We start from the raw sequence: 139,943 nt of genomic DNA on the forward strand, positions 1-139,943 counted from the left end.
TCTTTTGTTCTTAGCAGGAAGGCTCATATGTAGGTGTTCTAGCTTGGGAGTGTGGCGGGTTTCGTGTCTTTAACGGAGGTTTTGGCCGGTTTTGTTCAAAATTTCTTCTTCAACTTTGGAGCCAGATCTACACACCTCCGGTGCTTATTCCAAGACACGTGCCCCCCAGCCGTGTTCACCGTCGTCGTCCGCTCCAGCCGCTGGAAGCTCAGGCCTCGTCGGTAATCGGTTCCCGGCGCGTGTTGCTCCTCGACGCGCGTGTTGGCCACGCTCTGCCTTTTCTGGCCATGCACGGTGTTGGATGGGGTCTACGGTGGTCGATCCTTTGCTGGGTGGTACCGGTGACGGCGTGTGTCCTCCACGCGCCGCCGTCTCCGGCGGAATCTGCCACTGTCTCACTGCCGGCAACTGCTTTGGGTTTTCTTTGTTTTCTTTGTACATTCCTATGTGTCTACTGTGGATCACAGTTTGTCTATTTGTAATACACAAATGTTCATGGGCTTATTTGGTGTCTGGGGTAGACTAGGCCAGTCCTTTTTTATTGATTGTATGGGCTTTTAACTGTAAAGAGGTGATTTATTTGGTGTCCTTGTAATATTTGTAGATTGTATTTAGGCAACTGCTTCAAGTCAGACTTGTTTCTGACTTAAGGTTTAGGGGGGTCTTGTACCTCTATCCTTGTACTCGCCCTTGGGGCGTTTAGTAATATATGGTAGCACATGCTATCTTGTTCGAAAAAAAAAAACAAACCCAATGGAATGAGGGGGCATAACGACTAGCAAATATATATATATGATATGTATATGCTTTATGCTCTGTTATTTTTTATTAAACTTTATTATCACATTGTTTACATCTATTTGATGTAGTGAGCAACTTCAAACAAAAGCCATAACTAGGAGGGTCCAAATGGTGGTCAATTTTAGCCGATGGAGCTAATGTTTCTTCGTAATCAATACTATATTCTTGTGTATAACCTTAAGCCATAAGACAAGATTTATATCAATCCAGACTACAATCCAGATGGAATTTAACTTGACAAAGAAGACCCATTTACTTCCAATAATGTGTATATTAGATGCACAGACAACTTCACCTCTAAAAAAAAAAATTATTAAAAAAAAAAAAAAGGCTTTTTAATATTTAAGTTTGTTAGAAAAAGGTAATTCAAGTCTTTTTTTTCTTCTTCTTTTTCTTTTTTTGGTTCTTTTATATATATATATATATATATATATATATATATACACAGTCCAACCCCCTTAAAAATTGAATTTCTAGTTTCATCCCTAGACTCTGGATGGTTGAGGGAGTAAATCCCAAGTATGATTTCCTTCTAAAGCTTGAAATTCATCATGCATAGCATTTCTCCAGCTAGAACTCGTGTTTTGCTGCTTGCTTATAGGTAAATGGTACACAAATGGATTAATCTATAGTGGAAAATGAAGGAAAAGCACAATAACACTCAGGTGAATATCTATACATGTTCGGAGGAATTGAAGTCCAAGTAGAACGTCTTAGAGCACTCACAACAGTTACTCTAAAATTGTTTTTATTCCTTATATGTAGGGAAAATATATATATATATATATATATATATATATATATATATATATATAAACTATAAAAATGGGCCTGCTGCAGCTTATGTTACCTAAACACGAGGAATACTACAATTCTACCCATTCTGTAGCATACCCAATGCATATTAAAATGAAAAAAAAAAAAAAAAAACGACACTCCCTCTTGTATCTCACAACTCCCTATACGCTCATCATGTTCTACACGCAACATCTCAAATCGTCACATTGTCTTCTTCTTGAAATCTCTGCACACTCTCAGACTCCACTTCTGCAATCTTCACACACGCACTTTTATCATCTTCTGCACGTCATTTGCGAGAGAGAGGATATTGAAGAGAGACAAAGAACGAGATTGAGAGAGACGATGACGGTGTTGTTCAGGCCGAGAGAGAGAGAGAGAGAGAGAGAGAGAGAGAGAGATTGAAGCACGTTGGTTGGGGCACCATCATTGTGTGTAGCAGCAGGAGCTACGAATCTTGGCCCTCTTCCAGGGAGCTTTACCTGTGCATTTGGTTAGTCTCTCGATCTCCAGATCAAAATCAATTGAGAAAGGTTCATTGCTCTGTTCTTCCCTTTTGTTTGATTTCTCCTCGATTTACAATGTTCTTCCCTTTTGTATTTAATAAAGGCTCGATTTTTTGTTTTTGAGTATTAGAGGTTGGATTTTCTATTTGAGTATGGAAAATGATCGTTACACTTCACCTGCACAACTTGTGCACTCACACTAGACACAAGGAAGTGGGTTCCACTTCCTTGTGTCTGGTGTGAGTGCAGGAATTGTGCAGCATGAGTGTAACAATCACTCCTCTTACTGGGCTATTGCATTTGAGTTTGTGTATTAAATGTGATGATTGAAGTAGACGAAATGGAGTTTCAGTGCCAAATTTATTTTCACCATGAATTTTCCTTGATGCATTATTCTGAGCCGTAAAATGTTATAGACTTGACTTGGACTGGGCTGGCTTTGTTTCGTTTTCATCATTTTAGTGAAGGTCTAAAGAATACACACCGGTTTTGTTTCGTGTTCATCATCTTTGAATCTCTAGATATTCTTATTAGGTATAAAAGATGTGATGGGGATAAATTGTTTCTCTTATTTATTTATGCAAGTATGGTACAATGGTGTATTCTTCGACTTTTAGGTGATTTGAGGGGAAGCTTATATTAAAAAAAATGGGGCAATTATCTTTTCCCCCATGAACTACCAACTTTTACGCAAAGCCCCCACAAACTACCAACTTGACCGAAAATAGAGCATTCAACTACTAAAGACAACTTTTTTCCCCCATTCCGTCAGTCAGAATGGTTAAAACAAACGGTCAACGGGTCATGTGACCGTCACATGCCATTTTACCCTCATTTTCTTCCTATTTTCCCCTCATGAACTAGCACCATCTTCCAACATGCCCCCATGTAAAATGGCACGTGACGGTCACGTGACCCATTTACTGTTTGTTTTAACCCCTCTAACTGACGGAATGGGGGGAAATGGCAGTCTGTGCTAGTTAAATGCTCTATTTTGGTCGAGTTGGTAATTTGTGGAGGCTTTGTGCAAAAGTTAGTAGTTCATAGGGAGAAAATGTAATTACCCCTAAAAAAGAGAGAAAAAAAAATAGTATATTCTCGACCAAATAATCTTGGAAGCATATGCAATATATGTTACAAAGGCATATGCTATGTTTGTTTATGCATAAAACATCTAAAATGTTTTCCTTATTCTACCGTATTTAATGTTGGTAAAAAATGTTAGTCAACCAAAAATTTTGTTTGTTTTCTACTCAAACAGCATTTGTTTTGGTTCCATTTAAAAAAAAAAAAAAATAGCTGTTGGACATGGGAGATAATACCAAGAATAAACGTTGCACATGAGGGAGAATCTAGCAGTTGAAAAGTATTGATAAAATAATAAAGAATAAAAAAGTATAAAGAAAAAAAAATAATTGATATAGAGAAAGGTAAAAGGAAGTTATTGTAGGATGCATTTTGATAGTAAAACAAAAAGTAGTTTTGTTCCCTATATTTAAGAAAAATGGTTGGGTAGTTGATGTGAATGCTATAAGTGGAGCTAGCTCATGGGATGTGGAGGGAACTTGATGATTGGAGTCAAGATATACCTGATAAAGACAAAATCTGAAAAAAGATGGGTGAGAATGTGATTATAAGGAAATGTAGGAAGATAGGAGATAGATGAAGAGACTGTTAAATTACCACTACTCTCAAAAGTTTAAGTTGATAGAGAAGTAAATTTAATCATTTAATAGATATTTTAACACTTCCCTTCATGTGTAGACTCAAACTCTATTTTAATAGGTGAGGTCTAAAAACACATAGAATATTTAATTGAAATATGTAGTAATTGAAGGAGACAGGGTTCGAACTTAGGACCTCGATCTGCTTTGATGCCATGTTAAATTACTACTTATGTAAATTTAATTAAAACTTTAACAGAGGCTATATATAGTAGTGGGCAATTTGTAGTACTATGAATTTTCAACAAAAACAACATGTCGAGATATATGTCATGATCATAACAAACAAATATTTTTTTTCCTACTTCCATAGCCAAGAAACACACATTTAAAAGACGGATTATCTAGTTCATCTTGAGGAAGGAGGACAAAACATAAGCACCCAAAAACATGAAGGTTATAGAAGTTTGGTTGTTTTATGAAAATGGATAATTGCACCGTTAGTCCTTGTAGTATGCCATAATTATTTTTCACTCCCTATAGTTTAAAAAGTTCATGGGAGGTCCTTATGGTTAGCATTAATTACAAATCGATCCCTACAGTCAAATTCCGTTAAAAATTTTAACAGTTTCCGTCAATTGCCACGTCATCACCACGTGTCTCCAATAAGATAGCGACACGTGTCCATCTTAATAAATAAATATACTTATTTTAAAAAAAAAAAAAACAAAAAAGAAAAAAAGGGACAAGGGGGGTGGCCGCGCGCCACCCCTTGTCCCTTTTTTCTTTTTTTGTTTTTTTAAAAAAATAAGTTTATTTATTTATTTTTTAATAAATTTATATTTTTTTTATTAAGATGGACACGTGTCGCCATCTTATTGGCGACACGTGGCGTTGACATGACAGTTGACAGAAACCGTTAAAATTTTTAACGAAATTTGACTGTAGGGATCGATTTGTAATTATTGCTAACCACAAGGACCTCCCATGAACTTTTTAAACCATATGGAGTGAAAAATAATTATGGCATACCACAGAGACCAACGATGCAATTAGCTCTTATTAAAAAGACACCTAAAAGGAGGATTTTGATTTGAATTAGTCGTTGACTATCTATTTATAAGATAAACAACAGTGTTAGCAGCCTCACCCCAAAACGTTTTTTTTGTACAGATTTCCTACAAACTGATTTATAAGAAATTTTATACAACGCACATATAAGATTGACATGTGTCCCTTCACATATTGTTCTAATAGCATGTGCTTCTCACATGCTTTTTTAATAGCATTAATAAAAAAAAATATGTGTTTTTCACATGTTTAAAGGACACATGTCACTCTTATATGTGGGTTGTATGAAATTCCCTACAAACTAGTTTGTAGGAAATTTTTATCCTTTTGTACATGAGCCTCAATTAAAAGAGTTCGAAAAGGTTCAACAACATGACAAATTTTTCATTTAGCCACACCATTTTGTTTAGAGGTATTAGGGTACGAAAGTTGATTTAGGACCCCTTACTTGTTTGGATGTGCAATTGTTTTGTATTATATTATACTAATATTCTTTACTATATTCAAAATTGTGAATACAAAAAAAAAAAAATTATTTTTTGAAATTATGTTTGTATGATTTAAAGAACCTGTGACAAAATTAGAAAAAATTTGAGTAGAATTTGAATTTAAAAAATCTACAGAAACATGTTTTTAAAAAATAATCAAAAAATAAAATGCTACTCAAACCTAGCATTTCTTGTTCCTTCTTTGTTGTATTCCTTCCAAATATTTTGTATTCTTTCCAATCCTAATGTCTTGCATTTTTTCCTATTATTTTGTAAATAGCTTTGTATATATAGATATACCAATAGTCAATTAGAATTAACATTTTCAACCAAATTGGAGTTGTAACATTTACATCCGACTCACCAAATTTTCTCTGTATTTCAGCTACCAACTTTTTCAAGGCACCACATCTCACTATCTATTTTAACTATTCACTTTTACTATTCTATTTAAATATTTTTTATTTCTTAAAGCACCAACATTCCAAATTCATGCACACGTCTTATCATGAATTAAAAAGTATTTTTTTAACGTTTTGTGAGCTACGTATAGTGCTCACCAATATTTGGGCTAAAGTAGCCTAATGCAACTGCATATTCACATAAATTTATATCTACTAGCCAAAATACTTTTGACTCACTTAAATTTACACATCGATTAGCCAAAATAACCTTTGATTAGTCCAATGTAAATGCTCTAAAATTTTAGCTTATCCAAAATGGTCAACAGCTTGAGGTCATTCTATGATTTCTTTTCACATCCATAAATTTGAGTTGATTGGTCAATCCTCCAACATTTACTAGGGCTGGCAAAACGGGTCACCCGACACGACCCGTTTACGACCCGTTAAGACCCGCGACCCGTTTAGCCTAGACCCAGACACGACCCGTTTATGTTAACGGGTCGGGGCTCCAGACACGACACGACACGATAATTTCACGAGTCACCCGACACGACCCGTGAGACCCGTTTACCATAATGGGTCGAATCGGGTCAACAGACCCGACACGACCCGTTTGACCCGTTTAGCTTAAAATTTTATTTTATTTTTATTTTTTAAAAAAACTTTGTAATTATTTTTTTTTTGTGGTGGGGGGGGGGGGAGCGGGAATTTTATTAATAAATAAATTAAAATCAGCTGCTAAAATCACAAAAGTCAGAAATTGGCAGGGTAAAAAAAATAAACTAAAATTGTAGCTTTTGCATTTCAACCGAAAAGAAGAAGAAGAAGGCAAGCAGCAGTTGTGAGTCTTTTGAGTTTTGACGTTTTGTTTGTTTTTCTACTTTTTTGAGCTTTTTTTACTTTTCTAAACTTTGAATCTTTTGTTTTCAGATAATAATTAAATAATAAATTAATAATTTGCCCATTTGGAAATTGGATTTCCTTTCAGGCTTTCAGGCGCTTTCCACTTTTCCAGCCTTTCTTTCCCGATTACTTTTCCTGTTTTCCAATTTTCAGCTTTCCCCTCCCCCCAACTTTATTAAGTTTATTTCTCATTCGGTAATTTACTAATTTCAGATTTCACTATTTCAAACTTTCAGTAATTCTACTAATTATTCTACAGTTTCTACTTTCTACAATTCTACTAATTAGTCTAATTCGGTTCGGCCATTCAGCCCATTCCAGATTTCCATTTTTCCACCTTTCGGCTTTCTCCGGTTTTTTTTTTTTTTTTTTATTATTATTATTATTATTATTATTATTATTATTTTTAATTAAAAAAAAAAAAAACCTAATCGTGTCTGGCGGGTCACCCGCGGGTGACCCGCGACCCGACCCGCCAGACCAATATAAACGGGTCGTAAACGGGTCGACCCGTTTATGACCCAAACCCGTTTAAGGTCGACCCAAACCCGCTAATTTCGTGTCGTGTTGTCGAGTCGTGTCAAAATTGCCGGCCCTAACATTTACACCCCATAGATTATAATCTTCCACAGTCTTTATCTTCCTTAGTTGAGTTTCATTGATTAGATAATCATATTTTAATAAAGATGTTAGCCTAAAAAGAGACTACTCAGTGAAAAGTAAAAACTATTTTGGCTTTGTTATTATTATTATTATTATTATTATTTACCCACAAGTGCCATATGCTAATGTTAGCTCTACCTAGTACAAAGAAACAATTTGACCTCATTAAAACCCATCAAATTTTGAATGAATTGTGGTCTTATGAATATTCTTGATAGGTAATTTCGCCGGTCTAACAAAGTCACATTATAGCCCGACAAGCCCATTAACCTTGGAGCCCATTGACCCTCAGGCTCACAAGTGCTTAACCCTATATAGAAACCGAATGACCTGTCAAGCACTGCCCTAATCGAATGACCTTCAACCGAGGGAAAACCCTAAGGAAGACGGTCGTTCAATGGTTCCACCTTTGACCGATGGACTTGTGTATGGCATGGGGGTTTTATTAAGCAAGTTACCATCCACTCTATCAAATATATACATGCGTACCATATAAGGAAGGGATCATTAGAAGAATACTAGGAGGAAAAGGCATCCCTAAGAATCAACCACTTTCCTCATTGGGACCCTAGCCTCCGATTTTTTCCATATTCAGCCTACTTGCCTTACGATAGTTCTTATAAAGAAGGTTACAAACCTTAAGCCAGAGGTATATACATTACACCCTCTTACTCGTACTTCAATCTTACCTATTCAAAGATAATTTTATTGACTTAGGCATTAGAGTGTCCCAACGAGTCACCCTTGTCTCTTTGTTTTGCGGGTAATATTGACCGGATTAGGAGGAGGTGGTCAACCGTGTCAAAAGATAATATAATAATTTAGTTGTAGTTCGAGTAAGTTATCACACTAATACAAAAGGTTCAACATGGGCAATTTTAGATAAGTTGCCCCATAATTTGCTGCTTTCTTTTCTTCTTGCTTTTATAGCGAAGCTTGCTACTTACTACCACTAGTAAATCAAGATTGATTTTAATTGGTTTATAGACAGCCGAATTTTCTTGAGAAAACAACATTTACCTCCTCAATCTACCATATTTGTTGCAATGTCGTCCCAATCTTTTAATTTGGTGAATGTATCCTACTAATATGACATTGGGGTTACAATGTTCCTATTCCGCCCTCAAAAGAAAAAATAAAAAAATTCCATGTATGTATTTTTCAGGAAAGAGAGGCCATTGTCGTTTTTGGGAAAATTAGTCCATGTGATTTGTCTAATTTATAAATCGTTCATTGTTGTATGAAAATGAATTCAAAAGTCCCTGAAGTTTGCCAAATTCCTGGTGTCAAATTTCGTTAAATACATTTGGCGGATTTCTTTAAGTGGTACGTCAGCGCTAATAAAATAATGATACGTGTCACTTTTAATAAATATAAATAAATATATGACCAAAAGAAACGGAGAGTTATCCTCATCGTTTGATAAAAAAAATTATATGATGTTATTACTTTTTTAATTAAAAAAGTGCTTTGATGTAATATAAAAGTAAAAATAGTAAATATTTTGTGTATATAGTTGTTTATTTATAATCTTGTTTTTTTTTTTTTGCTAAAAAAACAAAAATCAACTTCCCATAATATGCTATCTCCTATTCTCTAAGTAATGATATGTATCATTTTTTTTTTTTTTAATCTTTTAAAGTGTACGTGACTTTTAAAATTATCATTGTATTAAAATTTAATAATAATTAATATTAAATGTTATACAATTGGGCGGGCCCGAGCATATCTAAACCGTGAAAAACTCACACGCCTCACTCAATTCCCGCCGTTTGATAGCCCTGAAACCCTCTCAACTCCAACCGACCAAGAGATAAACCTCCGATGACAAGCTTTGAATTCAAAGCCTCAAGCCTGAAACTCTGAAAGAAGATCAAAGAGCAGAGAAATGCTTGTGAGCATAGCTCAAGAGCTCCGGCCCTCCTCCTCTGCATTCGTCTCTACCCTCTGCTCCTCAAACGCTTACCCCACTAACCCATTCCTCCCCCTTCCCATGCGCTCCTCCCTCTCCTTTATCCGCTCCCTCTCTCTCTCCCTCTCCTACCACCACCGCCGCGGCTACCACCTTAGCTCTATATTCGCCCCAGCTTTCTGTTCTTCCCCAAAGTCCCGGAAGCTCATTTCTCTCCGTGCCTTGTCTCGCAGCACTTCCGTCGAACACTTGGCGTGCGAGGTGTCACGGCCCGAAACCGAGGAGGTTTGGAATTTTAGTAACAACGGTGATGGGGAGGCCGCTTTTGATTTTGATAAGAATGTTGGGTCTCTGGATTTGAAGCGCTTGGAGGCGCCGGCTCTGGACGTGAAGGAGCTGGGGGACCTGCCGGAGCAGTGGAGGCGGTCGAAGCTGGCGTGGCTGTGTAAGGAGCTGCCGGCGCATAAGGGTGGGACGCTCGTTCGGATACTCAATGCGCAGCGTAAGTGGGTGAGGCAGGAGGACGCCACGTATGTTGCCGTGCATTGTATGCGGATTCGCGAGAATGAAACTGGCTTTAAGGTGAATTTCACTTGCTTCTGTTTCCCATTTTGGGGTTGAATTCGTTGCTGATTAATGTAAATACTATATATTGCAGTAATCGTTGGATTCAGATTGCAAGAAATGTTCAGGGATTTGATTGTTGGTCATTGTCAATTTGATTAATTTATGTGCCACTAGGCTTTATGGTTGTTCTCTTTAGTTGCAAAAGATTTGAAAATGTAGATTTTTTTGGGCTTATTTGGAATCATAGTGTTCTGTGATAAGATGGTTAGAGAAAACCGAGACGAATTTGAGGATTTTGGATTGTTTTGTTGGTGATCTGTTATCTTGAACTGTACTGTAGTAACTTTGTATACAATTATAGCCTCATAGATTAAAGTGAAATTTTATGAACTAGTGGGGCTGGCAGTTCAGTAAGAGTTCCTGGGTTTTGTCAAATTAGTTGGATAACTGCTCTAGAAGTTTTGGACTCAGGTGAAGCCATTGAGGAATGTTATTTACTTGAAAAGTTTATGAACATGTTTATGGATGGTCATAGAAGTATAGAATCAAATAAGTTCGGTTTCACTTGTTGGTCGAAAATAATTGTTGGATGCTGGATGCTAATATGTCTGATTCTTTTATAGTCAAACATCTCCCAATTCAAGGCAATTCTTTATGTGTTGCATAGGAATGAATTTCAAGTCCAAAACAACTTATCAAAAAAAAAATTCATGTCCAAAACAACAATATCAATGGAACGGGATCAAAGAGAAAGAAGATAACCCATTTGTTGCGTCACATTGTAGCTACACTAATATTTAAGGAAATAATTGAAATATTTTCTTATACATATGAAGTTACTTCTCATTTAATATTCAGATAGGCAAGGCATGCGGCTGGTTTGGGAACCAGTCCACTTAGTGCTTTGGCTGATATAGTTAAATTGAATCTTAAGGGGGAAAAAAAAAAAAGACTTTTTGCATGAGTCCACCATCTAAATTGCATCAGTCCCAGAAATTTGTGATTTTATTTATTTATTTTATTTTATGATTTTTCTACCACTGTTATATCTCAAGTTCCAAATAAGAATGCTTGTTTTAATATTTCATTTTTTATTCATGCAACCTAGATTTGGCACCAATACTTATCAAAATTAAATTACTTATCAAAAAAGATTTGGCACCAATTGCTAGAGCCTTCTTATAAAATTTTTTCTACCTCAGGTGTACAAATGGATGATGCAACAACACTGGTATCAGTTTGATTTTGCACTTGCTACCAAGTTAGCTGATTACATGGGCAAGGAGCGAAAGTTCTCAAAATGTCGGGAGATATTTGATGACATAATCAATCAGGGACGCGTGCCTTGTGAATCTACATTCCATGTATTGATTATTGCCTATCTTAGTGCACCAATCCAAGGTTGCTTGGAGGAAGCTTGTAGCATTTACAATCGTATGATTCAGTTGGGAGGTTACCAGCCCCAACTTAGCTTGCACAATAGCCTCTTCAGAGCACTTGTAAGCAAACCGGGAGCCTCTTCAAAGCATTATCTTAAACAAGCTGAGTTTATTTTTCACAATTTGCTTACAAGTGGACTGGAGATACATAAGGATATCTATGGTGGCCTTATTTGGCTACATAGCTATCAGGACACCATAGATAAGGAGAGGATTGCTTCGTTAAAGAAGGAAATGGGAGATGCAGGAATTGAGGAGGGCAGAGAGGTGCTTTTGTCCATCTTGAGAGCTTGTTCGAAGGAGGGCGATGTGGAGGAAGCAGAACGAACTTGGCTCAAACTCCTTCGTTTTGACGGTGGTATCCCACATCTAGCTTTTGTGTATAAAATGGAAGTCTATGCAAAGGTTGGAGAACCTATGAAATCTTTGGAGATATTCAGGGAGATGCAGGAAAAATTGAGTTCGACCAGCGTTGCAGCTTATCATGAAATCATACATGTTTTATGTAAGGCTCAAGAAGTGGAACTTGCGGAGTCCCTTATGATAGAATTCATAAACAGTAATTTGAAGCCTCTTACACCATCTTATATTGATATGATGAACTTGTACTTCAACTTGAGTCTACATGATAAATTAGAGTTAGCCTTCTCCCAGTGCCATGAGAAATGCCGACCCAATTGTACCATGTACAGTATATACCTGGATTCTTTGGTGACAGTTGGTAATCTTGACAAAGCTGAGGAGATCTTTAATCAAATGCGGAGTATAGGGGCAATCGGTGTTAACTCTAGATCGTGCAACACCATTTTACGTGGATACTTGTCTTCTGGAGATTATTTGAAGGCAGAGAAGATATATGATCTGATGTGCCAGAAGAAATACAAAATTGATTCTCCGTTGATAGAAAAGCTTGATTATGTCCTGAGTTTGAGTAGGCAACATGTTAAGAAACCAGTAAGCATGAAGCTAAGTAAAGAACAACGAGAGATTTTGGTGGGTTTGCTGTTAGGTGGTTTGCGGATTGAATCAGATGAAGGAAGGAAGAATCATATGCTTCGGTTTGAATTCAGGGAGAATTCCCGCATACATTCTGTTTTGAAGAGACATATACATGACCAGTACCATGAATGGTTACATCCATCTTGTAAGCCAAGTGAAGGCGCTGATGATATACCATGTAGATTTTGTACCATCTCACATTCTTATTTTGGTTTTTATGCGGACCAGTTTTGGCCAAAAGGCAGGCCTGTGATCCCAAAGCTAATCCACCGGTGGCTATCACCACGTGTTCTTGCATACTGGTATATGTATGGGGGCTACAGAACTTCTTCGGGGGATATTTTGTTGAGGCTAAAAGGAAATCATGAGGGTGTTGAGAAGGTTGCCAAAGCATTGAAGGCAAAGTCCTTAGATTGCAGGATGAAGAGGAAGGGAAGTGTGTTTTGGATAGGTTTCCTGGGAAGCAATTCCTTGTGGTTCTGGAAACTGGTTGAACCTTACGTTTTAGATGATATGAAAGATTTTCTGAAAGCAGGTGTTGCAACCTCAGAAAACAGTTCAGTGGAAACTCAGGACATTAATTATGAAAGTGGGTCTGAATCTGATTCAAATGGCCTCTAATCACAGGGATGATGATTCATAGGGCCTGTATACTTGGTTGTGATGTGGTATATTTCTGCCTTGGACGGTTTTGTTCTCAGGCTGCTAATGATGCAAAATCTGGCTTCTGCCAGATACTCTTACATGGAATTGGAGGCTACCTTAAATGATTCATGGTATGATCCTGGGCAACTTCCATTGTTGTACATATCAAATGCATAGAGATGAAGTGAACTTATTATCTAATTAAGCTAGTGGAAAGAAATTATCCGTCTTATTAACGCACTGTTTTTATTGCTCTGTTTGGATTTAAGAAACAGTGAGAGGAAGGAAAGAAAAATCAGATTGCATTAGAAATTTTCGTTCTTTGGCGGTTGATACCTGTAAAATTAAAACCTGTAAAAGAAAAAAAATAATAATAAAAATCAAAGTTTAGTTTTTGGGATTCTATTATTATGGTTTTGGTTCGTAAAAGGTTTGTCTAGTCAGACCAATTCTCAACCGTCCGTGAGGTCATATTTTAGGAATAAGACTTTTGAAGGGAAAATGCATATGTTCTTTTATAGTCGATGAAATGAACGGTGGATCTACTTAGATCGTGGATCATTTGAATTTATCCCAAGTCCAGCAACTTGAGAGAAAGTTGATGCAGTGGTATAAAAACATTGGAGCATCCCGACCAAAGCAGAAAAAACCGAACATATCAGCCTAGTGGGATTCCATCGCATATATAGGACAACCAATTCCTCCTCAGACTCTTAACATCAAAATCATACTAATAAGTTGCTCAAGCTGGAGCTGTCTTTTTCCCCCTCATATTTCTTTCAATATTTCTACAAGTAATTAATATGTTGTCAGCAACTTTGTGGCATTTTGTGTTCGCGTGTTAGATTTAAATTGTGCTGAAATATAGGTATAAAAGATTATATCGGTTAATCCTAACCTGAACAATTTAATTAAACAGGTCAGACCTCTCATCCTAATTATTCGATAATTTTGTGTTGGGTCGTGTTATGTAAAAAAATTGTCAGCGTTAAATATCGTATGTTGAGTTTGAGTCGTATCGAGACATGGATATAATACTATATAGGTTCCGACCCATTTAATTAAACGGGTCAGACGACTCCTCATTCTAACCTGATAATTGTGTCGTCTTGTCCTGTAAAAAATTGTCAGCTATAAATGTCGCCTGTTGGGTTTGAGTTATGTCGAGACATGATTATAACACCATATATATATATATATAGGTCATCCTTAACGCAACCCATTTAATTAAACGAGTCAGATTTATCAACCCTAACTCACTAAATTCGTGTTGAATTCGTATAAAAAATTGTCAACCTTAATCCCCGATCTTTCAATCTTTTGGACACAAATTAATGTGCGGAAATAGACCACAGAAGAACTTAATTCCAGCTAAATAGTCCCAGGGGCTAGGAATAAGTCACAATCAAACTTTATACAGGAAGATTTAAAGGAATCTTAACCATTTGATTTGATACAAAAGATTATCACAATAAGTTTTAAGATAATTTTTGTACTCAAAAGCATCAATTTGATATAAACATAAACCTCATAAACTAATTCTATTAATAATTTTCCCTTCGTATTGTTGTAATATTTACGATATCAAGTTGCAGTAGTACTGGTGTAGAGATCATTTGGCCTCACTTTTGGTGAGTGCCAGGTGATTAATTAATTAATTTTTTGAAACAGTGAGCTCAAGGCTCCTTGCATTAAATTTCAATAGGCCCGATGACACATCACAATGAGTAATACAAATGCATGCTATCCACTAAGCCAGAAGATCTAACTTGGGTTCAGCTTACAAATAAACAAATATTACAGGATCGGGCATTTGAGCCAATCACAAAAACCAAAACACACTCTACTGGTTCTACAAACCAGCTGAGAGGAAAACCACTCCATAACCCTAAATGTTAGGAGGCAAAACACTCATGGATCTAATCATGGGAAAGACAAAAGACCTTCTAGAAGGTCACAAAAAATACCGTGAAAAGGAGAGAGGCATGGAACCTCCCTCCCCCCACGCCACAAACTCTATCAACGCTATCGTGGGGGGAGGGAGGTTTCATGCCTCTCTCTAGAAAGTATCGGGAGTTTCACTCTCTAGGTGATTAATTAATTTAATCATATATATATATATAAAATGACAATTCTTGCATCCTCGTTCATATAAAATGACTATTCTTGCATGCAATTAAAGCTTATTTGATTATAGTATATATGAATATATATTCTAGGACAGGCATCCTTGTTTATTTAGAATGAATGAATATGCTTGCATGCAATCGACTTCAACGCCTCACAGTGCATTAAAACATCAATTGGATAAAGCGAATAACTCTCTCTCTCTCTCTCTCTCTCTCTCTCTCTCTCTCTCTCTCTCTCTCTCTCTCTCTCTCTCTCTCTCTCTATATATATATATATATATATATATATATGCTTACACTGTCTTCTGGGTAACGCCAGAAACATGGGTGGAAGCAGCCAAGTTTGGCGTTGGCAGGATTTTCCCATTCTCTTCTATAAGTTTGGATGAAAGATTGTTTAATTGAATTGGTGGTTCTCTTCATGCTTTCTCAAGAACAAAGGTATATCATGGATATGGTTGTCCCCGGAGAAGCGGATCAGGAATTTCCAAGATCGTTTGAGAAATGTGAAGCACAAAATTTTAGAAACAACTCCTTGAGAACAAAATTTCTTGCTTTCTTAGGTGCCCATGAATATTTCTCCCCAGAGGTAAGCTTCTTTTGTTATTGTGTTCAGATATGGTAGTTATTGCCTTATTAATTGGTCCTTAATTCCCGTAAAAAAGAAAAGAAAAAAAAAAGGTGATAAAGTTCTTGAACATCATTTACATCCCTTAATTTTATATAGAGATAGACTTTAGGGAAAACTACACTTAATTGCCTCTTAAATTACTATTCAATTTGCAAAGTTCTCCCAATGCAAATTTCAAAAAGTTGTAGTGTACACTACCAATCTACCAAACCCTTTCATATTTAGCACCCCGGCCGGCAACCGTCGAAAGTTTCCGTTAATTTAAATGGCTAACAATGGCTAACACATCAAGTGATGTAAAATTTATTCTACCCCATTAAAATTCATAAAAATACAATTATTGTCCTAAGATTTTTTTTTTTTTTTTTTTTTTTTAAAAAAAAAAAAAAATTGCTGAATTGGCCGATGATCCTTTTTATGAACCTTTTTTTTTTAGGTACTTTAACTGAGGAGTAACTGAAACAGTTTGGTAGATTGATATAGGTTACATTGTAAATTAGCTAGTTAACAATTTGAGGAAGGTAAGTGTAATTTCTCCTAGACTTTACTATTGGGCCAAAGATCATTCATCCAAATATATGATCTCCCATTATGTTCCTTATTTCTAATTATTTCGCTTATGTTATGCCCATACTTAATTACTTGATATACAATTTGTATTTGCATTTCTTCAGTTTTCAACATAAGTTGCTATTTAGTAGACCGGTCATGTACAACTGCCATATAACTGGGATGTCGTGACAATAAAAATTAGTTATTGGACTAGTACTTCTTAAAAAATAAATTAAAGGTTGATTGTCACTGCCATGTTATCTCAGTTGTATAACAGTCCACTAAATAACATTATTAGTAAGTTGTACATAATCTCAATTCTGTATGATGTACTCACTGCTTCTAAAAGAATGGGATATATTCATGTTTTCATCTTGATTCTTTCTTTCAGATGTGGAGGGCAGCCCTCACAGAGTTGGTAGCAACTGCCTTCCTTATGTTCACCCTCACCTCTTCCATCATCTCTTGCTTGGACTCACACGAGGTTGATCCCAAGCTTCTAGTCCCCCTTGCTGTCTTCATTATAGCCTTCCTATTCCTCATAGCCACAGTTCCTTTATCTGGTGGGCATATGAGCCCGGTCTTCACAATCATAGCTTGCCTCAAGGGTGTCATAACTCTTGCTCGAGCTTCCATCTACGTCTTGGCGCAATGTCTTGGCTCAATAATGGGTTTTCTTATAATTAGAACAGTGATGAACCATCAAACAACACACAAGTATTCATTAGGCGGATGCACAATTGATGGCAATGGAGCAATATCTGCAGTAAGCAGAGAGACTGCATTGATTTTGGAATTTTCTTGCACCTTTGTTGTGCTCTTTGTTGGTGTGACTGTGGCATTTGACAAGAAAAGGTGCAAGGAACTTGGCTTAGCAGTGGTGTGTGTTGTGGTGGCAGGGGCCATGGCACTGGCAGTGTTTGTGTCGATAACGATTACTGGGCAGGCTGGTTATGCAGGTGTAGGCTTGAACCCTGCAAGGTGCTTGGGCCCAGCATTGTTGGAAGGAGGGGTGTTGTGGGATGGGCATTGGATTTTTTGGGTTGGCCCTTTTTTGGCTTGCATTGTTTATTATGGTTACTCTATGACCTTGCCAAAGGAGGGTTTGGATGGGTAGAGGGGGGGAATGACATTTGGAGGTTAGTTGGGGCTTGTTTTATGAAAAATGGTAGTCCTACTTATCTTCAAGGAATAATTTAGTTAATGTGTTTGATTTGGTCCAATTTAAGTTGAAATTGATTAGACATTAAAATAAAATAAATAAATAAAAATTCATCAGAAAGAAAAGACATTATAATAGACAAATTCCTAATTCATAAAAAGTACTCCAACGTCCTAAAGAACATTCTCCCACGAATCCTCTCCATCCGAGATACTTAGGATGCATCCTAAAACCAAAGCAGAAAAAACCAAACATATCAGCCTAGTGGGATTTCATCGCATATATGGGACAACGTACCAATTCCTCCTCAGATTCTAACATCAAAATTATAGTAATAAGTTGCTCAAGCTGAGCTGCCTTTTTCGTCCTCATATTTCTTTCAATATTTCTAGTAATTCATATGTTGCCAATCCCTTTTCCTAGGAGGTGGTAGTTCTTGTTCTCGTGTCGAATTTTGATTGTGTCGAAATATCGGTATAAAAGATTATTTATAGGTTAACCCTAACCCTACCAATTTACTTAAATGGGTCAGACCCCTCATCCTAACCCAATTATTTTGTGTTGGGTAGTGTTGTGTAAAAAATTATTAGCCCTAAATGTCGCGTGTTGGATTTCAGTCGTGTCGATGCATAAGTATAACATTATATAGGTCAGTCATAACCCAAGCCATTTAATTAACCGGATTAGACCTCTCAACCCTTACTCACTAAATTTGTGTAGGGTTCGTATCGGGTTTGTAAATTGTATACAAAAATTATCAACTGTCTTGGTTCAATCATGGGTTTTCTTATAATTAGAAGAGTGATGAACCATCAAACAGCACACAAGTATTCCTTAGGCGGATGCACAATTGGTGGCAATGGAGCAATATCTGCAGTAAGCAGAGAGACTGCATTGATTTCGGAATTTTCTTGCACATTTATGGTGCTCGTTGTTGGTGTGACTCTGGCATTTGACAAGTAAAGGTGCGAGGAACTTGGCTTAGCAATGTTGTGTGTTGTGGTGGTAGGAGCCATGGCACTAGCAGCGTTTGTGTCGATAATGGTTACTAATTGTAACTCGTTTCTTTTGAAGCCCATATGTAAAAAGAAAAAAGATACACGATAACTTCCTTTTTGTTTAAATAATTGGCACATGATAATATAGTGGAATTCAACCAAAGAACTTTTTCAACTCTTCAATTTATGGGGTGTTTTGGGTGGGTAATCTTTTAGGATTTTTAGGAATTCTAATAGATTACATCGTTTAGTTGCATTTAAAGCTTCAGATTGGCGAAATTTTCTTTTACGCCTACCAAATGTAATATGGCGGCGCACACTTTAGCAAAGGAGACAACCCATAATAAGGTCGAACAGATTTGGTTAGAAGACTTTCCTTTGAGTATTTTATCTATTGTAACTAGGGAACTGTAAGAAGTAAAAGGGAAAGATGTTTTAACCATGAACAAGAGAAAATGGAAAGCTGTTTTGGTATCTTGACCAAAACAGTTTGTGTTTCATTGATATTTATAGACGATTACAAGAGAGTGAATATACATTTCAAGTGGTCAAAGACCAGCGTACAAAACAGAAAACTAAGATGTATTTACAGACTTTGGAATGTCAACTAAGTAAACTTAATCTAGTAATCCAAGTAAGCTGCTGTGACAGAGGAGCAGAGAAATGGTTAGAGAGATCAAGAAAAAGGTTTAGATGTGTGGACTTGCTGATGACGTGTTGTGCAAGTGATGTGGGCAGATTGCATGAGTTTCTGTGTGCTGTGTTCTGCATTGGTGGAGTCCTGCACTGGAGATTTGTTGGACTGATAGCTTGCATCAGTGGAAAGCTTGTTCAAGTAAGGATGAGTTGATTTATCCTTAACACCCCCCGGCAAACTGATGGGTGAGCAAACCCTCAGTTTGTCTCTTAAGAAGCAGAATCGGTGGGCAGGGAGACCTTTAGTAAAGATGTCAGCCAATTGTGCTGAAGTAGGCAGGTATTTGAGGGTGATATCCTTATTGGTGACTTTTTCTCGGATAAAATGGAAGTCCACTTCAATGTGTTTAGTTCTAGCGTGGAAGACCGGATTGGATGCTAAGGCAAGTGCTCCTGAATTGTCACACCACAGAGTCGGGGAAGAAAGAAGAGGGAGATGTAATTCTTTAAATAACATACGAAGCCAATACATTTCAGCTGTGGTGAGACACATAGAGCGGTATTTGGCTTCGGTGCTTGAACGAGACACTACACTTTGCTTCTTGGCAGACCAAGAAATGAGATTTGAACCAAGAAAAATACCATATCCGGAGGTAGAACGCCTGTCATCGGGGTTTCCTGCCCAATCTGCATCACAAAAGGCATTAAGAAGAAGAGAGCTTTTGCAATAGTATAGACCATAGTCGATCGAACCTTTGAGATATCGAAGAACTCTCTTGGCTGCAGTCATGTGAACTGAGGTGGGGTTGTGCATGTGTTGGCATAATTGATTGACTGAGTAAGCAATGTCAAGCCTGGTGAGGGTTACATATTGCAAGGCTCCAACAATATGTCTGAATGTGGTGGGATCAGTGAGGAGTTCGCCTTCAAACTTGGACATTTTAGTTCCTGCTACACAGGGAGCTCGATAGGGCTTGGATTCAGCCATATTGACTCGATTGAGTAAATCTGTGATGTATTTTGTCTGTCTAAGATGGATGCCATTAGAGTCTCGAAGGACTTGAATACCAAGAAAGTAACTTAAGGCACCAAGATCTTTCATGGCAAAATCAAGCTGCAACATAGCAATCAATGCTGTAATTGTGGCATTATGATTCCCAATAATGATTATATCATCAACATACGCTAAAATGAATATGTGGATGCTGCCATGGTGGTAGATAAAGAGAGAGTAATCCACTTGAGAGGCAAGAAAACCAATGTTTAAGAGAGCATGAGCTAAGCGGGTAAACCAAGCTCTTGGAGCTTGTTTGAGTCCATAGATGGACTTATGAAGGCGACACACGAAGTCGGGACAAGAGGGATCAATGAAGCCAGGTGGTTGCTCCATGTAGACTTCTTCATCAAGGATGCCATGAAGGAAGGCATTTGACACATCAAGTTGACGAAGTTCCCAATTGAATTGGATTGCCAATGTGAGAAGTAGTCGGATGGTGGCTGGCTTGACAACTGGACTAAAGGTCTCATGGTAGTCAATCCCACTTTTTTGATCAAAACCCTTAGCAACAAGTCGGGCTTTGAATTTATCAACACTTCCATCAGGTTTTTGTTTGATTTTGAATACCCATTTGTTCCGGACCACATTGTGATTGAGAGGTCGAGGACATAAAGTCCAAGTGTGATTGGATATCAAAGCATTGTACTCACTAGTCATGGCTTCAATCCATTCAGGGTGTTCTGCAGCTTGTTTGTAGGTGGAAGGTATAGGAGGTAACTGAATTGTTTGGAGACAGAGAAGAGGATGGCGAGTATGGAACATTTTAAAATTAGGAAATTGTTTTGGTTTAAGGTGGCCTGTTTGAGATCGGGTGAGCATATGGGTGGAAGTGGGAAGTGTAGAGGTTTGTGATCTTGTGAGGATTCTGGTTTGGTTTGAAGGAGAGGACGTGACAGCAGATGGAATTGGGGAAGGAGAGGGTTCGGTAGGATGTGTTATCATGAAGTCAAGTGAAGAGTCCTGAGTGTGAGATAAAGGTTCAGGTATGGAGAGAGAATGGTCTGTGTTAGTGGGGCAGTGAGTGGGGGACATGGGTTCAGGGGTGGAGTCAGGCTGTTCTGCAATAGTGGGAGTTAAATGAGATGATTGTTGCATGTGTGTAGTCTCATGGCTTGTTAAACTAAGGGGAGTAAAAGTAGGTGCTGACTCATGTGGAGGTGGGTGACCTGTGGCAGCATGAGAAAAGGATGGGTGGCAAGTGATATGAGTGGAAATGGGAACTTGTGATTCAGAAGATATAGGCAAAAAAGGGAGAGAATTACCTGGTGTTGCTGTGACAGTGCAGGACCCTTGAGGAAAGCTTGTACCCTTGGCAGGAAATTTGGACTCATCGAAGACAACATGCCTTGAGATGTAAACCTTTTGAGTTTGTGGTTCTAGGCAACGGTAGCCATGATGATTTGTAGCATAACCAAGGAATATACATGGTTTGCTGCGAAAAGAGAGTTTATTGGAGGCATAGGGTCGAAGTAAGGGATAACAAAGACAACCAAATGATCTAAGAGAAGTGTAGTCAGGGTCTTTGCCAAACAATTTGAAAAATGGAGAGTCATTGTTGAGAACTGGTGTAGGCAGCCGGTTAATTAAGTAAATTGCAGTTAGGAAGGAGTCTACCCAATATTTAGGTGATAAGCCGGATTGAGCTAAAAGGGTGAGACCAAGTTCAACAACATGTCTGTGTTTTCTCTCAGCCACTCCATTTTGTTGAGACGTATGAGGGCATGTGAGACGGTGCAATATACCATTTTGAGAGAGAAATTCTTTGAATTGGTTAGATGTATATTCTCCTCCATTGTCACTTTGAAGTTGCTTAATAGCAGTAGAAAATTGTTTTTCTGCTAACAATTTAAACTTGACAAAGCATTGAAAAACATCACTTTTATTGACAATAGGATACAACCAAGAGTACCGGCTGTAATCATCTACAAAGATCACATAGAAACGACATCCACTCATTGAAGAGACGGGAGATGTCCAAACGTCTGAGTGGATCAACTCTAAGGGTGACTTAGTGCATCTAGAAGAAGAAGAAAAAGGTTGTTGCTTGGATTTCCCAAGCTGACATGACTCACAGACATTGAGGGTTTTAAGTGAACCACACATAGGAAGTTGTTGAATACTCATGACACGATGGAAGACTGCATTGGAGGGATGCCCGAGTCGTTGATGCCACACCATATCACTGGTTTTGACTCCAACAAAAGCAGCAAAGCCCTTCAATTTATTGGATTGTAAACTGGATTGCAAACGGTGCAAAGAGATAAGGTACAAGCCATTCTCACTGAGGCCCTGGAGCAACATGATTCCCGTCAAGTTGTCATTCACAGTATAATGAGAACTAGTTAGTTCAAAGGAACAATGATTATCACGGCAAAACTTATTAATGGACAGAAGATTGGCAGATGCAGAGGGACAATATAAGATATCTTTGAACAGAAATTGAGAAGGCTGAGAGGAGTTGGATTGAACTACTGATGAGCCAATGCTAGTGATATCCAAACCTGTTCCATTGCCAACCCCTACTGTTTCAGTTCCTCCAAATGGTTGTGGATTGTTGATGGTGGTAGGATCTGTTGCAACATGAGTATTAGCACCTGAATCGGCTAGCCATTCATGGCTATCAATCTCAGCATGATGGTGAGCAACCATAGCTTGAAGTTGTGGTGGTGGAAGTCTGCCTTGATAGGCATAATCCATCCTGTGGTAGCAATCCAATGCAGTGTGGTTAAACTTGCCACAGATTTGGCAAGCAACCGAGTGAGTGTTGTTGAAAGAAGCTCTTGGTGTGACAGTAGATGTAGTGTTTCTGCTAGGAGTGTGAGGTCTGGTTGGTTGGATTGAAAACCGAGTGGTTGAAGTTGAATATCTGGGAGATGGAGTTGTAAAACGAGAGGGAGTTTTTGGTGGGAATTTTGGCTTCCTGTTGGATGGATGAAAGGTGGAAGGACCGGTTTTGTTGGTGTAGAAAGCAAATGAATTAGTTTCTGATGCAGGGGTATTTTGTTGCTGGTTGTCTAGCAACTTTTCATGACTTAATAACTCAGTTTGAAAATCTGCAAAGCTCATTTCAGTAGTTCGAATGGCAAGAGAAAATGCAGTAACAAAGGAATTAAAGGTGGGATTCAAACCGCTTATGATGTAAGAGATGAGATCATCTTCATCAACTGGTTTTCCAGCAGCTGCTAACTGGTCTGCCCATTGCTTAGCTAGTCGGATGTATTCAGTGCAAGACTTGCTCCCTTGCTGCAACGTTTGAAGCTGTCTTTTGAGATAAGAGATATGTGACCTTGACTGACTTGCAAACCTTTCAGCCAAGGCACTCCACGCTTCATGTGAAGTGTTCAATCCATACATGGAGGAAATGAGAGCTGGTTCAAGTGAGCACAGAATCCAGCTTAGTAGATGTTGATCTCTTTTCTGCCATAAAACATATGCAAAGTTGAGAACCTGCTCATTGGTTTCAGTATTGGTCAGGAACTTTGGGGGACAAGGCTCAGAACCGTCCACCAGTCCCATAAGCTCATAGCTACGAAGAATGGGAAGGAACTGTGAGACCCATGCCAGGTAATTTGGGCCATCAAGCTTGACCAAGCTGAACTGGGTTATGTTTGGGAGATTGGATACAGAGGAGTTGGTTGCAGCATTTGTTTCAGCCATGGAAGAAGCGTGAGCTTGAGTATGCTCTGATACCATGTAAGAAGTAAAAGGGAAAGATGTTTTAACCATGAACAAGAGAAAATGGAAAGTTGTTTTGGTATCTTGACCAAAACAGTTTGTGTTTCATTGATATTTATAGACGATTACAAGAGAGTGAATATACATTTCAAGTGGTCAAAGACCAGCGTACAAAACAGAAAACTAAGATGTATTTACCGACTTTGGAATGTCAACTAAGTAAACTTAATCTAGTAATCCAAGTAAGCTGCTGTGACAGAGGAGCAGAGAAATGGTTAGAGAGATCAAGAAAAAGGTTTAGATGTGTGGACTTGCTGATGACGTGCTGTGCAAGTGATGTGGGCAGATTGCATGAGTTTCTGTGTGCTGTGTTCTGCATTGGTGGAGTCCTGCATTGGAGATTTGTTGGACTGATAGCTTGCATCAGTGGAAAGCTTGTTCAAGTAAGGATGAGTTGATTTATCCTTAACAGGAACAACATTGTCACTAGATCCTCTTCGTGGGATCATTTGTTTTTTCTAAGTATTGATTTATGTGATATTGAAATTTTTGTTATATATATATATATATATGGATAGAGGGAATCCAGGTACTCATGAGTCATGAAAATGTAGATTTCCTCCCAACATCTTTTTGTTGGGAATGTGGATTCCTTTCTGCAGATCGGGGTGTGAATCCATATTCACTTGGCGAATGTTCATTTTTTTTTTAAAAAAAAAAATGACAAAAATGTCCACATCCCGTCCATTTATTAGTAAATAAGACACTAAACGTTATTAATTAATATGACAAGTTGCATACATTTGGTATGATTTTGATATTTAGCATTTTCACCTTCCAGTCAAACCCTTTAAATTTTAAGCCATTTCGAATAATGTTCGCAAGAAGAAAGAAAATTAAGGAGAAAAAAAAAGAAAAAAAAATCATATATTTTTGTTGTAGAGATTAGGGTGGAATTAGGAATTTTAGTAAGAGGGAATGACCGGACGAACTTATATAAATACATAACTACATACACCTAGGAGAGCTGGAGGGTGGAGAGTTCCACTATCGAGTACTGAGGAAGGAGAGCCCAACGATGGCGTCTTGGCGATGAAGGAGAGCCTAGAAGCTTAGTACTCTTTGACCGGCCCAGAGGTGGGGGTGGGCTTTGGGCCACCCCTAGATCAGGCTGGGAGTGGCTGCAAGCCACCTGCGGCCACCTCTGTGGCCGGCGGCCACCCCCTAGATCCCATGGGGCCATGGGGGTGGCCGTGAGCCACCCTCGAGCACCCCTAGCCTGATCTATAGGGTGGTTGTCGATTTTTCTTTTCTTTTTTTTTTTTTAAAAAAAAGACTAATAATAAATTTTTTTAGTTTTATATATTTATATATTTTTATTAAAGAGTGACATGTGTCACGTTTTTATTGGGCATGGCGTGACACCCAAACATATTTTGTTAAGTTGTGGATGAAAATTGACTCAAAAAAGTAAATTATCATTTTTGCCTATCACAGGAACCTTTGAATTATTTTTTATGCCATAGGGAGCGATTTGTAAATTAGGCCAACTACATGGATCAATTGTGCATATTTTGTCTTGTTCTAATGACCCAATAAGTTTATAGATTAAAAAGAAGTAAAGGAATAGAGTATTAATCGGCTCCAGTAGTCCTTTAGACCTCTATTGGGAAATTGTAGCACAATAAAAATGTATTTATGTTTATATGTTCTTGCAATTTATTCTTCTTGAAGCCTTATGTGTAAACATTATGTCTCCATGACTTTATACTTGCTTCGGTATTTAAACATAAAGCTTTTGTATTAATCTGCTTTACATTATTGTTCTTACTTTATTCCTTATGATATATCTTAATCCTTAATATTCATGTTTGGTGATATTGGTCTTAGCTTCTTCACTGAATTAGGAGCCCAAGATTTAAGGTTATCCTAAAGAATGTCTCAGAATAACTGAAAAGGTAATGGATAAAACGAGCTAATAAGATATTAATGAGATAGTTGACAAATAATGAACTTATGGACAAAATGATGTATGGATTATGGACAAATGGATTTGAGACAAATAGATAAGTTAATAATAGATAAAATAAGTAAAAATGATGGTAAATACATAAAAAGAGATGAGGGTCTCGGAACAATATTCTATTTGATGTTCGATTATATTATTGGATAATTATGCTGATTTATGAAATACTTCATATATAAACTGTTTGCAGAATTGAAGTCGGAAGACTTCATTTGAGAAAATTGTAAGTATGTATGTACTTACTGAGTCATGATATTTATTTTAATAACTATATTGTTTGGTGTGTTATTTTACCAATGTTTTATAAATGTGAACAATAAATATGGAAGTACTTACTGAGAAATAACTCAGTGTTTCATTACTATAGTTGTTTGTTGATTTATTCATCATCTGCTTTAAACACATATTGTGCTATACTAATAAAGAATTTGTTAATAAAAGAGCTGGGGAGGCTATGTGCAACCAGTAAGTTGGGGAACTTGGGTACTACCAGTGAGCTGAGAAGTTTGTGTGCAACCAGTACAGACTAATAATAATAAACAAACTGGAGAGCTGTGTGCTACTAGTAGACCGTAATGATGCATGCTACTAGTCTAAAAATAGGTAAACTTTATAAGTGGGAGAGACATAAAGGATGCTAAAGACGGGATGGTATTTAGCTTATGAACGAGAGGTTTAAAGAGAGATTATTATAAAACATAAACTAACCAGTCACAACGGTGCATACTCAACACATTCATTATCTATTCTATTATCTCTTTTCTATTTTTTTTTTATTGGAACCGGAGGACTCACTTGTTTATCTATCTAAATATGATGACGTCATCTTTACATAGACTTTGATGCAAGAAATGACGCGGTGATCATTTCGCCAATTTTGATGGTACTATTGAACCATCTTTTTTTGTGTGCTTGATTGATGCTTGTCTCTAAGGGCAAGCTTTATTTTGTTCTTATCTTATATTATTGCTTTGGTTATGTAATATTACTTGACTATGTCGTATGTCTATTTTGAGTGCGGCCTATGACACATATATTTTGGCACACTTTGTGCGTACATGGTATGTATAATTAAGCCATGTTCTAACTTAATTATTTATAAGGGTGTAAATTCAGAGCCATTTCTTAGTTATTGGCAAAAACCGAAAACCAACTCTGGGTCCCTAGTAATTGAGAATTAGTAATCGACTCCAGTAACCGGCGATTACTCGATTATCTTGCTCTTCTTCTTGGGATTTATTCAAACCGCACTCAACAGCAATTGAAACCCATTAGGAGTGCCACCTCCCACTACAAAATCCTCTTTATCTTACATGGGAGAGAGCGAGTGAGAGACAGAGAGAGAGAGAGAAAAGCCGAGTGTATGCTTCTGTTTATTGATTAGGCTTTATATGCAGTACTCATACAGACTTGGGCTTGTATACAAATTATTAAGACTCCATTATCAAATCCAGCATATATACAAATTAAAATAGAATCATAGATTTTGTTTTTTTCAAATTATTTTCTCTCACTATTGTTTTTTGTTTCTAAAACACAAATATTAACAAACAACTTAAAATTACCTTTCTGTCAAGGTAGCTAATGTTTTGGTTGTTGCTAATGTTTATTTTGCCTCCCAAGGTTGATGTCGGCTGCAATTTTAGATACTAATTGCATGTATTTTTGTTTCTTTTCGTACTAGTGCCTACATTTTACCTTACTAATATATATATATATATATATATATATATATATATATATATTGTTGGAAAGATATAAAGATTTTTTTTTTTTTTCTGATAAAGAAAAATATATAGATGTGGAACTACAGAAATTAAAGAAAGAAGAAAAATAAAATCTGTATAGAAAGAACAATGGACAGTAAAGCGAATGTAAATCTGTCTCTTAAACAAATATTGCATCCCACTTAAACAATAAGTTTTGCAAAAGAGAATTCAATAATTTTGTTCTCAGGATACAATACTACCCGAATATAGTGTGCAGATCGCAAATTCTGAACACTACTTTAAATTCAGAAATTCTATAACAGCAGAGAAGAAAAAAAATAAGAGAAGAAAAAAGAAGTTCGAAATCTGCTGAAAAAATATAGTTTTTATCAGTAAAACTCAGAATCAGTTTACAGCAGTTTTAGAAAAATACACACGTAATTAATAATTTCATGTGCGACGATGCTAAATGTTAAATGCATCAAAGTGACTAAGCGACATGCGTGCGTGCGACGACTAACACATGTATACTCAAAATCTTATTTAGCATAAGAGCTTTGATAAATGCTTATAAAGCATAAAAAATGCTCATAACTTTTCAATATAGGACAAAGAGTAATAAAAAGAAATAGAGAAAAATTTAAATATTCAAATTTAAAATAAACTTAAATTTTAGTGTATATATATATATATATATATATTGAAAACTGTGTTTTAACAACGCTTAGTACTAGGTTTCTCTTTCAGTGTTCCGAATTCTGATTGGACTAGATTTCTCGTTTCGGCATTGGATCGGAAATCCTCTTTCTCGTAGCCTCGTAGGACTAGAATCCTATACAGATCGACCTTTGGTGTCTAGTATATATAATGATGATATCCCTCGATCATATGGACTCTGCTCTTTTATGTTCGTATGGACTCGATCTCTTTAATTTACATAAATATAAAAAGACTTTTTGAACTAATCAAACTATCCAAGTGTGCCAAAAAGACTATTTTTGTAGAAATATTTCTATAATACTCCTATTCTCTTAAAAATTTACAAAATAAAAAATAAAAAAAATAAATAAATAAATAAATTAAAATGAAAGAAAGATAAATACAAAATCAATCTATGTAGTCAGCCTAAATTACAAATTACTTACTAAAAAGTAATTCAAAGGGTCTTCAAGGTCTGCAAAAAATAACAATTTTAGTCATTGTAGTCAAATTCCGTTAAAATATTTGACGGATTCTATTAGTGTCAACTTCAATACTAATAAAATGATCATGACATGTGTCACTCTTACTAAAAAAAATATCAATATATTAAAAATATGCATTTATAAAATTAAGTCACTTCCTGTAATTAAATTCCGTCAAAACACTTGACGAATTCCGTTAGTGTATGTGTCATGTTAGCATAAATAAAATAATGACACGTGTCATTGTTAATAATATATATATATATATATATATATATATATATATAATTGGGGTGCATGGCTCAACAGCCACCCCTTTTTTTTTTCTTTTCTTTTTCTTTCTTCTTCATTAAAAAATTTAATTTTTCAAATTTTTGGTTTTATACTATTTTTTTTAAAAAAATATTTATTTAAAAAAAATAGTTTTTTGATTAATTTTTGTTTTTATTTTTAAGAGAATAAGAGTTTTATAAAAATATTTTAACAAAAATGACCTTTTTAACAAACTTTAATAGTTTGATGGTCATTAAAAAATTCGAGTATTATAAAATCGCTTAGTACTAGGTTTGTGTTCCTAGCTAGTGTTCCGAATTCTGATTAGACTATAGTAATTCTAGATATCATACTTATGTCCCTCTAAAAATGATGTGGCTTTTAAAATCACAATTTGATCAAAATTAATCACAAGTATATTGATTTTAAAAGCCACTTTATTTTAAAAGGATACAAAAAAAATATAGGTATGAAATCTAGAATTACTCGATTCAACTAGGTTTCTCGTTTCGGCATTGGGAATCCTCTTTCTCATAGAACTAGAATCCTGGCCTATACAAGGATGTTGTATTCCCCACGATTGATAAACAAAATTTCGATCAATTCTGCCTTCTTGTTGATCACATGGAACAGCCTAGGAAGTTAATGGCAACCCCCAACCAAAACTCAGTGCATGATCATGGTGACGACAGATTCACGGGCCTTCCAGACTCTGCCGTTCACCACATTCTTTCCTTCCTCACGGTGAAGGACCTCGCCCTGCTCAGCTTCGCATCAAGAAGATGCCAAGAGCTCTGCCATTCCAGCCCGACGTTGAGTTTAAGCAACACAAATTTGAAACCTGACGACATATTATGCCGGCTCAGCTTCAACACCTTTCTCCAAAGCCTCATGCTCCACCGCTGCTCGCACGGGGTGAAGATGCAAACCCTTTCCCTCCGTTGGTCTTTCAAGCAAAGCCCTCCGGACGAAGAGTATCGCGTTGGGTCGTTGCTGCAACACGCAGTACACTCCGGCGTCCAACTGCTCCACCTCGATGTCATTGGCGACGGCAAACCCTTCTCCCTGCCGGTTTGTGTTCTGGGTTGCGAATCCCTGAGGTCCCTCGTCGTCAACACCAACAATGGCGTTCTCAAGTTTCCCTCCACACTATCATGCTGTTATGTTTCCTCCACGCTTCGGCTATTGATTTTAGAATCTGTTTGCATGGGAAATGACTACTTTCAGCAATGGTTTTCGTCTCTCAAGTCCCTCAAGGTGCTTGTTCTTTCGAGAGTGAGCGGGATAAAGAGCATGACTATCACTAGCTCGTCTATTGAGAAGTTGAGAATTACGTGTGACGATGATCTCTTCCATGTTCATATTCAGCAGCTAGAAAAACTCCACGAGCTTTATATATCCTGGAGAGTCAAATCTTCCGGAAGTAAATCCATGCAGATCTCCGCTCCCAATCTCCGAAGATTCTTTTGGGCAGGACATGCTGTGGATTACTTCTGTATGAGGAGTTCACCGCATCTGTGGCTGGCCGCCTTGAGTCTTTCACCGCCTGCTGATGAACCGACCGGCCGGAAGAAAGCTGATCACAAGGACAACTTCGATAAGGTTCTTTGCAGCATACAGAGCGCCAAAAATCTAACCCTACGTATTGAGTTTGTTGAGGTAAATCTTAACACTTGAACATGATCATATTAGTGTTTTGAATTGATACCATTATTACTCTTTTAGTGAAAATTTGAATTTAATTAGACATCACATTAATAAATTGCTCCCAGATAGACAAGATATATATATATGAGAATTACTATTTTTTTTTTCTTTCTAATTAATTAAGCATGTATGAATTGCATTTACTTTCTAAGAGATGGTAGTGAAGTTTAATTTATATATCATGCTTCAATTCATGAGAATTACAATTTTAGAAAATTTTATCCAGTCAATCATCAATCGTTTCATGGATTATATAAGTGAAAATCCACGGTTATGTTTGTTATAAAATAATTTGTTTATTTGTCTTTTTTATTTATTGAAAACAAAACTATTAACAAACAATCCAAAACACAAAAAGTAATGCTATATATAATATTTCTATCTCACAACTATCTTACTGTGCTAACGTGGTAGTCCCAACTAACCTTCAATTTTTTTTTAACAAAACTTGATCGAAGGGTTAGTTGAGACTGTCCAGACAACATTTATAAAATAATTGTGAGATAAAAAATAGGGTTAAATACATATTTGCTCTCTGTGCTTTATGACCTTTATTTTTTGCCCACTCAGTTTCTCTTTTTATCAAATTTGGTTCCTGTGGTATATGAAAAGACGGAAATGGTACCTCCGTCTGATTTCCCGTCCAAAACTAACGTCCACCCATGTCATTTTCTGTCATGTTGTTGTCTGGATATTGTTGGAAACGATGTGTAAAGAATTGGGTTCTGGGCTTCAAATTTTTAAGTACCCAATGACGTGGGCAGACGTTAGTTTTGGACGGGAAATCAGGCGGAGGTACCATTTCCGTCTTTTCATATACCACAGGTATCAAATTTGATAAAAAGTGAAACTGAGGGAGAAAAAATAAAGGTCGTAAAGCACAGGGGGCAAATATGTATTTAACCCTAAAAAATATAGTTTTTACGTACCATTACTCAAACAAAAAACACTTATAATAATAATAAAAAAAAAAAAAAAAAAAAAACAAGTTTTACTTTTATGTCAAGTCGTAACACTTTTTTAAAATAAAAACAAAACGCACCTTTAAAACACATTAACAAACATAGCCTATGACAATTCCCATACTAAATTCATGCATATGATATGAACATATCCTAAAGTTCAATCTTTATTTTTCTGTAAAATTAACAAAAAAATTTAGCTTTAAATACTACACTCTTATCTTGATCTTTCTTTAAACTATATCAAATTTTACTTGCACCGGATGCATGCATATGGGTTTTCTTTTATGCTAAGATTTTCTTTAAAAACCTTTCAGGTTTTGCTTAAGCATGGCTGCTTGCCATTTTTCTTCGATAATTTAGAGTGTTTGACTGTACAAAGGAGCACTCATGTTAGTGGACACCAGGTCAAAGCATTATCCTCCCTTCTCAGAGGAACCACCAAGCTCAAGAATCTCATCATGTCAAGAACACATCTCATCGTACCAAACCCAAAGAACTCTGCAGCCTGCGACATTACTGTGAGTGAAACGGCCCTATTAGTCTTGTTCACAAAACTCATTTATCACACTCATTTGATACTTATTAATTTACATGATGTATTTTAAGTGATTTTTTATGTCAATCACTTAAAATATGTTATGTCAACTAATTAATTTGAATTGGGTATGATAAATGAGTGTAAAGAATATCATTAATTACTCTTATATATATATATTCCATGCACAACTATCTCACAATTAATATTGATTGATCCAATGGTTGGCTAAGACTGACACGTTGATGTTGTTATTAGATCGTTGTATGATAAAAATATAGTATATAACATTACTCTTTCGGTAATTGTTCACGAAATTCATGTTCTCTTTTCTTTTCTTTTCTTTTTTTCTTTTTTTTGTTAACAGATGATAAAGTACTCAATGCCTTCAAAGCAGTTTCCATTTGAGATGGAAAATTGGGAATCTCAAGACCTCATGTTTACTCATCAAGTTAAAAAAATAAGCATGGAGTTTTGCAATGACGAGAATGAATTAGAACTGGCGGTATATTTGATCATGAGTGGGAAAGAATTGGAAGAGCTGACCATCATATATTCATCACCATTGCCACCATATTTCATTCCTGAGTTGAGGAAGTACAAGAAACCTTTCACAAGATTGCATCTTCAACCGAAATTACATCTGTAAATGTTTTTTTCAGCCCTCTTCGAGTGTATGCCTTTTGGAAGTACTTATATGATCAATTAATATTGATAGAAATAATCGTTCGTAGAATGTAATTTGCAACGTTGGTAGGGAGGCGAATAGGCTAAATTTTTATTTTTTACCTTATAATAATTGAGAGTTCTTTTTGTAAGCAAAAAGTACAAAATATAAAATGATGATTGTATGGATCTTTCTAGCTGTTGGTAGGGAGGCCAATAGGTTAAATTTTTATTTTTTACCTTATCATTTATCTTTTACCAAATTATTATTATTATTATTATTATTTTAGAATTGAGAGGGGAGGGGGGGGGCATCGCCAATACCCCCTAAATCTTTGGATGGAAACATTTTTAGGATAGCTGTTGGAGGCAATTAATCCATGCCGCTAGAAAATATACAGATTAACAGAAGCACATCACTAGAAAAGATCATACATATATAGAGCAGAATCGGGACACATGACACATGTCAGCATCTTGTGTGTTCAGCATGCCATGTTAGTGACAAATGTCAACATTTTGTACATCCTGTGCCACATTAGTGTTAAAAATTACTTATAATATGCTACGTCAGCTGATGTGAAATGAAAGTGATAAATTGGTGAATGTGAAGAATAGTATTACTCAATTATCACTCGAATGATTTTGGTAATTATATTTTAAATTATGTAAATTATTGAATCCATGTGTTTTAACCCACGGTTCAGCCTCCAAGCGTCCAAAAGAGTCGTTTAAGCTTTTATTCCCTTTATTGATCCCTCGAATTTACATTTGATACCATATTATGATTTGATTGAATTAAGTTTTAATTTTGAGAATGCCTATACACTTAAAATTTTGGAAAATAAATTTTGCATAAAATCAAGGGCAAAGCGAATGTTTTTTTTAGATTAATTCTCCATACAAGTGTTTAGGATCCTAAGGTTTAACAATACACACGATGTAATTGTATAAAACATAGAGGTTTTTGTTAGAAATTTGGATTTTATGAAAGTAGGGTTTTCAACCATAAGTTTTTCTTAAAAACCAGCTGATTTTCTTCCACTTTCTGATCACCCATAGGTTAATGAACTCTCAAAATCATAAATTCGATGATTCTTGTTGGGAATAATCTTATTCCAAATAGAATTGGAGTAGTAGTTCCAATTCGAGTCCAATAAGGATTTATTGAAAAATGTGATCAACAATTCAATTCTCAGTTGAATGGGAATAAGACTCTCATATCAAATCAAATATCAGGCACTCTTAGTTTGAGTGAGATTAGTAAACCCAATTCAGGTTTGACTCTAACTCTTTGTTTATAAATAGACTCATACCTCACATATAAATGACAAATTGAATATTTGATGCATATAGCATACTTTTCTCATATAAACTAAATAGGCATCGGAACGAGACCCCCAAAAGGGTCTCTTAATTTTAGTTGTTTTGCAATATTGTTGTCGAGCGTGAAGAACACGTCGTTCACACCATACCAGAAACTATATCAACAATTCTATACATTTTTCATGTACAAAGTCTTTGAATTTTAATAAGAAAAAATTAGAAAAAATCAAATGTCCCGAGTACTAGAGCGAATTTGAATAGGAAAAATGTTATATATTATATTTTTATTTTACAATTATTTCACAATCTTCCAAACACTCTTAAATTTTTACTTTTCTCTTGCATGTCTCTTGCATGAAATTTCCTGTAAGCATCATATACGTGCGCTCTTCCTCTGTCCCTCATTCATCTCTTTCCCTACGTGGCACGTCTCATTTTTTTTTTAAAAAAAATAAAATAAAATAAAATGGGAGGTGAAAACGAAACATGAGAGAGCTCCTCCATTTCCTCCAAATAATTTCCCCCCATTTCCCCCACCACCCCCCCCTCCCCCATCGTCCGAGCGCCGCCCACCAAACAACCGACACTGTCTAGCCCTCTCAGACTACCGCAGACGGCTAACACTGTCCCTCTCAGACCACCGATCTCAACTTGCAACCCATTTCTCTCTCCCTCTCCCTACCAACTACCATCCATTGGAGCACCGTCAACTGCAGTTCGCCTCCCATCTCTCTCTCTCTACGCCAGTCACTACTGGTACCCTACAAAGTCGCTACAACCTCAATCTTGTCTTTGGTGACATGTCTACCAACATAGACAAGCTAATGTGTCATAGATGGAATATGTACAGTATATATCATTGACTCATTGAGTGTAAAAAAGAAATGAGTCAACATAATATAATCATAGTTAGTAAGTGTTTACGCACACATCTTACCTGAATATGAATAATCTTATGTGCAATAAGAGATTTGTAGCATGATCGTGCATGTAAATATTTTGATTGAGTTAATGATCCTTCTATATGCGAGCATTGCGAAAGAGTTTTGAACCGGTTGAAGGATAAATACATGTGCCTAAAAGATGAAAAATAATGGCTACTGATTGCAGTTGCGAAGAGAAATACAGTGGAAAATGAGAAATGCAAGTGCAAGGAAGAAATGAGAATGAAAGTTGCTGAATGTCGAATGAAGTTGGCAGTTGAAAAAGAAAAGTACCCAGTTGCGAAGAGCGATACAATGGAAAAGGAGAAATGGAAGTGCAAAGAAGAAATTGGAATGAAAGTTACTGAATGTCGAATGAGATTGGCAGTTGAAAAAGAAAAGTACTGTTCATGACGAAACAATATCATATTGCTTTAGCCTATTTAATTTTGTTTATAGCATTATATGTCACTAGGACATAGTGAAATTTTTATATTGTAACGTTGGATAATGGATGAGCACTACAAGTGTTGTTGGATGTCATTATAGTGAAATTTGCACAAGATGTGATTATTCTAAATTGTCTAATGTATTAAAAATATCAACCACCTAATATTTTAGAGGCCTCACTTTCAGGAATGCTGCAAATTTCTTTTCAAAAACGCTGGAAATTTCTCATAAAAAAAAAGTTGGCAAAACATCAATCAGATTCGCATAACTTCCTCACAAAGTGAACTTAAAAGTTATATTCTGTAGTCCCTAGGAGAAGTTGTACGGCTAGATGACATGTAAAATACTTTCTTTCTTTTTTTACATCACAAAGGTAGCTCAATAGGGCAGAACACGCCACATAAGGTAGAGGCCATTGATTTGACTCTTTCCCTTCCCTTCTCCCTTGGGGTCAATTTCTTATCATGCTATCGTAATGCCCAACATACATACATGTGTTGGATCCAAAACACTAGAATTAACAAATGTCCAAAACACTATAATTAACAAATTTTGACATCACCCGCAAATCTAACGTGAACACGACACAAAATTATAGATTAGCATTTAGGCTAAAAGAGTTGACGGGTTCACCATTTAGTGACCCACCAACCCGTTTAACTAATTGTGTCGGGTTCAAATTAGCGGGTTAATAGGGTCAACCTAAACCCGGTATGATAATCTATTTTGCCAAACCTGCCCAACACCCATGTTGCAGTCTCGTTCTTTTCCTTTCTTGTTTGTTTTTTTTTCCCTGCACTGACAGTTGATGCCCAATATCCATGTCCAAGACCACACCATAAAATCCGACTCATCTTAAAAAAAAATCATTAAGCATGATCTTCAGAAAATAATGACCTGGTAGTATGAAGTATGAAGTATGACGTATCTAATATCAATTCAGGAGCTCCCAACCACTATTTCAAACAAGTTCAGGGATATGAAATCTCAAAAACCACCCAAACATAATAAGACCCAATCCAAGCCAAAAACAATAACAAAACGATTTTTTTCCATGACATTGACAAAAAAAAAACAAGCAAAATTCATGCAAACCGCAAGAACCCAGCTGGATAGTCATCTACACTGCAAATTCGTGAGACAAGCAAAAATGACAAAAAAATCCAACCAGATTCTTACTTTACACATCGAAATCATGTATCTATTTCCATATTTCCAACTCAATGTTACAAAATATACAAAACCAAGAACTTTCCAATGTCGTATGTACAATTCAACAAACAACATTCACTTTCACCTCTCTTCCACCTAAAGTAACATGTAAGAACACCTTAGGCAATAGCAACAACAGAAAATCAACTTTGCAGGAAATGCTAAAAAACCAAATACTTACAAATATATGAAATCTCCTTCAATAGGACATGAGGTTTGTTGATTCCCGAATGTCTGAAACAAATACTTTGTATGATTAACATATAAGAAATAAAATTATTCGTCAACATGTACAAATCAAATACAAATCTATGAACCTTTTTTTTTTTTTTTTTTTTTCTTCAATACCTGTGTAACTACACTATTTTAAGTTCCAATTACTTGGTCATGCTGAACATCGGTTACAAAAGGCAACAGATCTTCACTTGTGTCCAGTTCATCTACTAGCGATCTTTGGCATGTTTTCAATAAATAAAATATTCAAACATGTTAGATATAATATTAAATTTACACATCAAATATGTGCACATAATTGGTAATACGCATAATTTAACACATACAACGGTTTTTAAATCTATGAATACCTGTTTTTGCGCTTGGAGGTGATTGAGAAGGTGGACTTTGACCACTTAATTTCTTAGTTAACATAGCAACATGATTTTGCACTTCCGTGTAATGGTCCACGTTTGGTGCTGCGATTGCGGCTAACGCGCACATGTTTTTGCACAATTCAGCATATCGATCTGCAGTAGGACTGTCACTCAAGGGATCATAACTACTTTTAATAAACTTATATAGTCGCTTCAAATCCTTCCTCCATCGGTTTAGAAAATATTTTTCCGGCAACAATTCCACATCTTCAAATTTGGTGAGTACAGATATGGCATGTCTGCACAAAATTCCTCTTGATTCAAACCAACAACAACTGCAGTTCACTTCACATGAAGGTTCATTATAGTAAACAGTAAAGCGTACTTTTTTCATGTAGGCATCATTAGTTTCTACTCGTTCCATCACTTGATAGGTACTAATTCCACCTTCACTTTTTAAAAGAGAGCAACTACAATACATAATCTCTGTAATCTCCTTTTGAACTTCTTTTAACTTTGCATGGGTGTAAATTTTTTGAAATTGCTTCTCAAGGGGAAACCTGCTTACACATGAAATCGTTGCATTAAAAGAGTTGAAATCAGCAACATTCTCATTCTCAACTTTTTTATGCAAAGCGTCATCGTATCGATCTACAAATTCCTTCAAAGAGGTGGAGGACTGTACATAACCATCAAAAAATCCATTCATACTCTCACTCCGTTGTGTGGTAGTCATGCCGGCCCAAAATACGCCCTTCAAATATACCGGTACCCAAAAAGTCCGTTCACTGTATAAACCACGCAGCCATGCATTATCCTCCAGATTATAACACTCAAGTAGACTCTGCCAACTTGCATCAAACTCGTCACATGTCTGAGAATCATACACACAATTTCGTATGTCACTCTTAATGGCATTGTACTGTGAATGTGATCTAAATTTTTCTGAAAGTTTTTTCAGTATGTGCCATAAACAAAATCTATGTCGAGCATTTGGGAAAACCTTATTAATTGCACTTTTTATGGCCATATCTTGATACGTTATAATTGCCATTGGCGCTCGGCCCTTCATGCATTTCAACCATGCCTCAAAAACCCAAACAAATGTCGATGTATCCTCACTTGAAATTAATGCCGCCCCTAAAAGAATTGATTGACCATGATGATTTACTCCCACAAAAGGGACAAATGGCATTTCGTATTTGTTGGTCAAGTATGTCGTGTCAAATGTAACCACATCCCCGAAATCTTCATATGATGCCCTACTTCGTGCATCAGCCCAAAACACATTTTTCAACCTACAGTCATCATCCACGTCCATATCAAAATAGAAATCATCATTCACTTTCCGCATTCTATTGAAGTAGTCACGAAGTGCTGCAGCACCTCCTATGCCAAGGCGAAGATGTCTTGACTTCGCAATATAATTATGACAATCTTTCTCTCCAACGGCTAGAGAGTTAGAGATCTTATTCGTACGGATTCCAGCTCTATCATCTATATCAAGCTTTCTCTTCGTAGGAGGATCCAACTTCTTGTTGCATCTAAAATATCTCGCTTTACCTGGGCTTAAATCATGATTATGCCCTAGATTTACATTAGTCACATACCACGTTGTACCCACTAACGTTGCATTCAAAGTAGCCTTGCACCCTGTTTTGCTTGTTTTACTAGGCTTGCAAAGGCTATTACTAGAGCTGGATGGTGCGTTGCCTTGACGAGCACATGCTAGAGTGATGTAATGTACATCTCCATTTTCATACTTTTTTTTCTTCTTTTGTACCACACCAAAACCCTCTTGCTTTGCATAATTTCTATAATATTCAAGAAGTTCCTCTATGGAGCCAAATAGCATACCGTCCTTAGGTTCCTTAACATTTTTAACTTCATCTATGAGCTTGAGCTTGAGCTTGGAACGACAATTGTCAACACTATCTTTCAACTGTTCATCAGCTACAGTTTCATTTTCATCTACATCAAGACGAATAAAACATAGTGTAGATAACCCAACTATGAATAATAATATTTACTCTAAGATATGTTACAAAAATTAAAAGTAAGAATGAAATGCCCAACATACCATTTTGAGGGTCCATTTCGATGGGCACAACATCATCAGGTTGTTCATGTGTCAACGACCAATTATCTTCACATTGGGAAATCAAGGCCGATTGTGACAAGTTCATCTAAAAGTTATTCCACAAAAAAAAAAAAAAAAAAAAAAAAAGGTTTAATTAAACAATTATATGGGGCAAGCTTGGCTCAATCTAAGGAAAAAGGCCCTCCACAAAGAACTGCTACTGAAAACAAATGGACAATGTTAATTACCATTTTCCAAATAGCCTATAAAGAATTTAAAAAATGACTATCAAAAAATAATTGACCCAAAACCCTTCTGGGCAATAATAAAATCACTCAAGTAATTAAGAATGTGACATTACACATAATCTCACGATTCTTAATCACCATATCTAGTTGCAGAGGCAAAAGTATGAAACCATCCAAAATTATACTATCATAATAATTAGATGGTAGACATGGTTCTGATAAGTACAGATGGGAACTAGAAGGGCTTGGGTTCCCACCAAAACCCACCGGGGCTCCTGGAAAACCATACAGCTCAGCTTTTAGTGTATAAATTCAAACATCTACGCAAACCACGGCATTTATAAATTCAACACATTCTGCTCCTAGTGTATAAATTCAAAAAAAAAATCACTCCCCAAGTCAAATAAACAACCATAAAAATGATCAGAATGTAAAGTAATAACTTGCGTAAGAGGAAGGTGATAGTAATTGAGTGGTGTTGTTTATGTAAAAAGAGTGGGGAGTCTATTGATCATTTGTTGCTTCACTGTGAGGTAGCCCAGGCTCTTTGGAGCTTTGTCCTTACCTTATTTGGGGTCGAGTGGGTTATGCCACGTACGGTGTTGGAGTTGCTGAGTTGTTGGGGGGCGGCGTTTGGGGGTGGTCTAGCTATTGAAGCTTGGCGGTTAGCTCCTTTATGCTTGCTGTGGTGTATTTGGAGGGAGCGGAATGCTAGGCTATTTGAAGATGTAGAGACATCTATGGTGGAGCTTCGGAAGCGGTTGCTCAATACTTTATATTCTTGGATAGCGCCCCATCATAGTTTGAGTTCTTTTACTTATGTAGAATTTTTAAATTTATTCCCTGCTCATCCCTGTTAGGGGTTCTCTTGTATACTTCCCGTGTATAAGGGTTGCGCCCCTTCGCGCTTTTTATTATAATTGCAATTACTTATCAAAAAAAAAGATTTTCATGATTATATGGTAATGGCGGAACTCAAATATCATCTCTCACGAGAATCTTTATTGAAAGAGCAACAATTAATCCAAATTACTAAACAAGCAAATATTAGCGTATATTTGCTTGATTTTTACATAAAGCAAACCCATTTATCAACTCATTTCAATTTTTTTCTTTATCAAAAACCAAAAAATAAAAAATTCTTACATTTATTCAGGTCTTAGAAATAAATGCTTGCAAGTTTATCTATCAGATCCCCATTAAAACAATATCAACGCCAAGTGTATACAATTACTATTTTTTTTATATGAGGAACACCAAGTCTATAAAGTTACTCATCAACATTAGCTAGTTCTCGTTCTTTTTCCTCAATTTTCCAGGGAACCAAACAGAACCTCACTACCATTTTCAAATAGAAAAGTGTAAGAGCTTGAATCTCAGACGCAGGACCAAAATACAAGAATTTATTTAAGACCCAGTTGAAGAAAACGGAAAAGAAGGTAACCCTTTCGTTCTTTTAGGTACGTACCGTGAAATGAAGCCGAGGCCGATTAAGCTCTGCCGCTCAGGGGAAAAACCCTAGGCTTCAGCTTTGGGAGATTTTTTGAAATTTGGGGAAAAACTTTTCTGAAATGAGGGGGAAAGGAAAGAGAAGCTGCGTTTTCCGTGTAAAAGTTTATATATATATATATATATTAAAAAAATATTATACCTGGTGCCACGTGTACGGGGGTCGGACGAAAACCAGACCCTCGGTCGCTCTGTTAAATATCAGAGTCTAATAAAAAAATGGTGTCGGACTCGGACCTCGTGACCCGACTCCGAGAAACCCTCCGGGCCTCGAACCTCAACACGGCCACCTCCATCGGTGATCGCTGGCAGCTTGAAGAAGAGTTCGGGGTCGATTTATCGGACCGGAAAGCGTTCGTTAGGGACGAAATCGGGATTTTTATGGAAGCCCTCACGGCAGAGCCCGATGAAGAAGGAGGAGGAGGATAAGAGGTTGGTGGGGAATCAGAGTATGTGAAGCAAGAGGTGGAGTAAAACGACGTCGTAGAAGAGGAAGAAGAAGAGGAGAGTGATGGGAAAGGTAGAAAGGAAGGAGGGTGAGTTTTTCTCTGTAGTACACTATATTGCCATTTTCTCTATTTGTTGTTTGGTTGCCGGGAAATTGGGGTTTAAAGTAAAGAACGAAGTTTTTACTTTTGTGTATGAAAAATCTGAACTAAGTCAGTTTGAGCTTTTTATTTGGGAGGGTTTAGGTGAATAATATTTGTCATTTCTATCCTTACAGTACTTTTAGGTTGCAATTGGATGCTAAGGATTTGGGAGTAGGGATTTAAATTTCAGATCTTTTTAGATATCAAATTACTTGAATTAGCTAAGAGTGATGCATTTTTTTTTATACGATTAGGTGGAAGGTGGTATTTTTCAAATTCATTCTCTAAAGATTTGTTGGATCAAGAGTTTCTTCTTCTTTCATTTTATTGCCCTTTTTCCTTTTATATTTAAACATTTATGTATGTTTTTGAATCGAAGCAATTTTTATGAGAGAGACTATGAATCGAGTTCATTCCTTCTAAATACCCAAGACAATTGCACGCAGCCTTAATGAGTTTTAGATGAATTGTGAATGGCATTGTACTTCTTATATTGCATTTGACTACCTTATTTTGAATTTTATTCGGAATTTAAAATATTTTTCATGCCGTATCTATTGATTCGTGCATGATTGTATGGGTACTGCTTGGAATTTGAGAATAAGAAGAGAACCTTTTCTTGCTTTTGGGATTTATGTTTCTTTTTTCAATTTGCTGCGTTGCATGTAAAAATTAAATTATAGATTTTGTTTTGTTATTGGAGGTCTTGGATTTTTTGGAGAACTTTCATGATAATCAAGTATTTTAGTTGTAGAATATGAATTCTTGTATTAATTTTAGATGAATCATGGTGATAGAGTTTGTTTCATTTGAATTTTTTCACACTGAAATTATTGTTTTTATACAAGATTGCATGATTATCGTGCCAACGTGAGTTGGTATTTTTCCACATTATGCTTGAGTACATGTTGCTATCTTGTTAGTTCACTGGGATTTTGCTATTTCTTTTTCCCAGTTCAATCTATTTTGCACAAAGTTTTAACTAGTATATGCTTATTGAACTTCACTTAAACATTTGTTTGGACATAGTGACCGTGAACGAGAAATAATGAAAATTCCATCAATTTAAATGGGTCTTCAGTATTTCCCAACCCCACCCACTTTTAGTATGTGGCTTTATTTGGCTTCACTCCCCATCAATTAAAAAATATTTCTGAATGTGTTTCCCAGAATGCTGTTGATATTAACCTTTCTAACATTTACATTCTAGTAGTCTCATTATGAAATTTGAGAAAGCTCCAAATTCCAAAATTTCTCGAGTACCTTATAGTACTCTGCATATATAGAGCAGTGAGGGAGAAATTGAAAGTCAAATTATGTCGAAGAAACATATAAAGAAATCAATTTGTAAACCATTCTGATGGGAAGTGATGGTTGTTTGCAATAAACTTTAATGCATATTTTGATATATGTTGTATTTTCTTGTATATTATTAAGGGTAAAAATAAGCCTATCTCTCTTCTTCTTTTTGGTCATTTTAGTGGCACCTCTCGGTTTTCAGTTTTTCTAATGACATCTCGTAGGTTACCTGATTGTTTTAATTCAGCATTTTCATCTCACTTCCGACTTGCATAACGTGATATCATGTGACTTAATTTTCTGCCAGAGATACCCCAGGGATTGTCCAGGGGGCATCATTGGTGAACAATGTCAGGGACAGGTTGAGAACTTGAGACCTTTCTATTGGTTACGCCCTCTAACTGTGGGTTCTTCCATATTTAGATATAGGGGTGGACCAAGATAGAGATCTCTACCTTTCTATTGGTAGATAGATATGTTGAAAATGGATATTGATCTGCTTTCAGGATCTATGTGCTGGAGAAATCCCCAAGTATCCATTTAGAAAAAGAGATTAATAGATAGGGCAGAGCCAGCGGAAGGAAGGGCATAGCCTGCCCCTGCTATCTTTTGAAAGCAAGAAGTGCAAAACTTGACTTTGAGAAGGAAGTGCCTTATATTATAATATAAATAAAGGAGCCTTTGGTTCATTTCACCCAATTATAAAACCTTTTAAACTTTAAGTATTTGAAAGACATTTGTGTCCGATTATTATACGATGAATCTGTTGATATGTTGCAATTGATAACCTCACTACTGTAGAGTGTTTATTTTCTAGACATGCAAAGAGATTGAAATGGTAAAAGATATAACTTGGCAGAACTTTATTTTAGGTCAATTGCCCCCCGTTGTTTTCTTTTCTTTTCTTTTTTCTTGAGGCAGTTGTGGTGAGTTGTTCATTCCCTCTTGTGCATGTCTTTGGACTGTTATGAACCTCGGTATTTGGTAGCTAATAAAATAAAGATATAGCACTTCAAGGGGCTATCCCTCCACACATAAGCACACGGCTCTATGTTTAACACTTCAAAAGATACTTCTCTTCATTAGCTGATGTCTATAAATACAGGAAAGAACTAAACATAACTGCCAGTAGTGGTTTGCTGCCCACTAACCCATTACCGCCGCTTCTACTCATTAATCCATTAACTGACCCACTACACTACTGAATAACTGACCCACTACAATACTGGACTACTGGACGTACAGCCCCTATCACATTCCAGAACAACCTGGAACCATTTTTGGGAAATGAAAACAATACAACTAGACCCACGTTCTTCAACAGAATTACAATTAAACCTTCACAGCTGGTGCGCATCTCCTGGATGATTGAACTTCTCTGGGCAATTGAATGGAAGCCAAGTGGTCTTCATTGCATGAGTCTCCTTGAGCCCTGGTATCAAGGTCTGTTGTCTTGGTCTCTTATCTTGTTAAACACACGGCTTCCCTTCCAAACTATCTGATACTTCTTCATCTCAGGAACCTAGGCGCACATAACATGGACTTATCCATCTCGTGCTTGTCCTCAATTATATCGGTGTTGAGCTTACTCATAATAAGCATGTGTTTTGAGATCATTGTGTGATTAGATGCCTGCCCTAGGTAGTCTTGCTTGACCTTTTGGAATTTTAGATTGTAACTTTTGGGAGAATTTTGTACAATCCCCGTGCACCTGAGTTCTCTCCTTTTTTCTTGGTAAATGTATTACTTATAAACAAAGTATAGTCCATTTGTGATGCAACTTGTTAACTAATTGTTTCTGTTTTCTCAACTCAAAAGAAGAAGAAGAAAAATGCTGGTGAGTATGACTTTGGTATGTGCTTGTTTTGAAATAAGCCAAAGAATTAATTAAACCTCTCAATAAAAGATTAAGACTATTAAATTTTGTGATTATATTATGTCAGTAGTGTTTAGTAGAGTCGTTTCCTTTTTGACTTTTGGTGTCTGGTATAATGCTGATATGACTCGTATGAACTCTGCTCTTTTATATTTTTGTTTTCTGTTTTTTTTTTGGGGGGGGATTTTTTTTTTTTTTTTTTGAAGTATTTGGATTGCCGTAGGATGTGTATATTTTATGCAATTTCAACTTTCAACTACCACATATAGCCTTCGTCATTGAAACTCCGTTTTATTTTTCTAATGGTATTTTGGAGTGATCTTTGTCATTTACCTTTTAGTAGCATCATTCTGAGGATGCAAGGTCTAAGTGTTTGTGTGAAATAGTAACATGATTAAATTGATCAAACAATCAGAAGATGTGAAGCAAAGGGTAAGAGGTGAAGAGAGTGGCGGTTCTGTATCAGAAGGAGATGTCAGCATTGCAGAGGAAGAAGAGAATGAAGAAGAAAAAGAAGAGGAGAGTAGTGGATGAGGAAGCAAAAGAAGAGGGTGAGTTTTACTTTCATTATTTTTTCTTTTTCATGGTAGATTTTGGCTGTTGTTTTTGTCCTTGCCTTGAGGGGCATCTCTCTCTCTAGAGAAGTTTTTGCCTATCTTTAGATGGATCATGAATTTGAGCTGTAAATATGGCTACTTCATTTTATTGCATGCGTGGTTGATAGTAAGTTTCTAGTTCATATTTTCAAAATTGTTCTTGTTATTGCCACAGTTTACTTCGTAAACCTGATAGAGTGGGTACGCTGCCAGTATTTGGGATGCAAGGAGAACCTTCGTATTCTTGCAACTAAACAACTCTTAGTGATTTGTATTGCGTAGAAGGGGATAAAGCTGTCTTTCTTATGGCTGCACTGTCACATGTGATAGATGGAGATGGCCCACAAAATTAAACATCATCAGTTACGGGGTAAACTTGATGTTTTGTGTCACTGTTAATCAATCATGACCATGGCAATCAGGGGCGGTCCTACATGGAGGCTAGGGGGGCCCTGGCCCCCCCAAGCCCCAAAATTTTCCCCTAAAAAAAAAAAATTTCCCCAAAAAAATAAAAATTTTACCCCTTAATTTTTTTAATTTTTTTAGTTTTGCCCCCTCTATTTTTTTTCTTTTCAATTTGGCCCCTCCATTTTTACAAACCTAGGTCCGCCACTGATGGCAATTCATATGCTATGTTGAGAACTAAAGAAGTTGAATAGACTCCTAGTGGACACCTTTCGCTGCACATGCTATATTCTTGTGTTTAAAGAATTTACCGAAAGAGTTTAAGAATCATTCATACAGCAATTCACAATAAGCTAAAGAAATGTTTTAGAACACTAATAGCAATTTTGTTTTCAATATGTCGTGTATATAATGCATTTGCAACTCAGAGATTTATGCTTTTACAGCTTGCGTCCAAGAATAAAATGCATCTTTTAGCTTATATTAAAAAAAAAAAAAAAAAAAAAAAAAAAAAAAAGAAAAAGAAAGGGCAAATGCATCTTTTAGTATAGTTTTTTTTTTTTTTGATGAATAATGCATCTTTTAGTATAATTACGTTGACTTATTAATTATAAAATCCAAATACAACACTAATTGAAAGTAGAATGTGTGTTCCCTCTTCTACAGCTACTGGGGGAGATTTGAAGAACCATAAAAGAGCAGTCTTAAGGAAGTGAAAATTATTGAAAATTCGTCCAATATCAAAGTTGGAATAACATGGAAGCTTCAAAGAATATTGAAAACTGTTTTAGGACATTTCAGTTCTTTGATAACTTCTACATATGGATGTGGATATATAACGAGTTAAAGCTATCTTTTTGACACCAGACTAGACCTTTTTTAGTTATCCTGATAATGATATGGTTAATATGCTATTATTTTTAAATTTACAAGATATTGAGACTATATATTTGGCTTAATTATCTTTCTCTAGCAAGCCTTGTTCCTTCACCACCTTACTTGGAACTTCTGCTAGCATTTGGCTCCCCCATACACATGCTCATTTGAATCTTGTTACTTGTGGTTGTTATTCTGAAGAATCTGCACATAAAATTTAATAAATTTATTTTTGACATACCTCTTAACTTTAGGTACCTTGATTGAAAGGAGTAAGCACATATAATATGCACATCATATTTGTCGGACTGCTTATGATTTGAAAGCAAGGTTGTTAAAAATCATGTCGTTTCTATTATGTGAATGATATTATAAAATCCTTTCATGACTAGTATAGAGTGGGAGATATTTTTGTTTGGATATAGTTCGTAGAGGGCTTGCTGCTTTTGAGTTATACAAGCACGGAGGTTTTGTTTATATTTTTGCAGGATTTGATATGTTAACTCTCTTAGAAATGTGATGTATGGGTGTGTCTAGGGACAGATTTTTCTAGTTTCCAAATCTTAGGATATGGAGACAGTTGAAATATCTTATGTAGCCATGTAGGTACTTTTACTCATTTTGTAATAATTGCACAGCCCATAGTTAACTTAGAAAGCAAATGCAAGAACTTATTGTCAATCAGAAAATATGTTTGATGCTTTTCTCTTTGTTGGACTGTCCAGTCTTTAATGTATACAGATATGCTGCTATAAGTGTGTCAGAGACATATCCCATATGATACTCATGATGTGTGTCGGAAACATGTACTTCATGCTCATTGGAAAGGCTTCATGCTTATTGAAGTTTCATGCGGCATAGTCTGCAAGTATTATGTAGCTTTTACTGCCTGAGAAGTCCTTACAACTACTAATGCAAAATGCCTCAAGGAAAGGGACCTGGTCCACTCCTCAAACCTGGTTTCAATAAAACTTTTAAATGCCTTAATCCAATGTCTGGTATTCCACTTATTTCATGATGTCTATTTCAACAATGTTTAGTGACCAACATTTTGTTTACAAAGACATCTAACATGTTTCAAGATCTCTGGTATTCATGTGATCATGTATTTATTTTAACCCAATCAAAGTTATCACCTTGAAAGTTTCTTTTCTTAATTATGTTTTGTTCTCCAGCAGAATTTTGCATACTTTGTGAAATTGTGGATGCACCTAATATGAGTTGAATAAAGATCATGAATCAATAAACTATTGAGCTTCTCCTGTAAAGAAAATATGATATGGGGTGGGTGGTGCTCTCTTGGGCCGCTGTTGCCTTTGGGGTGGGGATGTAGAACATCAGAAAAGATTGGGATTCTTTCTCAAGCTTCACTAGACTTGTTGGGGGGGATGGAACTAAGATCAGCTTTTGGCATGATTTATGGTGTGTGGACACGACTCTTAAGGTAGCTTTTTCATCTTTATTTGGTATTGCTCGTTTAAAGGACGCCTCTGTTGCGGATAATTCAGAGTTTTTGGGCGGTCCAACCAGTGGAACGTTTCTCCTCCAAAAAAGGTTTGTTCAAAGTCAAGTCCTTTTTCTCATTGACTTGCTTTGGAGGTAGTCGCTTTCCCTGGAAAAGTGTTTGGTGCACTGAAGCTCCTTCAAGCGCTGCCTTTTTTATGTGGTCCGTGGCTCTTGGCAAGATCCTTACCTTGAACAATCTAAGGAAGCGGCATGTTATCGTAATAAATAGATGTTATGTGTAAGAAGACTAGGGAGTCTGTGGATTATCTCATTCTTCACTGCGACGTGGCTTCTGCTTTGTGGAGTACTCTCTTCAGTCGTTTCGAGTTGTCTTGGGTTATGCCCAGACGGGTTGTCGACTTCCTTGCTTGTTGGCGGTCCTTTCAAAGTCCAATGAGTACTGCAATGTGGAAAATGGTGCCTATCTGCCTATTTTGGTGGTTATAGAGGAAAATGAACAATAGGAGCTTTGACGATTTGAAAAGTACCTTGGAAGAGATTTTATCCTCATTTTACTTTGCATTGTACTTTTGGACTACGACTTATGTGCACCCTTTGTTGTTTAGTTTTGATGACTTTCTTATTCATTTTTCTCTTTCTAATTAGGTGTTTCCTTTGTATACTCCTAGTGTACTAAGGGTTCTCTTACGCTTTTTAATGAGATTGGTTTTTTACTTATTAAAAAAAAATGATATGTCTGGAGCAAAGAGAAAAATAGTGGAAGTATTTTCGTTACCTAAAGTGAATGTGGAATGTGCTTAGTCTCCAGGCACAAGAACATTTGCCGAGCGCCTTTAAGTAAGAGTCCAGTTTGGGTACTGGTCATGTTCCAAAGCATCCATGGATGTAGATAAAGGCTTGGTCTTTTTCATTAGGTTTAATTATGTATATTTTGTACCATCTATTAATGCTCTTACGGACTCATAATTTTAAATATCCTTTTTCTTGAAGCTTTAGCAAAAGGTTTCTAGTACTTGTTTGAATGGTTGAATGAATAGTTCTTCTGTAATTTAGGAGCTCCAGATGACTCTTCACAGAAAGAGAAGTGGTGCAAACATGGGCAAGAAGGTGAGCAAGTTACTTCAGGTCTTCATATTATCGGCTCACTGGGTGAGGAAAGTTGTTATGTACATATATAAGTATTCTGCAAAAGTTGGGTACTGGCATGGCCTACCTAAGTAAGAATACAGATAAAGAATTTGATGCATTTCCACGATATCTTTGTAACATTGTTTTAACTTTCACTGTTCAGATTCAGACGAGCTAAAGAAGAAAGGGAAGCGGTAGAAGAAAGGAGGTTCTTGTTCCACTTTCAGATGCTCTTGTGAAATTATTAGGTACCGGTGAAAATGCATTATCTCGGGCTGATGTTGTAAAGAGAATGTGGGATTACATAAAAACAGAATGATCTGCAGGTATGGTGTTGCTTCTTGATCAAACCCGTGCCATTTCCCAGTTCGACTGGTTGGTTATCTCTGATGCACCACATCAAGTTGTATGATACAGATGCATTTATTAATTTATCGATTCTATATTGTCATATTGTGAATTAGAAACTCAAGCCTGAACTGTTAATCTCACACACGGTTTTCTGCCTGTTTCTGAAGGACCCATCTAATAAGAGGTGTGAAGATAAAGCATAAAGAACCTTTTGAGGTGGACTCCTGCACTGGCTTCACTTTCAAAGCTTCCGACCCCGCATTTCAACTAGACAGAATAGGGAGTTATAAAATGTGAGCCCAAGACATAAGAGTTTGTTATGCATTTCCTATTTTAGACCCTTTTCTTCCTTCTTTTGGGGGGCTTTTCTCCAGTGCCAACTGATCAGTGGGGTTGTGGGGGAGAGCATCACCTAGAATTTATACAGGGACCATTAGAAGGTGGATAGATAAGAAGTAAACTCACACATTGAAAGCATGTTTAAGTGCATTGTCATCTTTTAGGGAACTCAAGGTCAAGGAGACCTTCATACTCTGTTTGATCCTTTTGCAACAGAATCTATTTATCTAAAATGTGACCAATTCATTATCAAGATTGCATGATTCATCCAATCGGGTTACTGCCTTGACTTCTCGTGTCATTTACTTTCACATCAACCGATGCGAAATGGGTATCGTTTTAACTGCTAAAACGAGAGGTTAATATTACATTGCACGCGGACGATCATGTCCAAATATTCCACTTAGAATCCTTGAGTGATAAATGCCCTTAACTGTGAGTCGACAGGAAAATTCATCATCAATCATGTGACAGCCAAGGCAATTAAAAAGTCGGTTAAAAGCAAAGCCAATTGCAAGCATTGAAATTCAAACAAGTCTTCCAGGTTGTTTCTTCATGATTGCAATAGTGGCACAAAGAAGAACAGTGTAAGGCACACCTTTTTTTTTTTTTTTTTTTTTTTTTTTTTTCCTCTCTTTAGGGGGAATGGGAAAAGTGGTTGGGAAATCGATCCAAGAACAGATGAGAGAAGAATTGTCAAAAGGAGAATCCTTTGGGCGTGGGATCCACCAATATATTCGAATTGTTGAAAGCACCGCCGTTCATATGCGGCGAAACGATTCCCCCAACATCTTTTTAACACGTCATGCCACGCGGCCCCCGACAGTGCCCACGTCTTTTTACCATCCCATGACAGACCTTTTCTTCTTGCTTCAACCTGCACTCATGGGCTGTTGCCCTCCCTATATATCTTTTTTTTTTTTAAAAAAAAAAAGAAAAAGAAAGAGGAGTATGAATTCAAGTCATGGGATATAAGAGATTTACGAGGAAATAGGAAAAAAAAAAAAAAGTCTTTTGATTCGGTCTATTAAATTGACATGCAAGGTCGGTCGGTCGGTCGTATATAAAAGTTTGAAAGAAAAGTATACTTGGTGTGTGCAGGATGTGATGATGAATCAAAGCTTGGCTTGCATTGGTGAAAGGGCAGTTGGAATTATTGTAACAATTGGTATTAGAAGTATTAATTATATTGTAGGTTAATAATTATCAATTAGGACCTTTTGTCGTTACTATCATCATCTTCATGCTTGCCATGCTTATAACTAAATATTAAACTGTTTTTTCAAAGATTAAGAAATTAATTAAAGGTTCCTTTAAAAAATGTTGAGTGATGGAAGTTTGATTTGTCTTTATTTCCAATTGAGATGCATGAGGGAATTCAGGATACAAGATAAGTTAGATAAGTGCTGAAAGGATATGTTTGACAAAATATTAATCAAATCAAATCAAATAAAAAAAAAATAGTGTGAAAAGCTAGTTGAAGATGCATAATTTAATTGAATGATGGGGGTGTACGTTGTAAGTTGTACATGTTCAATGCATCAAGCACATTGTTTTCCAAAGCAAAAAAGTATTTTTGAAAGTGAGTCCTTTTTGGGGTGTAAGAAATACTTATCATTGTACTGTAGGTGATGCGCATGAAGTAGGAAAAAGGAGGACATGCACCATGCTCATGATCATTAACATCAGCACATTTCCTATGCAATTGAATTCATAGAAAATAAATAAATAAATAATTCATAGTTACAATGTTGACAGGTCCGTAGACATCTCAGCAATTTTGTTGTCCGTATGAAATGTACGTGAGATAGGTAATTAATATGGTGTTTACATCGTCCGGTTCAACAAATTTACTCTTCATTTTAACTAAAAGGATTTGGCTAAGATGCTGTTAAAAAAAAAAAAAAAAACTTAACTACCTAGATTTAATTTAAGCTATCTGAATTCACTGTTCCATTTAAATATTCATTTTCGATGATTTCTTTATTCTTTCTTTGAGAGGAGAAAGATTAATAATTGTTATAGATTTTTTTAATACTTTTCTTTTCAGATTTGGTAAGTAAACAGTACTCGGTGAGTACCATAACAGCACACCAAATATTTCAGCATTTTGTTAGGCCCGATGTATATCATTTTGATCCCGTTTTAGCATCCTGGCTAGCTAGCTAGGTAGCTAATATAGCATTTTGAATTATTTTGACTAGGGGGATGAGAAGGGACTACAGTAATAACACTAGAGTGATAAATACTGAGCAAAAGAAAATATAGATGATGATGATTACACTTGGGAGAAAAATAGAAGTTGATGTGGACCATTTAAAAAAGAAAGAAAGAAGTGACTGAGGAGTCTAATTTGAAGTCTCTCTATCTCTATCTCTATCTCTTGCTCTCTCCAAGAGAGTTGAAAATTGTAGTAAGGGTGAAGATGAAAAGAAAAGAATAGAGGAAATGATGATGAATGGTGGCAGAGGTTTGGGTGGAATTCTTGCAAGAGCAACAATAATGCCACTCAACAACTCCCAAAAGTAGACAAAGACACCAAAACCCTAAATGACAAGAACAGCCTCACAAAGTTGCCAAAAACTCTAAAACTCTCTCAATTATGTCGATCCATTTTAATTATTTTAAAAGATTCCCAACTTATTTATATTGACAGGCCAAGAGAGAGAGAGAGAGAGAGAGAGAGAGAGAGAGAATGGGGACAAAGGATTCCCTCATGAGGAGGTCACACACAAATTAAGGCCATGAACATGAGCAATTGTGATCACGTGAAAGATGCTTTCATGGGGGTTGATAAGGATAGTGTATGTCTTCTTCCAAAGCCCTTTAAATAAGGTATCTTATTTGTTCCTTGGACTCAATCAATTTGTTTTGTAACGTTCTTCTAATTGATAGGGAATTGGCTTGTTCACTGAATCTTTTGCAAATTTTCTATATATGCGGACGATACTAAGTGTGAAGCTATTTTTTCGTAGTGGGTAACGTACCCCTATTATTGCTAATTAAGATTTCGACATCCCACGTCGCCTGGGCATAGGAACATGGATGTGCTTATATAAATATTCATACCCTTCTTGACACACACGCGTTTTAAAGTCGTGATGATCATGAATCTATCAGAACTCTGCAGTTAAGCGTACGTCCTTCTGTCCTTCTGCAAGAGTAGCACCGGGATGGGTGACCTCTTGAAAAGTCTAATTGGAGGGAGCCAAAAGCAAACAATATTGTGTCATTGAGGGTGAGTCGTTACAAAGCTTATATATATATATATATAGATGCTACCAATAAGTACTCTTACATATATATAAATAGACACTTGGAGCACGTTTGGGATGCAAATGGTCATTCTATTGAAAAAAAGGAACAGCTATTCTTATTCCTTCGTTTGTTGTAACATTGGAGTAGAACACAAAATTAATATGTATTTTTTTTTTGTTTGGTATAGTGCACTGGTGAATTGAATCACATTGTAACCAAATTTCATAGAACACCCTTATAATACAATTTTAATTTACATTTTGAATGACATTTTTCTTTATTTTTGAAACATAAACAATTATGTTGTAACTTTTTCTTTTCTTTTCTTTTCTTTATCTTTACCCAAGGTTATCTTGATTAAATCCTAGAGTCCACAGACCCAAAATGTTCTGATACCACCTATGGCAACCCTAGAGTTTATTAATGGTAATTACCCAGAGTGTCATTATAACGTCCCTGATCTTATTTAATGAGCAAGTGTAATGTCCCAAGAAATTAATTAACTAGGATTTGCTTCTAGTCCCATTTTACAAGGAATAAGATTTAGTGATCTCTACTCTTCAAAAAAAGCATACTAGCAGTAAAAATATAAAACATTCTATTAACATTAATAATTACAATTAGCGCATCTACGACGAGTCATCACATTAATTAAAATTACTATACACATCAAACTCTAAGACTCGAAAGATACTACTTTTTTCACTCTTAGCACTATTTAACATATAAAGTTAGAACCTTTTTACACCATAAGCATTCCAACTTTATGCACTTATCATTATCCTCTCACCAAAAGCTTTGTTTTATACCCATAACTTAGAGCTCATGGCTCGTCTTTAGCTTCATTTAGTTTGTTTATAACATAATCCATCATAAAGCTAGGGTTTTTTTTATTTTCACAGAAAGCTTAAACATTTCCTTGATTTTATACCCATAACTACCCATATTAGCACATACATGCACACTAACACACATCTGGTAAACTCTATGAAATGACAGCAGTCTTATGAATGAAAACTCAATATTGGGCTAAGAGTTTTAGCTCTTGGGTCGGTGGGTCCGTAATTTCCCAAAACTTCAAGAAAATATCTCCCTTGTCTTCCTCCCTCTTTTCTCCCTTCTCTCTCTCTCTCTCTCTCTCTCTCTCTCTCATGGATGTTTCTGGAGCCTCTGGAGCCTCTAGTTGACCAAATGATCGCTAAGGTTCCCTAAATGAGCCTTAAATAACCAACCCTACACTTCTACAAGTTTTGTACTTATTAAAATCGCATATTGTCTGTCACCAATCGATCACGTCTAGGATCAATTGATCACTAGGATTTTAACTTTAATCTGATGTGTCTTCGCTCCACACTAATCGATCATTTTCTTTTGGTGATTGATCACTAGGGTTTCTAGCGTTTTTCGCGCCACAGCGATCAATTAGTCACTTAGGTTTTAGGGTGATCGATCGCTAGGGTTTCTGAGTCTGACCAATCGATCCAGATCAAAACTTGCCTCAAGTGTTCTGTGGGCCCATTCTTCCTAATTTCCACGTCATTCTTTGTTCCTTATAATCTTTAAGACCTCGTTAAGGTTTTTTCTTAACCCTAATTTAAAACAAGGTATTACATATTATATGTTATGTAATGCACCGCCGAAAGAAGATTTTGCTTTCTTGTTGCTGTTGTTCTTGCTATAGCCGTATTTGTTGGTAGCTCTATCTCTGAGATCCTTAGGATCCTTCCTCTTGTCACTTCGTACATCAACGACTGATCCTCATCGTTATCGTCTTCCTCTTCCTTGCCATTGATTCTCTATGGGTTCCAGGCGTTGGCAGAGGAGGAGGGAGAGATGATCGATTGGGTCAAAGGTGGTGGTGCATGGACCATTGTCGCCCTCACTCCAAAGCGGTGGAACATGTAGGATAGGTGTAGGTGATTAGAGGTTGGGATTTAGGGATCGTAAAGGTTTGACTAGTGGTGATGGTGGTGATCATCATTGAGGAGAGAGAAGTTGTCACAAGAGGCCATTAGAGGACTCCTGTCACCCTCCTCTATTGGTTTCAGTGGCTCGGATGAATTGGATTTTGAAGGTGTTCTTGCAAGCAGGGCCAGAATTGAGAGACATGAGGAGAGATACGAGAGAGAGAGAGAGAGAGAGAAGAAAACAATAAGAAACTGAAAAATAATATTTAAATAAAATAGAAAGTAGAATAGAAAATATGTTAGAGTTTGTATTAAAAAAGTAGTAGTTAAAAGTAAAAATTTATATTTTTTTTTCAGAAGCTATTTTGACTACTACCGCCGAAGATGCACTTATAATTAAACCAAATGAAGAAGATGATGAGCCATGTTTGCATGTGTAAGTTTTTAATGGTATACTGATCTTGAAGGGCAGAGTTTTCCTCCAAACTGGGTTGGAGAAACTTCCTCAAATTCAGTGTACAAAAAGGACATGTGTCCCTTAAGCATGTAAAATGCACATGCTTTTTTTAACAGCAGGAACAAAGTTGGAATGAATTTTATTAAAAAAACATGTGCATCTCACATGTTATTAAAAAATTAGACACATCTCATTTTATTTTTTATTTTTTTTGATTGGAAGAACTTATTCCAACCCATTTTTTTTATTATTATAAAAAAATATATATATATTTTGTCCGATCTTGAAAATGATACAAATATACATTAGTAGAAAAGAATGTACCTCAAGTTAAGAAAATGATAAATTAACAATTCAATTAATTAAACTATGTTGACTGTAAATTTATACTCTTTCTTTGTTTATTTGTTTGTTTGTTGGTTAATGGTGTAAAATCCATATTCTCTTTAGTGGATATTATAGATATCATTTCTTGGATTCTCAAGAGGATTCCTCTCAACGAGAGGTTGCCACAAAATATATATATATATATATATATATATAGAGAGAGAGAGAGAGAGAGAGAGAGAGAGAGAGAGAGAGAGAGAGAGAGAGAGAGAGGCTCTAACTCAGCCAAGCTGCCTCTCTTTCTTTATCTTTCTCTAGAAGAATGAGATCTCTTTCTTCTACTTACCCAAAAAAGAATTCCAGACTTTTGTCTGTTGTTTATCTTTTCCTTGAATTAATTACTTACCAAAACAATAATTTTCTTCAATTGACCAAACTTTTTTTTTTTTTAATTATTATTATTATTATTATTTTAATTTGGTTGAAAAGATCCTCTGACCTGGCTCCAATTCTACGCCATCAATTATAATTACTTTCTATAGAAGCAGGATTAGGAGAATCTTATACCTTTTGACCCTTCATAGAGAGAGGTTGCAACGTGCCCCTCTACTTTTCAAAAGAAGTTTGCCTAATTACCTTGTTTGACAAGTACCACAAATTTTTTTAATTTTATTTTTATATTTTTTAAAAACAATCAATATTAAAATATTTCAACTTTTTTAATTTTTTATCTCACATTAATAATTTTTTATTACTATTCAAATAAAAAAAAAATTTACTACAATTCATAACTTTTTTCACTTTTTTATATCACATTTATCATTTTTTACTAACTCAAAAATTCTTTTCTCACTATTTTCTTTTGTTCCCTCACTTGCCAAACATACTCATTTTTTTTTAGAAAAAAAAAAAAAAAAATTCCATCTCTCTATCTAATTTTTTTTTTTTTTTTTGTGACAAGTTTATGCTTTTACGGACAAGAAAAATTGTTTTCTGATCACTTTAATTTTTTGAAATAAGTAATAATTTTGACATGGTATCAAAGGTGATATTATGAGCTTGAACTTTGATTATACCGTTTATTTCCCATTAAAATAGTCTTTTTGTTTGTAAGAACACAAAGTTCTGATATCATGTAAGAACATGTCATTTAGGGAATAGTTGAGAATAAGAAAGATAGACATATAAAATTAAGGTGGTTCGGCCTATGGCTTACGTCTACACGTTAAAGCATTTTCTTGGCTACATTTTTGCTTGACTTATTTGATTGTATGCAATACTTTATTTATAGAGAAATAGTCTTGAATGTTACAAGTCGATCTCTTCTACTTTTACACTAACAATAATAAATCTAATTTATTGTCTTGTAACTTTTATCTCTTGAGTGCTTGTAACTCTTGTCTTTTGAGTTCTTGTAACTCTTGTCTCAATATTGTTATCAATTTTTTTTTTTTTAATAAAGTTGTGACACTTTTATTACTCAATCAGGAAAATAAAGCATATTGCTCTAACAAAACAACATCACAGATACAATTCAGAATTTCTTTCATTCAAACTTGATTTATGATATGTTTAACAGTAGCATTAACTAAACCATGTGTCACATTATTAGCGATTCTACCGATATGGTGAATCTGCCAACTAGAAAACAAATTTAAAACCATGCAAATATCTTCCACTATTTGTCTAATCTACTCAAATTGCAATCTTTTGAAATCACAAATTTTTTGTTTCAAAAAAGAAAAAGAAAAAGAAAAAAAAATGAAATCACAGATTTAACCAATTGGATCGCATCAACTTTTAAAATAATGTTATACTTTTAGAATAAGTGATAATTTAATGTAAAATAGTTAGCATAAAATGAAATTATATATATATATTAATTGCTTTAAGCATCTAGTACAATTTTAATTTCACCCTTTGTTGAATCATTTGCTATTATGTCATTTAAATAAACTTAAAGAAAAAAAATTGTCGAATTTGAAGAAGAAAAAAACATTCTATGAAAATAAGACCTTTCCAAACCAAGGCAAATAACGGAATTAATTAACGAAGTAAAAAAGGAGGAGACGCAAATATGGAAAAAGTATCCATGAAAGATGGTTGTACGTAATTACTTGAGGGCTTTTAAAATAATTTCGAGTGAAGGTAAAAATTAGATTAATGCTCCGATTATTTCGACGTAAAATGGTTTTTATCGTAAAATGATTTCAGGAATGTCATTTTTTTGAAAAATATTTTTCGTCAAAAGCATTTTTCGGTATTTGGCGCGTACGGAAAATCACAAATATTTTTAATATTTTTATTCAATCCTATTAACCTATAAAAATCAATTTTTATTCAAAACATATAAATATTAATGTAAAATAATATAAAAATTACTGAAGACAAGATTCCATCACTGACCGACAGGATTCTGGCCACTTTTACCGGATTCCACCATTCCGACTACTATAGCCAGAATCCAAAATAAAGACCGGAATCCGAATAGTTTCGTCGGAATCTGGATTTGCCGGATTCGGGTGAAAGTGGCCGGATTCCGGCATAGTGGCCGGACTCTGGTATACTGGCCGGATTCCAGCTGTTCTGACAGATTCCGGCCAGTTGGCAGGGATCCGGCTGTTCTAGCCGGAATTTTTTGGCCAGATCCGGCTAGCCTGCCGTTTTGGCCGGATCTAGCCAGATGGTCGGAATACGGTCGCTGGAATCTGGGCTGACCAGATTCCGGCGAAGATGGCCGGATTCTGTCGCCGGATTCCGGCTACATTGCCTGGATGCTGTCGGATTTCGATACCAACAAGATTTCGGTGATGGTCGACTATTTGAAGTGAAGGTCGACTGTGTCGTTTAATAGGGGTCGAATGCGTTTGGCGTTTTCGGAAAATGATTTAACGTAAATCATTTTCTGAAATTTACTAAGCATTTTTGGTCAAACAGAAATCATTTCTGGTTGACTATTATTTTCGCCCCTATCAAACACTGGAAAATGCCGAAATCGTTTTACACCGAAACAAACGGAGCATAAGAGGAAATGAAAAGAAGAAATTAGTCATTAAAAAGAAAATGGAAAAGTACACATAACTCCCTCAAACTATCACATCATTGTCAATGTACTCTTCCAAACTACAAATTGTGTCAATCTCCTTCCCCCTAAACTACCAAAAAATATTACTGTCCCCTTAATGACAAAAATACCATTTATAAAATTATTAAAATAAAATAAAAATTATTAAAAAAATACAAAATAACAAAAATTTATTCCAAAAAAAAAATATTAAAAAAATTAAAAACTGTTTCTTTTTTTTTTTCATTTGTTTATTTTATTTTGATTTTTCGTTTATTTTTTATTTTTAATTTTTTTTTAATTTAATAAAAAAACTGGTTTTATTTTTCGTTTTTTTTTTAAAAAAAAATTGTTTTTATAATTTTCAGTTATTTTTTCGTTTGATTTTTTTTTTTTTAAAAAAAAATGTTATTTTTTCGTTTTTTATTTAATTAGTTAATTAGTTTTTTTTTCATTAATTTTTTATTTTTTTAGTTTTAGTTTTTTTATTTTTTGAATTTATAAGGATATTTTTGACTTATTCAAAAAAAGAATTAGGGTTATTTTTGTCTTTTTGTTGGTTTTAAGGAGAACATTAACATTTTTTGGTAGTTTGAAGGGAGATATTGACACAATTGGTAGTTTGTGAGGTACATTGACAATTGAATAGTAATTTGAGGGGAATATGTGTACTTTTTTCAAAAGAAAAACTCGTAAGTCACGTTTGATACACGCAATGACTATTCAATTAAAAAAATAAATAGTTAAATGAAAAAAGCTACTCATATTTATTAATTTGGTTTTTTTTTTTGTACGAAATATTTGATAATTTCATTGATAAAAAATTATGAGCATAAAGTTTTGCAAAATTATAGCCACATGCTATGAGGTTAATAGTTATAGATACAAATAAAATTCTTGCAACAAAGTGATATTTATGACTTTCATCTTTCGCTAACCTATGTATAAAAAAAGTTAAAGAGTAAATTTGCTTCGAGCAGACTAAATCTAAGTCAAAGGTTGTCAAATATTTTAAAATTTTATTTAAACTGACCATGGAAGATGTATTTCATTGTTTAACACAATGCTATAAGTTAATAAATGGAATCATATTTTACTAAAAGAAATATATATATATATGAATAAAGAAAAAAAGAAAATGGAGAAATTGAAGGGGCATAATTGGAAAGTAAATGCATAGATGATAGATTCTTCAAGTACAAGCATCCGACAAGACACGAATGGAGATGCGGGAAACGGGAGTGGATCCAATCCAAACCCCACGTTTAAGATAGAATAAAAAACAAATATTTGATTATAATATTGTTTAATTCCCCACACCAACAAACAAATAAATTGAATTTGGTGGAAGGAGACGCAGATTCTTAATTCTATGGAAGAGACGCGGAATCTAACGGCTGTAAAAGCTTGCCCTTTTATTTATTTTATTTTATTTTATTTTATTTTATTTTGTGTCAGAGAAAAGAGCATCTTCTCCTCCTGTCCTCTTATGATGGTAACGTAGTTGAAATCTCGGGCAATTTCGAAAATTGGGACCCTCACGTCTCCAAGATTCCCTTATCTCTAAGCCACCCAATTGTTGGACCCGCCACCTTCCCACGCTCTTCCAGTTGGGTTTTAACACGCCCCAATCACATGTTGTATCGTGTCCCTTTTGGATTTTTTTTTTTTTTTTTTAAGCTAGAAATGGTTTTTTGGATTTTAATCTCAACCCAAATCAAATGGATACAAACTTAAGATAAAATTTACCTTTAAAAATCAGCTTATAAGGAAAATATTTTAATTCAATTTATAGGTTGCTTTTTTAGTGGTTCGACACGATGGCCAAATAGAACTCACCGTCGAAAATCAGCTTACAAGAAAAAAGGTGATCAAAAAATTATATACACATAATTAAAAGTACTCTCAAGATATATTTGATACTTATAATCGTAACACAAATTTATAGCTAAATATTTATGGGATTGGCTTCATTTTTTTTTTTTTTTTTTTTTTTTCTATACTTTAGAGATTAAATCCACAGTCTACATATGCATGCAAATAGTGATTCACATGCTATATAATCTTGGTGCAATACTTTAAAAGATTTTCCACTTAGGGACAGCACATCTTGATGATTTCCTTATAGTGATTGATGTGCTACAATCTTGCAACTTGCACCATCCCTTATAAGTGGTGCTCAACTTATAACTAGTATGCATAATCTTTTTTTAATCCGTTGACGCGTGTCGGCATACGATTACACTCACATCAACAACTAAAAAATATTTAACACTCTCTAATCACGTAGTGACACGTGTCAACAACTTATAAAATAACAATAAACCAGTTTTAACAAAAGAACAATATTGCTACTTAGTAGACTGTTATATACGACTGTCATACGATTACATAAAAGCAAAAGAGGAGAATGGTACTCTTCTAAACTTATAACCGTTATGCGGTATTTTTTTTTAATTTGCTGACACGTGTCAGTATATGATTAGACTCACATCAACCACTAAAAATTATTTGATACTCTAATCACATAGCGACACATATTAACAACTTAAAAAAGAATATTTTAATTTAATAGAATGTTATACCATTAGGGCAAAAAGGGAATGATGGTACTTTCTAGTACTTTTGTATACATCTACAAATTGGTCCTTTTATTCCCGTTGAGGCCTGACATAAATGGTACACGACTTTCAGGCAACTCAGAGATGCCAGGTCCCATATGGACCGTGGAGAAAATATGAGCCGATAAAAGGGGTTTTGGAATCAAGAAAGCAACAAATTTTCTAATCCACCATAAAGACGAAAATGACCCTGGGGGTCAGAAAGTGACGATTCCCTCAGGAGACTGGAATCGAGACCCAAAAGCAGAGCCCCAAAGAAGTCAAGAACATAGAAGAATCTCAGCAATTGTCAAGAAATGGATGAGTATATATTAATTAATTTATATTATTTAAAAAATGTGTAAAAAGATAAGGGAAAGCTGGCGAAAATGTATAATAATAATAATATCCAGGTGTTGGAATCCCAATGAACATAGACTGGCCTCAATATTCTGCTTTTGTGGTGGTCTTCTTGTTCCCATAAAGGAAATGATTCTTGACCCATCATGGTAGAGATGCAAAACGTGGCACATCAATTTATTTATTTATTTATATAAATTATAAAAAACCAGTTCCCCTTATTTGACTCTATTCAACTATTTCTCTGATATTATTATTATTATTATTTACTTTTTTACTTCAAAATGAAATAAAATGATCAAGAAATCTTTGGGGTGAGTCAGAATATTGACCAAGTCATGGTATTTCAATGGACTAATTCAAGGATTTGATATAAAGTTTTTGAATGTCATTTCATAAAAATGGATTTGCCTTTTGTGGGTAGGGTAAGTTTTTCAAAGGTTTAAGATTTTATTTTATTAATTTGTTTTAATCTCAACCATTAAAAATAACTGTTTTTACCAAATCCAAGAAAAATCACTAGGCTCAGGAGCTTTTAATTTGGTGCTTTTGGCTAATTAATGGGTTGAACTTCCCTTTATCTTTTCCACTTTTTCTCCCAAAAAGCTTGCTTTACAAGAGTTCACAGAGTTCAAGGGGCACACTCTATCTACAATGATGATGGTGATGGATCTCTTTCTCTTCAAGGGTGTCCCATATAAAACTTTGGAGGGTTGGGCTGTGTAGTCTGTATTCATTTTTTTTTTTTTTTTAAATAAAGTAAAAAAAACAAAAGGCTCAATTTTTTTTTAAACAAATTTAAGGGTTAGATTTTTTTTATTTATATATATATATATATATATATATATACGACTGGAAATCCCTTTAAGGTAGAATCACTTTGTGTACCTACCATTGTCAGGTAAATTCGAGACTAATACCTCACACGTCTCTCTGCATGGACTGATTGAGTTGCAAATTTCGCAGAGAGAGTCAACCTAAAAGATAGTTTTTGCATATTGTTAAAATTTTGTTGGAGTCTATGACACAATCATATGGATCATAAGCGCATAAGACTTGGGGTCAAATTTGTTGCAATTAGAGTCTAAATTTTGCCCTAATCTTTGGTACATGCCTAGTGACTACTTGAATGTCATCTCTAGGGTGAATTTATTGCTTTTAAGAATATTACAATTTTTATTATAAATTTCTTACAAATTAACGTAACAGTTATCATGTCAGCTACTAAAATGTAAACTACTACATAAAAATTCACGTAACATTCATTTTCAAAAAATAAAATTATCGCATAATTTTATAAAAAAAACAATTATAATAAAAGCTATAATACCCTAACACACTTTTCAGCCACATAAACCATGGGTTCTTGCAAGTCATGGTCATTGATTTTATCATATTATATCCACATGAAATGTACCAATTCTTGTGCACCCACAAATTGATAGGTCGACAAGTGATGATTAACTGCAAAGATTTTGATATATACTTGTAAAAGTCTTTGAGCATGTCTAATCGATCACTTTTGATCCATTTATTATCACCTAATAGGAATGCACTAATATTAAGCATACTATTCATGATATTTTATCTCCTCCTTGTGGGTCATCCTTGCATTGAATCTCACATTTATGGTCCGTTTGGGTGTTGAATACGAATACTATTCGAATATACTGTGCGAATTACGAGGTTTGACTTTGTGAGATAAAATTTGAAAAAATTTGAAAAAGTTAAATAAAATATGATTTATTTTTGAAAAAAGTTGAATATTATTCAACTTTATTCAACTTTTTATACGAAACAAACACACCATTAGGCCTACCCATTCAACTTTCTTTAGAAAAAATATAAACAAATTGTATAATTTGTTATTTTTAAATGTATAATTAGTTTTTATAATACTCTTTATAGAGAGAAAAACAATTATGGCTTATAAATGTGAATAACATGTTATTCACATTGTTAATCGGATTCAAATCCCTAATTTTATTTATCCGCGTGATATATTTATCACGCGGAAGATCGTATAAATACTTTAATTAGTTGATAGCGTGTAGAAAACAAAAATTGAATCCATTTTTGGTTTTTAGAATGACTATAATAAGAATATGTTTATTATTATTATTATTTTTTTTAAAAAAAATATATTTTATTTGAAAAAAAAAAAAAAACAACTCATGACTTGATGCACAGGCGTTCATTAATCAACCAATAAAAAAACCCTGTCGTTTAGAATCTGAACCGCTACTACGCGTTTCAAGAAAGATATATTAACGTTACTTGCCACGCTTCCAAAACAGCCACGTGCGAAAAAATATAGTCCCTTCAAAGGGAATCAATCAACGGTTTGGGAACAAAAAGGGACCTACCATTTGTGTCCGGGTCGAACCGGGTTGGATGCTGAGTTGACTCGGAGATCCCCCCCCCCCCCGAGTGGCGGTGGATTTAATACGCGACGACGCGAAAGTGACTTTTTATGTAACCCGTCGAAACTCGGCGATGCTCTCTTCCTTAACAAACAGAATCTTCGCGTAGAAAATTCAACTTCGATTTTTTTCCTTTCCCATTACCCCACTTTTCTCTCTCTCTCTCTCTCTCTCTCTCTCACACTATATAATATATGTATATATATTCGCAGATCCTGAGTGTTTCTCTGTATTTTTCTCTAGGGTGAGAAAATTTATTGTAGAGAGAAGAAAGAAGGGTGGGAAGAATAATAGGAAGAAAGATTGAGAATGGGTTCGGTTCCACCGGAGTTGAGCTTGGATTTTAGGCAGACGTTTGTGCCCAAAACGATCACTGATTTTCGTAGGGAGGTTTCGATGATCGGGAACGTGTCGGAGAAGGCGGCGAGGCTGGAGGATTTCGTGAAGAGATTGGAGGAGGAAATGAGGAAGATCGACGCGTTTAAGCGCGAGCTGCCTCTCTGCATGAATTTATTGATTGATGGTTGGTTTTGATTTTTTGCTTTTGTTTTTTGGCGATAATTTTGGGAATACATATGGTTTTTTGAGATGGGTTTTTATCATTTTGGAGGATTCTGATGTATGGCTTCTTCATGTTTGTTAGTTTGGCTAAGATAATGCAATTCTGGAGATGGGCTTTTGGGTTTTTATTGTTTATTCATCGGGTTTTTTATTTTATGTTTTTTGTAAACGAAAATTCAATTGTGGAAATGGGTTTTTGGATTCCAATTCTGAGATGGGTTTTCACTTTTGAACATGTTGATCAATAAGTTTATATGATATTTTAACAATTTTTCATATCTCTTTGTGTGTGTGTTTTTGCAGCGATTCGTCATTTGAAGGATGAGGAGCCAATTCAATGCACTTCAAAAAATGAGGTTCAACCAGTGTTGGAGGAGTTCATACCACTGAAGACAGATTGTGATCGAAATGAAGAAAATAAGAAAGAAAAAGACTACAGGGATAAGAAGAATTGGATGAGCTCTGTGCAGCTCTGGAACACTGATGATTTACCCTTCACTGATTGCACCAAACAAAATCCCAAATTAGACACTAAGGTATAAAGAAAAAGAGTGTAACTTCATAGACCCTGAAAATTCATTGGAATTTTTTTGGTCAAATCTAATTGCTAATTTTTGAGACAATCTGATTGAAATAAATTGATGTCTTTTATTTGGTTATGGCAGAAAAATGAGGAAAAGAATGGCTTAGGAAGCGAGGATCCATTCCAGTCTTGTAGGAATAAAAGTGGAGGCAGGGGATTTATGCCATTCAAGGCGTGTTCGGGTTTTCCAGTGGGGAATAAGGAAGAGAAGGAGGAACTGCCGGTTGATGGGCTTTCACTTCTCACGCCGGGAATTAAGAATCTAAGGGAGGAATCGGGTGCTAATGGTTTGAGAACCGGCAGTAGCAGAGTGGTTTCCTCCTCTGCTCCAAATGCGAATATACGGAACGGAACACTGCAACAGCAGCAGCAGCAGTCCGCTAGGAAGCAGAGGAGGTGCTGGTCACCAGAATTGCATAGGCGGTTCGTCAGTGCTTTGCAGCAGCTTGGAGGTTCACAAGGTTAGAAGCTGAAAGTAAATCGTCATTCAAGATTGTATGCGTTTGGACTCACATAGACAATTCAATTGAAATTGACTTTTGGTGTTGGATAACATTCATCTCGTTCTATTCTTGCCTGTGGAAAAAACAATGGTAGCAATAGGACTTATGGTAATTAATTTTGTTTCTCTTGAGGCCATTTTGATCTCAAAGATGGAGACTTTGGATATGAAGAGATTTTTCCCACATGATAAGATATAAAATTGTATTATAAGGAGATTGATTTAGAGGGAAGAAATAGAGAACAGGGTAATAGTGTTTTTTGCATAGCATCCATGAATCTGTTGAAATCTCTCTGTGCATACATAGCTGTAATAGATTGCATTACTCTCACTTTTGATATGAAAGGTTCTAACTTGAACTTTCTGGATCTTCTACAGCAGCCACGCCAAAGCAAATTAGAGAACTGATGCAGGTTGACGGGTTGACTAATGATGAAGTTAAGAGTCATTTACAAGTAGGTTCTTAATTTTCCTTTTCCCTTTCTTCTATATTTTGTAGTTGGGAAGAATGAGGATAAATTAATTGCTTTCCATTTGAGAACTAAATGGCTTTATTAAAGATTGAGATTTTGACTGGAACTTGAATTTTGTTGATGAAAATTGATTGAAGGTTTTTTTGTCTCTTTCTTGCAGAAATACAGACTTCATACTCGAAGGCTTCCAGCTACTGGAGGAGCTTCCGCTGCAAATCAATCTGTTGTTGTTTTAGGAAGTTTATGGATGTCCCAAGATCAGTTTGGTGACTCCTCTAAGGCTTGCAATTCCCAGTCTGGTTCTCCCCAAGGTCCCCTCCATTTAGCTGGAAACACTGGAGGGACTTCAACCACAGGGGGTGACAGCATGGAAGATGATGAAGATGCAAAATCTGAGGGCTACAGCTGGAAAAAATCACATTCAGAAACCTGGAAAACTGATGTATAGAGTTCATCCACCATGAATTTTGCAGATAACAAGTATACATGGGAGGAGCTGATTACTATACAAGAATATTACATTATACATAAAATGAGAAGGATCTTGGAAGAGGATGTGAAATTTTGCAGGATTAGCTTTCCTTCTGTCTCAAATTTGAGGAGTTGTTTTGTTGCGGGATTGGTTACATGAATTCTAAGCAAATCCATGCCTGCATGGAAAAAAAAAAAAACGAGGCCATTTTTCCCATATCATAAAGCTCTTGGTTACTCCAATAATTCTTCAGTATTCACTTTTATCTTATTCCCTGACGTTTGAAATCTTCAAATGCTTTGTTGATGGATAATAGATTGCCCAACTGTTTCTCCTTGATGGGCATTTGTGCATTTTTGCCATTTACTGAAGTTGCTCAAGGGGGCATATATATATATATATATAATTCATTTCGAATTTCAAATGATCTATTCATTTCTCAATAGCTTAGAATAATTATTATCAGGGCTTTGTTTTCCTGAAAATTCCAGAACCAACCCAACAATTTAACAGGAGAAAGTTAAAAGATTGCTTCTTTTCCTCACAGTTCTGGTTGGTCCATCTAAAAAGCTTGTAAAGTTGGTTCTGAGGTAGTTTGGTCCCTAAGATTCTTTCAACTTCTGATCCTGTGGGCAGTTTTGAATGAATCCAAACTGCTGTACCCTGCTATAAGACTGATTAAATGTGTTGCATGGTAAAAACTATTCCCCAGATCTTTTGGGATCATAAGAGTTGTTACTATTTGTGTTAATGGAATGGGTAGAAACGTGTCTTTCTTAAATGATGATGTCAATATTCCAACTTCGATTGGTGGGGGGCAGTGTTTAAGTCGTACAAGAAAACAGGACAAGATCCGGACTTATCTTTTGGAGAATATAATAAGGATTATTTCATTTATTTATTTATTTATTTTTCTTTCTTGTGGTTGTCCTCAATCTTCATGAATCATGAGTGAGGTTTTCTTGTAATTAATGAAAGCTCACCAGAATTTCATTACAGCAAATTTAAAGCTCTGTTCGGGAGAAAATGGGTTATTTTGACAAATCTTCTTAGACCATGATTCTCGGTTGTAACGTAACGGAATTTAAAAGTAATTTCAAGTGTTTGGTGTTTTGACTTGTGAGCTTAAAACGCACATATGAGTAAGGCTTGCGTTCTGTGTTCTGTGTTCTGTGTGCGTAAGATACAAATTAAGAGTGCCATATCAGTAATTAAATAAGCGTAACACCGTAGACAACACACAAATTCAATGTTAAGGATATCAATTCTACTCAATCCAAAAATGCCCTATCTAAACCAAAATCTTCAATCTTACTAAAAATCTTGAGAAATTACTCATATCATGAACAAAGAACATGCATGCATATCAAAAATTGAAAAGGTTTGAGGAATTCATTAGGTATCACGTTATATGGTTGTGAGGAGGCCAGCTGACCCAATTATGTGGTCTCCAAACAGGCTCTAAGATGGGTCAAATTATTCAAAACTCCAGATTTCATCCTTTCACCTAACCCCAGCCATATCCCACTAAGAAAACACAATCAGTTTTTCTTTTCATCTCATGCATGACAAAACAGTCACTCTCACAAGCAAAATAATAGAGAGAATCTTGTAGACAAGATATAATGAAAGGAGCCCACATTGATAGGTCCACTTTATATATGGTATAAATTGTTTTGTTTTGGTGAAAAGAGTGAGTGAAAATGATGGAACCTCTCTCTCTCTCTCTCATCATCAATTCTTTCTCTAGATAGGTTTTAATTTATTATTTGATTTTTCTGTTAGATTTCAATCTAATAATTAAGTATATAATACTATTTTTCTTTGATTGGTGGATAGATTAGGGATATGGAGAAGAGAATATATTTAGGCAAAGTCACATGGTAGCTGAAGCAAAATATATGCAGTTGGTCCCACGAAGAAAAACCAGTCCTGTTGAAGATTCCTTCAAAGGCCTGGCCTGCCCTCTTTGATTGGTATGCTAGGGTTTGGATATATTAAAATGGAAAACACTACAATGAAAGGACATTAATGTACCAAAGGGACAAATGTAGAAAAGAATTTGATGAATACGCCAACCAGGCACCCATCAACACGTCTTCAAAAGATTTTTTCTCCTGGCTTCTACCTGAGAAGATATCAAATTCCTGGATCCATCCAATATAAAGAATAATATGTGTCTCTTAGCACCCACAAATTAAATAAAATAACCCTCCAACCAAAAATTCTTGTTCAAAACTATTGTCGGTTAATTGTTCAAGCATATCTGCGGACGGTTGGACTGGCGATGGATCTCTTTCTATAAAATAAGGGAGATGCTGTTAGAAAACCACCAGTACCGAAAGACCAGAGCACTTCGATGCTCAAGTTAATAAATGCTCTCTTCGGTGGGGAAACTATATAAAAGAGGTGAGGATATTTTTGTATGTACCTGGTAAGGAGATATTTCGTCTTTTATAGATTTGCCGTTACTGCCATTGCTCTCGAGGGTTTTAGAGACTCCTGCCAATAGTTTGTTACTATAGTGAAGATCACATCCCAAAAATATCAGGGATGGTTTCCTGGTGTGAGCAGGCAATTGAGTGAGTTGGCAATGAGAGAATCGACTGCAGAGTGTTCCACTTCAGCAAGGATCTAATTAGATTCGAGGCCACTAGGCTAGGCTGTTGGGTTTGGATTTGGCTTTGCAGGTATGGGTATCTTTTAGGGGCTCTCTAGGCTCTTAGCAGTCAGGCCTTAGAGGCCCATCAGTAGTATGGTCTTCCAGTTCCTTTGAACGGTTAGCCTCTCAATTAGTCCATAGGAACTTGGTTGAGATGTTTTTGGTAGAGAATAGTCCGCTAAGGTTGGGCTCTAAGGATCGGCCGGTAATATGGTTCTTCAGTTATATATATTTCTTCGATTACAATTAAAGTATGGAGTTGGATGATATTGATTAAAGTATTAATTAAATAATTAAATTTATAATTTACTATTACCTTAAGCTTTTGGAATAAGTAGTATTTTTAACATGGTGTCAATGTAAATCCTAGCTCCACAATTTACCTTCATTCATTTTAGTTAAATATTCTACGTATTGAGTCTCATTTCTTAAGGAAAAGGTTAATCACAAACATGATAAGAATGTAAAAGTATAAATTAAATAATTTAATTCGCCATCTCTAAAATCATTTGAGACCAATCTCATTCAAGTTTTAAATGCACTTCTTTTCATCTTATAAAGAACGTAGATTGAGTGCTTTCATATCAATACCAAAAGAGAATATGTATGTAAAAAATTATTCTTTGGCCATAACACTAATGCTACTTTTGCTACCATTTATCACGTCCATGCCGCACTGAGTGACGTGGCCTGTTTTAAGTGATTTTAATATCAATCACTTTAAAAGTATAAAAGTATAAGTCACTTAAAATACGCTATGTTAACAGTATAATATAAGTGTAATAAATAAGTGTGAAAAATAACGTTACTCTGACAAAAAAAAAAAAAAGTCCTATGATGTCTCAGTTTCTCATAGACAAATCTTTTTACCTATGGGTTTGGACTTGTTGGGCCAATTTCAACTAGGCTCTAGACACTATAGAGGAAGCTTGAATTTGGGCTAAATATCTAATGATGGGCTTGTGGGTTTCTTCTTTACCAAATTACCAATATGGTACTCCCTTTTCCACCCCCCATGGATAATGGATTCTCTTATATCCCTCAAGTTCAAGGATTTGGCTTCCCTCCAGTTTTCCCATAATTTGATAAGATTTTAAGAGTTCAATTTTATGTAGAATTTTTTTTTTTTTTTTTTTTGAGAAAACTTTCACAAAACCTATAGGAATTCACTCGTTTTGAAATGACTCCCCTAAAGTTTAAAAACTTAAAATTTCAACAATTAAACTTATAATTTGATGCATGTCTCCCCTTTGTTAGGGTCAGGCGTTATACCCGAACGGTTTTTGTGAAAAAGACTAAAATATCCTTGTTTTTTGTTTTCTTTTAAAAAAAATAAAAAATAAAAAATTGGAACCCATGAATTAGTATACCCACGACTGTGGATCTGCTGACCCACGATAGGGTCACCACTAGACCCCGCCGTGGATCAGCCGTGACTTTGCCGTGAGTCCTTTTAATTTTTATTTTTTTAAGAAAAATGTGTTTTTTTTTTTTTAAAACAAAAAAATTCAAAATTAAGGGTAAATTTAGAATTTTATAAAAGTTTCAAAGAGGCAAAGGTCATTTAATCCTTTTTGCCGTTTGATTTAATGCCTAATTCTAATAGATGGGGGAACATTGCATCAAATTAGAAGTTTAAGGGAGTGAAATCAAGAGTTTCTATTTCAAGATGAGTGAAAAAAAATTAAGGAAATTTTGTGAAGTTTACCCTTTTTTTTTTTTTTTTTTTTAAAAAAAAAAAAAAAAATCTTTCTTACGCTAAATTAAAAAGGTTTTTAAGGAAAAGATTCTTAAGTAAAATGTTTTAACCCAACCTATCTTATTATTCCTTTGAAATCAGTCATTTGTAATCTCTCTTTAATTAGTTGAGTTGCAAGTCTATAGCTAGGATTTAATTAATCAGAATCAAGTAATTTCATTTATCCATCCAACAATTTATGTCAGTTCATATATTATGCAACATTAATTAACCATTGTCAAATCATGATCACCTCTACATGCCATAGTGTATATATATATAGACCACTCCACGTACATATTATTGGCTACTTGACAAATTCCTCAGTTTTCTGGAAGATTAAACTGGGAAATGTAGAGCCACTTTAATTTATAGGAACTAAAAAAATTAAGATCGAAGAAGAGATCAAATTAATTAGAGGCATGATTAGTGGTAATTAAGGTGAAGGAGGAGGAGGTGGTAGAGCTGGGTGGCCTCGTCCCATGGTGAAACCCCTTGTGCCATCCGGCATTCTTGGGCCCTTGGAAGGGTGTTTGGGAGATGATGATGCTTCGCTGCAGTGATGAATAATACCTCGTGGAGATGAGGGCAGCAGCAGTCCGCCACGCCCCCCACAGTGGCTTTGACCACGCCCTGATCTGCTTTTCCCACGTCCTCGACCCCATCCTTTCTTTGAATTTTCCTCACCCTGCATGCAGCCAATCATCAAAATGTACACCCTTCTTTTTAATCAAATATATATATACCTACCCCTTTTCTTTGCTGGGGATATATCCAACTTTATCATAATTAATCATCAAATTAACCAAATCGTGTCTCTTAAAACTAACAACAAATATTGATTTTTGTAGGATTTTCAAGAAATCTTAGACCTTCTATATATTTTGATAATTTACTTGCTTTATTTTTTATTTCATAATAAAATACAATGAAAGAGTTTTACGAGAAATATGCTTCAACGTGGACTGTAACTCAACTAATAACATAATTAAATCTATTCCTACTTAGTGTTGATACGTACTAAGAGTCCTACCCACACAACAATAATATAAAATAATAAAACAACTAATGTTCTGAACAACTAATAAAACACTAATGAAATGAATAACATAACCGATAGTACTTCATAATTGACTTACTACCTAACAATGACTATACCTAACTTTGTCATTCTCTTAGTGTCCAATGTTTAAGGTTATCTAAGCGTCCGTTTGGGTTTACTGTTTCAAAAAGTTTGATTTGAAAAAGTAATTTTTAAAAATAGAATTAAGCATTTGATCACAAAATCGGAATTTGGCCTTTAAAATTGTAGTTTAGCTTTTAAATTGTGCATTTTCAGAAAAACTTTAATTTGCCTACGATTTAAAAAAGTAGATTTTCTGCATTTTTAAATTACAAAATTTTAAAAACGCAATTCCAAACCATTCATTTTCTGCAATTTGGTTTAAAATCGCACTTTTTATCTACAAAATCGCATTGCTAAACACACTCTAAAAGTGGAAATGTTGAAGATTTAGAACAGTGTGAGATAAATGAAGCGCACATAGTGAGACTATTAGAATATTAATTAAATAATTAATTTCTTTTTATCAGTTTAACCTATTAAAATATTATATAATAATTTAACGTGGTATCATTGCGAATCTTTGTGTTTGAATCCACATGTAGGAGAGAATGTTAAGAGTATTCATTAGGTTAAGCTTTTAGATTAAATATTGGTGATCTAGCATATATATATATATATATATATGTATGCCAAAAAAGAAGAAGGAAATAAGGATTCTTACATTGCCCTCGACAACTGATTCTGTGTTGTTTGGCTGGCAGGAATCATCATTAATGGATTCATGAGTTGGTGAGTACTGATGATCAGCCTCCTCTAAAATGCCATCCAATTCTGACTTTCTGTTCTTTAGAACAGATCTTGGCTGGACATCGATCGATCATTGCAAATAAGTACTACAATTTACCAAATTTAATTTGTTCGAATTAAAGAGAAGCTAATATATATATATATTAGACGATCGAGATATATACGTACCGAGAGTCTAAGCATCGACCTTACTCGAAGCCCTTTTCTCCAGTTCCTTTCATCATTCAATTTCTCAACCTGGTGAAGAATGAAGATGGCTAGTTATTGATGCTGTTCCATGGTTGAAAATATTGAAAGTAGTGAAAATAATTAAAGAGGGAAAACTTTACTTAATTACCACTCTTGATCTTTCATGATCACTTTTGTAATCATACATTTAAACTTTAAAAAGTGTCAATTTAATGCATCAATCTTTCAATTTTGCCAATCCGTTAGAATTTTTTTTTTCTTCGTTAAATTTTAATGGAAGGGTGTCAGAATTCTTAAAATACCTTTCATTTTTTTTAGGAAAAGAAAAAGAAAACAAATTGCAAAGATTTAAACGCCGGTCAAGATTTAACAGAATTAGTAAAAATATTCACGTCTAAATTTTTGATTTTTTTTTTTTTGATTCTTTTATTTTTAAAAAAATGAGTATTTTGAGACGAATTTTGACAAGATTTCATACAAAAGTGATGGATACACTAAATTAAAACTTTTTAAAAATTTAAAAATATGATTGAAAAAGTGATGAAAAATAAGAGACGATAAGTACTGAAGTTTTTTGTAAATTTCTTGATGATATTTACGTACCGCTTTGTCAGCTCTCTCCGCAGTCTCATATTCCACGAGTGCATGCAGCTAAAGTGAAAAGGAATTATACAATGTAAGAGATGGAAAAACTCTTCCTAATAATCTCTAGGTTGTTAATAATTAATTAAAAATGGATTCATTATTATTAATTTTCTACCTTGTTACTGAAAAAATCGGGTTTGGAGCGAGAAGAGAACTGGGATTCCTGGGGATAGCATATTCGAACTGCTTTCACGCTGCGCGATATATCAGTCACAGAAACCAAAATAAGCAACAAATTAAAGACGACGACCTTCTTCATGACATGCAACGTTAACGAACACACCAGAAGAGAATTAATTACAAGGTTACCAGACCCAACGTATGTATATATATATACCTTCCAACCACACCAAATATTTTCTCAAGGTTTTGATGAGAGTGATCTTCAGGCAAATTCTCTGCAACAACTGTACGAGACTGCATGCAACAAAAACTTTCTAAATTATATGATTTTTTCTTTATCCATTTAGAATATTTATTAGAATATTTCATATATTGGACATCACTTATTAAGGAGAAATTTGAGCCTACACGCGAGGGATCAAAGAGTATTAAAATATAGATTAAATGATTAAATCTATCACTCTCTATCAGTTTAAGCTAGCTTTTGGGACAGTGATTTAACAATCCATGTGTATATAGCAAGCTTTTGCAGTTCTTACCTGCAAATCCTCTTTGTCTTTCTCAGTGAAAGGGTCTTTACGTCTAACCTTCTTGCCGTCAGCACTTACAACCTTTTAAGCATCATAAAATTGGATGAATATTTATAAACCACAAATTAAGAAAATATATTTTTAAAAAGAAACAGAAAATTCTGAAGTTGACAAGAGACATACAAGCCTTGAAGAGGACCGCAGTGCTTGGGTTAGTATAGTGTTATTAATATTAGCAAGGGACTTTATCTTCTTTGTGGAAGCAATAACAGGTATTGGAACTGTTACAAACATAACAACGCAAGAATTAATTAATGAGAATATATATATATTAGCTTGAATTAATCATTAATTAGCATAATTTACTACAAAGAGTTTCTGATCATCTAGCTTCCAATATGATCCTTACCATAACCTTCTGGATCTCTATTTACGTGTCTCATAAAAGAATCATTTGCAAGCAGACTCATGTCGCTGAACTGATATTCCACCTGTTATATATACACACAGAAACCATCCTGAAATTCGAAAGGTGGCAAAAACTAGAAGAGAGGAGCTTCACATTAATATATCATTGTTTCAAAAGAGCTGAGACATCAAATTAATATTGGAGACAGTGTGATTAATTATTATGCCTGAAAATGCTATCATTCAATGACAAGAAAATTAGTAATCAATAGTCTGCAGCTGGAAAGGAAAAGAATATATATATATATATATAGTCCAAGGATAAATGAATAAGAAATATATTAACATAAGGAGCCAAAACATGAAGAAAAAATTTATTAAGATTGAAGATTAAATCAATATATCAAAAATAAAATTAGCATGCATTCAGTATTAATAAAAAATAAACAAAAGAAAAGAAGAAAAAAAACATTTCTTAATATATTTCAATTTTCAACTTAAACACCTATAAAAAGGATCCCAATGTTCTCCCGTAGTCATGTCACTTTTGCTTCTACATTGTTGCCCTTGCTGCATTGAGAACTCTTTTACGTTGCTATTAGAGGCTATTGCTCATGTCTAATTTTTTTAATAACATATTTGAATTGTTGCTCATGATAAATTTAGACTGTTTAAGGTTTGGATGTAAAATTATTTTTGTTATTATAGGGCTAAAGGCCGAGTTTGTTTGTTTTATTTATTTTTTATTACAGGATCCAAGATTAATTATTTTGGCTCAAATATATAGATTTAGTTATTGATATACTAAAGTAAATAAAATTTTCAAAAGTAGGGAGAACCGTGACCAATACCAGCCATCCCCTCCCTCCGTCTATGAATATAGATAAAACATATATAGTGTATGCATATATGTGTGCAGTCTTTGCACAAAGAGAATAAGGATCTAAATCAATTTAATCTAAATAGCCAAGCTAAAGTGCTAGGTATAGGGAATCGGCGAGGCGTGATAGAAATGCCCCAAGAAGATAAATTCAAAGGTCATGCTTGTAACACTAGGTCCTTTATTGAGAAGAGATGAATAGCTTATATAAAGTGAGCTGAGTGGTTTATAAAGATATTCATAAGTACTAAGTTTCACATTGCCTAGTTACTAGGTGAAACTGGACTTTATAAGAAATTCTAGGAAAGTTTTAAATTGACTAGTCCTTTTGGGGTGATAGCGCAGATGTGGCTAGTGTTTTTTCTTGGATCGTTACAATGCTTTCAAATCCTATGTATACATTCATTTTTTCTTTATTTTTTACTTCTTTATTTTTTTTTTTTTTTTTTTTTTTTGTAAATTTATTATTAAATCTGTAGGATCATATGTTAGTTTCATATGATCACATATTTGATGGTAAATTTACTCATATCTTATACGGAGATAAACAAAAGATCAGAACAAACATTTTCCTATATTTAAATATCAAAAACTGATTTATCCTCTGTCAAGCCTTCCTTTTCAAACTTAACATTTATAAGTTCAAAAAGGGGAATAACTCAACAATATTTAAATAATGAATTTTATGGAATCCTAATAAATCAAACTCGTCGCAGTCTCCAAATCGATTCATTTTTAAAAGAACACATGAACTTATAGCTAATCAGCTGACATGATCTTGGATGAACAAGCATACATGTCTGAAATGCACAATATTGGTTTTGAACACAAGGAACTATAAAAGCATATATAGAATGACCTCCCACCCCAACCCCCCAAAAAAAAAAGAAAACTAAAGAACTGCAAGAAATCCAAATCACGATCGAAACTGCTAAATCACCGCTTAAAATATTTAATTTAAATGAGAGGTGAAAGACAGAAACAAAATTCGAACTCTAGACATCTTCGCTTATCCTAAAAGCGATAAAAAAAAATAGTTAATTAAATCATTGAATTTATCTTCTAATAGAAACTGCCACCTGTTTGATGATTTTTTGCTGAAGATCATCGGCGGGGGTGCTTTTGGAGCGAACGGGCATCACGACATTGGGGTTGGAGATCAAATATGAAGGCTCTTGGTCCCCAACATAGAAGCAATTATCAGACCCACCAAGAAAGTGGAAGCATGCAGCTGGATAGACATAATCCGAGATGGGCATCTGGGTATGTGATCTTGGGACAAATTCAGCTGCCTGGGCATTTAATTTGTAACGGGCACTGTTTGTTTCTTTCATGTCCTTTTCTGGCGTCTCTTGCATTTTCTCCGCAGGTTGTGCCTGTGCCATTTTTCTCTTTCTTGTTCTCTTTTTTCAGCTTTTCTACCTGGGATTTGTGTTTGAATCTTGGTTTATTCTCTCTCTCTCTCTCTCCCTGAATTTTAGTAACTGTATGTCTGTATTTGTTCATATTGAACCCACGTTTCGCGCCCAATTACGGGTATCCATGTTGCAACGAGGGGACTGTTTTCCTACACATGACCGTTGCTTGTGGGTTTGACTATTTTTTTAAGGTTGGCATTTTGCCAAAAGGGTTGCTTTTGCTCTCTCTCTCTCTCTCTCTCTCTCCTAAAATCTTTCCTTAGGCACTTTGGTCATCCAAATATTCTCAGATTTTATTTAATTAAGGGTGAGATTTTACTTCATTACACGCTTTAGAATTCATTGACAAATGTGCTCGGAAAAAATTACAATTTCAAAATGTAAAAAAATTTGTATTTTCAAATCGCATTCAAGAGAATTAATTTTTAAAAAATGCATGATTTTAAGGGTCAAATTGTAATTTTCTCAAACGCTTAACAGCGTTATTAAAAATTGTATTTTCAAATTGCATATTTTAGAATCGAATTAAACAAATTTCATTTTTTAAAATCGAAAACCCAAATGTACCCTAATTCTTTAATCTCAAAGATCTTTATATTGGACTATCAGCAAGCTGCAAATACACAGCCACAAGAATTTGGCAGCATATAATCCAGATTTAATTTTCTGTTTTTTGTTTTTATGAGAAAGAGAGTAGAATTTAGCCTAGACCCAGTAAGGAATGAGAAACAAGTTATAGACATAACTAGTCAAACAAACTCGGCTCTTCTAACAAATATTTAACACCCACTTTCCCTTCCTCTCTTTACCTCACATCTCCTCTTTAAATCTGGCTGTAAATTATAGTTTCTTAATCCAGAGCCTTGACACCATTTCTTTGTAAGCCGATTTTGAAGGGTAACTTATATTTAAAAGTTTGTATCATTTGGTATTAGAGCTAAAACACTATGTTACGAGTTTGAGTTACAGAGGGGGCGATCTATGGGCTGGATTAAAATACTGAGAGTGAGTGAAGCCGCTAAAAGAAAAATTGTTTCCATCGGGTGAATGTCAATAGATTGAGCCGCTATGGACATGGACTGCGAAAGCGTGGTGGTATGTTACGAGCCTTGTGTCCCGCACTGGTTAAGTTTAATCTTAATTATGTGTATATAAGATCTTGGACAGTCTCTCCTTATAAGCCTATTTTTAAGAGTGAGTTTTACCTAAAAGTTTAAACCTATGTGACTCATCATTCGGTCAAACCAGCAAGAGCTATACTTTCACTAGCAACAAGCTAGGTATATGTCTTGAATGCTTTCCTTCAATGGCCGGAGATGGATTGCTTGGGCGATCACCCTTCAGGATCAGGAATGATTTGTGGCCTATCAAAACTCCAGTTCAGCCATGACTGGATATGGATGGAACAACGTTGGCAGAGGGTAGTTTGAGCATTGGGGTTTCAAATCTCTCTGCAACATTTGAGAATAGCAATGAGCTACACTAGTGACGCTTGATATACAGTGCCATGACAATGCTGAACAAGGGCGGCGTAGTGGTAATTCGCAATAGCAAGCAATAATAGAATTATAATTCTTTTCAAACCAAAATTCTATCAAATAATTGAAGCAAAATAGATAGAAAACCACTCGTTGAGTGTTTCATATTATAATATATAAACTGATCAAAATATATAAGCTGAAGACTAAAGTCATCATTTTAGGCTTATATAGAGCCTAAATTCAAAACTCTAAAAAATAATAATAAAAAGAACGAAATAAAAATACTTTACGGTAAAAATAATACAAAACAACAATTTTTGCCTAGTAAACGTTAGAATTAGGACTTGTTCATAAAATACAAAATTGCATCCATTTGGATAACCACATTTTTTAAATACTTCAAATAAAATTACTGGTGCATCGGCGTGCGCCACGAATAAACTATTCCTAGCGCATGGGTATGCGCTAGGAAGATTTTGATCTTCTGGCGCATGCCCATGCACCAATAATTTTATTTGAAGTATTTAAAAATAAATAAAAAATAAAAAATTGGTTATATGGTATTCCATAAAACCAAAATTTTTAAAACCTATAAAATCTGTTTCAATATTACCAAAATCTTTATAAACAAATTAAACATCATACACAAATTTTGATAAACTAACTTAAACTTGTTCTGATTGACAAATTCATAAACATATCTTGATAAACAAACTAAACGTCATTCACAATAACGTATCCAAATAAACTAAATTCTTAAACAAATCATAATATACAAATTAAACATCATCCACAATAAACAAATTAAACTTCATATATAGATCCTTGATAAACTAACTTAAATATCATAAACTTCTTACAACATAAAGTCATATCCCGATAAACATAATTCCGCCTGAATACTAAGCTTTTGTTGTTCCCAAAAAAAATTTCATTTAGTTTTTTGTCCTTCATTGCTGAAAAAAATCTCCAAAATAACAACGTGATCAACACAGTTTGCCTGCATACAAACAATCATCCACGTGAATCTTAGTTCTTAATTTGTATTGCATGTAAGAAAAGAAAAGAAACGAAAATAGAAGAGAAGAACACGTACGTAGAAACATAAAACTAGGAACTGGAAAATGAAAAGTCAAAATAGAAAAAGAAAATGTGAAATCTTATATAGCGTCTAATCTAGATGAGAGATTGAGTTAGCAACTTTTTATCCTCATGAAAACAATTCGATATCAGTGAGGCACACTCATCTTGAAAGAAAGAATCCTATTATTTTGGATTTATTAAAGAAAGTGGTAATATTGATGGACTCTAGATGTACATAAACCAAGAAACTAATATGATTAATTAATTAGATAATATAATGACTTTTATATATATATATATTCTGAACCCATAATAAATAAATCAAGTCAAACTTTAGTATATGTTAATATACTAGTAGTTTTCATATATAAGTAGTGGCATATATTTTGTATTAAATAAATAATTCCTGGGTTTCTTTGATATGACTTGTAGTTAATCGATCAAGAACAACATTGTTAATTATCCCTTATACTTGAAAAGTTTTTAATTACTAGAGATCATAAAGTTTTAGAAAATTATGAATATCATGAAAAGAAAAAGAACCAAGGAATTGACAAAAACTGGTCGGGAAGTCATCACAATCATGTAAAAGAAAAGAAGTTTGTGTGGGGAAGGTATTCACTGTCAAGAAAAAAGGGGAAAAGATTTGTGGGGATTGTACGTTGTCCATGATCACCCCTGCATTGCTTCACATGCACTGCATAATGATCCTTTTTACTTCATGAGCGCTACTACTCTTGGCAATAATCCATAAGTGTGACTCTCAACCTATAATAATACCCTTCCACAGCATGTGACAAAATCAACTAGCTTCCAGTCAACAAGAAGCAAAGTTATCAATAAGTTAACAATGAAAAACAATCTTTTTTCATCCTTTGCCTCTACTAATTCATGACAAACATTGTAAATTTAAAGCTTACACCTAATCATCTTTTTTCCCAGTATCTACTTCATCATTATCACGACATGCATTGGTGACACATTCGGGAAGAATAAGTCTAGCTATAATCAAAGTTAAAGTTCGGCTAACTGTCCATCTGCATGCACCATATATTTTGATAATAAGATGAAGAAAAAAAAATGTTTTCATTATATATGCTAAAGGCATGTTATGAATTTACCCCGGGGTAGAGATTTTCAAACGCATCTTTAAAAGTCTTATACTCCTTGACAAACTTGGTCATGTCAACATTTGTGGAACGTTACATGAGACTTGTGGCACGGACGAGGATGTGGCAACCGAGCCAGATGCACACCTATCAAATTCCATACCCATATGAGACATACCTTCATCTACCTGAATATTGTGCATGGGGAAAATATCATACAACATGGATTGCATCCCATTGTCGCCTTCATGAATTGGCTCCATATCGACGGGAGTGTTAGTGGCCTAATCAGTAACGGTTGGCATTTGTTCTCCATGCATGAACCATGTTGTGTAACTCCTCATAAACCCCCATTTTCCCAATACCAAATGGTTGTACACATCATTGGAAGTTAGGTTATTATGAAAATAACACTTCTTACATAGGCAAATTAATCTCCCAGGTGTTTTTGTGTTTTCAAGTGCAAACTCAATAAAGTCTAAAACACCTTTCCTATACTTGGGATCGAACCTAGGCATTGTGATCCAACTCTTATCCATCGATCACTTAACTACATTATAAATAAAAACAAAAAAGTATGAATTTTCAATAATAATTAAATATATATATGTCAATTAGATTCACCGTTTCATGGATGTTAGATCTTTAATTATGAGATTATCAACAATCGTGTCTCATAAAAGAATCATTTGCAAGCAGACTGTAACTATTCCCGGTTTTGGTAACCGAAGATATTCATAACATTGTATAAGGAGTATCCGATGTGTTCGCTATCCGAGACATTCATTACTGCCTGGATCTTCATGGGCCATTGACAAAATGTGACTCTTTACTAAGCTTGTGGGTTTGCATGGACTTAGGGAATTATAATTTCTCCAACATTTTATAACATCCCCTAATACCTATGGGAGAAACCTCCCAAGTCTAAAACCACAGAGTGGGGAAGATGGACCATATTTTGTAGAGCCTTATAGCCTATAAAAAGGAGGGAAACACATTACTAAGGTACACTCATTCCACCCATTAGCCAATACTTTGCTTTTTTGTCTTTCTTTATTCACTAACTTAAGCATCAAAGGTAGTCCTCACTGGTCCTCTAGTCGGCCCCATTGTTGGAGAAATCAAAGATATTCTAATGATTACTGCATGCTGAAACAAAAAATCTAGGTTTGGACAACGTCATACTAATAGGTGTTTTCCTTTTATTGATTCAAGTCACTCAAAACTGTATTAGTCCAAATATTGGGAATTTAAATCCATCATTACAGATATTATAAACAGAGGTGGAACCATAAATGGCTTTGGTAACTTGTTCCCCCTACCACCCCCCAATTTTTTTTCTTTTAAATTTCACAAATTTTAAAAATGCCTCCAAACTTTTTATATATATATATATATATATATATATATATATATATATATATATTATGGATTAAATTAACTCCCAATTTTATTTTATTTTGGAAAAAAAAAAAAAAAAAACGAAATGTTGCCCCTCACACCCTGCCAACAGATCTCGCTCCTTGGCAAATTAAAGTGGAAAAGTCTGCTCAATTATTTTAATGGTTATGAGAAAGTCTAAATGCATGTCATTTTCCACTCGATCTTTTCATACAATTTTTTGAAAAATTAACTATTGAATATATATATGATCTACATAGGTTAATTAAGGTGTGAGTCTTACAAATTTAATAGTTAATTTTTTTTAAAAAAATTATATGGAAGAAAGGCACGAGAAGAACAAATAGTAGTACGTTCTCGTAATTAATGGTTATACATGAAGGGGTGTAGCCTAATCTTTGTGACCGACAAATAGCATCCATCTTAAATTTAAAATTTTCGGACATGGGAGCTATTGAGCATAGAAGTAACGATAATTATATTATGATCTGCCCATCACTTGGCCCGTCCATATTGCTTTGGCTTCGATTTTCTTTTTTTTTTTCAATGAAAAAATTTATAGGCTTCATTTGGTTTACAGAATGAATATTCCATTGGAAAAATGAATAGTTATTCCCAGAAATAAAAAAAATCTTTAATTTGATAACAACTCATACACTTTAACTGAAATCCAATCAAAATTACTAAAAATCTCACACATTATATATATATAAAACTCAAATTATAAAAAAATAAAAACAAAAAAATAAATTTTTTTTTTTGGGTGGTCGACCACCCACCAAAGAGTCGAGGGTGGCCGGCCACTTCACATTGCTCCGAGGGATCTATTCCGTAAACCAAACCAAATGATGCCATAATATTTTGTTTCTATTGAGTATAGAAGTGAGGGTTTTTTTATTAGGGAGAGTATGAAGAAAGTATATAAATGTTCAGCAAGGATTTCGGTCAAGCCTTGTAGCAATAACCTAACTAATCAAGCATTTAAGAAGCCTTGATCTTTGTTGAGTGAAGCAAAGAAATATATTAATGCAACAAATTTTACCAATTGGCCTATTAGCTCAGTTGGTTAGAGCGTCGTGCTAATAACGCGAAGGTCGCAGGTTCGAGACCTGCATGGGCCAGAAAGTGTGTTTTGTCTATTTCTCTTTCTTTCGTTTTTTTTTTTTCAACTGAAAATGCCTAAAACTGAACAACAAATGAAAGAAAATGAGAGAAATGCATGTGGCAGAAAAATTAAATATTTTTTTATCCAATGAAACCTGAAGAAGAAAATGAGAAATCACAATGTTTTGGCCCGTACTTAGCAGTAACCACACTCTTTTTTCTGTCAATATATCCTTTTGCTGGCACTGGAATGTGTTTAAGCGATAATGCACGTAGCCTGCATGATAAAATGCCTCAAAGAGTGCAGTAAAATCGGTACCATCCCCATTACTCATTTACTTGGTGTCATAAGTTTCCTGTACTTGTTTTTGTAAATTTCTTTGTGAGAAATTTGTTGACAGAAACTGGTTTTTACATTGATATATATAAATGGAAATATGTGTATATGCAGAGGTTCGTGTGAACCATTAGAGAATTTGGAAGGAATCATAAGCATATTTTGATTAATGTTTCCATTTTCATCAAATAGCTAGCACCCTGATTACAATCGATTAAATCTTGCTTTTTTTCATGGCATTTGAGAATAAGATGTCCATCTAATTACACTGCCAAAAGTTTCAAACAGGACTAGTCTAGCATTTGTTGGTGTCTGAAGTAAACATGGCTTTATGGTTTTAGTGGGTCCACAATGAGATGCAACCTTTTATAGTGACTGGTTTTTTGGGTTTCCACATGTTAGAGAGTTGGACTTCAACCAATGCCACATCTCTAAGTAAAGATAAACTCCAGATTTGAAGCAATCACGATAAAGATAGAAATGGTTGATCACAACTGTTTTAGATATATCTATCTCATCTGTATACCTTTGTAATTTTTTTGTAATCTTCAGCTATCTCATGTAACAGATTCAGCTATATATACACAGCCTTAACCAAGATTATGGTAAGGCAGAACAATCAAATTACAAGTGTCATATTATCTTGTACCATAGAACTAGATACATCTAGTTGACTACAAAAGTTATTAAGTTGTTGAGCAAATAATTTCACCATTATTGCAAGTTTCCCAGGTTAGTAACTCATGCCTTGTCATGTATTGCTGCTGTACTATAATAAAGAACACCTGCTTATTTATTTTGCCAGGTAGAGTATTCTACTTAATAATAAAAAAAAAAGGTAGTCTTCTAACTCGTGAAGGTTCCATATTCCATTGAACCTTCGAGGAGTCACTTGAGGAGAGATAGCATTGCAACTGATGCAAATTATGCAGGGCAAGGTTAGGTATGTGGATTGTCTAATTATTACAAGTAGTGTCCAGGGGCTTCTATTAGTGTAACTATAACAATTCTCACTGAAAATGCATTTTTCGCATATGTTGCACGCTAATAGATCAACATTCTTTTCTTCATTTCTTTAAGGCCCCATTTAAGGTCTTCTTGATCCTTGTCATTAATTAATATTTCTAGTTATAAAAATTGATTAAAAAAAATAATAAATCATGCCCTCCTACCCACCCCGCCAAAACAAAAGTTTCTGGCTCTGCCACTAATAATAAGTACCTTGCTAAAACTATTTTGGGCATTAAATGACCTCTCTTTACTTGGGTTTGCATTTTTTTTCTTCATGTTTATGATTTTAATTTTCTTATGGTATCATAGAGGTTAATTATAAAAAAAATAGGCATGAGCACAAGTGCATTTGAGCATGAGCACTTATTTAAATTCCTTTATCCAGCATTTTAATAATCTGCAATGCTCTCTAGCTTAGTGGGATTCAGCCCATCCAGTTACCTTCCAGATATAGAATTAGATGTCATTGACAGGAAAGATAAGGTTTTCTTTGGTTTTCAGTACTTTTTTTTTATCTCTTACCAAAAAATAACTGATGAAGCAATACCAAAAATTTGTAATGAAATAGTTGTCATAGTGAAGTAGTGCACCTCGTTGTTATTATTTTAATAAACTACTTGTAGAGACAGTTGTACTTCCACTGTCATGGCTTGATAAAGATTGTAAGGTTTTATAACTTTTATTGTGCTCTATCTTTACATTTTGACCAGCGTAGAATTATTTGCATACCTTTATTGTATGAGATCCTAGTCACGTTTTTGGATCTTAGCATGTGTATGAAATCCTTTACTGATACATTGTCTCAAGTATGACTTCATGTGGGATACTTCTTTGTCTCTCTTCACTTGTCAAATAAAAATGTTTTTTTAAGTATTTTGGAAATGGAAACGTGGCCTGTGATATCAGTGGAGTGACGTTTGAGTTCTAGGTAAGTTTTCTATGGACCTTTATATATATTGTTGGGTGGTCTTTAGCCTCTCTCAACCCTAAAAGCTAGGTCATGAGGTGAGGCTTTCTCTCACACTTATAAACTGATCACCCAGCCCCTTCCACAACCGATGTGGGATAACCTCAACAATCTTCCCCTCACACATCGAGCATTGGGTCGGAGCAGAGACAACCTGTTTCTCCTGGGGATTGTTGGGCCTAAGACTTGTTGGTAAACTTGGGCTTTGATGCCAGTATTGGGTGGTTTTGGGCCTTTCTTAATCCCAAAAGCTAGCCCATGAAGTGAGATTTCTCCTCACACTTATAAACTGACCACCTAACCCCTTCCACAACCAATCTAGGATAACCCCAACATATATATATAAAACATTGCTAATCCCTTCCTACTGATTCTTGGAGCAGGCCATTTCATCGTGCTAGACAACTGTTCCACTGCAGTGAAACAGGGGGAGAAACCCAGTAATAAGAGAGTAAAAATTGGAAGAAATTTGTGCCTATGAAAAGAAACTACTGGCTGAGGTGTGGGTTTCAGTTGAATATGGATCCAGATATGCATATTCATGTTAAATATCCAGAAAATATCAATCCTAACCCAGACATTAGCTGCTTAACAAGGGATTAGATATAGTATGTATCACCCGCTGCTTTTTTAAATCCAAACCATTGGCAGACCATCTCTATTTTCTGGAAGCCTAGGAAAACTTATTGAATGCACTAGCTTATACTGTACAAGCAACAGATTAACTTGGCCTGCATTTATTCAGGATGTTACATTTAATCTTGAATGAGTTGCGGTTTTGTAGTTGAGTTACGAAGGGAGCAACCTATAGGAAAAATTAAAATGTATCGATGCAATGTATGGGCATAGTATTAAGTCATTGAATATTGATATATGAGTGGAGCCGCTGAAAGAGGAAGGGTTACCATTAGGTCAGCGTCGATAGAGTTAGTCGCCTTGGATGTCAACTGTAGGACATGGTGGTATGTTATGATCCTAAGTGTCCCACATAACCTAAGTACAATCTTAACCATATGTATATAAGCTTTTGAGCATCATTCCATTGGAAGCTGATTTTCAAGGGTGAGTTCTACCCAAGGTTTATATCAAAAACATTCTTTACATCTTGAAATATAATAGCAATCAGGCCAGGAATATAAAATGTAATAAAGTAGGGGATGATTTTATTGAATGCTTATCACATCTAAATTAGTAGGACATTTTAATTGAAGATGTGGCCACTAGATTTTACAACACTAGTGGCATAGCCACTTTCTAAGTTAACCAATCAATTTCCTTTGATATGCTATTGTTTTGCTTATAAATCACCACTAGGCCCCAAGTACATGCAATCAGAATCAGAATTTCACAGCACCTTGTTCATGCTCACAAGCTATGGGTCAAAAACTCTTCCCCTGTTTCACCCTATGTTTAATTCTGTCTTTGTCTTCACCCATTTATAGGTATCCCCTTGTTTATAGCCAACTTGATTACAATTTCTATGATAAATCATGCCCCTTCTTGTCCATGATTGTCCACAATGGTGTTTGGTCAGCTGTCAAAAGTGACAACAGGATGGCTGCATCCCTACTTCGGCTGCATTTCCACGATTGTATTGTCGATGTAATTGTTCTTTTCTAAAACCTTTTTACCTCTAGCTTTTTGACATTGTTGCATCTCTTGTAGTCCAATCTCTTCCTGCCAGAATCAGATTGGAGCACACACATACAACACACATGAATATATAAACACATGTTCTTTTGAGTAACTTTGAGAAAGAGCAACTTATACCGAATGCTGTATCGCTCACTAATAGTTTCCTCAAGCACCCTTTATGTTTTAGTTGGTTGCCACCTGCCAATAACTAAATTATTATCAGAAGTTTCTATCTGTTTACACGAACAGCTTAAGTTACTTTGCCCAGTGTCTAATACAACCCAAAAAGGCATGTTCAACTCTGTACAAATTACTTGTTAATTCTATGTCCCTTCAGATTCTTTCTATTTGCTTCTTTGTTGGATATTTTAGCATGAGTGAAATATTTGTGTGAAACATTCTTTATGTACATCAACTTTGACTTAAGTGTGATTGCTTGGCATAGGGGTGTGATGCCTCAGTTCTTCTTGATGCTACAAAAGATTTCACGGGTGAAAAGAATGCTCCTGCCAATCGCAATTCACTTAGAGGTTTTGAAGTCATCGACAGTATAAAGGCTGATGTTGAAAGATTCTGTCCATCAACTGTTTCTTGTGCTGATATATTGACTCTTGCTGCAAGAGAGGCTGTTTCTATGGTATTTGATACACCTCCCGCTGGAGGGCCTCCCAGTTACTGGCCTGTTCCATCAGGCGGACGAGATGGAACAACAGCATGGGGGAAGCCTGGAGGGCCTTACAGTTACAGCTGGCCTGTTCCATTAGGCCGACGAGATGGAACAACAGCAAGTGAGAAGGCAGTTAATGAACAAATACCATCACCTTTCGAGCCTCTACAGAATATCACTGCAAAGTTCACATCAAAGGGTCTTGATTTAAAGGATGTTGTAGTCCTCTCAGGTTCTTGTTCTTTACCTTATCTTGATTTTAACATACTAAATTGTTACTCTAGGAAGTAGTTTGACCTCCATTCTCATGCATATATCATACTATCCATCTGACCATGATAGAATTCTTTGGACTCATTTTCACATGCCTTGAGAGGATTGATTTTTCGTGCATGGTGGAAAACTCCAAGCACACCCTTAATTAGGGCCGAACACGAACTAAAAGCATTCAAATTTTTTACTTTTAACTCTTCTCTAAAATTTTAACAAAACTCATAAAATATATCATTTAACAAACTCTCTACTCAATGTTAAATTTAACTTTGGTCAGTAATGCTTTTTAAATGTAAAAAGTCCAAAAATGAAAGCTAAAGATTTTTTAATATTCTTTCTCTTTCATACTTTTTCTTCTTTCCTTTAAACTAAAGTAAATTTTTAATGTAAAAAGTCTTAAAATTGGTTTCATCAATAAAATATAATATGTAGTTAAAGTCGAGAAATATTTATAGAGTTGGATGTTTAGTGGTCTTGAAAAGTGGCTAGCTAAATCAACTAAAGTAGATTTTTGGAGTAAAATTTAGAAAAATTTTGAAGAGTTCATTGTGAATGCTGTTAGTGGGTTAGTGTTGAGGGCTCTGGCGTATATAGTCTTATGTTCATACCTTGACATAACCTGAACCCGACATGCAGCATAAAGGCTGGCAATTTTTTACACGACTTGCAAACCAGATACGAACCCAAAACTAAATTAAAGGGTTGGAGTTGAAGGGTCTGATCCCTTTAATGAAATTGGTCAGATTATGGTTAATCTATATAATCTTATATTCAAGCTTCAACACGATTCGAACTTGACGCGCAAACAGGAATCACCACCCGTGCTCTTAATTAGGACATTCCTTAATTTTTTTTGACACGGGGCTTTTACATATGTACTACTGGTGTCTATTACAGGAGGACACACCATCGGTTTTGCCCAATGCTTCGCCTTCAAGAGGAGACTCTTTGACTACAAAGGCTCTGGCAAGCCGGACCCTACACTCGACTCTTCGCTCCTCTCGAGCTTGCAGAGCACGTGCCCCAACAGAGGTCCATCGAAGACCAACCTCTCTCCTCTTGACATCACAAGTACAGATAAGTTTGACAATTCGTATTACACAAACCTCAAAGGCAACAAGGTGCTTCTTGAGTCTGATCAAGCTTTAATGGCGGATCCACTGACTGCTGCAATGGTGAACAGTTATAGCATGAACCCATTTCTATTCTATAATGATTTTGCAGCATCGATGATAAAGCTTGGTAATGTTGGGGTTCTCACGGGGGAAAATGGGCAGATTAGGAGGAAATGTGGCTCTGTGAATTAACCAAGGTTTTAGTCACTGTAAAAGGGCCATGGCCTAATAAATGTGTCATGGAGGCTGATATGTAGATCGTAATGGATGACCAAATCCAAGTGCAAAAGGCCATTTGAATTACAACGTGGTCTACCATGAGTCGTTACAACTAGTTTCGATGTCAGCATTTATGATTGCTTTGCCTTTGAGGATCCCATCTAGAGTTGTGGTTGGATCGCTATCAAGATTAGATTTATTTTTTTGGTCTTTGTATTTTAGATGTAATTTTTTATTTTCGTTAACTATGTTGGTTATTTGTACTCGTTCTCACTCGTCTATAAAAAAAAATGGCCATTTGGTTTAAATGTCAGAAGCGGAATCCACGTTTGAAATTTTGAATGATTAAGTAGGGTTGACATTTTTTATATGGCTCACGAATCTAATATGAACCTAACAGAAAGTAGTGAGTTAAAGTTGATAAATTTAATTCGTTTAATTAAATAAATCAATTTAAGATTAACCTATATAATCTAATTATGGTGGCATGAAAGGTGATATATAGATCGTAATGGATGACCAAAACCAAGTGCAAATGGCCATTTTAATTTGATGTTAGAAGTGGAATCCACATTTGAATGATTATGCAATGTACTGAAAAAATTAAAATACAAAATAGATCACTCAATCTTCTAGAGCAGTGACTGGCTCATATGGTTGACATTCGGAAATTGTTACTTTATTTGAATGTCAAATCTAATCAGAAGGATGTCAAAATTTTTAAAATATTCTTATTTTTTTTAAGAAAAAAAAATTTGCAAGAATTTAGGTGTTAATTAGGATTTAACGGAATTTGCAAAAATACTTACACCTGAATCTTTCCTATCTAATACACTTCCCAATAGTTTCCATTATATTTCCTTATACTAATTAAATATTATTTCTTTACAAAATACAAATTTTCTACTTACCCTCACATTTTTTACAAAATTCCAAACACAATTCACAATGAAAGGCAAAGAGAGGAGAGATGAAAGAGAATTATTTTGTATTAACATAATGTATAGGAAAGATAAAGAGCTTCTCTACACATTGGGTACAATGGGTAACATTATAGCATACCCAATATTTGGAAACCTATAAGAAAACTTCTGTAAGTAGTTTTTTTGTATTTTTTTTCTTATATTTAAAGAAATGAAACAGTTATATGGTAGTTGCTGTGAATGCTTTAAAAGAAGGAGGTTGGGAAGAGTGAGAAGCGGGACGAAGGGAGGAGGTCCTAAGTGGGAGAGGGGAGAAGGGAGAGCGGAGGAAGAATGAAGGAGGAGGCAGAAACAAGAAAGTCTCTCACTTGGGAGAGGGAGAATCTCATAGAGGAGTTATTCTAAGAATTTTGCCTAATGTCTAACTTTGTACTCCTTAATCCTCATATCAAGTGACTACTACTCAACTTGGTCCATTCCCTCCTCAACCTTAAAGCCTCACCATTATCTAAGTTCAACAAGTTCAGAAAATTCAAACCACTATAGCTAGGAGCAATTAAAGTAATACTAATTCCCTTTTTTTTTTGAAAAACAATCATGGTTATGGCCCACCAAGATCAACCCTAATGACTATTATATATCATCAGGTGGTGAAACATATTTTATTGTTTTTTTTACTTCTAGTTTCAAATGGGATGAAGAAGGGAAAGTTTCTATTTGAGGGTGAAGAACAAGTTCAAATGCACATAGATTCAAAAAGGAAGCCGACAAGGAGTGCTTGGATTCAAAAAAAGGAATATAAAGAAAAGCTGCTTCCTAAGATGCCTGCCAAAACTTTGTACAGTCACACTGAGATTTCTGTCCTTCTCTCTTCCTTCTATATAATTGGATCTGCCAAAACTATTCTATAGCATGAACTATCATACTCATCATCATCATCAACCATATTCTCTCTGTTTTCATCTCAGATTCTCTCTCTCTTGATTCTTGAAGCTTTTTTTTATTATTATTTATATACTTATGTACAACAGATAATGAAATTGTTAAACATATTTTGAACCAGTAAAAAAAAAAAATATTATCAAAAGAAGAAAATAGAAAGGGTGAAAAGAGACGTGGTTCAATTAGCTTAAAGTTCTAGGCTTTTAGCCTAAATTTTAACCCTTTTCTTTTTCTTTTTCTTTTTTTGGCTAGTTTTAAAATAAATAATGCTCAACTTTTTGACCTTTCAGAAAAAGCAAACCTATCAAGTACCCAAAAAAAACAACTTTAAAAAATTATATGATTTCCCACTATCTTGATTGCACCCTTTGGCATCATTGAAATTCATCTGATTGAACTAGTGATATAAGGACATATAATTTAGGAATGAAGATGAGAGTAAGTGAAAAGAGATATATAAAATTTAGGTGGTTCAGTTTATGATTTACGTCTATAAATTAAAGTCTTTTCTTGACTACACCTTTGCTTAATTCATTTTATTGTCTACAAGATTCTATTTATAGAGAAAATAATCTAAACGTTACAAGTTTCTTTTACATCTACGTTAACAACAATAAATTTAATTTATCATATTGTAACTCGATCTTGCCTCTTGAGTCTTTGTAACTCTTGTACCAACAAATGAGAAGCCGATTATTTTAAATTGAAGATAAAATTGTCAAAAAAAAAAAAAGAAAAAAAAGAAGTGAAATGACAATTTTATCTTTATTTTTAGATTCTTTCCAATTTATTTAAATCGGAGAGAATTCAGTTCCTATTAAAATAGGAAGAACCAAGGAGAAAATCAAGAACACCAATCCTGCATCATGCCCTTACAGATCGAGCTGATCTGGGCCAAGACAAATGAAGACATGGTTTGGGACTTGGGAGGGTGATGGTTTACTTTAAACAACACCATGGTGTCTTAGTATTAATGCCAAGAATCAGCAAAAAATGACCTTAACAGAGTAAGGTCTAGGGATTACAAAGTTTCCTCAAAAGTTGATTACAAATTAGGCTAGCTAGGAGGATGCTCCAACCACATAGCATCCAAACAATGAGAAGCAGCCTCATGAGCAAGAGAATGAGCCACTCCATTAGCATCACTGCGACAGTGAGCAAAAGAAGAGGACTGAAAAAAATTCTACTTTTGATGTATGCTCTCAACAAAGTGGCCAATACAGTGCAGATGAGGGGAGGTAGCCGATAGGGCTTGGATAACTTGAAGAGCATGGTGTCTTAGTTGAGTTCTTAATCACTGTAGGAAAATGAGACATTGTGCCGGGATCACATGTGAGTTCAAACAATTCCTTAATAAGTAAGATTCAATAAGTGAAATATTTAATTGAAATATGAGTTAATAACGGAAATAAGATTCAATCTCTCTCTCTCTCTCTCTATATATATATATATATATATATATATATATATATATATATATATATATATATATATATTAATACTATATTAAATCATCGGTTATTCTAAAAGCTTAAACTGATAAGAAATTATTGATTTAATAATTTAATTAATGTTATGGCAATTATAGTTTCCAAGGGGTCGTTCAATCAACTGAGAACCACGCTTTATGAGTGGATGTCACTAGTTCGAATCTCACATCTCCCTCTCTTGTGTGGATATGTCAAAAAAAAAAATGTTATGACAATTATAATAATTTTCTCATCTAGCAATAATAATTTTTTTTTTTTTTTTTTAAGGACACTTGATAGCTTAAGAAAAACCATGATACTGATATAGGTTGTAACGTTGTCACATGATTTCTTTTTACCATTTGTATAGCATTTGGTATTTTTTTTTTTACCTTTTTTTGAAAACGCATAATTTTAAATGCTAAACTATGATTTTAAAAGACAACATGGGATTTTGTCAAGCATTTTTAAAAATCACGTTTTCAAATTTCACATTTTAAAATAGTTATTTTTAAACACACTTTTTGAAATCACAATAGGCCAAAAAAAAAAAAAAAAAAAAACCCTAACTCATTAAGTTTTTTTCCCATCAAATAGGCATTATTAAGTCATATTTGTGAGTGTAAATCGCTGATAACTTAGCACATACTCCAAAATAGCTTAAAGTGAAAACAAGCAGTACCCAGCCACAGGAAAGAAGCCGAATATATGCGGGTTCGATTCACAATGCATTTTCAGAAATTTTTTTATTTTTTTTTTATTGTACATTTCAAAAATAAAAATAAAAATTTGACTGTTATATATATATATATATATATATATATATATATATATATATATATATATATATATATATATATATATATATATATATATTTGCACTACTTTTTTTATTTTTTATTTTTAAAAAAAATCCGTCATCAAACGAGCTCAATTCTTAAATAATTAAGTAAAAATACTTCTCCATAAATAATGCAACTGATATTCCAAGATATCTATGTCTCTGAGAATTACATTTTCATTTTCTAAGGTTTCCAAAGCAAAGTAGCTTGGCATGTTAGGATAAGTGTTTTATATTCTCTCAGAAATAAAGAGTAATATGAAATACTAGTATAAAGGCCAATTATCATAGCTCTGCTTCGCTTTGATAACTGGTTCATTGGGCATAATTAAGTTTATGTTGGCATGAAAACAAATAGGTTGCGGGGGTGCGAGACAACCCTCCTGTGATATGCGGTACAAAGTATTTTAGGATTTTTCAAAATATTTTCATATAATTAAGATTTTCTTATAAGTATTTTGTGTTGTAACCCTTAATCATATACTGAAATATAATCACACTTATATAAACGTAAATACATTGTCAAATCATGTCAATTTATATTTTAATTTTCTCTTATAGATTCTATATTATTCATAATTATTGATTATTGTACGCAATATATATCAACAACAAATTCATTCAGTTATTTCTATTTTTGAAGTATGTCAAACCCCATAAAAGGTTCCCAGGAAACTCTCCTACCATTGGACAAGGATCATTTTCATTTGAAATGAAGAGGATTTTTTCAATTTAATTAAACAGTAAAAGCATAATTATCTTTTTACATTTTCAAAGAATGTAAAAAGACAATTATACGTACACTTTTACAATAAATAAAGGGGAGTAGATCCAAATTCCCCACCATTTGAAAAGGGTTTTTTCTTCTTGGGCTTTGCTGCTTAAAACATTCCCCCCACTTCCTCCTCTCCTCACTCTCTCGCTCTCTCTCTCTCTCTCTCTCTCTCCATATTTTTACCACATCAAATCAAGTAGATCCTTCTTCCTCTTGGAAAACTTGAGCTTGAAGTAAAAAAATAAAACTATAAATCTCTAGAGGTCTTTTCTACAGCTTTTGAGCACCGATCACAAAACTTTCTCTCATTTTCTTTCTCTTTCCATGAACTACCCCTACTGTTTCTTGTCTCTCTTGTAAACACACAAAACCCTGAAAAATTTTCCATCTTCGATCAGGATCTAATATTTAATCCTCGTCGAATTCATTGTTTCCAAACAAACCCAGCTTCTAATTTTTTCACTTTTCCCTACTTTCCAAAGAAACTCTCGAGCCCAACTCCCTTAAACCTCTCAAAAACCCAAAAGATTTTTGTAAGCGACACACTCACATGTCTACTCCAATAGACCAACAGCCACCGCCGCTGGCGGTGACCCAGCAAGCCTACACGGCCCACTCGGGCCGCGGGTCGGTGGGGCCCGTGATCGCCGTACTTGCAGTGATAACCATTCTCGGAGTCATAGCCGGCATGATCGGCCGGCTTTGCTCCGGTCGCCGCATCATGGGTCATGGACAGTACGACTTCGAGAGCTGGGTCGAGAGGAAGTGCTCGTCGTGCCTCGACGGCAGAGTCGGCCCTCCGCCGCCGCGTCCGCCGCCGGCAACCGCCTCGGCTGAGCCTGAGATGGTGGAGGTCCAACAAGAGATAAAGGAAGAAGAGGAAGCTCATGAAAATACACACGGACAAGGGCATGGGCATGGACATGGCGAATCTTGACAAGAGATTATGGTTATTCTCTATCTCTCTCATTGTATGTCAAATGGGTTCTTTTAATAACTTTAGTTTTATCTCTTTTTTTCTTTTTTTAATTTTAATTTTAATTTTATGGGGCATGCAACATCATAGAATGTTCATTATGATCAACCTGAGAACATTATGAGATTGGTGATTTTTTTTTTTTTTTTTATTCATGAATATAAGTGAAAATTTTGGAAGAAGAAAATTAAAGGAACTCAATTTTTTCCGTACACGTTTTTCTTCTTTTTGCTTTACCATTTCTTGTCAACATACGGAGTAATAAAATACAAATAAAGATTAAAAAATGAAAAAAGAATTTTTATTTTTATTTTTATATATTGTTTCTAATTGGGTACGTTAATTATTATAGCATTGATGGCTACTTTGAATATAGGTCTGAAGTTTGATAGGCCTTCAATTTTTGTGTTTCTGTAATATTACTCGTTATTGTCTGTTATTTATTTCAATGGCCGTGTTCTTTGGATTATCCTCTTGTCTTTTTCTTCTTCAGGAAGACACAATGAACAACAATGGGAAAATGTTGTTGCCGAGGCTGTCTGTTTGCTGGGTTTGGTTTTTCGTTTTTCAATGTGCTCACCAGAGAGAAAAATCTGTTAAATCATCGTTTAAACTTTATATTAAAAACTTAAATCGATAAAAATATATAAATAAATTTAATTATTTAATTTATTTTCTGTAATAGTGAAGAATATGCATGAATGCAATCGGCTTTAATTGCTTTGACCAAACTCTTTTCCCTTTTATGTTTTGTTTTTTGAAAAGGAAACGTCAATTAACGGCATGGAATAGCTGTACGTGGTCCTTGCAGAAGAAATAAAACTTTAGAAGTGGCAATGAGGGTACCCATAATTGATGGTCATAATGCCACCCATTAATTTCAGAGATACGCTGCTTCTTGAATTTCGATTTGACTCAGTTGATAATGCCACCCATTTTTTTTTTATATTTTTTTATTTTGGTGCCTAAATTAGTTTTTAGGAAAAAATATGCTCAATAATAATCAATTTGTTTTTTTATACTTAGGATATTGGTCTATTTATAAGTAAAGAGGTGGAGTTAAATTTAACTGTGAGTTGGACTGTTGATCAAATTCTTCAAAAAGAGTCACCCGGATTAGGATTACTATTCAAATTAATCATCAGACATGTTTTTAATGAATATAAAAGATTTATTGAAGACCAAAAAGACCACACACAGCCAAATGGCACTGCTGTCTGCACAACCAAAGGACGACAAAACAGCAGAAATAACAAAACGTTAAAAAGACAACTGATACGCACATATATATATAGTTCAGTGGCACCAGTGTCTTTGTAGAATTTTCCACCTCAGAGCCGCTCATCGGATATTTAGCATCCTGGATATTACGTACCAGTGTCTTCATAGCATTTTGTTGGTTTTTAGGTTGGCTAAATTTGATGGTCAAAATCCTTGATGTAATGTATTTTTCTCAGATATATTTGGCGTGAAGATGGTTAGATTGCCTCATCTGCAATGTGTACGAACGAGGTGCAATTTGAACCTTTACCGAGTAGGTCGTCTGTCGTCTCGTCTGAAGCTGGTACGAACGAGGTGCAACTTGAAGATTTACCGGGAAGCTCGTTTGCAATCTCGTCGGAAGTTGGTATAAATGAGGGGGCAACTTGAAGACTTACCATGCGGACACACCTCTCTAGGAATACGTGTTTTGTTAAGTTAACCTAGGCGAATGAGCATTCTACATTAAAACAGATTTTGGTTTTATGTCTTGTGCCGAGAGTTTTTGAAGGCTATTTAAGGAGACTTTTTACAAACGATTTTTTAAGGATTTTAAGCCTATAATTCAATGTGCTAAGAGATGGTTACTACATTTTAGAGTATCCATGTCTTTTCTCTCTTAGAGTATTTATTGTAAACCACAACTATTCATCACAAGAAATTGAAGCTTCTCGAAGTTTCGGTAAAGTAGATCAAGTAGAAGAATTGTTAAGAAGATTTGGGAGAACTACTATGGTAATGACTAGCGAGCAAGCTTGCCATTTGCTTAGTACAAAGGGTGTTTCAATTATAAAGGTTTTTTGAGTATAAACGTGTTGTAATTTCTCATTCTTCTATAGTGGATTGATTTCGGGTGCGTTTGGGATTGTGATTTCGTAGACAATAAGTGCGATTTTAAACCAAATTACAGAACATAAATCGTTTGAGAACTGAGTTTTTAAAAATTGCGATTTGAAAACGCAGAAAATCTGTTTTTTCAAATTGCAAGTGAGATGGTGCTTTTTTGAAAACGCATAATTTTAAAGGCTAATTTGCGATTTTAAATGCTAAACTGCGATTTTGCCAAACGCTTAACAGCGTTTTTAAAAAACACTTTTTTCAAATCACATATTTTAAAATTGTGATTTTAAATCGCGCTTTTTGAAATCACAAACCCAAACGGACCCTTCATGGGTTTGACTGTCTCGAAGTTATTTTTCTCTTTGAGGTGCTCAAAGGGTCTCCATTTTGTCATCAAATTACTTGTGTTAATTGTTTTATCACTTTTATTATATTTGCTAAATGTTTTAAGTGGTTGCTTAATTTTAAAATTCCGCATTAGTTTGACATACATCTTTTTAACCCCCCTTCTAAGTATTGTTTGGAGTCTTAGGTATTATTTTCACATTCTTTTCATCCACGTGTCATGAAAGCATTCTAAAGTTTTGTTCGTCGCACGAGAGGTGATTCTTGCACAAAAGTCATACACAACAATTACACAACTCTATTCACATTAGGCTTGGCAATTTTTTACACGACACGAAAAAAGTGGGTTTGGGTTTGTTATTATTGGGTTTGAATCATAATCGAGTCGACCCGATTATAATCGTACGCGGGTTGACCCGCTAACATGATTATAACCCGTTAAAAATAAAAAACAAAAAAACAAAAACAAAAACTTCAAGAAAGAAATGGAAACGCTGAAATGTGAAATCTGTATTGCTGAAACGAACCCTAGGTCCCTGTCCCTAGCTAGAAACTACTAAAGGCTTAACCGGTGCCGAAAGGACATCCAGTGCCATTGGAGGCAGCAAAATCGGAACTGGCAAGGGAGGAGAATCGAAGACAGACCCACGACCGCCGGAAGAGCTTGACTCGCCCTCAGAAGATGATAGACCCACGACCGCCGGAAGAGCTTCCGTTTGATTCAAAACCGAAATCGGCAAGGGAGGAGAACCGAAGACAGACCCACGCTTGATTCACGATCGAATGAGCTTGACCCACAACCGCCAGAAGACCCACGACTTGCATCTCTTTTCTTTTCAGTTTTTTGTTCTCACTTTCACGCCTCCTTCAACGAATCAACCTTCACATAGCCTCACAAATCGTCCTATTTTTAGAGCTTAATCGTGCCGATTTAGGTCAATTTTCATTAGATTTGTTAGCGCTTGTATTGGTTTTGTTTTGATAAACATTGGGTTCTCTAGTTCTCTGAACAATCGAGGTTTGGTTGAAAGTAAACGTGTTACTTGGGTCGTGTTTGGGTAACATGGTTAGCAAGCGGGTCATGTTCGGGTTCCAAAATTTCAACCCGATTAATAATCGGGTCGGGTTCGTATTGGATTCGAGTGTGTAATCGGGTCAGCCAGGTTGACACGAACCTGACCCAACGACCGGAATTGCCAAGCCTAACTCACATGGGGTGGGATCCATGTGGTAGGTCCCACCCCATGTGAGTAGAGTTGTGTAATTGTTGTGTATAATTGTTGTGCAAGAAGCATTTTCCTCATCGCATATAGTGACCAACTTCACATGAGAATTGTGTAAGAAAATTACACACACGTCCCTATGCCACATTTAATAATTGTAACAGTAACGGTTAAATAATTACTGTTGCAGTAATTATTTAATATTTGTATTCAATATGATTATTCCACATTATAGTTATGAGAAAATGGTTTTTATATTTATGTATTTCTGATTTAATACCTTGATGGGAGGAAGAAAATCAGCTAACCATTAAAGATGAAGGTCCATAACTTACTTATATAAAGAGCCATGTGTATTCATTTATTGGCACTGGTAGACATAGATCAGAAGAGCTTCTCTTTAAAATTTTATTTATTCAGAATCTCTGTTGTTGCAGAAAAACTTTTTTCGTTTCGCTTGAACAAAGCAATGGCTGGAGGTATTTATAATTATTCTGCTGTTTATTTAAATTATTACCATTTTATTTATATTATGCTAACAAATTGCTGCTCTTATGGTATAGTTTGGGATTGAGATCGAGTGCAATGTATAGGATATTGCACACTCAAGTTTTCTTTTGTTTCTCTCACTCCTATTCTGAAAACACAAACCCTCTACGCAACCCTTGTCTAGATCCAAGCTTTGAAGGGAAGAGCCTCTGCTTCCCATACTGCAACCTAAATTACAAATTAATTTTTGGGATAAATGCAAAATCAATATTTGTAGTTGGCTTAAATTACAAATCACTTCTTGAGGTATAAGAAATAACTCGAATGTCCTCGAAGTAACAATTTAGACCTCGTAGTCAAATTCCATTAAAACACTTGACGTATTTCGTTAGTGTGACACATCATCACCAATAGAATGATGACATGTGTCACTTTTAATAAAAAAACATATTAACATATTAAAATATAATATATAAAACCTAGAAATTAAAAACTTAACAATTATTTTAAAAAAAAAAAATTGAAAAAGCAAGGGGTGGCATGCAAGCCACCCATCATGGGGGTGCCTCGCCCAATCCCGCCCCATCTGGGTGGTTCGCGGGCCACCCCAAGGGTGGGGTTGGCGCGCAAGCCATCCTATAGGAGGCCGGGGCCACCTCTGGGTGTGGCTCACAAGCGACCCCCTCCCCAAATTTTTTTTTTTTTTTTTAAAAAAAAGATATATATTTTTTATTCCCACAAGGGTAAAATTTGTTGAATCAGGTTAAATTTGTCACATGACCAGTTTTTCATCCAAGAATATGAAATCTCCTAACGGAGTGTCTACATCATATCAAATTAGTAATTTAGAGGACTATATCATTTGAGTTGTCAGTTCATAGTGTTAAATCACAAACGACTATTAGTTCATAGGGATAAATTATATTTAACCTAAATCTGTATTATAGGCTAATTAAAGAAATTTTTTATTTTTGATTTTTTTAGTGAGGACATGATATAAATGTGAGAACTATTTTTCAATGGTATCACATTTAAAAGGTGTTTTGTTCCTTTTGTATTTTGAAATATTTGCTAATGATTTTGGAAAAATAGCATTTTTAGTTTTAAAAAGAGCGTTTTTCAATGATGATATGGTAACTCTAAATAATTCAAAAAAAAAAAACCCTTGAATGAGTCATTGTTAAAAATAAAAAATAAAAAAATCAAGAACAAAGAATTGGTTCCTGCCATATTAATATTGTGAGATAATTATAAGATAAAAATAGAGTAGATGCATAGCTAGTTCACTTCCATCGAGTTGTTAGGTATTGAATGCTAACTCTCTCTTGAATATTCCTATTTGAACAGCTGGTTTCTTTTCTCTAATAAGCAGCAAATATGAGATCAAAATGTGTGAATTCGGGTTAACAATATTTGACATGACCCGTGAACACTACAGAATTTAACACAAAATTAGCGAGTTAGAGTTGGAGTGTTTAACCTATTTAATTAAATGGGTCAGGTTAAGATTGAGACATGATTCAAATATGAAATACGACATTTAGGGTTAACAATTTTTTATACGACCCTCAAATCAAACATGAAATTAACGAATTAAGGTTTAGGGGTCTCATCCGTTTAATTAAATGAGTCACGTTAGAATTAACCCATATAATCTTATTAAACTCCACTTCAAAAAATTAAACACATATCTCAATATGATTCAAACCCGTCCTGAAAACACGAATTACTTCCTCTTATGAAAATGACAAGTCCTTGAATCACAAAAGCACCACAAAAAGTCTACTAATATTCGGAAACAACTAGATATAAAAAAACAAATAGTACTAATATTTGGTAGTGGGCAAAAGTGGGCACTGGGCCACTTGAAAATCTGTACCACCTTCTTGAGTTCTTGTCAAGAAAATGAAGAAGAAACATAAAATTCTTGGCCAGATTGAGTAGCTCGCACACAAGCCCCCCAATCCGTACGTGGCAAATGGTGGGTTTCTGAAAGTTCCATGTGATATGGGCAGCTTTTGTCTCGGCGACCACCATCATGAAGCACCAACTATAGCAAAGGTGGGACTCCCTAGAGCCTCTATGAGACTTTCTATGTACAATTTGCATTGAGCGTAAAGTATTTTTTGTTTTTTTGATATTTGGTACAACAAAAATTATGGTTAATGAAAAATATTTTCAGTTTAACCGTAAAAATCTCTTTATTCTTGCATGCATATTTATAGGAATCTACCATAGCAGGGCATTAGATTTTGTTGGTAGCCCGAATCTACCGCCGAAGGTCCTCGAATTTTGGTATCCGGTCGCCGGAATCCGGTAAAATAGGCTAAAAACTGGCCCGTGCTGGAATCTAGCATTGGTCCACCGGATCGGGCAACGTCTGACCACCATCGCCAGATTCCGGCGAAATTGACTGGAATCTAGCCATTGCTGCCGAATTCCGGCCTCCATCGCTAGAATCCGGCAACAGTAGCCAAAATCTGATGAAAGTGGACGAAATTCTGCCGACCAGTGACGAAATCTCGTCAACCATGATTTTTCGCCGTTGGTATTTTTTCGTATGAGCCAAACGCCGGAAAATATTTTTAGGAAAATCATTTTTTAAAAAAAAAAAATGACTTCGTTAAAAATATTTTACGACGGAAAACATTTTACGTCGAAACAAACAGAGCATTAGTTTACTTCCATTGTATTCTCAATCTTCGAGTGGAAAGAGGAGAAATTAGGTTATACCTACCTCAATGCTTACAAATTCAAAACATTTCAAAGTTGGCCTCAATATCTATCCCTTTTTATGTTGAAAAATAGACCTCGATACTCAATCATGAGCAGATGTAGTAGTGCTCATCAATCTTTGAATTTTTCTGTTTTTAACAAGAGCTGATTCAAGGGCTAATGAACACTAACATATCAACCCAATAAAATAAAAGTACTATAATATATAGCATTATTCGCAAAAATAATCTAACAAATCAGATTAAGTAATGCTACATACTATATTCCCATTCCACTATCACATGAGTTTAGTAGATGTGTAGCATGTAACATTACTCAATCAAGTTAACAATCTTCCATAGAGAATTAGATTAAAAAAAAAAAAAAGGAAAGAAAAATATCAATGACTACTTTTGCTTCTCCTTCTAGTCTTCCTTTCTTTAAAAAAACCAATCCTTTACAAAGTAAAGGGTGCATTCTTTTAGGTTGTCATTGGTCTAGGCATGGCAAGTGGGATATATACTATGAACACATTGTCGGGTCCAAACACGACCAAATAAAGGGCGGCCTAGTCCTCTTTTTGCACGGTTCAAATAGAATAAAAGGAAAGGCATGAGACAAATTGAGTTGGGAGCACTATATATTCGGATTAAGATCCAATCTATTGGCTAAAAACCTAGCCTTTTAAGTTAATTGGAGCATCACAACCGTTGTTCAATAGACAATAAGAATGTTGCACAGAAACAAATAAATAAGAGAGCAAAAACAATCCCAATAACATGTCTTTTATGGTGCATTTGTGATCATTCAATCATCCATTTGAATATTCGTGAAGCTTTAATCAATCTCTAAAAATCATACCTTGTATTATTCCACGATAAAATGAAAACAAATTTAGTATATATCCTAAATTCTTCCTCACATGTGACACAAACCTACCCTTAATGAGCAGAACCCTACATGTGAAATACTTAATTCTAAGACTAATATTGCATACTACATTCTCATCCCACCCGAAATATGATCCTCTCCATTTCATTATCTATTTTATGATCATGATTTAAAGTTGGTACATCTAACGGTGTATATAAGGTCAATTTTGACACGTCTTTTAAAAAATTTAAATAATATGAAATTATGTACACCATTAGATACATCAACTTTAAATCATGACCATGAAATAGATACTATTCATTTCATCTGAAAAATGAAGAGGATCCTTGTCACATCCCACCCCATCTCAGTAGGCTGATGTGATAGTAATATCTATCAACCCTTTGGATTTATTATTATTATTATTATTATTTAAAACAGTAGCTGATCAAAGGACTGGTAGGCACTGCCGCATGATCCTAGTGGAATGTTGTAGAATGAAGGTATGAGTATTTAGCGGATGGAGATCCACAACAATTAGTAGCAATTTAGGTAGCTATTGTGAGAGAGCCTATGTGAGACCCAACCGTCAAATAAATTTTGAGTTGCTCAACCACTTGCCCGGATAACTGAATCTCACATGGAGTCTCTCCTTAAACAGCAAGACTTGATCCGTATTTAGCATTACCCTTCTACCAAATTGTAGGTTCTTCTATAACCTGGGAATTGCATTCCACTTGATGGCCCACCATGGTTTTAAAAACAGGCCCACATTTACTGCAACTCCAAAAAGGGCAAGGCTGGTATGGATTCTCCTGGGCCTCATGAGACTCAACATGGTCTTTTCTTGGCCCATCTTGGGAAGCAAAATAGGAGTAGGACCATAATTTACTGTAACAGCAAATTGGGTAAGCATGGCTTGGGCCAACACAACGGCATGTGGGAACCATTGAAACGATACGACATGTTACATCGAACAACTTAAAAAATGTAACATGTTATCGAGACATCTAAAAAGTTTTTCTTCACTTTTGAAGGGACTCTTCTTTAATAAGCCAAAAGACAATTTTCTTTTTGACCGACATAAAACGTAAATTCTCTTTAATAACATATCATATTTTTAATAATTAATTTCAATTCAACGAACGGCCTGAATTCACTTCAAATGTAAGGATCTTGTCGGCACATATATTGAATGCATCTAACTATGCTAATCTTAGAACATTTTTTGTTTTTGTTTTTCTGAAGACTTTAAAAAGACACCGGCCAATCATCTTCTGATCAGCACAGTTGATGCTGCATGACGTTGACGCAAATACCTAATCTCATGCATTATTCTTCACAAATCTTTTCAAATAATTAATATATCACACTCACTTAATTACAGGCATCTTCCAATATCATAGGCTCATAGACATATAGAGATAGAGAGCTTATATTATAATAATTCTCATCTTTATATACTTGTCCCACTTTGGTTTCTTGATGGAGGAGTGGATTCAATTTGACTTAGTGCTTGAAAATATAGCATTATCCTGTGAAGTGGGCAGATTTGTTCTTTCAAAATGGGCCCATGCCAATGAAATACAGCAAGGAGATCCCTATTTAGTGATGTGTTTTCCTTCGGCATAGTATGTAACAGTAACATGTGTTATTGGGTAGAACATCATTATTCATTTCTTCTTTTCCAGAACAGATCGTACGTGTATCCTTTCTCCACCTATAAATCAACCAACCCTAGATGTGACATGTATTGACAACTTAATTGGCTCATACCTTTATGTGTCAAGTCAATTGAAAAGTTAGAGGAAAATACACATCACCCTCTTGAAGTATCCACTTCAATGTTAAAAAATGGGTAATTGATCCCTCAATTTAGCCAACTTTGGTAAATAATACCTTCTGTCCATATTGTCCGCCTCTTTGGACGAAAATGAGTTTATGTGTGTTGCACGTGACCTTTTGAGATCTAGAGTTTTTCCCAATTTTCTCGATCAGCGATCAAATATGTTTCAAACAAGAATTTCATCAAGGCATTCTTAGATCGTCTCGTTCAAACAGGCTTCAAACCCCCCGTTTAGTAACTCCCTCCCTTCCCCTTCCCTTCCCCTCCCCCTTACTTTCACCTTTTTCAAAAAACATCAAATTCAAAACATTCTTTACTTTTTAACTTTTTATATCACATCAATAATTTTTTATTATTATTTAAATAAAAAAATTCACTACAATACAAATTTTTTCCACTTTTTCATATAAATTCTCTCTACTTTATATCACATCAATCACTTTCTATTTTCACTCACCAAAAAGATTCTCCCATAAGGGAAGGGGAGGGGAGGGGAAGGGAATTACTAAACGGGGCCTTTAGATTGAGGCATACTGGAAGTGCTTTTAATATTGATTTCGAATGGGATTCAATCGTGACTGTGATGGAGGCATTTTGGAACTTTGTAAAAACTTGATGCTTCATTCGAACTGGAGTCATCTCGTTCGAACGAGATATTAATCTCTCAATTCTAGCACTGTAATTCCACTGAACCAACCCTAGAGTTAAACCTTACTTCTCAAAATTGAATTTGCCAACTCTAAAATCTAACAAACTCTCCATTTGGAAATTCTATTACAAAACCTAATAAAAGTACAATTCAAAGAAAAATACAATGATTGGATTTCAAAATAACCCAATCAAACCACTAAACTAGGATTTTTTTTTTCTTTTTTTTTTTTAACTTATTGATTGAAAGCCTGTCTTTCCTGAAACGTGCAGACACACATTAGCCGCATGGAGAACATGTATAATGAAAACAAAATTATCATACCATCAAATAACCAACATATCAACCAAGATCCTACTCCCCCAGACCCTCCCTGACTAGCAATTACTCCCCATTTTTGTCACAAAATGACAAACGAAAAGCATAACCAACACATTGACTTGTTTCCTTAAGGGCAAGATTTATATGCAAAGACCAAAAAAGTTATCTAATCAACTTTGATCTAATTACAAGATACCATGAAGTAGTAACACTCATAACATGTTTTATGAAACACTTGGACTCACTTCAAACAGATTAATGCATGTGCAAAGTGAATGCATGTTGAATGAATAGACAAAAACGCCAACTCAAATGAGATGAACAAGAAAATATATTATCTAAGGATGCAAAATATGCCTAAGAGATGACCAAAAACTGAAACAAACAAAATGTTAAACTTTTGAACCTGATATATATTCTCCCCCCTAACTCAATTACCCATTTTAACTCACCAAGAAATATTAAATGCACATTTGTCAACTTTTGACACTTGACGGTTTAATGTTCAAGTAAAATGCACAATATGAGTAATATACATGTGGAGGTCCAAAAATTTAGATCCAATTTTGAACACAAGGAGCTATCATGGTACATAAACCATAAACAATGCTTTTTGTGACGTGTGAGTGTTTGACAAAAAATGAGTTTAAGACCTTAATTTTGTGAGGATGTTAGGCATCAAACATTAAACTCAAGGATAAGTACATGCTAAAGGCCAAAAGTGAAACCAAATCACTAGGACCTAGGGACACTCGACATGCACTCCCCCTAACACCAAGCACTAAATTGTAATCCCTTTTACGATGTTCACATTTTTCAGCAATGAATGAACATTGGCTTTTTCTATAAGTACACATTGACTCCAATTTTTATCATGCAATGTTTACCTCTTACTATATCTAAGAACATTAGTTTTTGCTATTGTCCACATGTGCTATATAGAGTCAGCAGAGATATGATAGAGCAAAACAACCCTATATTTAACTAGTTTAAGGTCAATTTGATACTTAAAAAGTATTATCCCCACCTATGATTTCCCACCAAACACTCACACATGTGGTCAAACTAAACTTTGAAATAATGCATAAGAATTGCAAGCATTATCTATACATTAATCACCACTTATGAACCATGGTGAAAATCAATCTAACACATACACAAAACCTCTTGCATAATACATATATAATGCACTTATATATGCTTACAAATTTAAACCATTTCACACAAAACAAGTCATTATTGATAAGTGCCGAATGTTTCACATTCAAGCCCTTTAACTTTCATATGTCAATTTCTTAGCATTGTTATTTATTTGATTTTGTGTTGTTTTATTGTTTTCAGGTTTTAAATAAACATGCAATTAATTCCATTGATTTTGGGCTTAAAGCACACTTTGAGAATACCTAGAAGATATGGTTAAGCTTAACCAATCATAATAGAAGACCTATATAGTGTGGTTAAGTTTAATTAAATCAAGGAAATGATTAAATCGACATTTCTCCAATAAGAGTCAAAATCAGATTGAATTCAAATTTGGATTCTACACATGTCTCAGTATTTTGATCATAACTTTCTGCTTAAAAATTGGATTGCAATGAAATTAGTGGTGTTGGAAAACTAATATAAAATGAAACAAATATGAATGAAATAGGTTTTTCCTAATTCGAACGTTTACTATGCTAAAATTGCTCCGCAATAAATGACCGCAAATCTGGATGAATCCTATTCCGATTTATACTAGGATTGCTTCCTAATTTGACTAAGAGACTCAAGTACAATTTTTTTGGAATTCCTAGGTCTTTTAGGGCTTGTTTGCTCCCTATAAACAGACCTTTAAGCTTTAAGATAATGGATGTTTAGCTTTAGACAGAAAATTCTTCTTAGAGGCTTGACAAGTTGAAGAGGAGAAGAATGTAGCAGGAGGCCATCCTAGCACCAAGATGAGCGGCTAAATTCATAATAGGGTGTTAATGTAGCCATTTCCAAGTAACAATGGTTTAATTGTATTTTAATTTGAGATTTTCTATATGCAAGATGGTTGTATAACTGTGAGAATTGATCTTAATGTTTATATTCAATCATTATGAATTTCTTATCTTGTCTTAGAAAGTCTTTTATGTTTGATTGAACTCAATCCTTCATATTTTCTGTGATTATGTGAATAATTGTTATACAACGGTTTTAATTGACATATGGCCAAGAGAATTAGATAGGTCATGTCTAGGGTAAACGGATTGTACTACACCCTAATTTAGTGTAATTTAGGTAGACAGTTCGTACCAACCGAAGATGGGTTACACTATTATATTGATTGTGTGTATTTTATTAAAGACGTAGCTAATCCATACCTAGGGAAGATGGGTCGTACCGCATCTTAGTGGTTAGGTGGACGATTTGTGTCAACCGAAGATGGATTATACTTATTCTTTAGAAGTAATTATTGACTACTCGAATAAAGCCATGTATAATGCATAGTATGAATTTCCTTTGTTAATTTATGGTTGACTATTGTTATGCGGTGAGTGGTGAAATCAACCCCCTTATTTCTATCTCTCATCCCTACTCTCTTTACATTTATGTCTTTTACTTTTATGTATTTATTTTTAGAAAACAAAAATCAAATCAAACATCTTTTAAATTAAGTTATATTTAATCTCAAAAATCTTGATAAAAACACCTTCGTAGTCCTTGAGGTTAGACACCCTCAATATAGCCTTATCCTACAAGGATTTGTACTATTGCGAGTGGTAATTTTATTATTGATATTTTTGTACACAAAACGACCACATCAATTATGCACTAAAACTAGACTCCACACATTTTTTTTATTAAAAAAAATGAAACAATAAACAGACTAAAAAATAACATCAAAGTTATTAAATGCAATGCAATGCAAGACAACATGATAATGCATAATGCAACATGACATGCAAAATGCAAAAAGACATACCATAGGATGATGAGTGAAACTCTAAGTGCAATCTTGGATGATGAAGGAGATTCTAAGTGCAATCCTAAGGATGTGATGCAATGACCTAAGTCAATGCCAAACGATGATTATCCTCCCTCCAATGATGAATAAGGTCACATTTTCTCACCCAAACCTGCTTAACGCCTGACGGTGGGTGGCACCTTGTAACTTCTAACCATCTGGTTGTCCAAGACATCTAACCCAGCTAACACGCCTTTAATCAACATAAAAGCTCCCCCTTTTGATTATTCCTACAATAGATGATTATGATTATTCCTACACTCATTCACACGATCTTGGGGTCTCAAATTAAAACAATTTGGTCGGATTTGACCAACCTTACCACAATGGTGGCAAGTAGGGATAAAAATAAATGTAGGTTGCCTCCTAAGTAGAGGTACTAAGTTTGGACAAGGCAAATTATCACAAACAACTTTTTTTCCCTTATCGGGTTAAGAGGGAACAAACAAAATTTTTCCTTTAGTGACAGGAGGGGTATGTGAGGTAAATAGGATGGAAGATCCCACAAAATTAAAACCCAAACCTCCCTTGTCAATAATAGGTTTGTGAAAATTCAACAAATAATCAAGTTTATCACTAGAAAAAAAATTTCAACTGATTTTTAGAAATTTCTAGATCATTCTCAAGTGACTTTATTTTATCATTCAACACACAATTATCAGATTTCAATTGATCAATCAAATCATGTGAATCTGAAAGTTAAACAAATAAGCTTCTTTATTAAGCTTATTGTATGCAGCTTGCAAATTCACCTCCTCATCTCAATCTTCCTAGAATGATTCACTATGGTCAAATGTGTCATCCTACTAGACCCACTACCACTCCTCACAAAAACAATAATTGCCATGTAATTGTCGTTTTTATCAACATGCTCATCTGAGTGATCAAAATCTTATTAATCACTGAAAGTGGCATTCATGTAATTGTCTTTAAACCTCTTATAGTTAGGATATTCAACCTAAACATGTCCAAATCCAGAACACTCATAGCATCTGATGACTTGAGTACTTTTCTCTCATTTACCTCTAAATTCTTTCTTTTCCTGGGAACTCCCATCAGAGTCACCTTTGGATTTTTCAATCGCTTTGGAGGGTTTCCTATACTCACCTTTTCTAGGACACTCATAGCTACTACCCCCCACCCCCCCCAAAAAAAAAAATTATGAGATAAGCCCTTTAAAATTAATTTGTACCCCCTAAAAAATGTTCTCTTTTTTTTTTTTGAAAAAAAAAAAAAGAATTCCTTGCCTAAAATTCTAGTTTCACCCTTGATGCCCAATCCTCATCATCCATAGATTCCTCATTAGACGAGTCACTTGCTTTTTCCCTAACAGTTTCAAAGCTAAGGTCTTTTTCTTAGTCGAGGCAAGTTGAGTTCATAGGTCTGCAGGGACCCAACAAATTCTACAATAGCAGTGACTTTAGGTCTAAACCTCTCAAGTAAAGACCTCATGACCTTCCTAACAATCATATTTTCAAGAATCTTCCCACCTAGCTTGAAACTTGAGTTTACAATATCATTCAATTGAACATAAAAAACTCATCAAAAGTTTCATACCTTTGATTCTCATCTCCTTAAACCTAGAGGTCCACATTTGAAGTTTAGAATTTTTAACAATTTTAATACCTTCATGAGTCACTTCTAGAATGTCTCATGGATCATTGGCAGATATTATTTTGAACTCTTCTTGTGAAACAACCATAAAGATAACAAGTAATCCCTTACTATTCCAATTACAAGCATTCAAGTCATCTTTAGACCACATGTCAATAACAGACATCCAAACACGTTCATCTAAGAACTTGAGGAACACTCTCATTCATACCTTCCGTTAAGCATAATTATTGCCATCAAAATAAGGGGGACATACATAGATTGAGATTGAGCAAGAGTTATGACAACGAGCAGTCAATGATCACACTCAAAAGTTTAATCCAAACAACTGAACCTGTATCTTATTCCAATTGAAAATTTTGTTTTAAACCCAAAGTTGTTAATCATACAATTAATCCAAACTAACAAATTGAACGGATATTATGCCAAGCACGACACATAAAATTTGCAATTATTATTTTTTTTTTAAGAAAAAACATAAAACAAATCAACACATAGATTATGATAATGAAGTGAAAACATTTTAAATAATTCTTCAACAGTTGAAATACTTGGGATGCCAATCAACCCTAAACTCCTAAAGGCATCCACAGTAGAAGACTGTGTTATAGATTGATCTTACTTACAAAAAATTTGTAACTCCTAAGACTCAATTTGAAACTCTATAAAAAGACTTGATCACCTCTCATTGCAGTGTCTTTAGAAACTCTAACATACCTTCTTCTGTATTAATCACCTTCATGAATAAACCTTGTTCGCTACAGCCCAAGATTCTGGTAACTGTAGACTTTTTATGTGTTTTGAATAATAATAAATAAGGAGAATGATTAAACTATTTAAGGCTCAAAGGTGTTTAGAAACCTCTCAAAACAATGAAAAATAGCCTCTCAAGATTATAAAAGTCCTGACTTATGAGGCTTATATAGATGAGGAGAAACTGAACTTTTCATCACCTGCACTAGCTATAAAATTATCATAATTTTACAGGTAGAAATGTGAGCCCACAACCCAGTAAGTTTAATCAAACTGACCATTTATAATAAGAGCTCATTTTTAGAAACTACCTCTAGCGGGTGTGCATAATAACAACTATTCCAAAGTTCTTCTAGAAAAAAGAGTTTGTCATCAAAATGTCATAGCTGATAAAATAAACAATTTCATAGAAAAGTTTATGTGTGTGTGTGTGTGTGTGTATATATATATATATATATATAACTCTACATCCCTTAATCTTAAGCAATAAAACATTTCATAAACCATATAAAACTTAATAAATCTCATATTTTAAATAAATATGCAGATGCAATACCATTTACTTACTTTCACATTCTTTTCTTTTTTTCTCTCTTCTTTTCCTTTTCTCATTGACAAATATATCCATACTCCCACTTGACTGATGGATTTTGTTAAGCGAATACCCCTACTTAACGTGCCTAGTTGCTACAAGTTTATGCCTCTTATAGTTTAGAGGTGTTAAGTATATAACCCTACTTAATTGTCGGGTCTCTTAGGCAACTTTATTTCACTTTCCTAACATCGGGATATTAAGTGTATAACCACACTTAACCACCGGTACCCACATACATCATTTTATCATATCATAACATTATATTTTCTTTCACATGCAATATAATGACATTTTCACAAATTTGGTTTTCCTTTCAAATCTCATCTTTCCATAGAACATTTTCTTTTGTAAATGTCATTTCCTTTAACAAATATAAAAATTATCGAAAGTATAATCATATTCATATGCAAAATATCATGGCTCAATAGAAATATATATCACATTCTTTTTTTAAAATAGTGCATGTCAATAAGTATTATACTTATAGCTTTGGCTTAGATTCTTGAAATGAATCCCTTGATTATGTACTTTCTCTACATTTATAATGTATCTATTAATCATTAATCTTCATTTCAAAACCTTAAGCCTTATCCAAATTCTAGGATCCTCAAATATCTCAAGAAACATTATCTCTAGACTTTATTTTTATTTTACAAAAACCTAGGCAGCATAAGTGTGCTTAACCAAATCGCATGCATGCCCCCTTATAAAAATAATATTTAAATACTATTTTACCACACTAAGTATATTAATGCAAACTATCTTTGTTGTTACCGCAACTTCAACATTATAACGATACAATTTTTATAACAACAATAAAGCTTTTTTCACGTAAAACTTTATACAAGCATTACTACTTTAATATTTAGAAATTTCTTTAAAAAAACAATTGGGCATCATAACGGCACTTTTATAATGTTTAACTCTTATTTTAAAATCAATTGGGCATTATAACCGTCTATAAATATATTTAACTAACTATTTAAAAAAATTTGGAATTGTAACGACGTATTAAAAACTCTATACAATTAAATAAACAAAAGTTAGATTTATAGATTATACCGAACATGATCTTGTGTAATTGAATTTCAAGATTGTTTTCATGATCTTGAGGTTTCTGACTTGCTTTTTAGGAGTAGCTATTACACTTGGAGTAACGAAGGGAATGGTTGGTTTTGTGGCCAAGAAGTTGGATCAGTTGTTGGTTGATAAAAGTTGGATGAGTAGATATGGAAAAACTGTGGTCGAGTTTTTGGATGGAGAGTGTTTGGTCACTCAACTTATGTGGTTACGGTGGAAAAACTATGGAGCTTAGGCCTATGCCTTTTATGTTCTTTAGTTTTTGGGCAGATAATCCCAAGTTTATGAGTTGGGTGGAGGAGGGTTGCATTATGTTCCTATCTTTCAACTTGTTGCTAGGCAGCCTAAGCTGAAAGTTGTTAAGAAGATCTTGAAGCAACATAATTTGGATTGTTATTGAGGTATTCCTCTAGAGCAGTTGAAGCATACTAAAAAAAATGTGTTCTCCTCGAGAGATAATTTATTCAGGTTAAGCAAGAATGCCTTCATGAGTTTCTTCTATTAGTCGAGCTGAAGATGCATATATTAAACAAAAGTCGAGTAAACAGTGTTGTAGTTGGGTGACTAGATTAATTCTTATTTGCACCGGATGGTTAAAGTTCGTGCTTCAAAGCATATGATTCATTAACTTTGGGATGATAATGGTGTGACCGAAGGTGGTGGAGGGTAACCAGATCAAACAGGTGGCAGTGGACTTCTATAAAGGTCTTTTGGGTTTTAAATCTTTGAAGTTCTTTGTAGAGAAGATTAAGAAAGTTCTCGACTGGTGCAAAATCGTATATCTGTTGAATAGTGTTTAGCTCTTTAAAGAGAAGTTTTTGAAGACAATCAAAGCTATTTTTTTTTTTGTAATAAAATCTTTGACTCAGTTGCGTACGATCTTCTAATTTGTTTTTAAGCTTCTATCCAATTGGTTGTTGATATTATATGGAGTTTGAGATGTTATTTGGTTGTGTGTTGATTTGGATGAAAGCTTGGTTTTTTGTGCTGGCATTCTTTGGGAGTATTGGATAGATTGCGAATTTTCAGCAAGTTAAGGACGGTAAGTTTCCAGTTCGCTAACTTAGAGTTCCTTTGATTTCTACTAGATTGACTGCTGAAAATTGCTTTGCCTTGTTGGGAAAAAAATACCAAGAGGATTGACTATTGGTTATCAAAGAATATTTCTTTTGCAGGAAAACTCTAACTTATCTCTTCAGTTTTGTATAGTATCCAGATGTACTGGACAAACATTTTTATTTTGCCTTCGAAAATTCTTAAAGCTATTGAGCAAAAATTAAATAGATTCTTATGGAATGGTAAGGATGACAGTGTTGCTAGGGCCTAAGTGTCTTGGAATATTCTTTGTGGCCCCAAACAATGACGTTTAGGGATTAAAATGCTTGTTGACTAGAATTGGGGGGCAATGATGATTCATATTTGGGGTGTGTTTGTAAAATCGGGTTTTCTTTTGGTAGCTTGGGTGAGGGAAGGTTTTAGTAAAGGGAAAGATTTTTTGGCAGATAAATATTCCCCAAAATTGCTCTTGGACTTGGAGAAAATTGCTCAAGTTAAGAGAAATTGCAAAAGATTTTATAAATTTTGATATAGGGGATGGGAAAAAAAATTCATCTTTGGTTTGATTTTTGGCACCCTGCTAGTAGATTGTTTGAGAATTATGGACATCGTTTAATCTTGGAGGCTAGAAGTAATCTTGAAGCTCCACTTTCTATTGTCATTCAAGATAGGCAGTTGAGGTGGTGGCCTGCTAGATTGGAGTATATGGTGGAAATACAAAGTAAATTGAGCTTGATTCAAATGGGGAGGGAAGACAAACTAGTTTGGAACATTTCAAAATCTAGGTAGCTTTCTAGCTCTGATACATTGAATGAAATTAGAGAAAAACATGGTCTCGTGGATTGGTGGAAGTTGGTGTGGTTTCCATTAGCCATCCCAGATCACACCTTCTTCACTTGGCTTGCTATAAAAAATTCTTTATTTATTGGTGCCAAACTCCTTCAATGGTGTTTCTAAGGTAATGTCCAATGTAGTTTTTGTAGAAACGGGATTGAGGACTGTAACCACCTCTTTTTTTTTCTGTGGATTTAATAAGAGAATTTGGGGCCAGGTTATGTTGTAGTGTTGGTTGCCCAATGTCCTTCATACCTGAGATGAAGTTATTGTGGAAGGTATTCATCACTGGCAGAAGAAAACCTTGCTTACTAGCTTGTGCTGATTAGTTTTTGGAGCTTCAATTTATCATTTGTGGAAGAATAGGAATGGGATTTTTCATGGTGAACATCCGAAAACTGAGGAACAACTGTTGCAGAGAATTCAGTGGGATGTTAAAGCCAGAGTTGGATTTAAAGGAAAGTTTCGGAAATGTGGAGTTGCGTGGAAATTAGGGTATACATATAGATACTTTGGTATAGTTGTTTGTTTGTTTTATTTTGTTTTGTTTTTGTTTTTGTTTTTATTTTTATTATTATAACGAAGGGTATATAGGACGAGAAGATACTTGTATAGTGTCTGGTTTCTTTAGTGCTCTGCTAAAGTGAGTTGTATTGGTGTTTTTGATGATATAAAGTGTTACGAATTCATAAAAAAAAAAGAAAAAAAAGAAAAAAAAGAAAAAAAAAAGAGATTGGGGTATACATATAGATACTTTGGTATAGTTGTTTGTTTGTTTTTTTTTGTTTTTTTTTTTTATTATAACAAAGGGTATATAGGACGGGAAGATATTTGTATAGTGTCTGGTTTTTTTAGTGCTATGCTAAAGTGAGTTGTATTGGTGTTTTTGATGATATAAAATGTTACGAATTCATAAGAGAGAGAGAGAGAGAGAGAGAGAGAGAGAGAGAGAGAGAGAGAGAGAGAGAGAGAGAGAGAGAGAGAGAGAGAGAGAGAGAGAGAGAGAGATTATATTGATGCAATTTTCGCTTTAAGACTGCTTCAAACTTCAAGACCGAGAACCCATTTCCATAGCATTTCAATACTCTAAGACCCTCTTAAATACCCTTAAAAACACCTTAAAACCGAGGTTGAGAGAATAGAAAAGTGTTGGTGTGAGAAAAATTGAAAAGGAGTTCAGCCATTTTATAGATTTTCGGTCTCAGTCAAATGAGATATAGGGCTCTTTCAATCGAGCCTCCTTTATATTCTAGCTTGTCAGATTTTTGCCACCTGTCCCTGTCAGTCCATCCACTTCGGCCACGTGTCCTGTCATACTTGGGCTCCAAGTTTGCCATGTTAGCAAATGTTGGGGCCAAGTTTTGCCAAGTCAGCATGCTAACAAGAACATTTATTGTGCATATCGGTCGAACGAGAGTCATAACTCGATTGACCGAGCGCTACTAGTAGCATGACCAAGCACAATCATTGTACATCTTGGTTGATCGAGAGCCTCGGCTTTATCACCGAGCTTCAATTAGTAGCATACTTGATTTTCATACTCGGTCAATTTTTGATCCCTTTTTGAATCTCGTTTGATCCCATTTTTTTAGGGCATTCCTGTATCTTATAAATAAACAATTTGGCATGTCATTTCATGCATTTTGAGATTTTTTTTTCATTATTTTATTCTCTCCCTTGAGCATGAATGAGGTTGAAAAGAGAGTTTCTTGAGTAGCAAAGCCCTCCAGAAGTGGAAACTCAACATGTGAAACAAGGAGGTGCTCATATATATAGTGAAATTTATGTCAAAAAAATGTTTTCAATTTTAAATATTTTATGTCAAGAAATGTTTTACATCCAAATAAATGGAACCTAATGAAAAACAACTTTACCTATTATAAAATGGAAGGTAAACCTGAAATAACTACTAACAATAAACAATTTTTTTGCTAGAAGCAAGAGTGTTATTGTAGTTTATTACCAATATAAGGAGCAAGGGAAAACTACAAAAAAAGCCCCACGAACTACCAGCTGTTTTTAAAGTAGTCCACTGAACTATCAAGTGTAGCACTATGACCCATCAAACTACGAAAAAGTACCAAAAAGACTCATTTTGTCGAAGTATTCTTATAATACCCTTGCCACGTGTCATATATTCAATTTAAAAATAATAAAATTTAAAACAATTTAAAAATTAAATTTAAAAATCAAAGAAAAATTAAAAATATTAAAAAAAACTAAAATAAATAAAATTGAAGGGGTGGCTTCCAAAATGAGGGTGGCCGGTCCCTCAATTGACCAAAATTTGGCCCAAAGGGGTGGCTCGAGCCATCCTTTCATCCTTTTTTTTTTTTTTTTTTTTTTTTTTTTAATATTTTTAATATTTTTTTTTTTTTGAAATTTTATTAGTTTTTTAATTTAATATATTACACATGACAAGAGTATTATATGAATATTTCGATAAAATGAATATTTTTGGTACTTTTTTATAGTTTGAGGGGTCATAATGATGCGCTTGGTAGTCCAGGAGACTCCTTAAAAAATGACAGAAGTTTAAGGGGCTTTTTTGTAATTTTACCGAGGAGTGAAATTATGGAACTACAGAGTAGCAGTGAATAGAAAGAAAAAACGACAAGAGACTGAAGAGAGAATGGCATAGCTAGGAGAAAACAAAGCTTAAACACTGTGCACGACCCACGTTTGTTTGCAAGAATGAAAAGAAATGGCCCTTGAAAAACCGAGGCGTCAGGCGTTTGAAAATTTGGCAGATTCGAGAGAAGTACATAAGTAGCTAACGGTTCGTAGGGTTCATTAACTCTCTCTTCTGTTCTGTCCTTCACTATTCGTTGACGGAGAGAGAGAGAGAGAGAGAGAGGAGCTCGGATAAGAAGAGTCCAGAAAGAAACGAAGAAACAGAGAGAGAGAGAGAGAGATGGGGAGGCCACGGTGCTATCTGGACATAAGCATAGGAGGAGAGCTGGAAGGGAGGATAGTGGTGGAGCTCTACAATGATGTGGTGCCGAAAACCGCTGAGAACTTCAGGGCTCTCTGCACCGGCGAGAAAGGCATTGGTCCAAACACTGGCGTGCCCCTTCACTACAAGGTCCTCTCTTTCTTTCTTTACATACAAATATGTGTGTGTATGTATTTATGCATACAACTAACTGGGTCTAAGTTGTTTTCCTTTTCTCTTTTTTGTTTTGTTTTTGTTTTTGTTTTTTTTTTTCTTGGGTGATGAAAACACGGTCTGTTCTTGATCATAGAGGAAAGTGATAGGGTTTTTGTTTTAGAGTGTATGGTGATTATGAATTTCAAGGGTATTTATAATTATGCCTATCTATTGTTTTTGTATACATATGTGCTTTTGTGTGGATGTATATGTAGTTGGGGATTTTTTCTGGTCTAGTATATGTATTTTGGGCTGAAAGCTAGCTTTGTCGTTTTGTTGTGAGATGAAGGGTGGTGTCCTTGGTGATAGAGTAAGATGACTTTTTCTTTTTTCTTTTTTTTCTCCTGCGGGGGGGGGGGGGGGGGGGGGGACGGCGGCTGTTTAGCTTCTGTAAATCTCTGCAGTCTGTGGAAACTGAGGTTATATTTTTGTTTAGGTGATGAAGTGGTTTTCATGGCCTTAATTACGGAAAGAAGCGATGCGCTTTTGGATGTGTTTAGCTGATGATTTCTCACAACTTCAATGCACAAAGTTCCTCTTTATCTTGTAATTGTTATTTCAAGGGGTAAATTTTTGAAAATGCCTTTAGTATTTGAGACTCGTTGAAAAGAAATTATTTGAGACTTTGCTGAATGAACTTCTATTCACCTATAATTGTCAGAAAAAGAAAAGCCTCATTTTCTTTTTGTGGGCTGCTTTGGCTATTCCTGTGCACTTAAGAGCGCCTTACGCTTTTTTAATAAAACTTTATTACTTATCAAAAAAAAAAAAAAAAAGCCTCATTTGCCAACGCCTTCTCTCTTTGCTTTTTTCTTTCAACCAAAAAAGTAAAAACATTAACGAACAACTTTAAACACAAGATACTTACAAAAAAATCAAAATTACTTTTACCTTTACGTCACATTAGAATACTTTTTCAACCAAAAAAAGATAAAAGCACATTCTAAAAAATGTTATCAAATGAGATCAAAGCTCTTTTCAACTGTAGACTGTAGCTGATGGAAACAAGTCTCAGCAGGCCACATAAAGAAGCATGAACATGTGAAGGTGACTGTCAATATGCAAAAACTGTGGAAAACTAGATAAGGCCCTGTAGACTGTCACTGGCCTGTGCTTGAAAGATAAAGGCAATGTTCCTATTGCTATTTTGTATGAGAAAATGCTGACTGAATTTAAGGATAGCTTTTCAAGGTAGTGTTCTTAATTTAATATGCGTTGGCATAAATGAAAATCTCCGTGCTTTTCATTGGCACCAACACAGGGTATCAAAATATCTTAGTGTTTTGGGCTTGGCTTAGGTTGCAGTGAGATGGGCGGGGTTGTAGTAGATCATTGTCTTTTTTTCTTGTTCAGTTCTTTCTGGTCTAGAAGTTTGGGCAATCTAGAGACTCGTAGCTTATCATTTCTGGCATAAAATAGAAAACTCACATTGTTCTCTTTCCTCACAAACTGCTTTATTTATTTGTATACCCTTGTTTGTATTTGCTTTTTGAAGGGCTCAGTGATGATTATCTTAATTGATTTCCAATAAATGAATGTTATCATTCCAGGGAACCCGTTTTCATCGTGTTGTTAAAAGCTTTATGGTGCAAGGTGGAGATACCTCTGCTGGTGATGGCACGGGGGGAGAATCTATCTATGGCTTGAAATTTGAAGACGAGAATTTTGAATTAAAGCATGAAAGGAAAGGAATGTTATCTATGGCTAATTCCGGTCCTAACACAAATGGGTCTCAGTTTTTCATCACGACAACTCGCACTTCTCATCTAGATGGAAAACATGTTGTGTTTGGGAAGGTAGTTAAAGGAATGGGAGTGGTGCGATCAATTGAGCATGTTACAATTGATGGTGACCGTCCTACTGCTGATGTCATAATTGTGGACTGTGGAGAAAATCTTGAGGGGGCAGATGATGGAATATCTAATTTTTTCAAAGACGGTGATACTTATCCTGATTGGCCAGCTGACCTTGACGAGAGCCCAAACGAGCTCTCCTGGTGGATGAATGCTGTTGATTCTATAAAGTCTTTTGGCAATGAGCATTACAAGGTAAAGGTTGTCAGTTGCGCTTCAGGTTAATGATTATTTTATTATACTTTAGAGAGACTTTTAGTTGAAATATAAATTATCAAGATGGGAAGGGAATTTGGTAAAACCAGTTTTTGTTAGTGGTGTTCAGTGGCTTCATTTTCTTTTCTTTTTTTGGTTAAAAATCTTTCCTGCGTTTTACGACACTATGAATTACCTTTTACAGAAACAAGACTATAAGATGGCTCTTAGAAAGTATCGGAAGGCTTTACGCTATCTGGATATCTGCTGGGAGAAAGAAGGAATTGATGAAGGTGAGCTATCACTTTTCTCATAGAGTTTATTTATGCACTGAGGATGATCTGAAAAATTTAGCAGTTACACATGCCTCAATTTTGATTGCATGCTTTATTTCTTCTGACTGCAGAGAAGTGTTCATGTTTGAGAAAGACAAAGTCACAGATTTTCACTAACAGCTCTGTAAGTCATATTTTCACTATATGATTGTTGATAATGACAATTGATCTGTTTACTTGTTAAAGTGAACAGGATACTAGAATTTGGCTGTGGGAATGATTGGTCAATAAAAATATATGTTAATGCTAAGTAAACCTGGGCCAATTTTGTCATGAACTCCTGATTATTTGTAGCAAATGATATTATAGTTACGGAGAAGCGTCTGCCTTCCCCTCTATTACTCTATTTTATTAAGATAAAGATAAAACCAGCAAACCTTGCAATGGTGGGCTCTTCATTTTTGAGTCTCAGTCCTTTATTTGCAAGCGGCATATACAAAAAGTTGTCTTGAAAAGATAAATGTCCATATCAGAAATCTTTCTATTAATGTGATTTTTGAGTTTGGGGTGGGTTAGCATTTAGACATGTCTTTGATTGATTATATTGATAATAAAATGAATTGTGATATATGTCCATTATACATCTAAACTCTTAGTCTGCATTTAAAAAAAAAAGAAAAGAAAAGAAAAAAGTTCTTCGCAACTTGAACTTTTCCTTTAGATGATACATCCCGACATTAGGTAGCATAACAATCCTTTAATCCTTTCTCTGCCAAGGCCCATATGGGCTTATGTACTATTCTTAAATGTTTCCTTGGATCATTCAATATCCAAAGCTGCTTTTGTCTATTTAACAGTTGATGCGGTATGTTGCTTTAGGCTTGTAAGTTGAAATTAGGGGATCTGAAAGGAGCTTTGTTAGACACCGAATTTGCAATGCGTGATGGAGATAACAATGTGAAAGCTTTGTTCCGCCAAGGTCAGGTTGGTATCTTCCTTCAATAAGGATTTCTATCACTAAAAGGGTGGGAACTTTTAAAAGTACTGTCATGGAAAATTTTTGCTCAGATGCTTATTCCATGCTTTTCATCTTTGTAAATCTTATGCTCTGCTTTTGTTTTTGTTTTTTTTTTGGTTTTTTCCCATGTTTTCCTCATTTGAAATTATTTATGAGTTTGCATAATCGTGTTCTCAAATAAATTTTTTTATCAGTTTTGTCTTAATTATACTTTACAGCCTTCATTCCTAAGGCTGGCTCACATATCTTGGCAAATATATATTACATTTTTTCTGATTCTAGGAATAATGGTCCTCCTGATGTATCAGGCATACATGGCACTTAATGACATTGATGCTGCTGTTGAAAGCCTCAAGAAGGCATGCGATTTGGAGCCAAATGATGGTCAGTGGCTCAGGTTTCATCAATCATTTTTTTTTTTTTACTTATCAAAAAAAAGAAAAAGAAAATGCTGGGTGATTCCCTCTTAAGAAGTTTGACTCTGAAGTTTAATTTAAGAGCTTTATAGATCTTAACATGGAGTATTTAATATTGTTTGTGAACTGGAAATTTACACTATTGTGTTTGGAATTTCTGCCTTCCACATTAAAACCCAAAAGTGCCAAACATAAAGTTTTGATAATTGCTCGAATATTTATGATGAATAAATAGTCAAATTACATATGTAATGGTTGGTTGGTATTTTTTTATTCAGCTGGAATAAAGAAAGAGCTTGCTGCTGCTAAGAAGAAGGTTGGTTCAAAGCAAATTGTATCTTTGTAGTGGCAATAGAGTTTGAATATGGATTGGGTTTTGAATATATTTTATTTGTTTCAGATTGCTGATAGACGTGATCTGGAGAGAAAGGCATACAGCAAGATGTTCCAATAGCAGATTGGCATTCAACTGGTATGTTTAAACTTCATATAATCTGTCTTTTATTGTTTGTTTTTCTTTATTTTGAGCTGCTTGTATACTTTTGTATTGTATTTCTTCCTAATGAGCTTAATCCTTTTTACTTATTTCTTCCTAATGGGCTTAATCCTTTTTACTTTTCAGGTTTTGCCAGGGATCCGAGGAAAATAACAGATCCTTCACACCAAATACAATTGTACAAAATTGAGGATTGAGAAAATTCTTAGATTTTTCTTATCAGAAAAATCAGAAAAATCGGGAGAGCGTAGCCGTAATACTTTAGAACTGGCTAACACTAATGAACTGTTCCTTGATGAAAATTTGATCCGAACGATTTTGTTTACAATAAACTTTGGACTTTAAGTTTACAAGTTTCCCTTGGAAATGCATGCAGTTCAGTGGTTCTGTTTGTCTTTATGAACCCCCTCCCCCCCCCCTTTTTTAATTAGAAAGGGCAAAAGGAGGTGACCAACTGTGGTTACTCTACCTGGGCGTTACCATGGTAGTATTTACCCATTGAGAATTTTCAGGAGAGGCTTAGACGGCGAAGAACCGTAGGTGTTTTCTTAAGATCAATTGAGCCATAGCCTGACCCAGTTTCACCAGGGAATCAGTGGACCTAAGGTGACTAATATTAATCATAAGAGAGTGATTCTCATTACTAATGTGTTTGACCACATGAGGATTGTCTTGAGTCCACTGAACAATTGCCACTGGTAATTTATGAACTTGGATAAGCCAATAACATGCTGCATATTTTACGTAGTTTTGTGGTATGAGCATTCCCATTGTTTTTGTAGGTTTTCTCCTGCTCCCCTCAAATATAATTTTCTACCCATGATCTTCATCTTCTTAATGCTGAAGTGCCAATCCAAAAGGCATAAGGGTTATCACCTGTGTATCTGTTGGCCTTTTAGGTCAGTTTGTGGATATGCATAAATTGGATTTTAATGTTTTTCTGTCCCGAACAATCTTTAGCATAAATGGGTTGCTAGTCATGCTGTGGGCCAATTGAACACGCAGATATTTATGGTTTATTTTCCATTCATTGTTTCAATTACATGGGAAAAAATAAAACATAAAAGAGAGAAAGCAGATACCTGGTTTAATAATGAAGTGTTTGCAATCAGTTTGCCCACACATTCTAATGGAAATTTAAGCTAGAATTGAACAAGAATCAAACCATAACCAATTTGCTATAATTTCTATGAGTAATGCTGCACAAACTCACTTTCCCATAGTCTCTTATGTAGCTTTTAAAACCACGATTGGATTTAAACTCAATAAAGATCCATTCCCAAATTCAGTGGATGTTTTAAAAGCTAGGAGTGTGGACATGGGTGTGGAAAAGTGTGTAGCATTACTCTTTCCATTAGCTCTGATGGGAAAGAGTTGCTTTCCTCTTTATGACTTCAAGCTTAATACTCAGCTTAACAGTTTTTGCAGCCTGGTAATTTCCATGGGCAAATGCATTTTGTTCTACACATTGGGCATGTTGGAAGAACATACTAACATGAAAACCACATCCTTTGAAGACAGATATCAGTTTAATACACCAAAATTAGAAAAATATAGCAGGAAACCGGGAAAAAAATAAGTCCCATTTATCCATGAGACCTCTGTCATACAAAATATAGTAGAAACTAGAAAGCTTGTAACATTAAAGGTCATTAGGATACATCATGACAGCCGCTCAAAAAAATAAAAATAAAAATAAAAAACCCAACTAAAAGAGGGCCAACAAAATTGTTGGGCACATAATAATATGGCTTTAGAAGGAACAATGTAGTTTTAAAGCAAGGGTTACAAGTAGTCATCAAGCCCCAGATCCCTCAGTGCATCACTTGCAGCTTCCTTACAGCTGTCATGGCTTTGCTTGGCTTTCCTTATATATTTTTCAACACCATTACTAAGGAGAAGAGTTCTGTCCAATGAAAAAGTTTGTTCCAAAGATTATGGTTTCGTTAAGGTCGAAATCTACTAGTTCTAGTAGTATGCTACATCAAGACCATTGAAAGAAATGGAAAAAAGAAAAAGAAAAAAGTGCCTCATAATAACAAGCTAAAAGTATGGTATACCATATAATTCGGGATACTTACCTGTTCTCTGGGTTCCTAACTACAAGATTCCGGATCATGAGGCAGGAATTTTTTTGCATTTGTTGTGCTGCAGGGAACTTCTCCATAGCTTGAATAGCAAGGTCCCCTGCCCCAGCTTCAATGGCATGAGCTGCATTTTCTGGTGATCTCAAGGAGAGTACAGAAATAGTAGACATTACCTGTACCATAATGAAAATTATTAGCTAATAACACAATATCTGTAAATGCAGTATACAACAAATGTGAATAGGAAATTACCAGACCAGATACCACAGTTAATAGGAAATTATCATGAGTGATGTCCACAAGCAACCAATCATGAATAATTTCGGGTACAACTTTTGGCAAATAAATAACATTCTTTGAACTATGCAATGACGAGTAAGTTGGTTGCTTGAAGAATAACAGGCGTAACATGCACTAGAAAAGATGGGATGCAACTAACACAGTTGGCTTTTAGGAAGGAAAAACCAATATCTCCAACCAGACCGGATTAAATGAACTGAAAGATTCACTTCAGTTAGGACAATAAGTTGATTACAGGTGTTATAATTATGCTGCCATTTGGAGAAGACTTGCAGGTTCCTTACCTCTTGCAAGATAGAAGCGTCATCAGAAAATCTGGCAGAGAGTTTGATTAGCCTATCCATACCTCCCTTCTCAACAATGGTGGTCTTGTTTGCGTCACTTCCTGCCAACTAATCAAAATAAAACACATAAGAGGTGCTTAAATGCATTAACAAGCAGCGATATGCTAGCAATAGTTACAGCAATACATATTTTAAACCACTGATACAGGATAGAAAATGATTTTCCTTTCGGTGTTGAGTAGAGACTGGGGCCTATGGGTCACACAGAGGAAATCGTCCACCATGCAAGAGCCTTCATCAATTCACTTAACAGAAACCTTCAAATTAATAATTCAAATTTACATCGCTATGGAGCGCAGAATATCTACTGAAAGTATGCTTCATTTAGAATGCCCAAAAAAGTGGGATGAATGAATTCAAAAATGTATTTTGAGTACAACAATATCCAAAACTAAAATTTCTTTCTCTCTTTTGGCATCCCAAAGAAATTCCTACCCTACATGAATCAAGAACTGATTCTTATGCACAGTAACAAGCAATGCAATGGATAAATCAATAAGATACATACTTCAGTGTATTAGAGGCCCATGCAGGATAATTACATTCTGTTCATCGTATTAAGCCCAGGCAATAGAATCACATTCTCTACAATTACATAGTTTCCCGGAAAGTTTCTTTGAAGCTCCAAACAGTCACCGGAAAGTTTCTTTGAAGCTATGGCAGTCACCTAGGAGTAAGGTAAAAGTCCAATACACAATCTTATTAATGTTTAACATCCAAGTTACCCACTTTAAACTTTTCTCTTACCTACATTACTTGGGTATGTTTGCAAGTATATGGTGCAAACATAATCTCATGCGGTAGAACTGCGAAGGATGCAAAAGTTGAAACCAGAAACGTTCCACCAAAATTTTTGTGCCATTACAATTTAGTTTTGACAATGTGCTTGCAATAAAGAAAGAAGATTTTAAATCTCTTAGAATAATGATCCAATCGTACCTTGGATAACAAAGAACAAGAAGCTCTAGCAACAATCTTGTTGCCTTGTTCACCACTGTCATCAATACATCGGAGAACTGCATCAATACCACCATTTTCGGCAATGGATTTACATATTTCATCCTGCACTAAGAAAAATCTTAAGAGTAAATGATAAACCCAATAAGCTGATACTATCTAGTACAAATATTTAGGTTCTTATAAGTACTAGTTAGTTCCTGACAAAGATTTTAAAAAATAACAAATAAAAAATAGAACTTCGCATAATGAACTGCTGGTATCAATTTCATATTTGCAACTAAAAAATCTTGTACACTATTAGTGATTCAAAGCCATAAGAAATCCATGACAAAGTAACATTTTTTGGCTGTTTATAGGCAGATACAACTCCTGCACCCGCATGGGAATTAAATACATAACATCACCCTCCACCAACTGTTTTTGAGGAGATCATGAGCTATTTGATTGAAATACCATTGGCTAAAGCAACATCAAGTTAACTTTGGCATGTTGTCCAATTTGGATAAACTTACATTGACAGCAATGGCCTTTAAAGCAATGCTTGCTGAAACTAGACCAGGTGAGCTAATCCCTGCATGTAGTGAGTCCACTAGAGCTCTTGCAACTCCAATTTTTGCAAAATTTCGTGCATAACCATAAACCTGGCATTTGCATAAATCACAATTTTGCTTTAAGGAACACTTAGCACTTTGCTTATTAAATGAGACCAATTGAATGCAAAAGCAAGTATAACCAAAAGATCAAGCTTTCTTAGTCTAGTAGCTGGGACTCCAAAGAACAACACCCGGCTTCAAAGTCTAACCTCACACAAGTTTTACAGACGACAGGAAAAGCAAATTTATGTACACCTTTAAATGTGTTACCAATCAATTTGTTAACGGTCAGCTTTGATGACCCATGGCATTAACTCACTCCATTGGTTATGTTAAATCATCATCTTGAATACGGCCAATTCTAGAGCTAAGCCAATGACCAAAACTTATACTAAAAACTTGAAGTGGGGGATTACATAAATAAGAAAAATGATCCCATGCCATAATTTATCAATGAATCCAATTTATCTTTATTATTATCCTAGTTATTGTTGTTGTTACTGCTATGATGATGTTCACTTCACTATCACTATCACTATCACTATCACCATTATTATTATTATTATTAATTATCATCCAAAGGCCCGCATAACATAACAAACTTCCAACTAAATTTTGACAGAACCATTTTGTTTAAACTAGCACTAACAGCTCTCCATCTACATGTTTAATTTTCAGGAGTCATTGCATTGCACAACAGTTAGATATGCTTTTTATGAGTATTTTACTTACTTGAGAAGCAACAACACGATTATCATCTGGTGTCAACAGAATACGTATGGTATCATACAAGCTATGAATGCTGCCTTTACTCAGCCCACTTGGATCACTCAGTATTCGCATGATAAGCTCGTCAATTTTCAACTCCATAAATGACTCTTTGAGGACCTCATTACCAGTTGAGGCTGCTGCAACAACGGTGAAACCATTATTTAGGATGTCTAAATTTTGACTGTAATCATTCAGTATGCCCACCACAGTCCTTGGTCCACCACTAGTGCGAAATGTTTCTGTACTCTGAAGATCTGCAAATGATACACACATAGGAAAGCCATTTAGCAAAATACATTATCTTCTCATTCAGACATAAGACACATAAGACAGAAAAGCTAATCTCACTTCTAAACATAATCAGTATGGCATTGATGCTTGACGCACTGGCTTATGCAAATTCAAATAACCATGTAAAGCTTTGTCTAGTAAAAATGTTTTTTTTGTAAGTAACCAAAAAATATCATTAAAAGCGTAAAGACGCCCCTAAGTACACAAGAAATATACAAGAGTTTCACGCCTAACTAGATGGAGTAAAAAGAATAAAGAAATCACTATAACTAATCGACAAATGAGAAACATAAGCAGAAGTCCAACGATACAAAGTTTTGAAGAACAAGGACGTGATCTCCTCCAGAGTCCTCTCTCGGTCCTCAAAAATTTTTGTCATTCATTTCCCTCCATAAACACCATAAAAGGCATGTAGGCACCATCTTCTACACAACTGCACTTTGTGTACTGCCAGTAGTCAAACAACAAGCATACAGGTCGACCACACGTCTAGGCATAATCCAAGACAACCCAAACCAACCGAAAAAACACTCCAAATGTCGTAAGCCATGTCACAGTGAAGAAGAAGATAGTTCACGGACTCCCCGTTCTTCTTGTACATGCAACATCTGTTCACCACAATGACATGTCGCTTCTTGAGGTTATCCATAGCAAGTATTTTACCTAGAGCTGCCGAGCACACAAAAAAAGCCGCCCTCAAGGGGGCCTTAGTCCGTCAAACACTTTTCAAAGGGAAACAATTACCTTCACAAAAAATCAAGGAACAATACCAGGATCTAACCTCAAACAACATATTTTGGAGGGGACTCACCACAACTTATCTTCAATTCCTTGACTCACTCTAGCTATACACAACACTTTAAGGAAAGAGGCAAAAAAATCCACCTCCCAAGTCTGAGCCTATGTGTTAAAGCTTACGTTCCACTGATTGGAATCGCCCAAAAACTCTAAGTGATCAGAAACAGAGGCATCCTTTTTGTGAGCAATGCCAAATAAAATTGGAAAAACTTCCTTAAGGGCCATATCCCTACACCACTGATCATGCAAGAATCTAATCTTAGAGCCTTCTCCCACCTCAAATCTAGTGTGACCCGAGAAGTTCCCCCACTCTTGCTAATAAACTTCCATAATCCTACCCCAAAGGTACTAGAAGACTCAAGAGAACACCACCCACCCCACAAACTACCAAATTTAGCATCCACTGCCACTCTTCACCAAGCCTCTCACTGACTCACTCATACACATAGCACCAAAGGCATTAACCCAAGAGAGCTTGACCGAACAACTACAATTTCCGAAATTCCAAATCTCCTTTAGAGAGCGGCGAGCACACCTTAGACCAACTAACCAGGTGATATTTTAACTCTTCGCCTAGCCCACCCCATAAGAAATCACTTTGGATCTTCTCAATATGGTTTGCAACACTCGTCGGGATGGGAAAAAGGGACATGAAGTACGTAAGCAAATTGGAAAGAATGCTCTTATTAAGGGTAACCCTACCACCGTTGGACAAGTACATCATTTTCCAACTAGCCAACCGTCCCTCTATCTTTTCAATAACACCGTCCCAAACATGTTTAGCCTTGTAGGATGCCCCCAATGGTAGGCCGAGATACTTCACAGGCAAAGAGGAGAGCCCACAACCAAGAATACCAGCCAAACCTTCCACATGATCAACATTTCCCACAAGGATCAATTATGACTTAGCCAGGGTAATCTTCAAGCCGAATCAGCTTCAAATGATCTAGATTAGCACCGCAAAAGATCAAAGCATCATCAACAAACAAAAGGTGAGAGAGAACAGGCCCACCAACATTGCCCACAGAGAAGTCAGACAATAGCCCCCTACACACCGCAACATAAATCATTTCTACCCAAGGCCTCCATGACAAGGACAAACAAGAAAGGAGACAAAGAGTCCCCTTGTCTCAAGCCGCGAGAGCTATTAAAAAAGACCTGTTGGAGTACCGTTCACCAAGACCAAGAACCACACCGAAGAAATGCAATTAGCTATCCAAGAGCAACATTTCCCCCCAAAACTACAACTCGTTAGCATATACAACAAAAAATCCCAGTTTACATGGTCAAAGGCTTTTTCTAGATCCATTTTGCACATAACACCCGACTCACCGAACCTTAATATACTATCAAGGCATTCAATAGCAATATGAACAGGATGTAGGATTTGCCTACCTCTTACGCATTCTGTAACTTAGAGATAAATATTCTCCAACAGTATCTTAAGCCTGTTTGCTAGAATCTTTGCAATAATTTTTAAATACCCCCCACAAGACTAATCGGGTGAAAATCCTTGAGGTCAACAGCCCCCAGAAGCTATGGAATGAGGGTGAAAAGAAGTATTAAGGCTCCTCTCAAACTTGCTTCTATCATGGAAATCACAAAAAACTTTCATAATATCCTCTTTTACAACATCCCAGCAAGCTTGGAAGAATGCCATAGAGAAGCCGCCAAGGCCAGACGCCTTGTCATTATTCATAGCTTTCACTACCCCCTTCACCTCCTCTTCCTCAAAAACTCTCTCCAACCAACTAGCCTCAGCCTCTTCTCAATGTAATCAAAGGAAAGGTCATCCACCAACGGCCTCCAACTAAATTGTTTGGTGTATAACTTTTGATAAAAATAGACAATGTGCTCGTTGATCTCAGCCCGGTTGGTATAAATAGTATCGTTAATCAACAAGGAGTCAATGAAATTGTTCCTCCTGTTGGAATTGGCCATAGTGTGAAAAAAATTAGTTCACTTATCACCCTCCCTTAACCACAACACCCTCGATTTCTATCTCCAACTCACCTCCTCCATGAGAATAGATCTGTCTAGCTTGCTAACAATATCTGCTTTCTTCACTTTCTCCTTAGTGCCTAAGGCCCTTTCTTCGTCAAGGACATAAAAAATATTTAGCTCTTGTAGAAGGATCTTCTTCACATTCTCCTCAGGACCTAGTAAAACTTTCGAACTGAGAGTATTCAAATCCAAGCATGCCACAAGTTATAAAATTGATGTATCAAAAATCATAATCCCAATTCGTATAGATAATTTACAAGCTCTATACAATGAAGGAACCAAAAAATAAAACTCAAACAATTATTTCTGCATTCACTGGTATCCAAACTTCTTTTCTGTTTTGACATTTTTGCATTTTATCTTGCTTTTCCCTCTTCTTTTTCCCACTTATTACCCTAACTGTTGACTTTCCTTCTTAATTCTGAAAATCCAGCTCAATCACCAAAACAAAAATGTGGGTATCACACATTTCGAGATAATAAACAAAAAAAGAAGAATACCCACTAAAAATTACAACGTAACCATCTTATGCTCTTATCTGTACACACCAACTCCCCCAACATCTTTCCGACATCATCTTCAACAATGATAATCATTACAAACCAATCATCACAAAGCTTTTTTATATTACTTCCAATCTAAAACAACAAGAAATACAAGCTATAACGACCGAAGAAACAAAATGGATTAACTAAAACTGTATACCAAGAAGAAGTGAGGCCAATGTCTTCAAAGCCGAAACGAGAACCTGCTCGCACCCATTTCCAATCTTCGAGCAAATAGAACGAAGTAATTCCACTCCGCCATTCCTTGTCGCTATGGCCACATTCCCCGATCCTTGGACACCACACAGCTCCGTAAGCTTATCAAGCAATTCCACCATTTCATCCAAATATTTTTGGCTAATTCGATCGTTGAAATCAGAATCCAACTGCTTCAACCTATCCACACACTGCATCACAGGGTTTTCCTTCACACCACCCTCTCCTGGAACGCACGTGACGATCCCTGCAACACATATATAAAATTATGGGGAAAATTTAATTACTCGAGGCTCTGCTTGGCTGCCGAGAAAATGCGGGAGAAACGAAAAGAGATTATGATTTTTTGAAATTATTATCGACAGAGCTGCTTTCAGAGCAATAAAGAGAATGTCATTTCATTTTCTTTCTCGGGAGCCAAACGGAGCGTAGCGTGAAAATGGGGATTTTGAGAGATTGGACCGGAGAGATCGACGCCCTGGAGGGTTAGGGTTTGGATGGCGTCCTGGAGAGCCTCGGTGGGGTCCATCCCGAGATCGTCCATGTTTTCCTTCACCAGATCGTCGAATGCCTCCTGCGAGATCGTGCGCCCAGCCTTCGCCGTCGTCTTCGGTGGACCCATCTGCGCCACGATCCGTCCGATCGAACGGAGTTGGAGATGGCGATGGAGACCGAGAGAGTGATTAGAAGGTGTAACTACTCTTTTTCGATTTGAAATTTGGAACGGAAAAATGAGAAAGAAGCACAGAGAGAGAAAAACGACTTGCAGTACGAAGCATGTTTAGGAAATTTTCTAAAAATCAGTCTCTAAATGTAGGAATTGTTATTTAGAAAAAAAAAAAGAAAAAAGGAATTGTTGGAAAAATTTAAAATCAATCCGCGTAGTTGTCTTAATTTATTACTTGTTTTATACGTTATGAAAAATAATTTAGAGGTATTCAGAATAGGTTAAAATAACAATTTAAAGTTCGTTTGGGTTTGCAATTTCAAAAAGTGCGATTTAAAATAACAATTTTAAAATGTGCGATTTGAAAAAAGTGATTTTTAAAAACGCTGTTAAGCGTTTGACAAAATCGCAGTTTAGCCTTTAAAATTACGAATTTACCTTTAAAATTTTGCGTTTTAAAAAAAACACCATCTTATCTGCGATTTGAAAAAGCAAATTTTCTGCGTTTTCAAATCGTAATTTTTAAAAATACAGTTCCCAAACGATCTATGTTTTGCGATTTGGTTTAAAATCGTACTTATTGTCTACGAAATTGCAATCTCAAACACATCCTTAGTTCCTGTAATTAAATTTCGTCAAAACACTTGACAGATTCTTTGAGCATGTCACATCAACAACAATAGAATGAGGACATATGCCACTCCTAATAAAAAAATATATTCATATATTAAGCCTAAATATATTAGCATGTGAGAATGACATGTTATTTTAATAACATTAATAAAAAAAACACGTGTTTATCAATACTTAAAATATACACGTCACTTTTAGAGGCATGTTTGTAAGAGTTTCATACAAATCAGTTTGTAAGGAATTTCAATCCATAAGAAGAGTATGATTCTTTCCATTTCAAATGAAATGAGAGAATTTATGTTAAATTTTATAAGGGATAATTTCACAAAAGTATATCGAATTATACACCGTTTTAACAAAAGGATATCGAATTAGTAAACGTTTCAAGCTTGGATAGCCAAGTATTCAAACCTCTCACTTAAGATTATTCCGTCAGGATTCACTGTCAAATCCTGACGGAGCCCCCATCATATGTGACATACGTGACTTACTTAACCTAAACTACTCGTTATGCCCTTCTACTACTTGTCAACGTATCTGACACTGATTCTTCTTCGGACGAGAATTCACATGTCTTCATTGTGCTAATAGATCAGGCTCAATCTCATCTTCTGCCCCTTCTTCATTATGTCGTGCTCCTATAGAGTCGATCTCACCAATCTATCATGAGGAGTACGGGATACCCGTTGATAAAGTTCACTGAGCCTTACTTTTCCACAAAAGGCACCTTAAGAGAAGAAGTTTGCTCAAGGCTTATAAAGCCCACAACCCATGCATATCTTAGCAATGTGAGACTCTTAACACGTTTCCTCACGTATGACACCATTGTCCAAACACGTGTACAACACGATGGAATGCCAACATTATCCAAGACCCTGAAGCTCTGATATCATGGTAAAGTTTATTGAGTTTTATTTTTTTTTCTTTACAAAAGATATCTTAAAGAAAGAAGTTTTCTCAAAACTTATAAAGTCTACGCCCAAAACTACATTGACAATGTGAAACTCGTAACATCCCTTACAATCTGAACTCCAACACAGATGCGGCTTCCTGCTGGGCTGGAAAAATCGTGTCGCCTCCTTGACTTTGGACGTGCTGGCACTATTCTTCACTACCTCTTTCCTTTCAGAATCTCCGAAGAGGTTCACCAGGCTATTTACTGAAGAACCTGTCGAAGGCTTTTCTTTAACAGTTTGGTCTTGGTGTATGTAGTGGCACATTATATGAAATAACGTGTGATAACATATTTAGTGCATAGCAACGATTAATGTTAATTAGTAAATTACTATATTATTGTCTTACAATTAAAATGATGTGAGAGTAAAAATAAGTTTTTTATTATTATTTTTACAAGTGCCAATTTAAGGGTTAATTTTTATTATTACACCATAAAATAATATTACAGTTTTATAGCAATAGTTATTTCAAATGCGTTAAATAAGAAATAACAAAGAAAAAGAAAAGGATTTTAGTATATAGTGTGTAATGAAGCCATCATCATCACGTCATGTCAAGTATAGTTATCACCCATGTTTGTCAAACTAATTCAGTTAATTTTCCAATCAGCATTGAAATTGAATTGGTCAATTCCATATAGTGTAGATATATAGATAATGGACAATATAATGATTAATATAGATAGCAGTTTTGGCTGACCCCTTTTTTGGTTGAAAAAAGAGATCGATTTTCCTTCAATTTCACCAACCCATTATATTGCCGGCTTGCAGCTCCTTGGATATTTCGTAATACATTTTTTTTGAGATTTTTCTCTAGCTATAATTATTAGTAAAAGAAAACGAGGGATGGATTTTCGCAAATTACAACTTTTTTCTTTCTTTCTATCCATATTTCATAAATTTTGTAATAGAATTAATGCTTGTAAGATTTCATTTACACTCAAAGAAAATAGAAATTCCGAAAAAAAGAAAGAAGATGAGAGGTTGAGGGGAGCACCCCATGCCAACACCACATATTGATTGTGATTACCGTTTCAGTATTGTTGGATAAAGAAAATTTAAAAACCAAGAGAGGGTATGGCTCTCTTTGGTCTATATGTAATTCTGTCCTACTTGCATAGTCACCCCGATGTGTTTGGAGTGATTGTGCGGCCACCCCAATGGTGGCCAGGGTAGCCGCGCAGTTACCCTTGTGATGGTTTGAGTAACCGTGCGTTTGCCTTTAGCTTTTTTATTATGTGGCATGTACTCCATTAGGCATACGTTCTTTGACCGCCCATCCTATCTGAGTGGAGCCTACATAATCAAATCAGTTATCCAATAGACGGCTCTCCCTAATTGACGAAGTACTTGAAAATACTTCATAAAGAGAGGGAAAATGAATCACTCAGGAGGTACATCTATTCTAACCAAACAATCTTTTTCTCCAATTTTCCTCGAGCTCCATTCCTCCTCTAAAAGAATACTAACTTAAGCATCAAACTAACCTTCCCACTAGACTCTACCGGGATGCATGGTGCTTAACCTTCTTTCTCTTTGCAAGTTCTCTCAATTTAGAATTTGACGTGTGATCAAATGATTCTTCACAACCTAATATAATTAAACATAATTTTTTTTTTCTTTATGGCATAATTTAAATTTTAGAAAAAATTTCTTCAAAATGTACACGAAGTATATAAAAAAGTTTTTTATTTAAAAATAGTCCAAGATCCAGGAGGTAGTTGGAATAATTGAAAAACTCAATGAGATATTTGGCAGCAGCCCAAAATACAAAGAGCTACCTAAAGCAGAATCCAAGTGGAGGATACTCGTTGAAAACTTATGTCAATGAAGGAGATTTCACGTGGCAAATATATAAAAAAAGAGGGGGAATTTGGCCGTTTTCCACAGTACCCTTTCTCTCTTCTTTCTCTTCCTCCCCCCTCTTTAAATACCCCTTAACTCATCCTCTCAATGCCAACATCTGATTTTACAATCTTTTTCTCTATAATTTACCTCTTCCTTAAGTTGCTCTCCGACAGAAGATATGGGTGGTTTCACTTTTGCACAGGGCCTCCTCATCCTGATTGTAACTGCTTCCATGTTGGCAGTTAGTACGGCCAACAAGGGTTGGCAGTTTGGCTTTAACAACAATTGGCCTTACAAAGGTGGCCACCATCAACCAAAATATAGACAAGCCCCAAACAAGATCATCGTTGGCGGCTCGGAAGGCTGGCGCTTCAACTTCAGCTACACTAATTGGGCTCTCAAAAATGGCCCCATTTACATAAACGATACTTTGGGTGAGTTGACATTTCTTATATATGTTCGTCTTTGTGAGAGTCTAAAATATTATTACTCCTTATTATTGTGCATGAGAAATATATATAAGTTTGTATTTGATGACAATATCTATATATATATATATATATATATATATATATATATATATATATATATATGGTGGTTGCAGTTTTCAAGTATGCTCCACCAACAACAGACAATACCACGATTCCTCACAGCGTATACTTGCTACCCAACTTTCGGAGCTTCTTAACGTGCAACTTAACTGGAGCGCAGATGTTGGCCAACGTGACACAAGGCGGCGGGGATGGCTTCGAGTTCGTGCTCAAAGAGTGGAAGCCTCACTACTTTGCTTGCGGTCAACACGATGGGGTTCATTGCGACCTTGGAAAAATGAAGTTCTTTGTCATGCCAATGCTCCGTTGGTTTAGATAGATGATTAAATATTATTAGAGAAAGTGACGCCGGAAACTTACTATCACTTGCTCATCTTTTTTTCTTTCTTTAATCTTCTTATGTTTGTCTGGCATTAAATAAGAGCTAAGCTGTAATTTTTTTTTTTTAATTAAATCCTTATATTGGTTTGGATGTTATACGTACGGAGGTGTTCTAGTTCTGCATCCTTGTTGTTCCTTATTGTATTGTTTTGTTGGCTATGTGGACTGAGAGGAATGTTCAAGGTTGTTCTCTTCTCTTTAATTAGAACAATATTCTTAAACATTCTTAGTTAAATTAATTATGATTTGTCAAAAGGGGTGACTAATTAAGGAATAGATTAAGGTAGTTCTATTAGTGATTTGTCAAAAGGGGTCGCTGATATTGATTCTATATATCAGCGACGACTCAAACAGATTTTTTCATACAAGGTCCGAATGTGTTAACTTTATTTGAGATCGAATCAAGTAACGATAGGTCTCTTCTAGGACCCATGCTGCATATGCTAGCTTGGTTCACAGTGATGGTAAGTCTTGGTGCATGCAACCACATCCTGTCAAGCTAGGACCCCAGCTGTTTGATTAAACACTTCAAGTACTTGTCTTCAGCACAACAGGTAGGGCAAGGTGGCTTGGTCACAGCTAGCTTTACCAGAACATCTCTAACGACCCAATTCATTCTCCTATCGAATCTCTTAACAATGTAAAAGGTCAATGTATATAAGTTTGGCAACACACACAAGTCTTAGGGTCCTCTAGCTTCCACACCAAGGTGTGTTAAAAGGGTTGGGGAACTGTTTTATTATACCTACTCCATCATTAGATATCTCAACAACAAGCTAGAGAACTACAAGCAAAGTGGAGTACTACTCATGGAGACTTGGAGAGAGCCATACAAAACAACGAGAGGAAGCACGTATTGTGCAGTCAATTAATGACACAGCCAGAATTTTGATGCGACAAAGTTGAATAGTCTTTAAAAAAATCAATGGTTACTAAACCTTACCACGCCAATTGTTTGTGTGGTATATAGCATTGTTCTTGTAAATTCTACACTTTCATTTCATTCCATTATCATTTTATTAGGTTGATGTGGCAGTACCGGCCATCACCTCTTGATTTTTCTTTCTTAAATATGGACTGATCTATGAGTTGATAGGCACTGTTAAATTAATCTAGCGAAAATGAAGATGTAGTATGTAGCATTACTCATTTAATTTAATACGTACCCAATTCATTAGACTATGTACGTGTGTTGGGTGTTTATGTGGGGTTTGGATACTTTTTTTGGTTAGGGCTTTTATAAGCAAAAGACGAGGGGATGTGTTGGGATGAGTAATTCTATTTAGTAAATTGCTATGACTGTTATGTTATTGGGATGATGTGACAGTTAAAATCAGTCATTAATTATTATTTTTTACAAGGGCCGATCCAATAACTAATTTTTACTATCACATCATCAAATTGTATGACAGTTGTACAACATTTTACTAAATAATGATGATAAAGCAATGCTATATATATATATATATATATATTCTTATCTCCCAATTGTGTAGCAATACTGATGTAGTATTTCCAACTAATCATTGGATTAATCTTTGCTAAATAAATAATAAGAAAAAAACTTATCATGATTGATTGTGAGTACCAGGTCAGCATTAGATAAAAGAAAATTTGAAAACCAAAGGAGGCCATGGCTCCCATTGTTCTATATATAGTTATGTCATTCTTGCTAGGCTTGGCAATTCGGATCGACGGGTCGGGTTCGTGTCGACCCGACTGACCCAATTACACAATAGGGTCTAACACGAACCCGACCTGATTATTAATCGGGTTGAATTCTGGAACCCGAACACGACCCGGGTAACACGTTTACTTTCTTTGATTCTCTGAACTCCGTAATTGAACCTCTCAATCAAACCCCGATTGTTCAGAGAATCCAATGTTTATTAAAACAAAAGCAATACAAGCGCTAACAACTGTGATCTAATGGAAAATTCACCTAAATCGGCATGATTAAGCTCTGAAAATAGGTCAATTCATGAGGTTGTGAGGTTGTGAGGCTATGTGAAGGTTGATTCGTTGAAGGAGGATTGAAAGAAGGACTGAAGTCTGAAGGAGGCGTGCGTGAAAGTGAAAACAGAAAACTGAAAAGAAAAGTGATGCGAGTCGAATAAGACAAAAGCTCTTCTGGCGGTTGTGGGTTTGTTTTCGGTTCTCCTCCCTTGCCTTCGGTGGCCCTGGAGTGTCGGTTAAGCCTTAAGCAGTTTTTGGCTAGGGACCTAGGGTTCGTTTCAACAATTCAGGCTTTCAACATTTCACTTTCTTTCTTGAAGTTTCCTTCTTTTTTTTTTTTTTTTTTTTTTTTTTTTTTTTTTTTTTTTTTTTTTTTTTTCTTTTCTTTCTTTTTAAAAAAGGGGTTATAATTGGGTTAACGGGTCAACCCGCAGGTTGACCTGCTAAACACGATTATTATCGGGTTGACACGATTATGACCTGAACCTGATAATAACAAACTCAAATCCGATTTTTTTATGTCATGTTTGTGCCGGGTTCACAGATCGTGTCAAAAATTACAAAGCCTAATTCTTGCATGGTCACCCCGATGTGTTTGGAGTGGTTGCACAGCCACCCCTATTGTGGCCGGGGTGGCCGCGTGGTCGCCCTAATGGTGGTTAGAGTGACCGTGCGTCCACCTCTACCTTTTTCCTTCTCCTTTTTATTTTGTTGCCCCCACTTTGTTATGCAAGCGTTCTTTGACCACCCTCCCTAACTGAGTAGGGGCTACATAATCAAATTAGTTATCCAATGGACCGCCCCCCTAACCGACAGAGTATGGTAAAACACTTCATAAAGAGAGGAAAAGTGGATCACTCCATATGTACATCTATTCTAGCCAAATAATCTTCTTCTCAAATTTTCCTTGAACTCCATTCTTCCTCCAAAAGAATACTAACTTAAGATCCAAAGTGGTATTCCCACTGGACCCCGCGAGGCACTTGGCGCTTAACCTTCCATCTCTTTGCAGGTTCTTTCGAATTAGGATTTGATGTGTGATCAACTTATTCTTCATGGTCTAATATAAACATAATTATTTGGGTTTTTTTTTTTTTTTTTTTTTTTTTTTTTTTTTTTTTTCTTTTCTTTTCTTTTCTTTTAAGGTATATATAGTTTAAATTTCACAAAAATAGTGCAAGATAAAGGGAGCCAGTTGAAATAATTGAGAACTCAATGAGATATTTGGCAACAGCCCAAAATACAAAAGCTAGCTACCTAATTTGATGTCTTTTAATTTCCTATGTTTTGCTGTTGCTGCCTTTTGGAAGTAAGGAATTATGTGACGCAGGGGAGGAAAAAG

General features: G+C 35.2%; 11 protein-coding genes and 1 non-coding gene across 22 annotated transcripts; 9 read left to right on the top strand and 3 right to left on the bottom strand.

Moving 5' to 3' along the window:
• The first annotated feature begins 9,052 nt into the window (after nt 1–9,052).
• LOC133882656 (pentatricopeptide repeat-containing protein At2g15820, chloroplastic) lies at nt 9,053–13,096 on the top strand. The gene is given in 3 exon segments (XM_062321861.1): nt 9,053–9,792; nt 10,980–12,821; nt 12,823–13,096. Coding segments are annotated over 3 exon segments (2,484 nt in total). The 5' UTR covers nt 9,053–9,186; the 3' UTR covers nt 12,859–13,096.
• Nucleotides 13,097–15,309: 2,213 nt separating this feature from the next.
• LOC133882917 (probable aquaporin TIP3-2) lies at nt 15,310–17,430 on the top strand. Its single transcript, XM_062322154.1, has 2 exons — nt 15,310–15,578; nt 16,564–17,430. Exons 1-2 carry the CDS (start codon nt 15,375–15,377, stop codon nt 17,287–17,289), a joined length of 930 nt encoding a protein of 309 aa, XP_062178138.1. The 5' UTR covers nt 15,310–15,374; the 3' UTR covers nt 17,290–17,430.
• A 19,345-nt stretch (nt 17,431–36,775) lies between these two features.
• LOC133881690 (protein FAR1-RELATED SEQUENCE 5-like) lies at nt 36,776–41,383 on the bottom strand. Of its 2 annotated transcripts, XM_062320691.1 has the most exons (6): nt 41,246–41,383; nt 41,063–41,160; nt 39,347–39,452; nt 37,261–39,237; nt 37,025–37,127; nt 36,776–36,910 (listed from the first exon to the last, which is right to left on the bottom strand). In XM_062320691.1, the coding sequence occupies exons 3-5, from the start codon at nt 39,450–39,452 to the stop codon at nt 37,120–37,122; spliced, it is 2,091 nt and encodes a 696-aa protein (XP_062176675.1). In that variant the 5' UTR covers nt 41,063–41,160; nt 41,246–41,383; the 3' UTR covers nt 36,776–36,910; nt 37,025–37,119. The 2 variants fall into 2 exon arrangements, with proteins under 2 accessions (XP_062176675.1, XP_062176674.1); XM_062320690.1 differs by lacking the exon at nt 41,246–41,383 and having other exon boundaries at nt 41,063–41,186.
• Nucleotides 41,384–41,485: 102 nt separating this feature from the next.
• LOC133881691 (uncharacterized) lies at nt 41,486–50,283 on the top strand. Of its 9 annotated transcripts, none has more exons than XR_009902573.1 (6): nt 41,500–41,639; nt 45,284–45,419; nt 45,640–45,834; nt 49,266–49,361; nt 49,504–49,666; nt 49,859–50,283. XR_009902573.1 is itself a non-coding variant. In XM_062320693.1 (4 exons), the coding sequence occupies exons 1-3, from the start codon at nt 41,615–41,617 to the stop codon at nt 45,400–45,402; spliced, it is 342 nt and encodes a 113-aa protein (XP_062176677.1). In that variant the 5' UTR covers nt 41,505–41,614; the 3' UTR covers nt 45,403–45,419; nt 49,266–49,388. The 9 variants fall into 9 exon arrangements, 1 of the variants encoding a protein (XP_062176677.1); XR_009902570.1 differs by having other exon boundaries at nt 49,266–49,319; XR_009902574.1 differs by lacking the exon at nt 45,640–45,834 and adding an exon at nt 44,238–44,435 and having other exon boundaries at nt 41,505–41,639; nt 45,287–45,419; nt 49,266–49,319.
• Nucleotides 50,284–64,547: 14,264 nt separating this feature from the next.
• Nucleotides 64,548–67,370, top strand: LOC133882220 (transcription factor HHO6). Its single transcript, XM_062321339.1, is given in 6 exon segments — nt 64,548–64,949; nt 65,291–65,523; nt 65,653–66,031; nt 66,451–66,527; nt 66,706–66,954; nt 66,956–67,370. Coding segments are annotated over 6 exon segments (1,206 nt in total). The 5' UTR covers nt 64,548–64,735; the 3' UTR covers nt 67,010–67,370.
• A 4,483-nt stretch (nt 67,371–71,853) lies between these two features.
• On the bottom strand, nt 71,854–77,450 carry LOC133880926 (la-related protein 6C). Its single transcript, XM_062319891.1, has 10 exons — nt 77,145–77,450; nt 75,187–75,268; nt 74,961–75,058; nt 74,787–74,858; nt 74,462–74,541; nt 74,240–74,318; nt 74,083–74,130; nt 73,459–73,527; nt 73,205–73,345; nt 71,854–72,105 (listed from the first exon to the last, which is right to left on the bottom strand). The coding sequence occupies exons 1-10, from the start codon at nt 77,448–77,450 to the stop codon at nt 71,854–71,856; spliced, it is 1,227 nt and encodes a 408-aa protein (XP_062175875.1).
• Nucleotides 77,451–83,604: 6,154 nt separating this feature from the next.
• On the top strand, nt 83,605–83,678 carry TRNAI-AAU (transfer RNA isoleucine (anticodon AAU)). Its single transcript has one exon. It is a non-coding gene; the product is annotated as a tRNA-Ile (tRNA).
• A 3,630-nt stretch (nt 83,679–87,308) lies between these two features.
• LOC133882744 (peroxidase 10-like) lies at nt 87,309–90,201 on the top strand. The gene is made up of 3 exons (XM_062321959.1): nt 87,309–87,578; nt 88,057–88,510; nt 89,449–90,201. The coding sequence occupies exons 1-3, from the start codon at nt 87,351–87,353 to the stop codon at nt 89,856–89,858; spliced, it is 1,092 nt and encodes a 363-aa protein (XP_062177943.1). The 5' UTR covers nt 87,309–87,350; the 3' UTR covers nt 89,859–90,201.
• A 4,717-nt stretch (nt 90,202–94,918) lies between these two features.
• Nucleotides 94,919–95,962, top strand: LOC133882127 (uncharacterized). The gene has a single exon (XM_062321235.1). The coding sequence runs from the start codon at nt 95,386–95,388 to the stop codon at nt 95,770–95,772; it is 387 nt and encodes a 128-aa protein (XP_062177219.1). The 5' UTR covers nt 94,919–95,385; the 3' UTR covers nt 95,773–95,962.
• Nucleotides 95,963–117,935: 21,973 nt separating this feature from the next.
• On the top strand, nt 117,936–123,053 carry LOC133882109 (peptidyl-prolyl cis-trans isomerase CYP40). 2 transcript variants are annotated; one of them, XM_062321212.1, is made up of 9 exons: nt 117,938–118,381; nt 119,998–120,495; nt 120,701–120,788; nt 120,902–120,954; nt 121,650–121,754; nt 122,097–122,172; nt 122,483–122,520; nt 122,605–122,676; nt 122,827–123,053. In XM_062321212.1, exons 1-8 carry the CDS (start codon nt 118,211–118,213, stop codon nt 122,656–122,658), a joined length of 1,083 nt encoding a protein of 360 aa, XP_062177196.1. In that variant the 5' UTR covers nt 117,938–118,210; the 3' UTR covers nt 122,659–122,676; nt 122,827–123,053. The 2 variants fall into 2 exon arrangements, with proteins under 2 accessions (XP_062177197.1, XP_062177196.1); XM_062321213.1 differs by lacking the exons at nt 122,097–122,172; nt 122,483–122,520; nt 122,605–122,676; nt 122,827–123,053 and having other exon boundaries at nt 117,936–118,381; nt 121,628–121,754.
• Nucleotides 123,054–124,191: 1,138 nt separating this feature from the next.
• Nucleotides 124,192–132,387, bottom strand: LOC133882652 (uncharacterized). Its single transcript, XM_062321859.1, has 8 exons — nt 132,072–132,387; nt 131,554–131,856; nt 127,717–128,009; nt 126,904–127,032; nt 126,371–126,493; nt 125,372–125,479; nt 124,782–124,960; nt 124,192–124,606 (listed from the first exon to the last, which is right to left on the bottom strand). The coding sequence occupies exons 1-8, from the start codon at nt 132,229–132,231 to the stop codon at nt 124,486–124,488; spliced, it is 1,416 nt and encodes a 471-aa protein (XP_062177843.1). The 5' UTR covers nt 132,232–132,387; the 3' UTR covers nt 124,192–124,485.
• Nucleotides 132,388–135,811: 3,424 nt separating this feature from the next.
• LOC133882378 (uncharacterized) lies at nt 135,812–136,831 on the top strand. The gene is made up of 2 exons (XM_062321530.1): nt 135,812–136,147; nt 136,318–136,831. The coding sequence occupies exons 1-2, from the start codon at nt 135,892–135,894 to the stop codon at nt 136,581–136,583; spliced, it is 522 nt and encodes a 173-aa protein (XP_062177514.1). The 5' UTR covers nt 135,812–135,891; the 3' UTR covers nt 136,584–136,831.
• The last annotated feature ends 3,112 nt before the right edge of the window (nt 136,832–139,943 follow it).

This window comes from Alnus glutinosa, chromosome 11 (genome assembly GCF_958979055.1).
Source record: "Alnus glutinosa chromosome 11, dhAlnGlut1.1, whole genome shotgun sequence".
Classification (NCBI taxonomy): Eukaryota; Viridiplantae; Streptophyta; class Magnoliopsida; order Fagales; family Betulaceae; genus Alnus; species Alnus glutinosa.

What these genes read in the sequence shown, in the direction of transcription:
- LOC133882917 (XM_062322154.1), top strand. Translation starts at nt 15,375, where the DNA reads ATGAAAGATTGTTTAATTGAATTGGTGGTTCTCTTCATGCTTTCTCAA. An exon ending in ATGAATATTTCTCCCCAGAG is followed by an intron (nt 15,579 to 16,563) that starts GTAAGCTTCTTT and finishes TCTTTCTTTCAG; the next exon opens with ATGTGGAGGGCAGCCCTCAC.
- LOC133881690 (XM_062320691.1), bottom strand. Translation starts at nt 39,452, where the DNA reads ATGAACTTGTCACAATCGGCCTTGATTTCCCAATGTGAAGATAATTGG. An exon ending in CGAAATGGACCCTCAAAATG is followed by an intron (nt 39,238 to 39,346) that starts GTATGTTGGGCA and finishes GTCTTGATGTAG; the next exon opens with ATGAAAATGAAACTGTAGCT.
- LOC133881691 (XM_062320693.1), top strand. Translation starts at nt 41,615, where the DNA reads ATGGGAAAGGTAGAAAGGAAGGAGG. An exon ending in AAAGGTAGAAAGGAAGGAGG is followed by an intron (nt 41,640 to 44,237) that starts GTGAGTTTTTCT and finishes CTGGACGTACAG; the next exon opens with CCCCTATCACATTCCAGAAC. An exon ending in CCTTGAGCCCTGGTATCAAG is followed by an intron (nt 44,436 to 45,283) that starts GTCTGTTGTCTT and finishes TCAAACAATCAG; the next exon opens with AAGATGTGAAGCAAAGGGTA.
- LOC133880926 (XM_062319891.1), bottom strand. Translation starts at nt 77,450, where the DNA reads ATGGCACAGGCACAACCTGCGGAGAAAATGCAAGAGACGCCAGAAAAG. An exon ending in TAGAGATCCAGAAGGTTATG is followed by an intron (nt 75,059 to 75,186) that starts GTAAGGATCATA and finishes TGTTTGTAACAG; the next exon opens with TTCCAATACCTGTTATTGCT. An exon ending in ATATTTGGTGTGGTTGGAAG is followed by an intron (nt 74,319 to 74,461) that starts GTATATATATAT and finishes TATATCGCGCAG; the next exon opens with CGTGAAAGCAGTTCGAATAT.
- LOC133882744 (XM_062321959.1), top strand. Translation starts at nt 87,351, where the DNA reads ATGGGTCAAAAACTCTTCCCCTGTTTCACCCTATGTTTAATTCTGTCT. An exon ending in TCCACGATTGTATTGTCGAT is followed by an intron (nt 87,579 to 88,056) that starts GTAATTGTTCTT and finishes TGCTTGGCATAG; the next exon opens with GGGTGTGATGCCTCAGTTCT. An exon ending in GGATGTTGTAGTCCTCTCAG is followed by an intron (nt 88,511 to 89,448) that starts GTTCTTGTTCTT and finishes TGTCTATTACAG; the next exon opens with GAGGACACACCATCGGTTTT.
- LOC133882127 (XM_062321235.1), top strand. Translation starts at nt 95,386, where the DNA reads ATGTCTACTCCAATAGACCAACAGCCACCGCCGCTGGCGGTGACCCAG.
- LOC133882109 (XM_062321212.1), top strand. Translation starts at nt 118,211, where the DNA reads ATGGGGAGGCCACGGTGCTATCTGGACATAAGCATAGGAGGAGAGCTG. An exon ending in TTGGCAATGAGCATTACAAG is followed by an intron (nt 120,496 to 120,700) that starts GTAAAGGTTGTC and finishes TACCTTTTACAG; the next exon opens with AAACAAGACTATAAGATGGC. An exon ending in AGATTTTCACTAACAGCTCT is followed by an intron (nt 120,955 to 121,649) that starts GTAAGTCATATT and finishes ATGTTGCTTTAG; the next exon opens with GCTTGTAAGTTGAAATTAGG.
- LOC133882652 (XM_062321859.1), bottom strand. Translation starts at nt 132,231, where the DNA reads ATGGGTCCACCGAAGACGACGGCGAAGGCTGGGCGCACGATCTCGCAG. An exon ending in CTTGTTCTTTGTTATCCAAG is followed by an intron (nt 125,480 to 126,370) that starts GTACGATTGGAT and finishes TATTTTGATTAG; the next exon opens with TTGGCAGGAAGTGACGCAAA. An exon ending in GTTAGGAACCCAGAGAACAG is followed by an intron (nt 124,607 to 124,781) that starts GTAAGTATCCCG and finishes TTCATTGGACAG; the next exon opens with AACTCTTCTCCTTAGTAATG.
- LOC133882378 (XM_062321530.1), top strand. Translation starts at nt 135,892, where the DNA reads ATGGGTGGTTTCACTTTTGCACAGGGCCTCCTCATCCTGATTGTAACT. An exon ending in TTACATAAACGATACTTTGG is followed by an intron (nt 136,148 to 136,317) that starts GTGAGTTGACAT and finishes TGGTGGTTGCAG; the next exon opens with TTTTCAAGTATGCTCCACCA.